This window comes from Gymnoscopelus microlampas (genome assembly GCF_963454915.1).
Source record: "Gymnoscopelus microlampas genome assembly, chromosome: 12".
Taxonomy (NCBI): Eukaryota; Metazoa; Chordata; class Actinopteri; order Myctophiformes; family Myctophidae; genus Gymnoscopelus; species Gymnoscopelus microlampas.
Window position 1 is genome coordinate 20697260 of NC_139949.1, and position 134203 is coordinate 20831462.

General features: G+C 40.9%; 10 protein-coding genes across 12 annotated transcripts in view; 6 read left to right on the top strand and 4 right to left on the bottom strand.

Annotated features, from left to right (window-relative positions):
- Window positions 1-9186: 9186 nt before the first annotated feature.
- Window positions 9187-30616, bottom strand: ap2b1 (adaptor related protein complex 2 subunit beta 1). Of its 2 annotated transcripts, XM_084073359.1 has the most exons (22): window positions 30434-30616; window positions 28047-28101; window positions 26363-26468; window positions 26074-26209; window positions 25399-25644; window positions 24790-24980; window positions 24081-24302; window positions 23175-23295; window positions 21986-22081; window positions 20727-20842; window positions 20203-20368; window positions 19941-20039; window positions 19341-19600; window positions 17860-18058; window positions 16600-16641; window positions 16011-16169; window positions 15265-15410; window positions 14764-14893; window positions 14212-14296; window positions 13734-13820; window positions 12108-12262; window positions 9187-11216 (listed from the first exon to the last, which is right to left on the bottom strand). In XM_084073359.1, exons 2-22 carry the CDS (start codon window positions 28081-28083, stop codon window positions 11142-11144), a joined length of 2874 nt encoding a protein of 957 aa, XP_083929485.1. In that variant the 5' UTR covers window positions 28084-28101; window positions 30434-30616; the 3' UTR covers window positions 9187-11141. The 2 variants fall into 2 exon arrangements, with proteins under 2 accessions (XP_083929485.1, XP_083929486.1); XM_084073360.1 differs by lacking the exon at window positions 16600-16641.
- A 3624-nt stretch (window positions 30617-34240) lies between these two features.
- Window positions 34241-43616, top strand: orai2 (ORAI calcium release-activated calcium modulator 2). Its single transcript, XM_084074511.1, has 3 exons — window positions 34241-34369; window positions 36606-36841; window positions 39496-43616. The coding sequence occupies exons 2-3, from the start codon at window positions 36611-36613 to the stop codon at window positions 40030-40032; spliced, it is 768 nt and encodes a 255-aa protein (XP_083930637.1). The 5' UTR covers window positions 34241-34369; window positions 36606-36610; the 3' UTR covers window positions 40033-43616.
- Window positions 43617-50616: 7000 nt separating this feature from the next.
- Window positions 50617-78088, bottom strand: bckdk (branched chain ketoacid dehydrogenase kinase). The gene is made up of 11 exons (XM_084075156.1): window positions 77583-78088; window positions 73142-73210; window positions 70656-70766; window positions 69659-69706; window positions 65724-65843; window positions 65025-65123; window positions 64412-64485; window positions 62984-63112; window positions 56533-56622; window positions 54776-54931; window positions 50617-52934 (listed from the first exon to the last, which is right to left on the bottom strand). Exons 1-11 carry the CDS (start codon window positions 77907-77909, stop codon window positions 52790-52792), a joined length of 1368 nt encoding a protein of 455 aa, XP_083931282.1. The 5' UTR covers window positions 77910-78088; the 3' UTR covers window positions 50617-52789.
- Window positions 78089-80607: 2519 nt separating this feature from the next.
- lrwd1 (leucine-rich repeats and WD repeat domain containing 1) lies at window positions 80608-92161 on the bottom strand. Of its 2 annotated transcripts, none has more exons than XM_084073869.1 (16): window positions 92092-92161; window positions 90623-90712; window positions 90086-90320; window positions 89489-89608; window positions 88932-89078; window positions 88713-88808; window positions 87990-88367; window positions 87431-87563; window positions 86767-86873; window positions 86017-86227; window positions 85491-85563; window positions 85185-85325; window positions 83974-84077; window positions 83640-83801; window positions 82742-82851; window positions 80608-81654 (listed from the first exon to the last, which is right to left on the bottom strand). In XM_084073869.1, exons 2-16 carry the CDS (start codon window positions 90700-90702, stop codon window positions 81505-81507), a joined length of 2247 nt encoding a protein of 748 aa, XP_083929995.1. In that variant the 5' UTR covers window positions 90703-90712; window positions 92092-92161; the 3' UTR covers window positions 80608-81504. The 2 variants fall into 2 exon arrangements, 1 of the variants encoding a protein (XP_083929995.1); XR_014601939.1 differs by having other exon boundaries at window positions 81630-81654; window positions 83978-84077.
- Window positions 92162-93876: 1715 nt separating this feature from the next.
- LOC311057256 (lamin-B3-like) lies at window positions 93877-95064 on the top strand (the record flags this gene model as incomplete). The annotated part of the gene is made up of 1 exon (XM_084074207.1): window positions 93877-95064. The coding sequence occupies one exon, from the start codon at window positions 93877-93879 to the stop codon at window positions 95062-95064; it is 1188 nt and encodes a 395-aa protein (XP_083930333.1).
- Window positions 95065-100180: 5116 nt separating this feature from the next.
- Window positions 100181-101374, top strand: LOC311057257 (lamin-B3-like; the record flags this gene model as incomplete). The annotated part of the gene is made up of 1 exon (XM_084074208.1): window positions 100181-101374. The coding sequence occupies one exon, from the start codon at window positions 100181-100183 to the stop codon at window positions 101372-101374; it is 1194 nt and encodes a 397-aa protein (XP_083930334.1).
- A 2517-nt stretch (window positions 101375-103891) lies between these two features.
- On the top strand, window positions 103892-105514 carry LOC311057258 (lamin-B3-like; the record flags this gene model as incomplete). The annotated part of the gene is made up of 1 exon (XM_084074209.1): window positions 103892-105514. The coding sequence occupies one exon, from the start codon at window positions 103892-103894 to the stop codon at window positions 105512-105514; it is 1623 nt and encodes a 540-aa protein (XP_083930335.1).
- A 5117-nt stretch (window positions 105515-110631) lies between these two features.
- LOC311057043 (26S proteasome regulatory subunit 4-like) lies at window positions 110632-111954 on the top strand (the record flags this gene model as incomplete). Its single annotated transcript, XM_084073930.1, has 1 exon — window positions 110632-111954. One exon carries the CDS (start codon window positions 110632-110634, stop codon window positions 111952-111954), a length of 1323 nt encoding a protein of 440 aa, XP_083930056.1.
- Window positions 111955-113440: 1486 nt separating this feature from the next.
- On the top strand, window positions 113441-115066 carry LOC311057260 (nuclear receptor-binding protein-like; the record flags this gene model as incomplete). Its single annotated transcript, XM_084074211.1, has 1 exon — window positions 113441-115066. The coding sequence occupies one exon, from the start codon at window positions 113441-113443 to the stop codon at window positions 115064-115066; it is 1626 nt and encodes a 541-aa protein (XP_083930337.1).
- Window positions 115067-128167: 13101 nt separating this feature from the next.
- elmod1 (ELMO/CED-12 domain containing 1) overlaps window positions 128168-134203 on the bottom strand; it is a gene marked incomplete at both ends in the record, with an annotated part of 9252 nt that continues 3216 nt past the window's right edge. Inside the window, 7 exons of the mRNA XM_084074212.1 lie at window positions 128168-128343; window positions 130913-131046; window positions 131602-131652; window positions 132380-132448; window positions 132952-133085; window positions 133425-133554; window positions 134121-134198. Coding sequence (XP_083930338.1) covers window positions 128168-128343; window positions 130913-131046; window positions 131602-131652; window positions 132380-132448; window positions 132952-133085; window positions 133425-133554; window positions 134121-134198 — 772 coding nt within the window. The remainder of the gene's footprint in view (window positions 128344-130912; window positions 131047-131601; window positions 131653-132379; window positions 132449-132951; window positions 133086-133424; window positions 133555-134120; window positions 134199-134203) is intronic.

Below are 134203 nucleotides of genomic sequence, written 5' to 3' on the forward strand. Positions count from 1 at the left end.
TAAAAAAATTAAGCCATTATTAGATTTTTGGTCTGCGATAAAAAAAATGGCAAAAAACTTTTTTAAGAGTTTTTTTCAGTGTCAGTCCCAAATCAAATCATGCCAAAATACTAATCAGAATATCAAAAATTAGAGCATTTTCCTGATTTTTTGGTGGGCTAGAAAATTGGAAAAATAAAGCCATTATTTGATTTTTGGTCTGGGATGAAAAAATACAAAAAAACTTTTTTAAGAGCTTTTTTACAGTGTCAGTTCCAAATCGAAAAAAGCAAAAATACTAATGAGAATATCAGAAAAATGGGCCATTTTCAAGATTTTAGGGTGGACAAGAAATTTAAAAAAATTAAGCAATGTTTTATTTAGGTTCTGAAACGAATATCAGTAAAATATACTTTTCAGACGCTTATTCCAATCGAAGAACAAATAATACATAAGATGCCCTGACTCCAAAAAGCCCGGGGGATCTTAGTATAATCTGAGCTTCAAATTGGAAGTGAATATTAGAAAAATTGAGCAATATCTAATTTGGGGTCTGAAAGGAAAATCAGTAAAATATTTTTTTTAAAAGTGAATTGGACTGAAATGTGAGATTATACTAAGATCCCCTGACCCATGTCCACAGTAAGGTGGATTTTTTGAACTGTGAATGGAGTTTCTAGGTGAAAGTGTTTTTTTGAGGTCCCAAAACCTTCCATCCGCCTCCATTCTAAATCTCTGAACTTTTAAAGGAGTACAATTCTAAAACTATGCAACATTTCAAAGATTCCTTTTCAGGCAAACATGTCCACAGTAAGATGAACATTTTAAAGTATGAATGAGGTTACTAGGCATAAGTATGTAGTTGTAAGCCTGCCTTTAAATGTCCATTGCCGCATCGACAATGAATGGGGCGCTTAAAGTTAAATATCTCCAAAACTACAACTGATTTCAAAATAAAAAATCTCAAGCATGCATGTCCACAGTAAGGTGGATTTTTTGAACTGTGAATGGAGTTTCTAGGTGAAAGTGTTTTTTTGAGGTCCCAAAACCTTCCATCCGCCTCCATTCTAAATCTCTGAACTTTTAAAGGAGTACAATTCTAAAACTATGCAACATTTCAAAGATTCCTTTTCAGGCAAACATGTCCACAGTAAGATGAACATTTTAAAGTATGAATGAGGTTACAAGGCATAAGTATGTAGTTGTAAGCCTGCCTTTAAATGTCCATTGCCGCATCGACAATGAATGGGGCGCTTAAAGTTAAATATCTCCAAAACTACAAATGATTTCAAAATAAAAAATCTCAAGCATGCATGTCCACAGTAAGGTGGATTTGTTTAACTGTGAATGGAGTTTCTAGGTGAAAGTGTTTTTTTGAGGTCCCAAGACCTTCCATCCGCCTCCATTCTAAATCTCTGAACTTTTAAAGGAGTACAATTCTAAAACTATGCAACATTTCAAAGATTCCTTTTCAGGCAAACACGTCCACAGTAAGATGAACATTTTAAAGTATGAATGAGGTTAATAGGCATAAGTATGTAGTTGTAAGCCTGCCTTTAAATGTCCATTGCCGCATCGACAATGAATGGGGCGCTTAAAGTTAAATATCTCCAAAACTACAAATGATTTAAAAATAAAAAATCTCAAGCATGCATGTCCACAGTAAGGTGGATTTTTTGAACTGTGAATGGAGTTTCTAGGTGAAAGTGTTTTTTTGAGGTCCCAAAACCTTCCATCCGCCTCCATTATAAATCTCTGAACTTTTAAAGGAGTACAATTCTAAAACTATGCAACATTTCAAAGATTCCTTTTCAGGCAAACATGTCCACAGTAAGATGAACATTTTAAAGTATGAATGAGGTTACTAGGCATAAGTATGTAGTTGTAAGCCTGCCTTTAAATGTCCATTGCCGCATCGACAATGAATGGGGCGCTTAAAGTTAAATATCTCCAAAACTACAAATGATTTCAAAATAAAAAATCTCAAGCATGCATGTCCACAGTAAGGTGGATTTTTTGAACTGTGAATGGAGTTTCTAGGTGAAAGTGTTTTTTTGAGGTCCCAAAACCTTCCATCCGCCTCCATTCTAAATCTCTGAACTTTTAAAGGAGTACAATTCTAAAACTATGCAACATTTCAAAGATTCCTTTTCAGGCAAACATGTCCACAGTAAGATGAACATTTTAAAGTATGAATGAGGTTACTAGGCATAAGTATGTAGTTGTAAGCCTGCCTTTAAATGTCCATTGCCGCATCGACAATGAATGGGGCGCTTAAAGTTAAATATCTCCAAAACTACAAATGATTTCAAAATAAAAAATCTCAAGCATGCATGTCCACAGTAAGGTGGATTTTTTGAACTGTGAATGGAGTTTCTAGGTGAAAGTGTTTTTTTGAGGTCCCAAGACCTTCCATCCGCCTCCATTCTAAATCTCTGAACTTTTAAAGGAGTACAATTCTAAAACTATGCAACATTTCAAAGATTCCTTTTCAGGCAAACATGTCCACAGTAAGATGAACATTTTAAAGTATGAATGAGGTTACTAGGCATAAGTATGTAGTTGTAAGCCTGCCTTTAAATGTCCATTGCCGCATCGACAATGAATGGGGCGCTTAAAGTTAAATATCTCCAAAACTACAAATGATTTAAAAAAAAAAAAAATCTCAAGCATGCATATCCACAGTAAGGTGGATTTTTTGAACTGTGAATGGAGTTTCTAGGTGAAAGTGTTTTTTTGAGGTCCCAAGACCTTCCATCCGCATCCATTCTAAATCTCAGAACTTTTAAAGGAGTACTATTCTAAAACAATGAAACATTTCAAAGATCCCTTTTCATGCAAAAATGTCCATATTAGGATGAACATTTTAAAGTTTGAATGGTGTTTCTATTCTATATATGACATTTTGAATCTTTACAGTCAGTTCACCTTCTTTTGGGTCTTGAGTCGAACCAATTACTCCCACGGAGACATCAAATTTCTCTTTTGGGCCTTGAGTCTTGGGACTCAAGGCTCAAACGAGAAATTTGATGTGTCCGCGGGAGTAATTGGTTCGACTCAAGACTCTTTTGGGTCTTGAGTCTTGGGGGGGAAAAAAAGTGCCCCAGTTAGTTTTGAACCGGGAACCTTCTGGTTACAAGTCCTGCATCTAAACCACTGCACCACAGAGGTTCTTACCTGTTCTGTTGACTTGCATGTCATTTTCTGAAAGATTATATAAAGGTAAAAGCCCCAGGTAAAAGTTAGAAAGATGTCCTTGCGGGATTTGAACTCAGGACCTTCAGTGTGCAAGGCCTGAATCTTAACCACTACTCCACCATGGTACACACTTTCTATGGTCTCTTGCACGCAGTTCAGTGAAAGATCAGATAAAGGTGCAAGAGTCAAATACCTGTCCTGGATGGATTTGAACTTATAACCTTCTGGTTGCAAGTCCTGTATCTAAACCACTGCACCACAGAGGTTCTGACTTGTTCTGTTAACTTAGCCTGCCAATGTTTGTACCCTTTTCCCTTTAAATATCCATTGCCATCGACAATGCATGAGGCGCTTAAAGTTAAATATCTCCAAAACTACAAATGATTTCAAAATAAAAAATCTCAAGCATGCATGTCCACAGTAAGGTGGATTTTTTGAACTGTGAATGGAGTTTCTAGGTGAAAGTGTTTTTTTGAGGTCCCAAAACCTTCCATCCGCCTCCATTCTAAATCTCTGAACTTTTAAAGGAGTACAATTCTAAAACTATGCAACATTTCAAAGATTCCTTTTCAGGCAAACATGTCCACAGTAAGATGAACATTTTAAAGTATGAATGAGGTTACTAGGCATAAGTATGTAGTTGTAAGCCTGCCTTTAAATGTCCATTGCCGCATCGACAATGAATGGGGCGCTTAAAGTTAAATATCTCCAAAACTACAAATGATTTCAAAATAAAAAATCTCAAGCATGCATGTCCACAGTAAGGTGGATTTTTTGAACTGTGAATGGAGTTTCTAGGTGAAAGTGTTTTTTTGAGGTCCCAAGACCTTCCATCCGCCTCCATTCTAAATCTCTGAACTTTTAAAGGAGTACAATTCTAAAACTATGCAACATTTCAAAGATTCCTTTTCAGGCAAACATGTCCACAGTAAGATGAACATTTTAAAGTATGAATGAGGTTACTAGGCATAAGTATGTAGTTGTAAGCCTGCCTTTAAATGTCCATTGCCGCATCGACAATGAATGGGGCGCTTAAAGTTAAATATCTCCAAAACTACAAATGATTTAAAAAAAAAAAAATCTCAAGCATGCATGTCCACAGTAAGGTGGATTTTTTGAACTGTGAATGGAGTTTCTAGGTGAAAGTGTTTTTTTGAGGTCCCAAGACCTTCCATCCGCCTCCATTCTAAATCTCTGAACTTTTAAAGGAGTACAATTCTAAAACTATGCAACATTTCAAAGATTCCTTTTCAGGCAAACATGTCCACAGTAAGATGAACATTTTAAAGTATGAATGAGGTTACTAGGCATAAGTATGTAGTTGTAAGCCTGCCTTTAAATGTCCATTGCCGCATCGACAATGAATGGGGCGCTTAAAGTTAAATATCTCCAAAACTACAAATGATTTCAAAATAAAAAATCTCAAGCATGCATGTCCACAGTAAGGTGGATTTTTTGAACTGTGAATGGAGTTTCTAGGTGAAAGTGTTTTTTTGAGGTCCCAAAACCTTCCATCCGCCTCCATTCTAAATCTCTGAACTTTTAAAGGAGTACAATTCTAAAACTATGCAACATTTCAAAGATTCCTTTTCAGGCAAACATGTCCACAGTAAGATGAACATTTTAAAGTATGAATGAGGTTACTAGGCATAAGTATGTAGTTGTAAGCCTGCCTTTAAATGTCCATTGCCGCATCGACAATGAATGGGGCGCTTAAAGTTAAATATCTCCAAAACTACAAATGATTTCAAAATAAAAAATCTCAAGCATGCATGTCCACAGTAAGGTGGATTTTTTTAACTGTGAATGGAGTTTCTAGGTGAAAGTGTTTTTTTGAGGTCCCAAGACCTTCCATCCGCCTCCATTCTAAATCTCTGAACTTTTAAAGGAGTACAATTCTAAAACTATGCAACATTTCAAAGATTCCTTTTCAGGCAAACATGTCCACAGTAAGATGAACATTTTAAAGTATGAATGAGGTTACTAGGCATAAGTATGTAGTTGTAAGCCTGCCTTTAAATGTCCATTGCCGCATCGACAATGAATGGGGCGCTTAAAGTTAAATATCTCCAAAACTACAAATGATTTCAAAATAAAAAATCTCAAGCATGCATGTCCACAGTAAGGTGGATTTTTTGAACTGTGAATGGAGTTTCTAGGTGAAAGTGTTTTTTTGAGGTCCCAAAACCTTCCATCCGCCTCCATTCTAAATCTCTGAACTTTTAAAGGAGTACAATTCTAAAACTATGCAACATTTCAAAGATTCCTTTTCAGGCAAACATGTCCACAGTAAGATGAACATTTTAAAGTATGAATGAGGTTACTAGGCATAAGTATGTAGTTGTAAGCCTGCCTTTAAATGTCCATTGCCGCATCGACAATGAATGGGGCGCTTAAAGTTAAATATCTCCAAAACTACAAATGATTTCAAAATACAAAAATCTCAAGCATGCATGTCCACAGTAAGGTGGATTTTTTGAACTGTGAATGGAGTTTCTAGGTGAAAGTGTTTTTTTGAGGTCCCAAGACCTTCCATCCGCCTCCATTCTAAATCTCTGAACTTTTAAAGGAGTACAATTCTAAAACTATGCAACATTTCAAAGATTCCTTTTCAGGCAAACATGTCCACAGTAAGATGAACATTTTAAAGTATGAATGAGGTTACTAGGCATAAGTATGTAGTTGTAAGCCTGCCTTTAAATGTCCATTGCCACATCGACAATGAATGGGGCGCTTAAAGTTAAATATCTCCAAAACTACAAATGATTTCAAAATAAAAAATCTCAAGCATGCATGTCCACAGTAAGGTGGATTTTTTGAACTGTGAATGGAGTTTCTAGGTGAAAGTGTTTTTTTGAGGTCCCTTAACCCTAACCCTAACCTTCCATCCGCCTCTATTCTAAATCTCTGAACTTTTAAAGGAGTACAATTCTAAAACTATGCAACATTTCAAAGATTCCTTTTCAGGCAAACATGTTCACAGTAAGATGAACATTTTAAAGTATGAATGAGGTTACTAGGCATAAGTATGTAGTTGTAAGCCTGCCTTTAAATGTCCATTGCCGCATCGACAATGAATGGGGCGCTTAAAGTTAAATATCTCCAAAACTACAAATGATTTCAAAATAAAAAATCTCAAGCATGCATGTCCACAGTAAGGTGGATTTTTTGAACTGTGAATGGAGTTTCTAGGTGAAAGTGTTTTTTTGAGGTCCCAAAACCTTCCATCCGCCTCCATTCTAAATCTCTGAACTTTTAAAGGAGTACAATTCTAAAACTATGCAACATTTCAAAGATTCCTTTTCAGGCAAACATGTCCACAGTAAGATGAACATTTTAAAGTATGAATGAGGTTACTAGGCATAAGTATGTAGTTGTAAGCCTGCCTTTAAATGTCCATTGCCGCATCGACAATGAATGGGGCGCTTAAAGTTAAATATCTCCAAAACTACAAATTATTTCAAAATAAAAAATCTCAAGCATGCATGTCCACAGTAAGGTGGATTTTTTGAACTGTGAATGGAGTTTCTAGGTGAAAGTGTTTTTTTGAGGTCCCAAGACCTTCCATCCGCCTCCATTCTAAATCTCTGAACTTTTAAAGGAGTACAATTCTAAAACTATGCAACATTTCAAAGATTCCTTTTCAGGCAAACATGTCCACAGTAAGATGAACATTTTAAAGTATGAATGAGGTTACTAGGCATAAGTATGTAGTTGTAAGCCTGCCTTTAAATGTCCATTGCCGCATCGACAATGAATGGGGCGCTTAAAGTTAAATATCTCCAAAACTACAAATGATTTCAAAATAAAAAATCTCAAGCATGCATGTCCACAGTAAGGTGGATTTTTTGAACTGTGAATGGAGTTTCTAGGTGAAAGTGTTTTTTTGAGGTCCCTTAACCCTAACCCTAACCTTCCATCCGCCTCTATTCTAAATCTCTGAACTTTTAAAGGAGTACAATTCTAAAACTATGCAACATTTCAAAGATTCCTTTTCAGGCAAACATGTCCACAGTAAGATGAACATTTTAAAGTATGAATGAGGTTACTAGGCATAAGTATGTAGTTGTAAGCCTGCCTTTAAATGTCCATTGCCGCATCGACAATGAATGGGGCGCTTAAAGTTAAATATCTCCAAAACTACAAATGATTTCAAAATAAAAAATCTCAAGCATGCATGTCCACAGTAAGGTGGATTTTTTGAACTGTGAATGGAGTTTCTAGGTGAAAGTGTTTTTTTGAGGTCCCAAAACCTTCCATCCGCCTCCATTATAAATCTCTGAACTTTTAAAGGAGTACAATTCTAAAACTATGCAACATTTCAAAGATTCCTTTTCAGGCAAACATGTCCACAATAAGATGAACATTTTAAAGTATGAATGAGGTTACTAGGCGTAAGTATGTAGTTGTAAGCCTGTCTTTAAATGTCCATTGCCGCCCATTGACAATTCATTGGGCGCTTAAAGTTAAATATTTCAAAAACTACAAATCATTTCAAAGTAAAACATCTCAAGGATGCATGTCCACAGTAAGGGGGAATTGTTGTACTGTGAATTGAGTTTCTAGGTGAAAGTGTTTTTTTGAGGTCCCAAAACCTTCCATCCGCCTCCATTATAAATCTCTGAACTTTTAAAGGAGTACAATTCTAAAACTATACAACATTTCAAAGATTCCTTTTCAGGCAAACATGTCCACAGTAAGATGAACATTTTAAAGTTTGAATGGGGTTTCTATTCTATATATGACATTTTGAATCATTACAGTCAGTTCACCTTCTTTTGGGTCTTGAGTCGAACCAATTACTCCCGCGGAGACATCAAATTTCTCTTTTGGGCCTTGAGTCTTGGGACTCAAGGCCCAAAAGAGAAATTTGATGTCTCCGCGGGAGTAATTGGTTCGACTCAAGACTCTTTTGGGTCTTGAGTCTTGGGACTCAAGACTCAAATCCTGGAAATGGCAAATCAGCATGTGTGGGATTTGAAGGTGCAAGAGTCAGGTAAAAGTTGGAAAAATGTCCAAAATTGGATTTGAACCGGTAACCTTCCGGTTGTACGACCTGTAACTTAACCATTGGATCACAGTGATTTTTACTGACTTTGTTCACTTGCGTGTTGTTCACTAAAAGATTAGATAAAGGTGCAGGAGTCAGGTAAAAGTTCAAAAAATGTCCTTGTTGGATTTGAACCAGAAACCTTCGGGTTATAAGCCCTGCATCTCAATCACTGCACCACTGTAATTCATCCTAATTCTGTTCACTTGCATGTTGTTCATTAAAAGGTTAGATAAAGGTAAAAAAGAGACATAAAAGTTGGAAAATATTCCTTGTTGGATTTGAACCCAGAACATTCTGTGTGCAAGGCCTGTATCCTATCCACTGCTCCACCATGGTTCATAGTTTATCTGGTCTCTTGCAGGCTGTTCACTGAAAGATTAGTTACAGACCACAAGAGTCAGATAAAAGTTGGGAAAATGTCCTAATTGAATTTGAACCGGGAACATTCTGGTTGCAAGCCCTGTATCTAAACACCACAGCACCACAGAGGTTCTTATTATTCTGTTAACTTGCGTGGTATTCACTAAAAGATTAGATAAAGGTAAAAGCCCCAGGTAAAAGTTGGAAAGATGTCCTTGCTGGTTTTGAACTCGGGACCATCTGTGTGCAAGGCCTGTATCTTAACCACTGCTCCACCATGGTTAATACTTTCTTTTAGGTCTCTTGCACATTCTTCACTGAAAGATTAGATAAAGGTGCAAGAGTCAGGTAAAAGTTGGAAAAATGTCCTAGTTAGTTTTGAACTGTGAACCTTCTGGTTACAAGCCCTGTATCTAAACCACTGCACCACAGTGGTTCTTACTCAATCTGTTCACTTGCGTGGTCTTCAATGAAAGCCAAAGTTTGTACTTTTCCCCCTTTAAGTTCCCCAACACTGCCAGGTATTATCATTGTGATACTATTTGAACATACCTCTATTATAGACAAACAAAGTGAGCGTCATCCACACATTGTGATACATATAAATTGGGACACTTTATTGAAGTAAAAGGGTGTACACAGTGACAAGTCTGAAATGAGGAATGAACTACAACAGGCTTGTTTACTGTACTGGGAGACTGGGAGAGAAAGAAAATCAACAATTTCATCAGATGCCAAGATATTTCTCTCTAGACATTTTATATTGCTGGCTACCATTTTAGATATAGGCTACTACTGTGTGGTAAAGTTAAGAGAAAGTGGTTTAAAAATAAATCAGGCTTTGGAGGTGTGATAATTTGTGGCAAGAAACTCCCATTTCTCAATTAAGTAATCAAGCAGCTTACAGTAGCTTAATACACAAAAAGCACAAGTAAATGGTGTCACTAACACAAGTGATACACACAAAAGCCTTTTTGACTGACATTTCAGACCAGTACCAATACGAAAATCCGGTACACAATGCTCAAGAGTACCAATGGAGGAGGGAATACCGGCCAAACTTAATTTAGATTACAGCCTACAGTAGATTCATTTGAATTTAATATGTTTATTGACAGATAAAAGTTGACAGAAGAGGAAAACAATCATGTGTTTGTGTTAACAATGTGTTAACATTCAATAAACACAGATTACAAACAATCTAAATATTGGGAGATAGTGAAAACACTATTAGAGTGAGTATTTGGACCTGGTAGTTTGATTTTGCCCATGTGAGTGTCCATCTAGCCTGTACGACACTAACTGCATCAGAATGAAAAGGGGATGAAATTAATATTAATAGTGCATTATAAAGTGTAGAATGTTTCCTATTCACAACTGGTATAATGATACTGCAAAATGAAAACCAGTAAAGATATATGGAGGTAGAATCAGGAAGAATAGGATGACAAACATAGCTACATACTGTACTGTATTGTACTGTACTGTACAGTACACCTAGCTGCACCTGTTGCTGCAGTAGACTGGGCAATCGAAAAAACAAGTCTGAGGCATGAAATGATCAGCAGCAATAAACAAAATGCCACCGATTTGCAAACAATAACATAAGAAAAAATAAGCACAAAAAGGAATGGCACTGGTGTGCAAAGGATGACAAAGAAATGCAAGAAAAGGAATGGCACTGATGTTCAAACAATATCAAAGAAATGCAAAATAAAGGAATGGCACTCATGTGCAAACAGTGACAAATAAATGCAAAAAGGGAATGGCACTGGTGTGCAAACAGTAACAGCGTGCCTTAATTAGTGGTTTGCAGAGTGGTTCCAAAAACAAATCAGGGCAATCACTCCACCATAGGCATGTTATTATTGGCTCATGTAGTATTCGCTGCATTTCACGTTGAAACTCATTCAGTTAGCAAAGTGTTCAATAAAACATAGCAGATGTCACTCACGGAATATTTATAGAATGGATGGAGATCAATCTAAAGTACTATTAAAACCAGAATAAGTATAAAAAAATAAATCAAGAGGAAATAGGAACATCTCACAGTAATAAAACAAAAAACAATGGCTTTGTAGATGACATTTTTTCACTTGACTAGAGTTTTACCATCAATCACGTCTTACAACATTAAGACATCTAAGTTAAGGATGGAATGGGGGATATAACTTGTTTCACATTGGTAAATATTGGAGTGGGGTGCTGAACAAGTGCACTGAGTAATACAGGTAAGTACCAAAATAAAGGAAACGCCAAAATCAAATGTGTAAAACTCTCATGGGACATTACCATACTATTCTTTCGGTATTTGGTATACACTGTACATGGCTTGAAGACATCAATGCCATCGGCAGAGGTACTGTGTGCTTCACCATACAGGAAGTTATCCACGTTCTGCTGATGTGCATTGCATCCCTCCTTAACCATCGAGTTTCATTTGTTTTGGTAATCACCTGTAATATCAAAGAAAGCTCAACTCTGCTATGTTCTTCTTTTTTTTTAGGGGAGATATATAGGATGCAATGTGGCATTAGGACGAGGAAGGGGCTCAGGCCTTCAGGACTGAGTCGTACACCTGGTAGACATACTGGGAGACCTCAGGGGCCCGGCACTTCAATGACAACTACAGAGAGAGAGAGAGAGAGATCAAAAGGTGTGAGAATCCGAACATTTCTTTTTACATAGTTATTTGGGTAAACAATTTCTATAAAAATTAAATTACATTATAAACATGTTACAACACTATGAGGTAGTTATAAGCACTCACTCATAAATATTCATAATGCTTTATAACAATAATCAACACATTATGAAGCATTTTATAAAACTTCAAAATTGCTGGATCATAGTGTAGTATGATTATCAGTTGTAATAAATCATAATGATTTGATAATACATGATAATCACACTATAAGTGGTCAATGGAGTGCTTAAAGTAAACTAATGACTTCAATCAATTTGTGTTTTCTTGCACACATTTAATGCTATTTTTTAACTTTACTTAAAGTACACAATGACCACTTAGAGTAACTTATAATCACACTATAATGCATTATAACAGCGATTATAATGCAGTACTAAAATGTACCACAACTCTATAATTACTTAAATACACTATGATTATGGCCAAAAGAAAGAATATAAATTCCCCTGAATATTTCAGGATTAGCACACTTTCATAATGCTACTAATAGTAATAATTAAATATCTTTCAAAATAAAGTACTGCAAAACAGATAAAATGACACAATCATGTAGACATAAAATACATAACAGAGAAGGTGCAATAAATAAAGCAACAGACACAATCAAAGCATCAAGTAATTGAAAGGTCTAAAAATGGGTTTCGTGAAGTGAGCAACTTTGATGATGGAAAGTGGACACTAAATGATAAACTGACAAAGTACCATTACCTAGTGTCCCTTGGCATTGTAAGTTATATATTGTCTGTCCCCTTCCCAGAAATGGCAGCTGTTGAGAAGATGTCAGCACCCAAACAAAGGTGGATCCCTTACCGTGTAGTTGGGATTGCCGGGCTGAATTCGGAGCTCAGCCAAGATCCAGATGCCATTGGTGAGTTTGAGGGACTGGTAGAGCATGTCCTGTCCCTCCACGTTCCTCTTGGCAATAGTGTAGATATTGTTGCTCTGCAGCTTCCCCGACACAGTATCTACAAGACCAGAGTCAACGATTCAATATTGTTTCTCATTAAGAAACCTTCTGCTCCTGGTTATGTACCTTTACTGACTCACAGAGACTAAAGCCTGATTTATACTTATAAATAGCAGATCTGCAAGCTCACAACGTTGTCGAGGGGCGACGCACTGCAAGCTTGTAGATCTGCTATTTTCGGTGCACGACACGCAACCAAGTATAAATGGCGGATTGTCACCTTGCCTCAATAATGACAACCACACTTTACCTTACCAGCATGCTGGAAAAGAGCAGCTCAGCGGAATGTAAAAAAGCTTGTTAAAAGAAATGTATTAAGCGTTCAATTTTTTTTCTATGGCTGCTGGCTTACAATGTGATAAAACAAATTGAGAAAAATAAAAAGGAAAGGATCATTGGGGCAACTCTGCAATACTCGTCATTCGTCAAACATCTTTACATTCACATTAGTGTATGCACTGGATAAAACTTCTCTGCTCCCCCATTTAATTCAATCCATAATCTACTCTGACAAAGTCTTCATTGTTAGAACGTGGTAACATAGGTTTAATTCAAATACATACATTAGCTGGTTAAAGCACACACATCCACACCTAAGTTTCCCAGTACAACCCTACTGGAGCAGTTGGGGTTTAAGTGCCTTGCTTCAAAGGTGGGTACTGATGAAGGGTTGAGTGTTACTCATTCACCCATGTGAATGTATGGAGATTATGCTTATTACTGTGTATATGCTATAGAGAATATATATACCATAAATTGTACTGTGTTGATTTAAATCGGCAGAGTGCACAACTGGTAACGTTTAAAATTCCATGAGTAAAATTAATATTCAGGATTTTACAGTGTATGTGAGACTGACACTATTTGGGGACTAGTCTGACTCAAATGACTGGTCTAGTGGGATTACATCACTGTTCTAGTGGGATTTGAGACACAGCACTGGTCTAATGGGAATTCAACCACACATGCTACAACTACCAGAAAACCTGAACTGTGGACTGTGGAGCCATTGTTGTTCTGTGGTTATGTGCTACAGCAAGACTTCTAAGAGCTGCAGCCATTGCGTTGCCATACACTCAGTTGTTAGGATAAACACTAGCAGGATTATGAGAAACTTCTGAAAGGAGGGGGTTTGAGGGCTCCTTCAGGCAAAGGAGAAGTGAAAGGTCACCAAGACATGCATGTGGATGGAGAGAACAGAAGAAAAACTAAATCAAGATGGTTTCTGACTACAGGGATCCCTGTTTGTCCATCATTGTTAAGCATCTCTGCAACAAAAACAACTGGCAACACTATAAGAACGATTGTTTGTTCAAACAATTGTTAATTAAAATACTAATAAAACAAGTATGTACTACAAAGTAATTAGGACAGCAAGTAGACATTCTATCTAGATTCTATATACAAGGTTATAGATTATGCCCCGCACTCATTAGATATTTCCTATACAGACTATCTGAGAGACATACCTGCATTTAGATGACACTCCTTAATCTGGTACTGCAGCTCATTTTCGTTGGGGATGTCCTTCCAGGTGGCTAGGAACACCTGGCGCTCTGTAAAGGAAAGGGACAACAAAATGAGAGAAATGAATGAGGCAGAAGCAAAACAATTTCCCCTTAGTAATAACAATAGTAACTATGTATTTAGAGTTAGGTTTAAAATAGACTTCAGAGTGGTTAAGAAGGGTTCGGATTGAGGATTCTTGGTTGTGTTCTAGCTCATTCCATCAAAATGCCAGTTTTATAAATAAAAATAAATAAATAAATAAAAGATTAGCAGATAAATAAAATGTTAAAGTTAATTTTTAAACAAACAGGTACACAACAGTGCTTTTAATTCAAAGGGAATATGGACCCTTCAGTTTGGCACAAATGTTATGGTGAGGATGACTTTATTCTTAACACATGATCAAAATAAATATGTGTCACTGAAAACTTGACGTACCCATTTTTCCATCTTCTACAAAGAATATATTGAGTGGAATAAGCCCACTGAAGTAGAAGACATCTATGTTGTTCTTCACTGCCACCTGTAGATGTGGTAAACAAAACAATTATATGAAATTGACATTTATAACATTAGGCGAAATATGATGGCTTTGTTTTAAATGCAAACTAACATCTTAATGTTACTTACATTCATAATGCACATACAGTACACAAACTGCTCAATGGCGACAGCTTTTGTTCGATGTGACACAGTGTCATTATATTGCATTGAGTTGTTTGTTCTAAGGTGAGTGCATGCTACTTAGTTTAACACTGTGTTTTAAAATTACTTTTTTCTGTTTCATAATTTTTTACCTTTCATGTTCTGTTAGCTGCTACACCTCTCTGATTGGCGTGTCAAAGACTCAACTCATTGGAAATTGTATATTTTGCCCATTATTCGAATAACATAAAATATACAATTACCTGACCCTATTTCATAGAAATGATGTTCTGTGTGTGAATTGATAAACTAAGTGTATGTGGCAGGCCACTGCTGGTGTCATACCTGAAGATTATTGAGAGGGTCCATCTTCATGACAGGACCGATGGTGTTGAGAGGAAGGGAGAGGTCAATGCTCTGACTGGGCATCAGTGGAGTGTGAACGGGCAGAGGGCTAGTGGGTATCATCCCAAAACTAGACACAAAAAGCAACCACAAAATCAATCAGAGATGGGCTTTCAATCTGCAACTATTGTCGGAGTTTGGAGAAGTCAAATTATATTCATGCTTATGCAAGAGGGGTTTGACTTGGTTTTGTGTTATATTCCTGTGTGTGTCAGTAAGAGTAGTGTCACACACCGAAAATAGTTGATCTACAAGCTCACAACCTTTCAGGATGGGTTGTGACTCTTGTGACCTTCTAGATCGGCTATTTTTGCTATTTGTCGACATATAAATGACTGAAGAGGTTAACTACACTATGATGAAAAATGCAGTTTCAGTTTGTCCCCAAAAAGTGTTTGTTTTACATCTACTGTATATTACTGATACTTTATACACACAAACCTATTCTTGTTGAACTGGACAGCGAAGTCGGTCATATGTTGCAGTGCCTTATTGGTAAAGGTCATGTCCATATACATGTGGCCTTGGCGGCGAGAGAAGGTTCCAGAGATTTCTAGCCCCTTGGCTTTCACTGCCGGCAGCCACACCTAGTAAAACAGACCAAAGAAATACTCATGAAAATCTATCTAGTGTCATATGACAACAGGGATTCTGATTGGATCGTGACCTTGCAAACATACAACCACACTTTGCTTGCTTAACCACATGAACCCTAGTGTCCCTATACTGGGCATGACATAATAGGTGAACATTCGGCAAAAATGTTGTGAGCTTGTAGATGGGCTATTTTTGGCAAAGAGATTTGATGTAGAGGGGAAAAACAGGAGGAGGCCAAGTAAAGACCCCAGGGGCACTCCGGTCAAGGAAGTATACTGTAGGTGTTCAGTGATTAAACACTTTTACACTTTAGTTTACATTAAAACCTCTTCATAGTCAGCCATTTTACATTACTAGATGTGAGGGCTGGGTAGTAAATACTCTTATTGCACATACCATTCCCCTGCAGACAGGACAGTGTAGAGAAAAAAGAAATGAAGGGCAGAGACCCTAACCAAAGCAAAATAATTTATGTCCCCAGCCGACATTGCAAAATACATGGCTGACGCGCTATCCAACCAGCTAGCAACACACCGCTGCATTTATGTTGTAAAAAAGCATGTGACTGTATCACAGCTGTGTGAACTCACAGATTTGGGTGCAGCGTAGCCTCCAGTGGTGATGGCCATGCCTGTGGAAAGCTCAAACAGATCGTTGAGACCGCTGCTGCTGACTGCTGCTGCAGGTGCTGGCGTGGGAGAGGGTGCAAATGTGTTGGGGACAGACGAGGGGATAAAGTTCTGTCCCACCTGAATCAACAGACAACACACACCAAATTTCAGCATCAAAAAGTTACCTTCAATGTGCTTGACTGGCACACCGGAGATTTCAAGCTACTGAGAGGATCTGAAAGAAATTGGATCATTCAAGTTAAAAGAATCTGCATTGTTGGCAAGCGTCTGGTGAGCTACTGTGCATTTCAAAATGTGACTACTTTCACTGATCAGCCCAAGCTCCAATCCCATACTGACATTAATAACTTCCCTGTCAGGTCCCCACACCCCAATCAAATGCCATGGAAGGCCAAAAGGTGAGGCATGCATGACTAGAGTGACACTACATTAGGTCATTCAGCTCCTAGGGTGGCTGTCTTTGGTGGGTTAAGTTCAAGGCTAGAAACTAAAAGCATGCAGCATGCAGATAGGCGAGCAGGCGGCTTAACGAAAGGGCTCAACTTACTGCTGGACTTCCCCCAACACCTCCGCCCAGGTCTCCCCCGAGCTACAGGAGAGAGTGAGAAGAGAGGCGCCCATAGCCAGCGTCCAAAACAAAAAGACAGGACAGATGGATAACAGAGACAGACAGACAGACAGACAGACAGACAGACAGGGAGACGTACTTAGCAACAGCAAACCACCATTAGGAGGGACCCTCACCTCATGGAAAAAATCACCTCCACATATTGTTAAGACATGAGGATAAGAGTACAAATCTGTCCAAGCTGTTCCATCAGTTTGGAGAAACCAAAACCTGAATGTTAAAGGTGGAAATGGAAGATAATCAAAATATATTAGTACTGCGGTGTGAGTGAGCTAGTTGTCAAAGGATAGAAGTTTGTGAACTGTCAAAGGTTTGGAAAATGTCCAGAACACCCCCCCAAATCCGTTCCTGGAGAACAATTCCATGGGGAACTGAATTCCACCTAAAAAAATAATCAATAACTCTTTGTATTAACATTATTTGTTGTTATTTATTAAAGAAATCCTAATAGAAACCTGATTTAAAAATGTAACCTTCTGCAGTGTTATATCTACTGAATATACTGTAGCCCACCTGCGTACCCTAATCTAATCCTCCCGTAGAGAACCTTCCTGTGGTATGTGTTGTTCATGCATGGGAGCTGTACGTTTTTTGTCTGGCTCCTTCCTTGTTGTGGTGTACAAGCCGTAGGCGGGTATCAATCATGTCTGCAGTCACAAACTACCACAAATTTACTGTGCTTTTTGAAAACACCTCTGAGATCAGGTGATGTAAATCCCATGGCAAATAGTTTCACACCTATCATTTGGAGTAGATACTGTACATTTGCACTGTGTCACAGAATCGACTTGAGTTTTGATTTACAGGGTATAAATCCCATAGCCTAAGCTATGATTGGTTAGTACCTCACGTGCAACCTCTTGACAAATCCACAGCTGGTTGCAGATTATCTAGAATTAATGTGCTCGTTATATTCTTGAGTTCAAAATACCAACAAGACTTGAGATTTTTTTTTAAATGCAGTAGAGTGATTTTTTTTGTTTTTTTGTGTATTTGTTTTGTATCTAATATTGGTTGCATGGTTGATGAAACACTTGTGAACCACCTGATGTATGCAGATGACCTGGTGGTCCTCCGTCCCAGTAGTGCTGGTTTACAGCAGCTCCTTGACATATGTTCTAAGTATGGTGTGCAACATGACAAAAAAATACAATGCCAGCGCGTGTTCCCGGGACTCACCAAACTGTCGAGGCCTCCTCCCAGAAGGTCCACGGCACCCATCTGCATGGAGGATACCTGGGGGACGTTGACTGGAGGTCCCAGGTCCAAGTTGAGCAAGTCTCCCAGGAGGTCACCCTGGCTGGGGATGACGTGTGGTTGCTCCATAGTAGGAGCGGCTGGCCCTCCACTCACGGGACTCTCACCTGTGTTGTCGATACTGCCATGGGAGAGAGACCATTTTTTTAAGACCATCTCTACTTAGGGATGGGTGCTATGGAAGTGCGATGAAAACATTGTATTGTGACAAATAATTTACTTTTACATTTTTCACAAATTTTCCAAAATAGCCGATCTATAATCTCACAACATGTCACACTGCGACGCGTTGTGAGCTTGTAGATCGGCTAATTTTGCTATCTAAAATCCCACTCTCATATAATGATATCGATATAATAAACATATTGCCCTGTCCTATTTCTTCTTCTGCAGATCTCAGTAATGCTGGAGTCAAATTCAGGGCTTTTGGAGGAGGGGGGGGGGGGGGGAATGGGAATTTTGGATCCTGTTTGCCCCTAACCATTAGAGGGCCCCTACTATGTAGCCTCTAGCACCCCCATTCAGGCATGAACGGGCCGGATTGGTAAAAATGCGACTTCATGCGGGCTGGGTTACTTTTCGTCAAAGCTAAGAGGCACTCATGTCATGCACACACACGGAACACTGACATCCATGTTCGTAGTGCATAGTTTATATATAATGCTTAATAGTACAATTAGCTAAAACCAAACAGTACATATTAGTGTTGGACGCTGTTATATTCAAACCTTTCCTTCCTCTATTGCATTTGGCTGTAACGTGGTTGGATCTAGAATCCCTCAGCTGGGCAACATAATTACAACACACTTTAGTAGTCTATTAGTACAGCAGAAAGACAGGAAAAAGAAACAAACACAGAATCCTTGTCAGATTCGAACCCAGTGCATCCCAGATAGATCCATGCCTGGTAACGTTACACACACACACACACACCGGTTGAGCCAAGGCACCCAAGACCTGAAAGCAACGTGCAAAATACCCTATGGCAACTGGAGGGCTGTTTGGCTCGTAACTTGCGGAGTGCGCACACTGACACACATGCACACAGGCTGCTGGGTTAATACAAAAATCCATATTTTATTTCACTGTGCAACCATGTCATCCTAACTACCGATCTTAATAGCACAACACACAACTCGTAGTTCGCTACTCACCTGGGATTCCTGTTGTAAAACTTTTTTTGCTTTTAAAATGCAAAGAAAAGAAAACTGTAAATACGTCAAGAAAGCGACAGGGTGAATTCTCTGTGCTTCTGTCTGTGTGGAGTAGATTATTTTGTCCCAAATCGCTTATTTTATTCAAATCGATTTTCTTTTTATAATGTATTAACTCGATTAGTTCGATTAACTGCTGCACCCATAACTGGCATGAAAACATTAAGCTTTTCAAAATAGATTAGTGACCTGCTGTGCTGGATGGGGAGGTGCTTGCGGTGGATGCCGTGGCTGCCTTCCACAAAGGCGTTGGGGGGCTTGTGGTAGACAGAGGCCAGTGAGCCGATGTGGCAGATGAGCTCGTCCAGCAGCGTGGGCTCGATCAGGTCCGTCTCTTCCGAGATGAGGGGCTTCTCAGACAGCACCACCTCCTTGGCCGTCACCGGGTCGGTAGACAGCAGGCGCCAATAGATGTAGCCCCTGTCGCGCAGGTCAGGGTTGTCGGAGTCCTGCAGAGAAGACAAGCGCAGACATGCCAAAGGAGATTTGGTTTATATTTTTATCATTCAGTTCATTCAGTTTATGACAGTGCACTCTAAATTGTGACAAATATGTGCGCTGGCCATCGAATTTCAATGCACTTATAGTGCCACTAATATAAAAGTTAATTGAGAGCCCTGACAGGACTTCCTAGGAATGACTGATGACCTGACTGGCGGAGTAGACAAGCTTACCAGCAATAGTCGGCATTTCCCTACCTATTTGTAGGTGCATGTGCATGTATATTTGAGCTTGTGTGTGTGTGTGTGTGTGTGTGTGTGTGTGTGTGTGTGTGTGTGTGTGTGTCACCTGAGTGGCAAGGCTGAGGACCTGCTGCACCAGTTCCTGGGTTTCAGACGGCTTCTTGAGGAACAGTTTGACGATGGCAGTGAGAAGTGTGAGCTGGACCTGAAAGTCACAACGACCCCATTCGCAACATACAGAAGTTAATTGTCATTTATAGTATAAACAGTAGTCAATTTGACCAAATTCAATAGATTATGATTCAACTGAACCAGGTTGACATGACTTCTTTGGTTACATGGAGCAGCTCCACATCCATGGGTCTCACCTGGGTGCTCTCATCATGGAAACCCTCCAGGAAGCTCTCCAGCAGCTCGTCGGCATTGTCGATCCTCTCGGCGTACTCGCCCACGATCCATATCATGGCGGCGCGAGCGTCTGGCTCGTCCAGGGAGTCCAGGTTCTCACACAGCGTGGCGATGATGCTCTCGTATCTGAGCAAAGACAAGAGGTGGTCAGAGTCAGACGGCCCTAATGCCCGCTTAGTGTTAACCCATCATTGCCAATTCTACAAATGCCTTCTAAATCAGTAGTTGTCACACTTTCAAGATGTTTCAAAAAGGTTCAAAAATAGCAGATGTACAAGCTCGCAGTGCGGCACGAAGTGATGTGCTGTGAGCTTGTATCTGCTATTTTTGAATAGTCAACGCAAAAATGACACAGATGCTTTCCTGGTTTTAATGGGTTTTAATGTGTTGCATTCTTGCACATCGCACATTCCTAAGAACTTGTTCAAGTCTATAATATAATCTAATAGGATATCAAGGTGTGTCGGGCAGCTGGTCCACTTACTTGTTGGGGTACTTGCGGAAGATGTCCCTGATGACCACGATAGCCTCCTGGACCACATAGTTGACCTTGGTCTGGATCAGGTCCAGCAGGGTGCTCACACAACGCTCAGCTGATTGCTGGGTTGGGTGAAAGACAAGTTAGAATGAAAATAAACTATCTTGTGTACCTTAATCTTAAAAAGGTACACATATTAACTGTTGCTTTTTAGCACGATTATTAGTAATGTATTAGTTCTATATTTGTCATCATTAAAGCAGCACTATGTAACTTTCCTCTACTATCCCGGATTTGAACCCGGTTTCCTGCGCAAGTGCTGACTTTTTTTACCATTGAGCTAATTAGAGTCGGCCTGCTTGCCCGGAAGATAAATTGAATCTTGACCATCAGCTCAAAATTCGTGCCAGATCCTGTGTCTAGGTGAGACATGACCATTGACATGATTTAAATCTCTCAATAGAAAAGCAGAGAGACAAAATACAACCACCCCAATTGTTATATTGTATTAACATACACTACCATACAGATTGTAACTTTTTCTTAATGAATAACATGTAATTGTGTGTCCATAGTGAGGCTTTAAGAATGTAATTATTTACACAATACTAACGACTACCACGTACTAAAACTCAATTAATGGTCTTTATAACCGTGTAGCTAAACACAGAATTATAGGTAATAATACCCCAAATCTACAAAGTCATTTTACTCAGAACATTCTAAACTAATTGTACTGTCTAGGTTCTTTCTCCCACCTAATATTGACGTGCTTTACTAGCATTAACAGGTTCCTATTCCAAAGTTGGAGGCTGTTCAAACTACGTAATCGCAGTAAAACACTTATTTACTAAAATAGGGCTGTACCGGTCCACTTTAAATGATCTCCTGAATGTTCTTTTTTAAATGTGCTAAACCGTTAAATCTTATATATTTTTTTGCTAATCAAGGAATGCTGCACACACTTCATTTGATCTCCTTGTATTACAAATTATTTAAGTAGGTAATTAACGGAAACACAAACAGAATAGCTGATGAACAAAAATGACGTTATTGTGAGGACGGAGGCAAAAAACTGAAAGGAAAAAGCTGCATTTTCTGTGGCTGTAGCCTACATTTTGAGTGCTATGTATATAATGATGTCCAGCTTCCCGTTATATCCTACATTGTCAGACTGTACTAAATGCAAGGTACTTCTTAAATGATTTATACTCGGTTGTGTCGCACAACTAAATATGACTGATATTTAGGTAACTAAATATTACCTCCACTTTGATGGCGCAGCGCCCGATGGCTCTGACTGCCTTGCGCACAAAGTCCACATCCACTTCTGTGGCATACTCCTTCAGTTCAGCAAGCACCTGGAGGATGGAGAGCACAGCAATGAGCATTGAAGCTACAAAATGTCCTTTGTCTCCCTCTCCTGATGGAGAGAAGTAATTGCAACGATGACCAAACTACAATATACAATATATCGTTGCCGTATATTCTATTCTAACTTTTTCTGTTTTGTTTGTAAATTAACGCCCTACTCATCATACAACAGCGTCACACAAAAGTATCAAAAGTAACAGATCCACAAGCTCGAAACGCAGCACAAAGTGACACGTTTTGAGATTGTCGATCTGCTATTTTTGTAGTTGAATCCTGAAAAGTAACTGTTTCAGACATATGAGGTTTCCACCCGACAGAGACAATATGCTATCTATATTATAGATAGCGGCGTATGTAGTGACCAATCCGGTCTACTTCAAATAGCATCCTGACACCAGGGTCTAAATTTCTCAATGTTAGTCCATCTCCCACCAATGCAGCTAGTTATATTGTATCAACATGGTCTACCATACACATTCGTTAAAATACAATTTTATTCATTCAAATAAGTCCAGGATTGTAGTACAGTGTAAGGTACCGATAGAAATAAATATTCTGGAGGGACAGGTTTCTTTGGCACTGCAATAAAAGTCAGTGTTTTGGCTTTTACTTGCTTGTTAAAAGTTATTCATTATCTATGGGAGATACCCATAAGGGCTGTCAATTCTTCCATGGACTCAGATTCAAATCCAGATTTGCCGTCTTGGAATATGAAGGTTCCTGGCTCCTCCTGGCACGTCAAAGTGCAAAATACTTAAATGAATCCATTAAGACTGGGAACGCATCTGTGTCTTAATAAGAAATCGAGAAAATGTGTGCAAATCTTTGAATATATATACATTTTTAACTCAAGTATTTGCTTCTGGGGGGTCCCTGGAACAAAACATTTTGAGATGGGGCGGACAAATACATGTCATTTTGGGGGTCTTTCACAAGAAAAAAGTTCATGAGTTCATTGTAGATCTGCTATTTTTGAATAGCCCAAAGTATAAAATAATGGCTATAGCTAAAAAACTAAAATGATACAGTATACGTTCCCGGATTGAATGGGTTAAATAAGCACTAGAAGCACAATGGTACCTGGGCTATGTTGGCCTGTGAGGCCAGGCGGATCATAATGTCCAGCTTCTCCAGTTTGACATAGATGGGATCGTTGTACTTGACGAAGAACACCTTGATCTCCTGCTTTAGGATCTCAGGCCTACACAAGGGAGAAACAATAGGACAATTATGTCATTTTACCCTCCAGTTCTTAGTAATTGATGGGCACTGCACGGTATCTTCAGGGCAACTGTCTAAAGCGTAATACTATTAACCACTTAAACCCTATAATACGTCACTGACAGAGGTCCCCCAAGGGCCTGCGCTTGGCCCCTCCTTTTTTCCCTCAATACCAAATCTCTTCATCGAAAATCTACAGCTTCTATGAGCTTGTTACTTTAGCCGAATGTTTGCCCATTTTTGCTGAACATTCACCTAAAATGACATGCTTAGCGTAGGGACCCTAGGGTTCATGTGGTTAAAAAGAAAATGGCATGAAAATCTAACCCGGCAAATGTATAGTGGCCTTATCAGAGTAAAACAGTTGCGCTAGATCGTGTATTTTAATAGCTTTTTTTTATGTGAGATCTGACGTTCATAGTGATAGAACACTGTCAAAAAAACAAATAACAGAAGTCTCGTTAGACGATATCAAAATCTCGAGATTTCAATCTTGTCTAGTGAGACTTAGGGTTTTTTTTTTTTTTTTTTTTTTTGTTGCATAGTGTTCTGTCACTATGAACATCAGATCTCACAAAAAGAAGCTAAAAAAAAGCTATTAAAATACGCGATCTAGCGCAAGGCCTATCCGCGCACGTTTTAAGCTGTGGCGGACCCGGGATGGAGTTATGACATTTTTCTACTGTACCATTCATCCTAAGATATCATAACGTCATAGAAAAGCTAAGAAAACCTTAGTCCAAAATTCCCCTTTAATTGCCTTACCTTTTCTGGACGATGAGGTTGATGTTCCTCAGGGCCACATACTGGACCTCTGGCTCTCCAGAGAGCAGGGTGACCAGCGGTGGGGACAGCTTCTTCAGCAGGGTGTTGTAGTAGTCAGAGTCTTTGGGCAGCAGCTCCAGGAACTTCATCAGCACCTTGACCGCAGACAGCACCACCGCCGAGTTGGCGTGCGACAACCGAGGGGTCACGCGCTCACAGATGCTTTTTGAGGACGCGGAGGAACAAAGGATATCATTACAATCCATTGTAAGTATCCCTCTCCATAACAGCATTCTCTATTATTAAATGACAGGTTCTTTGACACAAGAGCTGTGTTTACAAGTAAGTTGCCTTAACTAAGGGACTTCATACTCAAAAATTGATTATTCATGCTCAGACATGAAGTGATATTGGTGCACCCTAAAATGGTGTATCACTGATGTGGCATACCTTGGTAGTTACACATCCTCAATCAATTGCTCAATTCAATTGCTATGAGGGGATAACAGTGGATGCTTTGGTACCATCGTTAGAGTTACTCCAGTGGTCTTAAACTAATGGTGCTGATCAACAACAATAAATAAAATACTTCACAGAGGACATCAGTCCCTGCCTTTGTCTTGTAGTGTGACTTCTACATCCCTGGTCATAGTACAGGTATGATGAGGAGAAACTATCATTTGCATGGTCAATTTAATCTAAACATTACCTTTGAGCCTCTCTTTCATCCTTAGGGTTGTAGTTGGACAGGCAGTCCAGGATGAAGATCTGGCCCCACTCCGTGCACTCATTGAGGGCTGTCAACAACTTGTTGATATTCTGGGGATTCAGGTCCAGGAGGTTGCTGTTCGGGTGGGACTCACTGATCTCGGACAGCGCTGCCACAGCATTGGCTACAACCTAGAGGATGGAAGTATGCACCAAGTCAGTCAAAACCTCAGGGTTTATTTAATTGTTTAGGGTATAAAAAGCAAATGCAGTCAAATACAGTAAGTGCCCTCCATTCTGAGTGTGTTCAGTTGGCGTACAGCTTGACTAGAAATCTGGACAGACAGAGACACAGACAGATGAACAGACCCGTGACTTATAGACATCCCAGTACCTATGTAAAAGAAGTAGTGCGCCTATCCAAGCCTAAATCAGGTACAGCTGCAGGACAAAAACAAACTACAAATAGCCAAGAAAAAATAAATAAAAAACTGTAACCACTAAATTAAGCTTCCATAAATGCACTGTTATGGCCAGAACAGTCGACACAAGTGTGCCTGACGAATATCGTTCTGGTCCTTTACATTGCATCATCCTTGTACATACGTACCATGGGGTTGGAGTCAGCAATGAGGTCTCTTAAAGAGTCCAGGAAGCCCTGGTCTTCCACCATCTGGGCATTGATGTCATGGAGTTTGGCCACGCACACAGCTGCTGTCTTCCTCACATACGGGTCCTCGTCCTTCAGACATTTCCTCAGAGGTTCACAGAGGTACTCTGTGATCTTATCCACCCGAATGCAACCCATGGTGCGCACGGCCAGAGCACGGATCAGGGGGTTGGGGTCCTCGCAGTCCTGTGTATTGGCAGAGAGGACAATGGTCAGACAAATTAATTCACTTTCTGGGTGGCTATGGGAGCCACTCAGGGATAGAGTGGCCGGGTAGAGTGAACTGGAAACCGCAAGGTTCCCAGTTCGATCCCGGGCTCCCCCAGAGTTAGTGTCGAAGTGTCCTTGTCCTTGAGCAAGACACTGAACCCCTAATTGCTCCCAATGAGCAGGTTGGTGCCTTGCATGGTTTCCTCCGCCATCGGTGTGTGAATGTGTGTGAATGGGTGGATGTAATGCACAATCTATGTAAAGCGCTTTGGATAAAAGCGTTATATAAATGCACCATTTACCATAGTCTTATTCTAATGCCATCTAGCATATAGACACATTTCACAAGTTAAAACTCAAACAATTGCAAGGCTCAACAAACAGTTAGACAGTGTGGGGTCTTGCCTTGACAAAGCTGTTGACTGCCATGATGGCCATATCAGGCTGGCTCTTTGCGTAGTTCATTAAGTAAAGATAGACCAGCTTCTTCAACTCCAGGTTGTCAGTCTGCATGCAGTTCACCACATCTGGAAACAAGGAGCTGAGGGCAGAGGATGACATCTCTGTCAAAAATCACCTTTAAGACATTTCATTTAAAAAATATGTCACACTAAAATATCCTCACTAGGAAGACACTGAGAAATAGAAATAGAAAATGGGTGAATGTGTGAGCCTGAAGTGTTTCCTACAGTACCTGACATCCTTGCCCACGGTCATGGCAGCAATGACCTTCTTCACTGCCTCCTTCCTTTTCTCCTTTTTCTCATTGTTCAGTTCTGCCTTCAGCTCAAAGATCTCCCCTGGAGGAGGAACCCCATGTAAGTACAGTATAAATAGTACCAGTAGTATATAGGCTACTAAGCAATATAATGTAAAATCGTGTTTATTTGACCCAATCAGGAAAGGGGCATGCAAATAAAACCTCTTATGAAATCAAGCAAGAGTGCAACAATTAATCAAAATATTAGAATTATAATTTTTATAAAATACATTTTGGTGGAAACCTTGTTTACCCCCCCAAAAGTTCAAAAGCTGCAAATCTACAAGCTCACACGATCTGCAAGTTGGAAGCTTGTAAATCAGCTATGACACCGTTGTACAACAAAGTATAAAATAGGGCTTAAGGTGTTGATCTGACTCATCAATTTAGTCAATTATAAAGAAAAAAATCTATTAGAATGTTTTTGCGTCGATTCATTCATATAAAAAAAACGTGCTTCAAGTTTATTTGATTAATCAAAAACGTAATCAACAGAATAATAGCTAATAAAATAATCTATGCAAATTGTCTATTTCTGCAAAGATTACAGGAATAAAACTGGACTATAAATATCACGGACAATAAGGCTAAAGTCCAAAGTTCTATAGTAAATAGTAAATGAAAAAGTTCATCTATCAAACAGATAACAATCTGATAAAGAAATGAAGATCCAATACTGTAGAAGTATTGTCTCTATCCCTACAAATCTATAAATTTGCTTTAACAAGCAAGCATTCATCCTTTTCAGCTCCAATGTAAACCACAGTGTGTATGTAAAATAAAACACAAATGGCCATAAAGTTTCCAATGTGCATTTGCTTCACATTTGTTAACTTCTTTGGCTTGTGCAGGTGGAAGATGTAATCAATCATTGACATTGTGTTGAACCACTGAGAATGTGACTTTTATTCTTTGTTTTAATATCCTTCATGATCACCTGATCCCTGCAAAGGAGACATGTTACACAGCTCCTCCTCTGTTTACTTTAAAACCAAAATATCTCAGAAATCAGGGCATGGGATGCCTTGTACCATCTAAGGAAAATGTGTAAAATGACATGCTCTGCAACACAGTACAACACCGTACTATAAATACCTGTTGTGCACCTGAAGTGCACACACAGATTCAAACAGTGAGTCACAATAATATTAGGCTACAGGCTTTTTTCAAGCTATTCCCCTGCAACTAAGTGAGAAATGGTTTCTGCCCCATCTTTTAAATACAAAATATGGTTGCTTAGGGTGGAAAACTTGTATGCCCAAAACAGTTAACTTTTATGAAAAAAAAAATTGTCAGAAGCTCTAATGCATTTCATTGGTTAACCACTTTCAACATAACATCCCACTTTGGCGTGAAATTATGTCATTCAAGCCATAAGTGGTTCTCTCATTATTATTTGAGAGAACCACTTAGGTATGTTATGACTAGCCATGGCACTGACTAACAAGTTGCGTGCCAAAAATGGCAGATCTACAAGCTCACGACGCTGTGACATGTTGTGAGCTGTAATTTGGATATTTTCGGTGTGTGACACTGGTGCACAACCAAGTATAATTCAACCATAATATTTTACTGGGTTAGCATGCCACCATTCTGTCCTTCTGTCCTCAGTGCTCACCTTTTTTGTTTGTCGTGAAGTATTTGGAGTCAGTCATGACTGTGGACCTTCAAATCTGTTAAATAGAAATGTACATAATTAATACAGAATGGAAGACAAACCCGGTGCATTTAATAGAAGAACTGAAATTAAACAATGTAATGGACCATGTATATAGAACTGATGAACTTCAACAGACTCAGTGTGGACTAACATGCACAGCATCCAAAACAAGCAAATCCCAATATAGGGCTTCCTGAAGACTAATATTGCATGAAACCTATCCATTTGGTCATTCAATATCATGCAGTAAATTTGGTGCATATACAAAATAGAAGCTGGAAGTCGCCCTGTTGCGATCACTGTTAGCTTATGTTACAATACTAAAAATGTATGATTTGACAGGCCATGCTCAGGCAAACACCACCACACCAATCACAATTAAATACAAGTTGACCAATTTTTACTAATATTTAAACTCTGGACCATTCACAAAAAATGCCATGGTGGAAGATTTACCAGATTAACAGTTACAAATGTCGACCAAGGGTGTTATGTATGTGGCGTTACTGGATTAATAACTTGTAATGCTATAACTATGCAATCATTATGACATTGTAATTGGTCCAAAGGACAATATATAACAGAGGTGGGCAACCATGTGTTTTTGATTTACTGGTAGATCAAGGGACATATTTAAAACATCCAGACAAAGACATCCATTGATTTCTTTGATAACACTTTTCTCTGCAGAGTGCAGTCAGTCACACGTTATCGTTAATATTAAATGATTGACTTATTCTATGTTCTATATTCTAATATTTTGAGTATAGCTAGCTACAGCCTATACAAACTTAAAAGTGGAGGTTATATTTTCACTGTCGACTTGGCTGGTACAGAAGATCCCTGCAGCCTTGGAATAGATCATATGCATAGGTATGCAGCTAAGAGTGGCATGGCTTTAGGACCTAATGCCAATAAGCATGGGACTGATTGTCTGTGGGGAATTTATTACATTTAGATTAGATTGTTGTTGTTATTTGTGGCAGTTTATTATGATGATTATTACAATTATTATTATTCAGAGCCACAGCTAATAGTATACACACATACCAGACATGCCAACAAAACAGAAAGTGCATACACCCAAGGAATAAATTCAAAGTTCCATACTGTGTAGCCATGGTTCACATGACGCTTGACAGTCATGTTTCAGGGCTACATACTGTGTAGTTACCAATCCTTTAAACACCCCCAAAACAGATCCATTATAGCCAACAAACCAAAGCCCATTTTCCATGCCTGCTGACAAAGACTCCTCCTCATTCCTACATGCACATTGCTTCTCTTGACATAAAGCAAAAAGGTAGCCTACATTTCATTCAAATTATTCAAATTCTAATATGATTAAATCAAACCTGCACTATCAGGTACAGCTTTATGTTTACTTCCATTACTGTTTTTCTATTATGAAAGGTTTGACATTGTGCATTGTGCATGAATAACCGACAAGTGAAGCGTATATGGCCTAATAAATTAGTGGAAACCTTAACATAATGCTGTGTTATTATTATTCTCCCCAAAGGAATGTGTCCATCAACTACCACATTATACCCCAAATCACTGCTGTGTAAAGATCACTGTAAATCACTGTAACCCACTTCTGACACCAATATAACGTTTCGCGCACCGAGCTGAGATCAAACCCCAGTCCCCAGCTCGACAGACCCAACAGGCACCGGCAGGTAACAGGCAACCCCAAGAGAGCTAGCTCCCATGAAGGAGCAAGTTATTATGACCGTGTTTTTAGCGGGGTCGCTGCACTATGATCTTAGCCTTATGGATCAAGACTATCATAGTTGTGTTTTATCGAGTCTGACTTTTACTTTCGCATCATGCAAATGTCAGAATCGATCAAATAGAACTATGATAGTCTTGATCCAAGGCTAATATGATCTACCATAGCCTTAATGGTAGTACTTAGACAATAATTTTACTATGAAGTACGATAGTAACTGATTTCAACAATTCCCGTGCCTTGATGCAGTCATGTATCCAAGCACTCCATCGCTTGGCAAGCGACGCGGATGTTAGCTGACGCTAGCCTGCGGTAAAAGGCGCCGGGTGGCGGTGCATTGACTGAACGGGAGAAGTTACTAACATGTTAAATAAAGACGACACACTGACTCAGTCATTATGGCAATGACACCAATGTTATCCAGCGTTTATCAGCGGATCGTGCTCAGTGCCCTTGCGGGATAAATGTCACCGTATGATGCTTGGCTGTCTGTCAAGCAGCGGCCTCCTCCTGCCTTCAGATGCTGCTTGTTGGTTAACATTAGCCTGTCAGCTAGCACAGCAGAACGGCCATTCATGTTAACTGTGAATGGATGGTGGTACATACTCACATTGTTTATAGTCTCAACGACGCTAAACTGCCGCAGAAGGTGCCGGGAGTGTGCCTTGTTGGTCGACTGGTTTTCTGGGGGAAAATGTTAGTTATTTCTTGTGCTTGGTTTTTGCCGCAAAAGGAGAACTGTAGAAAGATGGAGAACGGGAGAATTCCAAGGTCTACGACGATGGTGCGTTCGTGTAATCCTCGTAAATTCTGAATTACTTCCTAGTTTCGACACCGTGTGCGTGGGGTGTGGGTGTGGGTGTGGGTGTGTGTGTGTGTGTGTGTGTGTGTGTGTGTGTGTGTGTGTGTGTGTGTGTGTGTGTGTGTGTGTGTGTTATTTTACGTAATTGTATGCTATATTTGGTGTCATTTGGTGTATAGAAATTGCCAATTTCAACTAGTTGAGGTGCTCTTAAAGGAGTAGTTCACACAAATTCATGGAGATTCTTTTGTTTCTTTGTGCATTCCTGAGCCAATACTTTGATGGCCCGGGTCATCGGTCAATGGGAGTTTTTTTTAGGTTAATGTTATCTAGCTAGCTAGATACCCAACGGTTGTGATAATGGACTTTAAATTATGAACTTGGATTTTACTGCACAATTCCAAACGTGATTAAGTCACAGGAGTTGGGTTGAATAATGTTCACTTACTGACATCTGTTCTGGAATGTCGAACTCCTTGAAGTTTCTGATTTACCAGGGGACCTAAACGCACCATGCATTGAGAGAGGCAAGGGCCTGCCCTGCTAACTTGTTTTGATTGGGTGAGTCTGTGTGGTGACTTTTGCTGCTGCCATGGATGTGGGCATGGATGTGGGTACCCACCTCTGCCATGGATGTAATATATTTACATATACCTCCTCTACTGGGCCCTCTCATGAAGTCCTGTTAAAATAGTTATTATTATTTTAAAGAACAAGAGTTGGAGAGTGCAGAGTGGTAGAGCAGAGTCATCACTTATGGGGTCCTACAAAAGCCTTGGGGAGGGGCTCGACTGGAAAGAGCTTTACCATATAAATAAGGCTATAGTCCCAGGTTCAAATCTGACCCCAGGCTCTTTGCTACATGTCACACCCTCTCCATCTTTACTTTACACTACTAATAACAATAACAATAACAACAATAATAATAATAATAATAATGTTTTGGTCATATCCCACTTAAACAGCTTAAGGGTCTATAGAACAATTTTGGTTTGAGTGTCAAGAAACCAGATTGAAATGTGTTTGTTATTTTGTCGATTTCCCAAAATGGCAACAATCGAAATGAGTCTACATGTAGGTCAGATTTCCAAGAATCTTAACCCTGAAGGCAAATAGTGTTCATTTATGCCTATGGCATACATGTGTAAGGGGTAATAAGGGGTGAATCCAAATTTGCTGTATGTCCAGATCAAGAATGGTGTGCCTCAAAATGGACCATTTAAAGATGGCGGCCACCACTGTGCTGAAATATATTAAAAACATATCCTTTTGACTAAACAAGTTAGAAACTTGATAGAATTTTGATTCTTTAGGTTAGGTTACAACAACAGCTTTCCCTGTTGTTGCTGTTTTCCACCCATGCCTATAGACACCCAGTAGACATTGTCGGTTCTTACAGTTCTGCACTGATCTCTGAAATGTATCCTGAACTTCTACTGATTTTCAGCAATCTAACTCCCTGTTAAAATGCACCAGAATACAGGAAATGACATCTACTGTGTTCAAATGTTTCTGGGGGAGGAGCCCCAAATCCCCTGCTAAACTTGTCCCACCCATATTCATTTATCCGTACAACTTTATGTCTGTGTATCTGAACCTTGTCTTTACTCATTTAAATCCCCTTTTTACCTTTTAATTTTAACTATGGTTTTTTCTTAGCTTTTTACACTTTTATAGTTTTTTTTTCTCAGAAAACATTGGTTTGTAACGCGACTTTGAGTATCTAGAAAAGCATTTTAGAAATTACATGTAGTATTATCATTATTATTATTTCTATTATCTGTGATAAAAGGGTTGTGTACCTTGGTCACACACCTTGAGTAGAAACGCACCCAGCAACGGACGGTGTGGCTTCAGCAAAGACAGCTCCATGCTGATCCAGTACCATCTCAGCCTCCTGATGTATGCCTCACATGTCCTAACTGTGGCAGGATATGTGGTTCCAGAATCTGGCTTCATGCAGTCCATAGTCATCTACAGTGGCATCGTCGCCAGCAAAGATACAAAGATAACCACTGTCATCTTCGACAACGATGGACTGTCTAGGAGAGGAGTGTGTGTGTGTGTGTGTGTGTGTGTGTGTGTGTGTGTGTGTGTGTGTGTGTGTGTGTGTGTGTGTGGGGTATGCTGGCAGGTGCACCCCCCTGTGGGGACCCTCATTATGATTTACATTTGTGTAAAATGTCAAAGTACACCTGAAACCACGAGTCACATGCTAGTTGACACCTACTCTCTCATATTTGCTGAACATGACATTGTCCACATTCTCTAGCTGGTTGTGGCCTGTTCAAGGCAGGGCAACTCCTACTGCAACACATTGCCACTATTACTAGAAGACTGTGATGCAGTACTACTGGACAGCTCCAACAGGTAGATGTGATTTTGTGTATTTAATTGTATCGATCAGTATTTAGGCCTAGTAGCCTAATGTGTAACTCAAAGTGCTTCACAACAACTTGTTATTGTTGCATTATGCACAAGGCTTGCCCCTCCCCCACATCCCGGTGTCTGTACGTAAGTCTTACTACATGCTCACACATATATTGTTTAGAAGTATCATATTGTTTGTGTGCTTACATTTTCTAGGGGTTTGTCTGATGAGAAAATAAATAAATAAAGATTGATTGATATATTTTAGAGAAGTGGTTGATCATTGGTTGATGTAGGCTAATGTTTCACATTGTCACCTTCATTAGTGAAAGTCAATATTCACCTGAGAGCAATGAATCAATTCAAGAAATTGATGAATCAATAAAGTCTAATATAAATGTATAGAAAATATGCTTGGTTCAGCCATTTTGCATGTCATGACTTGCAAGCAAATAACTAACGCCCAGATGTTTTGGGGATAAGACTAGGCCTATTCAACAGTGAAGTAACAGTTATATTTTGATCAACATGACATCAATTATTAGCAATTAGCAAATGATCATGTAGGCTAGAAAACAGCAGATAATTGTCCATAATCAGTTGCATGAATGTACCAAAGAATTTGCAATTTGTTCAAAATAATGGGAAATTGCTTATGATTCACATGTGACTAGACAATGCATTGACACTGAGGAAGAGTTGTTATCCCTGTAGCCTATCCTGAATGGACAATGTTTTGGGCTTCTCTTTCCATGTATTGTAATTAACTCTAACAGCGACATTCAGAGCGAGGTGGATGTATTTATACATGTGGTCTGTATTTACACATTGGGGTATTGTGTATACATCCAAGAAGTCAATGCATTTCTTCATAAAGAATGTGGGTAGATTTACTGTATTTCGTTCAGGGAGCCAAACAGAAGAACTAGTAGTGAACTAGTGAGAGTATACAATCCAGCAGATGGTGCTAATGCAACACGTATGGATGGCAACCATATAAAGCTTCACTTATGCTCCGTCGCACGACGGTGTAGCGCGCCGATAACAGCAAACCTACAAGCTCACAGCGCATCGTATCCACCACGCGCTATGAACTTGTAGCTTCGCACCAAGCTCGATACGACACCAGTGTGCGACGAAGTATACATCGATCGCAGCCCACCCGCCATAGAAAAACTCAACTGAAGAAGAAAAACTAGACCTGTTTGCTTATTTCTCACACAATCTGGCAACAGTGCGCATAAGGCGGAAGTTGACGAACACAAACATTGCAGTCGTGTTCTTGCGTGGCTCTGGCGTCTCCTGTCTGTGCCTTTAATTCAATCATTTGAAATAATTTGTATGCAAATCAACGGGTGTTTTTCAGCAGTCAAGGTAAGAATAATATGTAGCATGTGAATAATGGGCTTACTAACATCGTGACACTCAAACCTCAGACGAATCAATTCCATCACAGTGTTAATTAGTTTATTAAGTGAGAGCAGCTGGACGTCTTATTTATGTCACTGTTTGAGTGCGAATGACGCTATACTTACCGGTGATGATTTTGGGGACAAATTACGTTACATAAATTGCTTTCATGCTAATGGTAGCCTTATAACTCAACCGGCTCTCGATAAATGAACTCATGTATTGACGCGGTAATAATGACGAGCTGTCTGGGAAATGCCAGCGAGTCGGTATCGGTGTTGCGCCGAATTTGGTGACCCTATTTCATTCCTGTGACGCCAGAGGGCGCCGCCGTTGTTAATGAATATTGGCTCATTCGATGTTGCAGAAATGTTTCAGTGGTGGGAAAAGTACCCAAATGTTTTACTTAAGTAAAGTATCAATATTGCGATATAGAAATACTGTTTGATAAGTAAAAGTCCGAAATTCTAAATCTACTTGAGTAAAAGGACAATTTTGATGCCAACGATGCATTGGCATCAAAATGTATTAAAAGTAGAAAGTACTCATTATGCAGACTGTCCAGTTAGAAAAATCTTTTGAAAATGGCAGATCTACAAACTCACAATGCGTCGCATTGCGACTCATTGTGAGTATTTAGATCGGCTATTTTCAAATGGCCGAAATGTATATAATAGGGTTGAAGTGGTTAATATAATACTGTATGTTTTGTAATAATTATCAAAACTAAGCTACACTAGTAACTAAAATGTTCAAATAATTGTAGTGGAATAAAAGTACAATATTTGCCTCCGAGATGTAGTGAAGTAGAAGTAAATCTACTGAGAACTGGGGAAATACTTAAAAGTAAAACATACCTCAAAATTGTACTTAAGTTAATACTTAGTAAGTGAGTACTTAGTTACTTAACGCCACTGTGCAGAATGTATTTTGTGGGATGTGAGGCCTGGAGAAAAAAGCGCATTTATGGTTGCGCAAATCTCCAACACATACCCCACTCATAGACCCCTTAACAGACGACGTCACACTGATAAGAACCAGTATGCGTGCAACCAGTATGCTCTTAATGAAACCCATTCTGTCAGGTCTCGCTAGGACGTAACCTGACGCTACCAGATCCAAACAGCTTGCTCCACACATTGTTTCACAGAGGAACCTGGTTACTCAATACCGCCACCTCTGGCAGGGTCAGGTTAGCTAGGACGCGCCTCACTAGCCAACACACAAGAGGGGGTTGGGGTGTGCTGAAACCAGCGCACCCCGAAACAATAGGTTGAGAATTGATTCCGTGAAACAATCACCTGTGCATCAAGTCTCACTGTTAGTAAACAAATAATTGGTCTATTGTCAGGGGTGATTTTTCCTTTTGTGGCCCTTTTTGAATACGTCAATTTGATTAAATTGCAAAACGGTGACCTCTGGCGTCACAGAATTCGATAGAGTCCACAAACCGGTGTAACAACTGTATTTCGTCCGTGTTGCGGGACTTACCAAAAACTACTCTCATTTATTTCTGTTAGTAAGATGACTCTTCTACCGACTAGAAGCCTGTTAGTCCTAATGACTTGGTGGAGAGCTAAATTTATACCGACCAGCGTTAGCAGTAATACAGACCGGCAGTTTTCACTTCCATATGTATTCCTGGCTGTCTAGTAGTCTCTCTATTAGGCTAATGCAGTCTATGATGGCATGAGCAATTGGCTGAGCTCTGGCTTCTATGTTGGTTTTAATAGAGTCACACGATATGTAGCCTGATTGATGCTTTGACACTGCTGCTGTCTCACGAACCTGGAACTATGTCCGAAAAGTAAATCAGATTTTATCATTGTATTTTAGTATGGGATTATGGGATACGATTATATTTTACATTTATAAAATGTAAAGTAAATGTAATAACAATAATGAACACTGCGATAAAAGCTTTGTTATACAGTAATACAGTAACATCGGTGGGGTGACATTTTTTAAGAATCTTTGAAAATAAGCAGCAGATCTGCAAGCTCTACAAACTTGTATATGAGGTTAAAGTGGTTAAATTATTGTTATGCTATATTGACTCTAAACTGAATTTTGTTGGGGATCACCTGGAACTCCCTCAAGGACCCCTGGGGGTCCCCGGCCCGCACTTTGAGAACTACTGACTTCTGGTACAAAACAGTTACTGAATCTCCTCTCATCCCTACCCAATCATGCCCACTAGTCTCCATGTCCAGTGAGCTAAACGTGCCCATGGGCTCTCCGCCTCCCGGAGGCTCCGAGAGGATGCAGGATGGAGGCGGGATGGACTACCGGGATTGGGTCCGTCGTAGCTACTTGGAGCTGGTCAGCTCCAACCACCACTCTGTCCAGGCCCTGTCCTGGAGGAAGCTCTACCTGAGCAGAGCCAAGCTGAAGGCCTCCAGCAGGACGTCGGCTCTCCTTTCTGGCTTTGCAATGGTGGGTCACACATTATGTCACTGTGTGGGTGGCCTTCAACGTTAGACCTAGGAAGATTTGGGGCATCGTGACTGCAGAAATCAAATGTTAAAAGCTCAACGTGGTCTTTATTGTTACATCTTGTGTACAGGTACATAAGACTCTAAGTGTAAAACATTTTTGTTTGTCTTCTTCAGCCATTCAGCATAATTGATGAGAGTAGTTAAAGAAAACAATAAGGCACAGAAGGCTAATAATAATAAGGGATTAAAATATATTATACAACATGCTGAGGTGGGCAGGGGGAGCAACATGTAAATTACTGTATAAACAGTGACAGCAACGGCTGAGACAGCTAAGCTACACACGTTTTCACACAAGAATGGAATGAAGTATGCCCTAAAGCCCTATGGGACAGGATTCATCCTGAGTAGGTTGTGTAATTGGAATTACCTTTTACTCAAGTTATTGTAATCACACTAGAATCTGCCATGCCAGTAATCTTTCTTTGACTGGAAAGTAAAAATTCCTGACTGAATTACCTATTGATCTTTGGAAACTCACTGTTTTTACACAATGTATATGCTACAGCTACACTGTTTTTGTTCTGCTTCATTGTCTATTTTACTCTGTTAATCATTGGCTACTCCGCTCAATATGTAATATTCAGGTGTGTGTGTGTGTGTGCACACAGTCAGACCCATCCCTTTTTTATTTAGTGCCTTTTATTTATTGTGTGGTATGCTTTTGCTGTGTATTATGTTTGTTAATATGTTGTATTATTGTGTTGGCACCTTGTTCCATAATATCCCCTTCTTAAAATAGTGGCCTATGTAATTTTTCAGAAAACTGAACCAAAACAAATATTTCTTAATCATTTCACCCAAAACGTTTATAACAATATATGACTATTGACATACAATAACACAGTCTGTCAGTTATGTGACCTAAGAGGATTAAATTACTTAAGCCAATTTGTGTTTTTATATAGGCAATTGTAAACCTGACTTAGGCAATTCTTTTTGGCCACAAGACAATGTGAGTGTCATAAAGAGCTGGTTTAGGCAAAAACACAAATTTCCAAAAAAAAAAAAAAGGCCATTATTTTAAGTAGGTGACGATAAGAAACATCAGACATATAAGCCATTCACAGCCATGTAAAAAAGTATCCAGCATTCCATGCCGTTTGTTTGAAGTCGAGATCTTCCCTCAACCCACGTCATGTTACGAGGATAGGTATATTAGGTCATAACGTTTTAGTCATGGCAAAGTCAGGAAATGTGACATTGGATCATGGGATACACTCTGGAGGTAGTGTTGTGGCCATTATTGTGCCCACGAGTTGGCCTTTCAGCATCTACAGTGTATTATATTAAGACAAGACACTGAAGTGCTGTGTACACTCGAGTAAACAAGTTTACACAGCACGTAATGCTCTGTTTGCTCTCATGCTGTGTTCATGCTGTCTCGTAAACACAGCGCTCACCAGCAGGACCAGTGCTCTGCACCTGGCAAGGCTTGAAATTAAATGTCTTGGTAGCACTGATATTCCCAACTCAAAAAGTTAAAGAGAATTGTTAGCACTGATGCTCCCAACTCTGAAAGTTAGGAGCACCAGCAAAACTTTAGGATCACCCACCAAAATGAGCACCAACAATATGATTTTGAAAAATATATATATTATTATTGATTGATAAAAGATGATGAAAGTAGGGCTGGATAGTGTGTGAAATGACAGAGGGCTTGCAATTTGAAATGACTGATGAAGGCTGTGGCCATACACTTGGCCGAGGCGAGTGATGAAGTTATCCAGGATATATTTTCCCAGAGCATAAAAATATTCAGATCTTGGCATGCTATGAATTTAGAATGAGCTGAATGGAACCGCTTACCGCTGTAAATGTTGTCTGAGGATGTAATTGAAGACCCCTGCAGGTGTAACTGTTCATGCACTGTAAATTACTTCTAAATTCATAAGTGACGACCCTTGCTGACTTACTGTTGTGCACAAATTCATTTTGAAAAACAATGATGGCCAATGGGGAAACTCCAGCACCCGGCCGGCCGACCAATAGTTTAACGACAGACAGACAGACAGACAGACAGACAGACAGACAGTCAGTCAGTCAGTCAGTCAGTCAGTCAGTCAGTCGGTAACATTTTCATTTATAGGACTGGGCCCACTGTTGTGGTCCAGCCAAAATTAAATTACAGGATCTCATTGGAATAGGGTTTGTTAGATTAAATGCATCTGCAATTTAGAGAAACATAACAGCAGTGAGTGATGTTTATTATTCCTGAGAATAATGCAATTGCTTGTTGAACTTGAAACCATGTTTTGCTTGGAGGACATTAGTGAGAAACTGAACTGGACCCTAGCAGGAAAATCCGTTCCCTCACTCCCAGAATGATATAAATAGCATAATAGTCCTTGGCAGGAAATAAATGTTGACATAAATGCTCTAACAGTATGCCTCCCACGACTCTTTACTGTGGTTGTCTCGTTTAGTGTGGCAGAGGCAGACGCCGGCTGAAACAATATTGTGTGCATGGTAGAACTCCTGACCGTAAACTAAATTGCAGATATAGGGGATGTTTTTACACTCTTGAGTTAAATGAACAATCGTGCCGTGCAGCCACAGTGCTGATGTTGGTTGGTCTGATGTCTGTTCCAGGTGGCCATGGTGGAGGTCCAGCTGGAGATGGACTACAACTATCCACGTTTTCTCCTCATCGCCTTCAGCGTGTGCACCACTGTGCTGGTGGCCGTGCACCTCTTTGCCCTGCTGATCAGCACCTGCATCCTGCCCAACGTGGAGGCCGTCAGCAACATCCACAACCTCAACTCGGTCAGCGAGTCCCCCCACGAGCGCATGCACCACTACATCGAGCTGGCCTGGGGCTTCTCCACCGCCCTGGGAATCCTGCTGTTCCTGGCCGAGGTGGTGCTCCTCTGCTGGATCAAGTTCCTTCCTGTGGACTCGGGCAAGCTGCCAAGGCCGACCAGCATACCGCAGCACAGCGGCTGGCAGGCGGCACTGGCCTCCACCATCATCATGGTGCCGGTAGGTGTGATCTTTGTGGTGTTCACCATCCACTTCTACCGCTCGCTGGTAGGCCACAAGACAGAGCGCCATCACCAGGAGATTGAGGAGCTGCACAAGATCAAAGTGCAGCTGGATGGTCAGGAGAGAGGCCTGCAGGTCGTCTGAGACCACTGACCAACTGGTTTTGTATCCCATGTTTATCAAGCCATCTCTCCTTTTTTAGATCAGTTCCTGTCATTGTTAATGCCTTCCTTGGACTCTCAAGCAGAGCGCTCCGGAGCTCGTCATGTTACAGTCAAGAGGCTCAATAAGCTGGAAATTACTAATTTATTGAAGTCAGAATGTATGATTCTTTGGACTGTGTATTTTATGTCATTTAGGCTTAGTGTTAATGTTGGTTAATTGATGTTATCCTAGACGGATAGTTTAAAAAGGATAATGGCAGGTTTTTCCAGGTGTGCATTTTGCATTGAGGAAGTGTTGAAGGCCTGAGCGAGACTGTTAAAACAACACTGTCTGGGCTTGGCCCACCTCATGTCTTCATGACGAGCCAAAATGTGCTTATGGTTTGTGAGCTTGCCAGACTCTTTAAGTTTACGCAATCAGTGAGGAGCACTTTATCCTTATTTTTTGTTTTGAGTGAGGGGGAGAGAGAGTTGGAGAGGGAGAGAAGAAAAAAAAATCTATGTAGCATTTTTATACTCATCCCACAGGAGCCTTAAACTATTTTTATTTATAATGTTTGCCTTCTTGAAACAGTTTGTGTCAAATACTGTGCTTGTGTCTCTGTTGGGGGACTCGAGTATATTTTCAAAGACTGTGCTCTTACTGTGTACACAGTATATTCAAGTTTGTGCCAGTGGTTTAACAAGTCATTACAGGTCCAGATCATATGCAGCTGTCATACAATGTGGAAAGGTGTCTTTCAGTTTGTTAGGGTTTTAGTTTTTTGTCATTTTCACAGCATGAGGTTGATTGTCCATTCTTTATGATATGCAATGTGGTTGATATCACATAGAATAGAAGATGGCCTATTCAGGGATTCATTGTGCCCTTGTTGCTGCACTAGTGACTCCTACTGGGTCGCCTGTTCAGCAGGTAGGGGAGATGGCACAACAAACGTCTGAGCAGATGAAAAGAAGCAGCTTGTGTCTCCATAGGTATATTCAGCCACCCAGGACAACACAGGCATTGGCAGACAGCGACATGAGGGAGGGAGGGGGGTGGGGCGGGTGCAATGGCTAAATTAGGAAGAAAATGGTAAATCTGTGATAAACTGTTACCTTTGTTGCACTTTGAACATTTTGGACAGCTACATGGTCACAACTTAAAATCAAATAGAAAGTTTACTCCATATTTATCCTTAGTGTGCAGAGCAAAGATATCTGTCTTCTGTGTCTTGTTCTCCAAATACAGTACATAGGAACTCAAAAGCTCACCAACTAGAGAGGACTTTCCTATTTTATCTCACAGGAACTGCAGGTAATGGATAAATATTCAGATACTTTTTTTTAACAGTGAAATTTGGTAGCAAAAACAATTTAATGGACATTATGCATGAATATCTTGTTTTGACCTCATCCAATTGGAAACAATAAAATAGGTCAGGTGACCCAATCAAGGCCACCTGAGGAAAGCATTGTACAGCCAGTATAGCTGATAAGTGGTGCTATTGAGATACCTTTATTGATCCTACGAGGGAAATTCAGTTATGGCAGTACAACTGTATGAAACACAGGACATATACAGAAAAAAGACATAAAAACAGGTAGTAAAGAACATGGATTAGGAATAAAGTACCAAAAAACTAAGGAGATTTAGCATCCTTGCTTCGCCCTCCACACTTGGACCTGGGATTTGCATTTCGTATGAGCTACTAACAGATATAAAGTGTACAACAATCTATTTCCAGTAGTGTGGTTATACGAACAGTCAATCCACAGTATGCTATGAGACCATACATAGCATTGTATAGGCCTATGTGTGTATATATATAATCCGTTTATATTTCAGCAGATAACTTTGAAAAGTGATTATTCCCTCATCAGCAGAAAGGAACAAACATTTGTAATTGCAGGAATATATCTTAGTTTTCACTCTAAAACCACTGCCAAAATGTCTCATTTAAAATTTCCCCTTTAGCCATTAACCAGGATATATGCCTGTTTGCCATTACCAGTGAGACCTTATTCCGAAACAACTCAACTTTCTTTGCAAGCTTCCAGTTTTCTCTTGTTCTAACCCGGAGATTATTGGCCAATGTTTATGCTCTGTAGTCACTGAAAAGTGATTTTAATATTCCAATAGCATGTTGACTTAAAGCCTTATTCCAAATGTTTACTGTGACATTGTTTGTTACATAAAAAATACTGTAGCTGGCCAGCTGCTTGGTCAAAAAACTATCAGAGTGAAAAGAACTTGGGTTTGAATATGCAGTCACTTATGGCACAGTTGAATTGGAACTTCTTACAGTACAATAACCCCCTGCTACTCTAGGTTTTGGTTAGCAACATAACATTTTCAGTTGCAATTGTGTGTGAAGCTTTTTTCTAGTTGCTAGCTACCATGTTATAGAGGCAATAATGCATGAGGCCATGGTATATTATGACTTGGGATGTTAATATTAACTGACAATAATAATTTTGACCGGTTACTATCAGTTAATCTGAGTTCCCAGAAGTTTTCGCCGGCTCGGCGAGGAACTTCTGGGCCAGAGCCCTGGGATTTGTGGGCGGGATGTTATTTACGCTCTGAATCTGAGCGGACACGCCTCTTACCGGTCTGAGAGCTGTGCAACTCGTCTAAAAAGTCCGACGAGAGGCAAACAGCAGTACACAACAATGGCGGCCGAAATTTCTCAAGGGGAAATTGCTTCCCGTCGATCCTATTTAGATGCAACACCCACTGCATGTGGATCCCGCCCCCTTTTCTTCATTGGCTGTTGATTTGAATCACAACGCAGTGGCCGCGCCCCGCCGTCCAAACTCCGAGGCAATGCCTCCCAGACTAACTATCAGTTGAATAGTATCATGGATCAGGACGTTGACAAATGTAAATTTGGACTGAGGCAAATGTCAGCATGCACGATGACACCCAACATGGCAGATCTTGTACCTATTTTCACCAAATAGTCGTCTATTATGACCAGAATAGGGACGCTAGGGTTCATGTTGTATTCTTATTGGTTAATGTTTAATGACTCTTGACAAAGGTTCTATTATCGGTCATACTTGTTTTTTTTGTTTTCAATATTAGCATCTCTATTGTGTTACTGTACCATGGTTACTGGTGTTTAACACCTAGACACGATATACCATAGCTTTTCATGTATTCTTGCTGTTGTAATGGAATAAGCATTCCAAAATGCGAAATCCAACTTCATCAGTCCATTGTCCACCTTTGAAACCTCCAAGTTTTGTGTCCTTAAGAGTAGGCCTAAATATTCAGCTGACCTGAACTGAAAGAAATATAAGGACATGTCATAACATTCCAAACACGATTAATGACCAAAGTGTTTCTTCCTCTTGGATTTCAGAAAATACAAAAGTGCACTTGTTTAGTTCTGCAATAAGTGTTGGATTTGTTACCATAAAATATCTTGTACAATGTGTAATACATAGGTCAAAGCTATATTAACATGAAAACCACATCCTGTAAACAACTATATTCTGCCATATCCTGTAAGCAACTGTATTCTGCCAAAGGAAATGAAACCAATTATAAAAATAAAAGTTTACTGAACCTTGAAACTGCTGTTCATTGGATAGCCTGTACATCAGGGGTCCTCAACAGGCGGACCGCGGTCCGTTTCCGGACCGCGGGGCACCTCTCTGTGGACCCTGGGAAAATTATAATTAAACAAAAATATATATATATATATATATATATTTTTTTTTAAATAACTATAACCCTAACCCTAAAACCGAATTAAAGTAAGAAAAAACGGGGGGAAAAGTACCCGAATCCACCCAAATCCGCGAAAAAATGCGCGCGCGTGCATGTGCGGACCCTAGCCTTATTCAAAAACGGATTTGTGGACCTTCAAGATTTGTTGTTGAGGACCCCTGCTGTACATCAATGGTCTGTATGCCACTCACAGATAACAGACAACTTTTTTAAGTATCCCACCTTGTGATCATTTTGTGCTCAACATTAATCAAAGCTGATACATGCTTTTTAGTTTTTTACAACTTAATTATGTTAAATCCATTTCCTCTTCTGTCCTCTTTACTGTCTTTTCACTCCACCTTGTCTTATTTTGAGGATTTTTTTGAAGGATGACTTCACCCATTTCCAACCCATCCTCATATAATTGGTCCTCACTAATCTCATTATAAAATGACACCATTTCTGTGTACTCGTTCTGTGTCGCGGAGGAGGGGTGTGGACAGTTCAGTAACCCGCCTACCAGTGACATGATAGATGGGGAATCCAAAGCCATTAGAAACTGCAGGCTTTCTATTCCTGGAAAGTTAGCATGCTATAATGGAAGCCATTGTTCTCATGTTAATACAAAACTATAAAAAAAAAATCACACCCAGTGTGAAGTGAGCCGTGCTATTTATGAGTTATTAATTTCATCATGCGTCTCGCTAGCCAATCACAGCACGTCCTGCGGAGCTTAGCCAATGGGCGTGTTTTCCACAGCATGGCGTCACAGCGAAAGACAAATTTTCACGACGGAAAGAAAAACTTTCACCACGGATGGGTCCTAAACCCTCTTATAGGAGCGGTTGCACCGCTCAATAAATCTTATTTGAAATAAAAACCTGCCTAACGACGTCACTGGTTTCTGAACTGTCCTCTGAGACACAGACATAGGAAAAAAATCACACCTAGTGTGAAGTGAGCGGTGATATTTATGAGTTATTAATTTCATGCGTCTCGCTAGCCAATCACAGTACGTCCTGCGAAGTTTGAAGTTAATTGCATCATGTGTCTCGCTAGCCAATCACAGCACGTCCTGCTGTGATTGGCTAGTAAATTGAGCGGCGCTTACATTTTTGTCTCCGCCAGGAGACTATGTTTTCACTTTCCGTCCCCCCCCCGTCCCCCCGGCCAAGCTAACATTGGTCAAGCCTCACATGACACGTGACAATACGTTGAAAGAGTGTGCTCTGATTGGCTTGTGAGACGCATGACGTATAGCAGCCTATACATAGATGTGTCACTTCGGAGCGCTGCGGTGCGCGTTCCGAAGTGACATCAGCCAAGCTAACATTTAGTGGTTACATGTCGCCTTTCCGACAGACGGATAGGACACTTACACAGACAGGACGGATAGGACACTTACACAGACAGGACGGATAGGACACTTACACAGACAGGACGGATAGGACACTTACACAGACAGGACGGATAGGACACTTATACAGACAGTGTGTCATGTTACTATGACACAGTAACATGTTCTATTTTTTGTAAGAATTAGATCATAAGAATTAGAACATTCCCAACACAAGTCTTCTGGCGGAGACTTGTGCTCCGAGGAGCACATTTTCTAGTTTATATTATTATTAATTTCATCATGCGTCTCGCTAGCCAATCACAGCGCGTCTGCGAAGTTTGAAGGTTAATTTCATGTGTCTCGCTAGCCAATCACAGCACATCCTGCAAAGCTTAGCCTATGGGCGTGTTTTCCACAGCATGGCGTCACAGCGAAAGACACATTTTCACGACGGAAAGAATAACTTTCACCACGGATGGGTCCTAAACCCTCTTATAGGAGTGGTTGCACCGCTCAAAAATGGTACCATACAGTGTTAGCATGAGCATTAGTGAGGACTATTGTATTAAGTTGAAAACAGGTGATGTCGTCAACTTTTGCTATGGTGGCCCTATTGCTACCAACTTTCCCAACTGGTGGCACAAGTGTAGCATTCTTTCAGGCACATATATATATAATATATATGAGTCATGACTGATACAGAAAAGTAGGCATGATAGAGTAAGAATAGACTGAAAACATGCTGTTCTAACAAGCACATGACATGTACTTCAGTGACATCCTGTATTGGGCCTTATGTTGATAAAGGATACACATGGTGTCAGAAAAACATGCTTTTATAGCTTAACCACTTATTTTATACTTTGTTGTACGATGGTGTCCTGCGGTGATAATAGCAACTTATCTATAAGCTCACAACGCATTATGCGTTGCTAATTTTGAAAATGTTATTGTTAATGCCTATAACGACATGCCCAAAACAGGGACGCCAGTTTGAAAGTGGTCTAAGAGTGATTAAGTACTGTATTAGTTATATGTTTATGTTCAGATACTGGGCTGTGGGTCAAGCCTTGTGCATGTTCTAACAACCACTTTACCAGTGTCCCTTTGGCAGTCAAGCTCCTTGACTGTGAAATCCATTTTGTGGGAACAACCAGGCAGGCTTCTTCCCAACTGCAACCTTTTGTAGGAGAAGAGCACATCTGTGCAGTCAAGTGGTTACTCTTTTGTCATCCTTCACCAGACCAGAGCCCTTACAGAAGATTCAACACTGGGACAAAAGCACCAGAATTCAAAAGGCTTTTCTGTATCTGTATCCTGCGTGGGTGTATGTATGAGTTCTTGTAGAGGGTGGGGCGAGGGGTCATAATGCTATGGATGGATGGGGTTTATGTTATTTTATTTGTGGGTGGGAGCATATCAAAAAATATTGTAATTTGTATGCTTGTATATATTTAATTTTGTGTTTGTTTTCCTTTAACGTGAAGCACACACATTTAATGTGTGTGAAATGTGATATTTACTGTAATTGATTTTACTTTAAAATCCATGTTCAGACTGGTCCATTGGCACTGCCTTGCTACACAGAGATTCTTGTTCTCAGCCACACTTTGAACATGGGTGTGGTTCTTCTTCCCTTCCATGGAATCCTCCTCTCATCAACATTGCTCCTCAGGAATCGCCTGCAGCCATTCGTCTCATATTGTATGTGTGAATGACTATCTACTGCCTATGCCTGCTATTTAGTTTTAATCCAGAAATGTTATGGATTCCCTGTGGGAAAGCGGCTATAATGAAGCCACGGTGTCACTTTCCACAGTTTGTCTGGATTCTTCTCCTCAGGCCTTGTCAGATTGTTTACAAAGTGTTATGTGACCAATGGAGCTTAGAACCGGCTGTGTGACCTGCTGTCTATTGTTTGTCAGCAGACACATTTTAATCTGCCTAAAATGCTCTTTCTCCTTTAAGGATAGCCTAAAGAGCATCCTGTGTACAGAATACATAATTCCGCTCTTTGTATTTGACATTCTGAAATGCAAGAGAAGTGTCAGTTACACTGGGAATTATTGGCTAATGACATTGTACAAACTCCCCCTCCTTTGAGGGCACGTTCATGATTAAAAGACTGTTAAGAGGACACTTACACAGTAAGTCAGAATGCCCATGAGCTAGATGCAAATACACTCAAATGTCATTACACTCACTGGCATTTCTCTCCTTTTATCAGTGAGTGATCGTGTTAAACAAGACTAGACAAGCCTAGTTCAGCACGACCATGTAACAATGTCTGTCAAAAATGGAAACCGTCCCTCTTTTTATGTGATCTAATCTCTGTTCTGTTCTGTCCTGTTCTATTGGCAGGACTGGTGAAATGGAAATGTAATCATTCTTTTGCAAAGGAATCAAAACATCTAGATGTGAATAAGATTATCTTGCCATGAAGAAACTGATTAACCTGGCTTCTCCGTTGGCGCAATTACCTAGACATCTTGCCGTAAAATGTTATCTATATATGGATGGATATTTTATCTGGATAGTTCACTTGCACTTGCAGCTTTCCTGATACGAATCACATAAATGCAAGGTGTAAATGGGGTCATAGATGTATGTAGGCAACAGTAAGAAAAGGCAACTAACTAAAACATTTCCTGAAACCACTGGAAAAAACTAATCACAAAATAGGACCAAGTGAGCACATTCCATAGCCCTGTCTCTATTTTGTCTGTTGTAAGTACGGGATACGTTCTGTGCTATTACTTGATATGAAATGCCAAAACATTACACAGGCTGTGGTATAATGAAGATGCATACCTATTCATGTTGTTTGTCTGGGAAGCATAACAAGGAAATGAGAAACCAGCACATCGCAGGTTGCTTGCACTCTGCATGAGCACACAATATGTTGTTGTTCCTACGTGTGTTTCAACAATGGGGAGTCAGTCAGACAATTATAAACATCTTCTAGGCCGGCTCCAGGGTCAGGCAGAAATGAGCTCTGTAGGAGGGTTATTAAAGGGGGTTGCTCAAGGCAAGGCAAGGATACCATTTAATCACTGAGAGAATGGGGAGCATCACTCCTTTGAATGTGTTATTTATTCATTATTCAAAGTTTATTTTTTACTTTTATTAGACTTTATTTGACAGGTACAATGGAGAGAGACGGACAGAGTAGGGGAGTGATGTGAACCAAGGGACTATGTTACTATACCGTATCTGTTCTTTTATTTCTATTGTTCTTTAAATTATGCACCTTATGTAGGCCATATATCATGAACTAGTCTGCTGCTATTTTAACTGCCTCACTTACGATGCCATTTTTTTCTTTTAATCATATGTATTTATTACTATTTATTCTACTCATATTAGGAATATTTGAGACTTAAATTCTAACCTGTTTTCGGTTTGCTGTTTGTCTATTTTCCCCCTTTCCTGAAACTGCAAATGATGGGAGTTGTACAATTAAGAATTTCACCCACTTTTCTTTTTCTTTTTTTTACAATTATATGACAAGACAATATAATTGTCAACTCAAGTTGAGTTGAGTGAAATAACATGGTTTGATTTAATAGGAAGCCATTGGATTCCTCGCATTTCAGTGTGACTGGACAATTTGTGGGAAAGAATGGGTAAGGGAGGCCAAAGTCTTGGGAGCAGCTGTGGGAGGGGAGCCCAGTTCAATTTTCACTTTGGGCAACAAGTGTCAAACAATAGCGTGGGGGGAGGCAATAAAACAACAACCCCGGCCAAGCAGGACCACTGCCTCTTGATGAACTGTAGGAATTTGGTCTCTCGTACAGGAGAGACCTGGTTTCGAAATCAGGGTAGGACATAAAACATTTCAGGTTTAATGTACAGCACAGAATTATACCGGACCTGCTCAAATTTGCCTTTTTATTTTTTCTAGTAATTGAGTATTCAAAGGAAGGCATTTCAGTCATAAGTTGATTTATTCAGTAAGTTGTGGTGTGTTGGTGTGCTTCCATGCACAATACAAGTCTTGCTTTGTATTGCTTCAATAATGAAAACTGTGCTTTGGTGACACCCTGTGGTAAAAGTGTTTTATCACCAAGGAGACATAAGTGAGGGGAGGTGTGTGTGTGTGTGTGTGTGTGTGTGTGTGTGTGTGTGTGTGTGTGTGTGTGTGTGTGTGTGTGTGTGTGTGTGTGTGTGTGTGTGTGTGTGTGTGTGTGTGTGTGTGTGTGTGTGTGTGTGTGTGTGTGTGTGTGTGTGTGTGAGTGAGAGATAAATATAACAAATTGTTTAAGCAATTTGTAAAATGTCTATGTTAAATGCACTGAGAATCAATTAAATAAAATGTTTCACTTGTTGGTGTATCTCGAAGTGGGACCAAAGATATCTTTTCTGTCGGTTGGAAACCTCATATGTCCACTGGACATATGAGGTTTCCACCCGACTGTTACTTTTCAGGATTCAAATAAAATAAAAAAAATAGCAAAAATCGACTGGATACTTTTGTGTGACGCTGTAGTATGATGAAGTAGGGCATTCATTTACGAAAAAACACACCACTGATTCACACCAGGAACTAAGACTAAAAAAAGATTATTTTTTTTTACATGCATGATGTATTAACTAGGCCAGTGGTTCCCAAACTGGACCCCCAGGGGTCCCCAAATTATTTTGGGGGGTCCCCAGATGATTAGCTTAATGTGCAACATTGTTTTCTCACTCAACAGTAACAAACATACAGTATAAGTGTACATGGTATCTACACATTTCTAAAGTTACAATTTAATTACTTTTAAGACCTTTCTAATACTAAATTGTCAAATATTAGGTAAGAAAGAGGCAAACAACGCCTCTAGTTCGGCTATTTTCACAATTTATCTGTGGAACCGGGTCAAACAAAATGTAATGCCTCAACTCCTACAGTTCCAAGTGCTTATCAGGGTGGGGGATCCCTAGTTCAAATATGATTATTTTGGGGGGTCACGACCTGAAAAGTTTGGAAACCCTTGAACTTGGCTACAAGTTACATTTCAGTGTGTATACTGTGGACTTGTAGCAGAGGATAGGTGATAGTAGATCCCATACACCGGACAGACAACTTGGGCAATGTACTTTATCATAGTTAATATATCGGGTTATTATAGTTTTTAAAAATAAGCTTGTTCCGCCTCTGTGTTCCACTCATTGCCTCGCACAAATATCCCATAACCTGGAAGGAGAGATTGGCAATTAGCAAAAATAGCATAGTTTAAGTTAGTTCACCGATTAGAAAAACACACACACACACACACACACACACACACACACACACACACACACACACACACACACACACACACACACACACACACACACACACACACACACACACACACACACACACTCTTACTGTTCTGAGGTCCAAATGCATTTGTATGTCAGCAGAGGGCAGTGCACATCCAGCGCTCCATGAGTTGAGTCTATTATGGTTGTCATGCTACAAATGTCTCACGACAAAACCTTAAAAGAAAAACACACATACATTGATAAGCATTATACACAGTAAACATAAATCAAGTTGCAGCTAAGACGTCAGTCCCCAGCTTTCTGCGGCCTTTATTTACAGTTCATATGATACACCATAGCCATTATATACTCACAGGAAAGATTCCATAGCTTCAAATGGTGCACCCCCCCCCTTGAATTCTATACAGCTTTATGAAATTATTACAAGCCTTGAACTTTTAAAGTCAGTGGCCATCATGTTACAACTTTGACTCTAGTCTAACGAGAAACTGAAAATTAGTAACACACACAACCTCTTAAAAGCAAAGATGAAAAACTGAAACATAAGCAGTATGTCATTTGTGCCATACCAAATTTCATGGCACTCCTTGAAAAAAAACGTTAATGAGCTCCAGAAAGAGGCATTTAGACAAAATTACATGAATATCTTTTGGTTGGGGAATGTACAACAAAATGGAGAGGAGTGTTGATGGTGAAACAGCATAATTATTAGTTTCTAGACATTTCCCAGAGCTTTCAAATGTCTTTTTCTTTTCTCTTTTCATATTTAAACACCTGGACTTGGTGTAATCCATACTGTCCAGACCGGCATAGGAACCCTGTTTTTGAACCCCTCCCGGAATGTGATCTGGTACACGAACACCCACCAGATGAGGGCAAACAATCAAAATTAGCAATTCATTTGAAATGTGAAATACTCAGCGAAAAAGAAGATATACAACACTTCTGGTACACTCAGAGAACTGTCAATCATATTAAATCAAGGATTGATGCAAAGGCTGAGCACATTCAATAAAAATCTAGTCATTGTGCAAACAAACCTACACTTAACTGACAGATGTGTTTATGTGAACAGAATCAGACAACAAAATACAATAGATTGAGTGGCTGTGAAACTGCATTTGGTTAAAGGACCGGCACCACACAGTAAGGCAACTGAACATCCCACTTCCCTGCCTGAGAACTTGATGAAAACACTCCTGAACAAAGACTTTCATCATCTCCTTTGTTCTCAAAAAGTCAGTGAAAAAGAAGTCTATTAATGAGCAAATGGTGTTTTGGCAGTTTCCTCCAAAGTAACCATCCACAAGGTCATTAGAAAGATGGTCTTCTAGATTACAGGGTGGATATGATACTGAAACCAGACAGTGTCACAATGCCAAGTACGATCATAATACCACTGTAGTGTAGTGAAAACTACACTGTGGGCAAATGGCACAAAAGTGGCAATATAACCAACCAGCTCTTAGATTTGGATTTGTGTTTTGTATATTAATGCCACAAACAGATACTGTTGGTCCTTATGGACCTTATATTTTGAAAAAGAAAGAAATATTTGATAAGTTTCAAAAGGATTTGGAGCAACACTACAGCATTAGTAACAGATCATGCAGCTCTAGTGCGGCTTTGTCGTAAACTGACATTCAGACAGTTAAAGGAGTGTTTACACAGAGTCCCTCTCTGTCCAGTGTCCAGCTGAAGTGTTCTCCTTGAAGACAGTCTCCACTATTTTTGAACAGCCTATTCAACACTTTCAAGCTGGCGTCCCTATTTTTGGGCATGTCTTTAAAGGCGTAAATCTTGACGAATTTTCACAAAAACGGCGAAAATAGCATATCTAGAAGCTCACACATTATGACACATTGTGAGCTTCTAGATTGGCTTTTTCACGCAACACTGTCATACAACAACGTATAAATAGGTCTTCAGTGGTTAAAAGGTGAACCAAATTTAAGGCCAATGTTCTTTTACACCTAATTTATACTAGGTTGTGTGCTACTGTCTCACACCGGAAATATTCAATCCACAAGCTCACTCATTTGCAATGCGAGACACGATGCAAAACTAAGTATATATCAGGTTTTACACTTTCAACTTCAGTAACAATGTAGATATTCAACACAGTGCACTCTTACATGACAGCCTAAAAGCTTCAAAAAAGTTATCAAAACCCTTACAGTGACAAGGGGACATGCGAGGCGCTAAAAGACACAAATGAAAATGACAGGAGACATCAACTTCACAGCCAACTCGGCTTATAAAGACTCAAAGGCAAAAAGGAGAGGAAAGGTTATGGGTTGAATCTGTGAGCCTCTTTACAACATGTAGACTCTCACTTCATGGACCGTTTCATTTGTAGTCCAGGAGAGGTTTGAACGTGGCTTCCCGGAGGGAAATTTCGAGTAACGTGAGCCCTTTGAGCCGTGTTGCAGGGAGCCTTCAAACCCGGAAGCTTTCTCCCTTCCCATCAATGTGGCGCAAACGCAGGTACACGTCAGTACCGATGCCCTGCATGGACTGAATGGACAAGGAGCCACCCAAGTACTCAGCGTACGCCCTGGAGGTCGGCAGCCCGAAGCCAAACCTACAGAATCCCAAAGACAAAAAGATACAGGGAGCGAGAGGATTTAGAGTTCATTACAAGTTCAAACACTTGACCCCAACGGTTCTATTTCAACAGAAGACGCATCATGATAATGATATTTTCAAACTTTGAAATGCTTTATGAAGTGGATTAAGATTTTAGACATCCAACATTTAATGTATAGTGGACAATATGAATATCAAGTTGTATCATCGGAACATGCGGTACAGAATAGCGAAGAAAGAATATATTACATCAGAGTTACATGACCAAGTTAGAGTGTAGATTTAATGTACTATAGATCAGTGGTTCCCAAACGATGTGCCGTGAGACACATGGTGAGGTTTGCCTTGGGGTTTTGTGACAGCCACACATTATTTATTGACAGTCGCTCAGACCAATGAGAACCCGAACTGTCAGCTTCACAGAATAGCGGAGCTTTGCGTAACGTTTGTGCCGCTGTGCCAAGTAGCAGCGTGTACGATATAACTCAATTTGCTTATGCCCATGTACTTCAGCTACATGACGTTAGGGAACCCTGCATATCCATATTTAGTTGATTTTAGTATGTCTGAGAACAGGTATAATGGGTACTCTGACAACAAGCACAGGGTATTGCATAAATGGGTGGGGCATGCATTCCCAACTTGCATGGTCCCCGACTTGCATATGGTTCCTGACTTGCATCGATCCTGAGTAGGCCTTTTCCCATAACTGTAATTCACATTATCTTCTGCAGACCTGTCTGGCCCCAAGCGCTGGGTGGGCGTTTTACAGAAACCAAAAAGTGGAAGAGCCAATCAGCGTCTGTCAACCACAGGCCCCTAATGGGTACCTTACTGGGTACTCTAACATCTTTCCCGATTTGCATGGTCCCTGAGTAGTACTAGTACATACAATTATACAAAAGGTGATAAATGAAAGATGTATTAAAAAGTTATGAATGAAAGTACTTTATGAGCACTCTCATTTCCCATTACAGAGCCTACAGAACCTTTTATTTGGCATTAACTAAAAATAAATATTTTGCACGGATGTGAATACAGGCGTGCCTTCAGATTTTGACATGCCCTTTGAAAACCACTCCAGATAACATTCAGCCACTAGATGTCACACTACACCTCCTGCCTCCACATTACAACACCTCAAGTGTTTAATACAGTTCATTGTGCATCCTGCATATTTCATGGTCGAGTGGAGTGAGACCTGTCAGACAGGGAGTTAGACTCAAAGTTTAGTCAAGTAATGAATCTTTCATGGTAGAGCAATGAATTCATTTAGAATTTTGATTTAGGTTATTCTACGTTATGTTATTGGCTCACAAGCCATGGGAACCAAATGTCAGACATCTTAAAAGAGATAAAAAGAAGATTCATTTTGGACCCGTCAACATCTTAACAATTATTCATTTTGGACCCGTCAACATCTGAACAATTATTAATTCCACAATATTATTATTATTATTTTGTGGGGGAAAGCAATACTTGTATTCTGCCTCATTCTAAAGCTCTGTGGATGTTTTTTTGTTGTTGTAGTTTTTTGTCTACCTAACATTTCTATCAATATCACCTTAAAGAATAAGATCCAGCATGGAATCTTGAGGTCAGGGACGCAAACAAATGTAGGGTGATAAAAGAGAGAGCTACCCAAAGATCTGTTTGCGAGATTAGCTCTGGACACACAGACAGACACACGGACCCTCTCATAGACGGCTAGCCCTTTGCAGAGCCATGGCATATAGTATACAAGGTTTCAGGCCACTGTGGTCTTTGTCAGGTCAATAACATAGTACCACATGAGAAAATGTGTGAATTATCAACTTCGGAGTGTCATTCTCTTACCCATGCATAGGACCAGACTGGGGCCCACTGTTGGTGATGTTGTCGAAGAGGTTGCTCATGCGGGGGTCCTGGTTGCTCTCCTCCGCTGTGCTGAAGTGGTAATTCATCACCTTGTCGACTATATTGTGAGGGATGCCGCCACCACGGTCTGAAATCCTGACAGACAATGAGATTGAAGAGCGATGACAACATTATCTCAGGGGTTTTAACCTGGCCTGTATAGAGGGCACCTGCTGACTTAGTGAATTAGTTATGTGTGCACTAGATAGAGGTCTTCACGGGTCGAACGGAAACTATTTGACAATAATACCCGATACCCACCCTGGTCCGTGTTTTATTATGGACAATTGGGTCTGGATCGGTTCAGATTCTATTACCTCTCGGTCCTGGGTCTGTTTATCATTATGTACAACACATGAGTGGATCCGGGAAGACCCTTGCTCAGCACTTATCAAGAGAGAAAAGCATTAAGTGCTGCATGATGATTAGGCTGACCTAGGATCAGATTACTACAGCGCAAAATAAGTGGGGAAAAGCTGTGTGCCAGGCTGTCAGCTGAGTTCATCGAGTTGGGAGAGCGGACCAATCTATACATTAGAAGTCCATTTGGTTCCGTAATTTTTATCCCACGATTTTGTCACCCAGTGCCAATTGCATAAGCTTGTAATCCTGGGCACTACTTTCCCTCTGCCAGCCTGGGGAGAGCCCCGAACTGAGCTCATGCTTCCTTCAATGCATGAGGAGTGAGCAGGCCGCTTCTTATCACCTGACAGGGGGGAGTTTCCCCGGTTGGACGTAGCGCGTGGAAGGAACCTGTTATTCCAACCAGTTTCCCCTCCATCAGGCGCCCCGGCTGACCAGGAGGAGGCAGTATAGAGACCAGGATTACTGCACGTTTTTTGAGAGGGTACCTACCCTAGGGGACACAGGGAGAACATGCAAACTCCACACAGAAAGGCCCTTTCGCCAACCCCACCTAGGGGGGTATGGGCACTGATGACACGGAGGAGAGAACTCGCCCCCAGCGCCCACAGCGAATCGAACCCATCAGGACCTTCTAGCTGTGAGGCGACAACGTTACTGACTGCGCCACCGTGCCCCCTTTCGTTCCGTCATTTATAGAAAATGTCAAAAACAATGAGATCTCGGAACGAATTTCACAGGTTCATTAGGGTTCGGGTCCATCATTTTGGACCTGTGAAGAGCTCTACTGTAGGATGACTATCACTGACTGACTTAACCACTTATCCTCTATGCTTCATCGTACAATAAAGAAGCGGAAATAGCCAAAAACGTGCTGTGGGCTTGCAGGTCTGCCATTTTAGCTATTTTTGAAAGACAAATATGAAATAAAATAATTGAAAAGATTGAAAACGTTTTAATCTGCCATGAGTCTATGTCATTAAATACCTTAGAAGTGCTATCCCTCTCTTCATTAGTAATTCTCTAATGGCTGCAGAGATTGATGGGGTCATAAAGCTATGACCAATGACCAGAAACAACAGTCTGCTCAAAAGCTTTCAACCGTTTCTAACTTCTGAGCTCAACTTATCCAAACAGAAGAGATCAGATAGCTAATCACTGCCCCTTTCCCTGCAAGTCAAACAATTTCAGCACCCATGTTCTGATAAGGCTTTCGACTGGGAAATGCCGTGTCAGGTTTCTTATTCAAGCTGCTGAATCCCGGATTCCAAGCGATTGTGGAAAATGAAATAGCTTCCTAACTGGTTGTGCTGGATCGACATTCAGCCACTCACCTAATGACAAAATCTGTGTCATTATTGGCGATGGTGACAACCACATCAGGCACGTTGTACGGAGTGTCCAGGTGGCTCTCCATGGTGGCCCTGCAGGGACAAAAGAGTAGATTGAAAGAAGAAATGGTGAACTCAGTGTCAAAGTGTTATGCAATGTAACAATAGCCTGCACTCAAACTTAACCTTTTGGATTATTTATTGGTGCACAGCGGTATTACACAACAAAAGCATTTCAGCCTAAAGACCTCATTGCTGTTAAAATGGCAGATAACAACCCAGGGAAGATGCTTGCATTTTCAATGCCACTAAAGCAAGAAGACACCACATGTGTGAAATGAAATCCAACGCATCCAACTAAATCGAAATACTAATGTCAATGTCATTTCAGGGCTGTTGGGAGTACATTTTCAGATCCTCCCCTGCACGGTAAAAAATGTAAAGACTTTACCTTCAAGGACTGAATCTGTCCTTGAAGGTATTATGTTAAAATATAGCTAACACATAGTGAAGTCAAAACAGGAAGAATATATCTCTGCTGTCCAGCGCGAACCTGCTTAATCCAAAACGCTCATTGTTCAGGAAACGAAAAAACAAAATATACGTTTTTCAGAAAATGAAGAAAACCTTATATTTTTAAAACAAAGCAATACTGCCTCATCAAAGTTGGTATAGTGACTGTATATATTGTGAGATACTTGCATGTGTCATTATATTATCAACACTGAGGCGCTTTTTAAATACTTTTCATTGGTTCAAATGTTTAGATTTTTTTACACAGACGTAAAGGGTGTTCAATAGCGTTGATTTATAAAAAAAAAAAAAAAGATGAAAATAGATTTAGCTGGTTCGTCCTGGACACCGACGATATAGAGTTTATCAACAAGACTGTGAATGTTGCAGCCCCCAGTCAAAGAAAGGGGACTTTCAATCATGCATTGTACAAGTACATTGTACAGTATGATGTGTGCATTGTTGATGTCGACAAAACACACAAATATGCTTGAGAGCTCATTTCCATTTCATTGTGGTTGAAAGCTAACCTTTGAAAGCTGATACTGTATGTTACGATGACATAATGTAATAGCCTGGCTCCAGCCCCATAATTGATAGCCTCGCATCTAGGGTCTGGTGATGCTGTCAAAGGCAGGGTTTTCTCAGGTGAAAATCTACCCGGCCCAATCGGGATAATCCAGTATGAACCAATCGCCAAAGAGTCCCCCTTTGGCCACGCCCCCATCTCAGAAAACGGCTGCACTGAGAGGGTTTTCAGACTGAATAATGGAGTGAAACGAAATGAAAATTCAGGCTGAGTGTCAGGCTAATAATGTAATATAATATGACCAGATTCTACATGTTCTTCGTGTTATGTCTGTTCTTGTTAGCAGTGTTACTATCAGTGGCTGCAACAAATATTACGTGACAAGTCATAGCCAATCAGAATGCCGTATGCCCTAGAATCAGAATGTTGTATGCCCTAGGTAGTCAGTTATTCTTCTAAATTGTGCTAATGACCCTTTTGACATAGTCTTTTAACACCACTAGGCTTTCCAGTAGGCTGAAACAGGGTGGGATCGTTATTTGGACAATAAAATGACACATCTATACCAAGGGTTCCCAAACATTTCCATACCAAGGACCGCCAAATAGCCATAGCCTCTGGCTGCGGCTCACTATTGAAAAATGGACGAAAATAGCCAAACTGTAAGCTTGTAGCTTGGCTAGTTTAGCTATTTTTGCACATTTTTCACAATAATGACATGGTTCAACTGGCATTGTAAATTGGTATGAACTGAATTTGAATTTAAATCATTTGTATCTAGATATTATTATTTTTCTTATTAATTCGTTTTTATTTCTTCATTTTTCTCTCCTTTCCAACCTATGGACTCCACTTTGAAAACCTGTGGACAACACATCTTATGCTGCCAACAGGGACGTAATTATCAACTGCACAGTCATTACATAAGGTTACATTCAAAGATATTAAGTGATACTTGCATAAGAGATATACAAAGGCAAAATGTAAACTTTAGATGCCTCTAAATACGGACACTCAAGCATAAAGCGTATTCAGAGGATTCCCCAAGGTGTCTATAGATACTTACTGTAGTCCCCTCCTTTTCCCCCCTACAGTCTACACCACCTCTTTGTCAAAAATAGTGATCTAAAAGCCCAGAAAAGTCCTAGAATAGGGATGCTAGAGTTCATGTGGTAAATCGAGTGCTATTTGATGCATAGGGGAATGTACAGTTAGTATTCTGTCAATGTGGAAAACATGAAATTTGAAGCTGCTGTGGTTGTATCTTGTGTGGCTGAATGTTTTGTGGAGACATAATAAATGCTGTATCATGTGAACGTGTGGATGGATGGGGTTTCTAAATGCTTTATGTTATGTTATGTGTGGGTGGGGTTACTGTAGTTGATTTAAGGACAACAAATAATATGGATACAAACTAAGTACATCTATTTTGTATTAAATATGCTTTATAAATCAAATTGACTGTTTCCATCTGAATGAATGTTTTCAGTTGTTGACATTGAAGCTTATTTGCAGAAATGAATATGACGTCTTACTCCAGCTTCCAATAAATACTGCTATTATACTGCTTCGAACAGTTGAGAAATAGAGTTCTAAAACTTGTTTTGTTTCCTTCCTTGTTGTCCCCTAGCACTTCAGAGAAGGCTTGTGACCAATTTAGCATCTAGGTAATGAAAATCAAATCAATGCCAACTTCAACTTCAGAGACATTCAGCTGAAAAGAAGGTCACATGGTCTCTGAGAGGTTTTCAAACTCATTTTGCCTTTTTATTAGCAATATCTGCTTCAGCAATCTGATTATTCTTTTTTAATCAGCAAGCAGATCGCAGAAAGGAGAGCAAAATTCTCCTATCTCAAGGTATAATCCTATACAATCTACATATACTGTATATAGTGCATGGCCATAAACTTAGCCACGTTTGTGACTTGTATATACTGTACACTGTATAATGTATATAATAGGACTACCCATTTAGATTACTATGTTGCAGTCAAATATGATATTTGCACTTTTTGTTTTGCCACCTTGCTTTTGTTCCGACATTTCTGCCTGCAAGTTTAAAACAGCTGGAGTGCTGTAGACATGACAATAAAAACCTTGAAACCTTGATAGAATGCAATCCAAAGAGATTGAATCCCTCTCTATTTTGCCTACCATAATGTGTAAGTAGACAATACATCAGAGCAACCAGTTTTCAAAACAGTGTCTATGCCTCTCTATCTCAACCTCCTGCTCTCTGGTTTCAGCACAATGAATGGAGGGAATGTAGCTGAACTGAAGCCAGGAACTAGAGCCAAGAACAGTGCGTTCCAAGGCGGAATAATGAGGCACACAGTCAGAGGCCTCCACAGTCAGAAACAACATCCTAACTGCCCACCTCTTATCTTCCAAGTCAAAATAAGGAGCTTTCAACCAAGACCATGCCTGGTTGTCTTTCTAACGGCATTCAGAATCACAGCCTCATCGTCTCCGCCAGGCCGAAAGGCCTGGCGAGAGTATGTTTTGCCCCCCGTCCGTCCATCCGTCCCTGTATCATTCTGTCTGTGTACAGCTAATCTCTGGCACCGTTGGTTTGATCGCAGCGAAACTGTGCACACACACTCCCTGGATGCCAGAGCAGAACCTCTGCCCCACATTTTTCACATGGGCCTTTTATAGCACCACCAGGAGGCCGATTTGTGCAAAACACATTTTTAGACAGTACTCCTACAGATTTTGTCCAAAAATCCCACAAATCGGTACACAGTATCTCTATAGCCATTAAACGAAATGGGTCTTTCAGATTTTTCATATTCCATCCTGATTGGCTAATATTGGCTTCCAAAGTTTGGTCATGAACACAGCGTGCGATGACCGTGAAATTTTGCACGCACATTCCCACTAGGCGGAGGAAGAAATGCCACTTGACATTTTTTCAAATCAGCCTCATGGTGGCGCTATAACAGGACGTTTTTACCTATAACAGCACTGTGCTCTCTCTATATCGCCACCAGGAGGCCAATTTACGTAAAACCATTTTTTTTATATTAAGCCTTCAGATTTTATCCAAATTTCACACAAATCGGTACACATGATCTCTAAAGTCATGTGATCAAGACGGATGAGCCTGGATGAGCCTCAAATCTGCTGCCGATTCTCTTAATTATGTAACACAAGCTTTTGTCAACCAGTAAATTTCTGTTCCTCATTTCACAACAGGCTTGTTGCAAGGGTATAAACACAATGACGCACAGGCAGGAAAAACACCAGAATTAGAGAGCACAAGATTTTTCTCCAAACCCATAACAACCTGTAGTCTATAGTGTTTGTGTAAAAAATGTGTCACTGACTGAATGCATTCTCATCCTGATCGAAATAGATATGTCTTCTACCCGGTAACAGCCGCTGTAAAGATGGCTAGCTGCCAGTTACTATAACGTTCCACTGACCCATTTTCCTGTGACTAGGGCATGTTCTGAAACGTCGTGGCAGTATCGTATGAATAAAACCAGATCAGTCATGCATAGAACATACAGTGTGCAGGGCTACCAAGAGGGCGTTTGGGGCCTGTTGCACAATACAACTGTTGACCTACTTCTGCTGCATCGGTCCTGGTAGCTTCATGTAAGCATCAATAGAAATGACAGCCTTTCACAGCCTCAGTTCCCCTCCACATTTTTTGTTTAGTTTACTAGCAACAAGCAATGACTAAATAATGGTTTTAGTTATGGCTGCATAGTGCAACAATCTTGTCGTATTTGCTATTACAAAATATACTGTGCGAGTGTGAACATAAAACATATTCAAATCACACCTGTGTGAAAGGTTGGCTGGTTTGCTATTAGAAATGTGACAATGCCTCTTCTTAGACAAACAACTGCCTGCATCATGGGAGATATATATGAAGGTGTGACTAGAATTTCACTGCAAAACCCATGGATCGTGAATCAATTCTCAATACCAATTCCTAACTTACAATGTGACAAATAGCACAAATTGCACTTTCTAGTTACTTTCTAGCTGTCAACATCGATAGATGTGATGCGAGAGTGCGGTATAGCCAACACCAACTCGGGACTCCTGAATCGCTGCCCTCCACACTCTCCTATCTAGCATCAGGGTCTTGAGCTCTACAGTGTTGTTAGCTGTTGCACCGCAGTGCATCTACGTAGTTGGTGGTAGTTAGCTCCCATAGTGTCAAGTTTGTTTGCCACTAGTTCCGGGTGCCTGACACAGTGCCCTGCCAGCCTCATCCTTCTCTCTCTGACTTTACTACCATGTGGCATTCCCGTAAGTATAGTTTTTCTCCTTATCATCACCCCAGGCTCCCTATCAGCTACTCTGCAGGTCTGTGCATATAGACATCTAAGTGTATGGAGACCACATTAGAGCTGTTATGGGGAGAGGTTTCACAATGTTGCTCTATTCAACCACTTTAACCCTGGTGTCTCACGTTTTGACAATATAAAAAGATTTCTAAAACAGCGCCACATACAGCTGTGATTCACTGTAAACAGGAAAAAAGGAGTTCCCCAATACCCAGCTGGCGAAACTTTTGGAGGGACGCCATGAAGCCATTTTATTCTATGAATCTGCAGAGTGGTCACAGCTCTGACAACCATGAAGTGGTAAGGTCCGAAGACAGCGGTTCTTGCATTGGTGCCACTTGGACCAAAGGCCCACTGGGTATCACTGGTGGTGCTGGATTGGGAAGGGTGCCTCAACACATCTCTCTCAGGATAGGGAGGAATGTGTCTATATCAAGTGGTGGGGTATCCCTATGGTATCCCTGCCATGGTGCTGGTCATTTGAAACACTTTGCTCTGTTGGTGTGGTATCAGAATCAGCAGCATAGATTGCATTTGGCTACTTTTAAAACAATAGTGAAAGCCCTTGGAGAGCTAATACTAAAATGGGAATCAGTAATCGTATTGGTATATTTAGCCTTGTATTAAATTTTCCCATGGTGGATGACGCTGGAGGGGAATTTTACATGCATCACTTCATAATCTTATATCCCAGAGACACCGGAAGTGACGCAAGACCACAATACTATCGTTGATAATCAAAATGACTTATTTTACAAACATGTTTGTTTCGGTTGAGTCCACTGATTTGTATTGATGTTACTTTTTGATTTACTTTCATTATCAAGGGTACCAATATTTGTGGAGGTGGCTGTATATGAAAACATAAATCTATATACAGTTTGTAAGCATCATTTGTAAGCATGTGGAATGTTTCTTTTTAAAATAATGATTTGTTTTTTGTCATTTCACCCGTTTGTAAAGTTGGTTGCCTGCTGTACCTGTCTGTAACTGTCCGGGAACTACAGATGAACTTGTGCTGTGTGGGACAGTTAATGAACCGTCCACTGTCCCTGCTACATAAACAAAGTAAGGAAGCAAAGAAAACGTAAGTGGTAGTGTTACCTCATGGCATTCTTGAGTAGCTCAGGCAGAATGTAATCCAGAGGCAAGGTAATGAAGGGGAAGCGAGCGGCTACATGGCCGTTGATCCTCACCCTGGGAGAGTTACCATACTGGTGCTCACACAGACGTCTGGTAGAGAGAAGGAAAACACTTTTAGAGTTACCATTCTGATTGAAAGCTTGTGAGCAGGCTTTTAAAAAAAGAGCATATCGTTTGCTGTAGGGTGGAAACCTTGTATGTTCAAAACCGTTCTTTTTTTATTCATATCTTTAAAATAGTGAAAATAGCCGATCTACAAGTTCACAATGTGACGCATTTTCACTCCTTTTGTGTGACACTGAAGTAGGGCATTAATGTGCCAAAAACATAAAAAGTTTAAATATGGAGATGAGGGGTTTCTGACCGACAGCAACAATATGCATTTACTTGTAGAAAATTAGAAACTCCCAAGTCCTGCCGGAAACATTAATGACTTTGTTCAAATCTAGCCAGGCCTGTCAACAACAGAGGGCCAGACGAAGACTTTTGTATTTGTGCACTTGTATCTCTACCTTCATAAAGACCAAATATTCACAAAGGTAGGAAAATGATGGAACCCCTCCAATGTGAGAACCCCACCCAATTTGTAGTAGTTTATTCTAAGGCTTGTGTTTAGGGTTACAATGTTGGCTATGGTAAGGGTTAAGGTTAGGGAACGAATGTCAATGCAAGATCAACGCACATTAAAATGATGTGCAACTTCGGGTTATTTAGCTACCTGGGAATAATATAAGTCCAAATATTGTCCATAATCTTTGCCTGTTGTTTCTGTACTCCGTAGTGATTCCATTCAATCTCATTCAATGGTGAAAATTGTCTCAAAATGACTTTTAGCACATAGACAGAGGCAAACAAAGCTGATTCTGACAATATACAGTACATTATAAGAAAAGAAAAACTAGTCCTGGTAAGTATTATGGGGAAATGGCTGTATTAAAATCATATAGCCTTAAAGGAAGTTGGATGTTTTCTAGTGCAACTTTTCTCTGGTAAACATCCTCAATGAGATTCAGTTGTCTCAATACAAATGTTATTGTGAAATATGCAGTGCGATATATATAGTATATACTGTATATGTACCGTATAGATTCCTCAAAGCTGTGTAAACAAGTATAACAGCTTGAGCAACCAGAATGCCACCCACCTGAACTTTCTCTTGGAAGCAAAGGTAAATTTTGACTCCATAAGGACATTTGATAAGATAGAACTGAAAATTTAATGGGAACAATACCCGGCACTTAGCTACTGAAATACGACAATGACTCAAATCTTATCAGCTTATCTGAAACTAAGCAGATGCCAATGAGAGCAGTGAGTGAAGAGAGCAGTCATAGTAGCGGTAAGGTCATCTAAAGATAACCAATCTCAGTAAACAAACACAAAACTCACCTAGCAAAGTCGACCCATTTCTCTATGACCTTTTTCGGAGAGAGACGCCTGCAGATGATCCCCACGAAATCCGGCTAAAATTAATAAATGAGTGAATGAATGAAAACACTGTCACCAAAACGGAAGTTGGAAAAAGAAATACATTATTCAAGCGTCAGTAAGTTTGTTCCTATCCATGCTTCAGTCACTGCTAGGTTTCTTTTGTGATCTACAATTTCATTTTGCTGCTAAAGTATAAAATAGGGCTTAAGTGGTTAAAACCAGGAAAAGACAACACTTTGCCATATCAATTTATGAGACACAATCTAGTCTAATAAAATAATATTGATATAATATTGATAAATTGCCCAGTCCTAATGTGAGTATGTGAACTTCTAAACAAAATGAGGAAGATGGCCTAGGTGCAAGACAAGCAGCAGTATCACAAAAGGAACTAGAGACTGCACACTGGAGATACTGAAAAAAGCTCTGCTGGATTTGGTTGCGTCAACGTTTCGACCAATCAGGACATATACATGTATATGTCCTGATGAAGATCTGATTGATCGAAACGTTAAACTTCTAAACAAAACCATTAAGTTCAACCCAAAACTTAAACACTAAACAGACATACATTGTCCTCGTGGAGGGCAAGGTGGTGTGTGGCCAACATGCGGATACCCAGACGAGAGCAGAGGGTGGTGTCCAGGAAGTTGCGGATCATCATCTCGTCCTGGAATGTCAGGAGAACAAAAAGCTGGGATCTGCTTGCGCTTTGATCTGGTTCGTTTACCTAGCTAACATGTTTCCACGAGTGCTAAATATTCAAAAGAACAGACCCACAAGTGCAATTAATTACTATATTCCTAAATCAATTAATCTGTAATTGTTTATATAATTTGATTAATCTTGACCATAAAATTATAAATAATTTAGACCATTGTATGCAAATACTCATCAAAAGTCTGAATCTGAATTCTGGACACACATATCTTGAAATTGCTTGTTTAGTCAAAAATATAACCTTTCATGTTATAATATGTAACAAAGACAAGCATTTACATTTTGGTTGGAAAGTTGCAAGCACCTTGATATTAGAACATTTTCACCCCTAACATTATGGAATCATATTGTTGCTGAGTGTGACCTCACGATTTTTAACCGGTTTTACACAGGCATTGTGCACCAACTTGGTGGAACTGTCAAAGTAAGTATCCCCCATGATTAAAGTTATAAAATAACATAAGCCAAAACAATATTTGTTCATGAACAGAGCATAAAACATTATAGACTGCTCTTTGTGTCCAACATGTTGTTATCATGCAGTCTCTACCTGGATGTGTTTGCGAGACTCCCTGAAGCCTTCAGCCAGCAGTGTCACCACATCTTTATGGTCATCTAGTAGCTGCTGAACCAGTTTACAGAAACGAGTCTCCACATCTTGGTCCAGGATCTGTTAAATGTGAGGTCCCAAAGCAAATGATTTATGCTCTTGTCCTTTAACCTCAATTATTTCAAACTCCAATTTCAGCCTGTTTCACTACGACATCAATGTCATCAATGTCTTTTAAATCACTCATTCTGAAAGTAAAACTACTTTTGTTTACAGTCGATTCACAATCACACACATCATTCTTTTGCTTTGAGTAGGTGCAGGAAAAAAAAGTCTATGATGTCATAAATGACACAGCAGCCTTCTACCCAGAGAGCACATACCCCTAGACCCCCATACATCATTTTATATTAATGCGGAGGGTGGCCACCCTCTAGATCACTGTTTCCCAAACAGTGGGTCGCGGACCGATTTTTGTTTCTTTTTTTATCATTATTTGAAAAGATAAAAAAGAAAATCAGTTTTTCATACATTAAACAAATTCTAAAAATGTTCAAATGAATTTAAAGAAATTCCGTAAATAACACAAATTTTACTTTTAAGAAGTGAAAATAGCCGATATAAAAGCTCATCGTGAGCTTGTAGATCTGCTATTTTCATATCAGAAACCACTGCTCTAGATTATATAAATGTAACATTCAAAAAGCATAGCATATACACCATTCAGTTACAGCAATTCAACATCCTCACAGAACCGGAAGCATTACAGCACAACAATTAACCACATTTGCACTTAATGCCATGAAAAACAAAAACTAAATACTTTCTGATCACACACACAGTCTGGCATGGATAACAATTACTATAGATATCGCACCAGGCAAAGTTGTATGATATAGTGAACGTGTAGCTGCCCTGGGATTGGGATCCATCTCATTATGAAAAAGAGAACTTTCTTACTGCTACTGCCATACTTTGTTTCACTTCTCTCAATAAAGGTTTGCTGGCTTTCACAGTTCAATTTTGAAGCTGAACGTTGTTGCTGTCGGGCAGAAACCCTGTATCTCCATATTTCAATTCATGTTTTATAACGCGTTGCAATGTCACACGTTGTGAGCTTGTAGATCTACTATTTTCGGAAGTGTCTGACTCCCTTTGACAGTCTGTGGGTTGACAGTATGTGGGTTTTATAAATATTGAACAAGAGCTTGTGACTAAACATACAAGGTTTCTACCCAACAGCGACAACATCATGGTAAGTACATGCTCCTGATTGGATAAGCAACGGCAACTCTGCACATTATGATTACATGATTGGATAAAGCACACCCACGACAGAAACACATGGACTCAGACTGGATATTGTCATGGGTACAATCAGCTTCAAATGCTGAGATTTTGTAATGAATTTGAAACGAATGCTGTATCATCATAGCAGTCTGACTCTGTGCCTCATACTCCTGCCATCTCAAGTAGGGCTGGTATGGAATCAAATTTATATCGCAATTTATTTTGATGCACCGACGGTAATAGAGAGTGTGTGTGTGTGTGTGTGTGTTTGTGTGTGTGTGTGTGTGTGTGTGTGTGTGTGTATGTATGTATGTAGAGAGAGAGAGAGAGTGAGTATTCCTTTTCCTTAATATTCCAATCAATACAATTGCTTCAAGGGTAAAGCGCACTGGTGGTAAAGCATCATCATCCGTATTGCAACTACATGACAGCTATTACAATACTCTTTAGTCCTCGTAAGTGGCAGCGGCTCAGGAGGAAGTGCTGCTTGATTGGGAATTGGTTCCCGGTTCGATCCCGGTGTCGCAGTCTTTCTATCAACTGTTTGAAAAGGAATCATGTCTCTAATTGCTCTAATTGGTCAGCAAGGTATGACACTATGGTCAAAATCTGTACCGTAGGGCAGTGGTTCTCAAAGTGGGGCCTGGGGACCCCCAGGGGTCCTTGAGTGGGTTCCAGGGGGTCCCCAGCAAAATCATTGAATAGTTAACCAATTGGACCCTTGTGGGTCTGTAACTCTGAGAGTGTACAAATGGACCCAAACTCTCAGTTAAGGCCTTTGCAGAAAGGGTGCGGAGAAAAAAAACGGACAATATCATTTTTTTAAAGAATACATGGTTCTCTATGACCTCATGCACACCGGCTCCGAATTTCCTGTGCGGCAAATGGCTGCGGCGATGCGTTTTTTTTTTAATCGAACCCGGTTCGATTTGTGCGTCTTTTCGCATGTGGTAAAAACTGATTGACTAATCGCACCCTGTCTGCAAAGGCCTTTAAAGAGCTGGTGCCATGTTTTTGCACTTTTTCTGTTTTTCATGTGTCTATGAGGTTGATAGAACTTCATTAAGCCCCCCGGAGGTGGTTTTATGGTGTTTTATGTCTTCTCTGATTATTTGGAGTTTCTTCCTGGAGGCTGAAATCTTGAGGGTCAAACGTGCCAATAGAGAAACAGCCCTTTAGTGATATCACAGAGCCCCCCAAGAAAATACCCTCCCCCTCATTATCATAACACAACAGGTGTGGGCATGAGGAGGAGGGCGAACAGCGTATTACTCTAATGTCGAAGCAAGGGGGCGGGGGGTGCGGGTGTACTCGGAAGTTGAGACGCACTGTGATTGGCCAGTAGTCACTTTGAGTGGCAGTTGGGGCAAACGCAGTCAGTGGGGCAAACGCAGTCCTCACCAAAAATATTTACGATTCTGTCCCTATCGGTACATAACTCGGACGGCGCTGAGTCGACTAGCAGACCTTCGGCTGGTCGTTGCGGGCACTCGCGCCTGGAGGCGCTCGGGCGCAACTCCTCAGCCTCAAGGTCTGCTGAGTCGGCGCGCCTCCGTCATGGTCCAAAAATATACTTTATCGGCGAAAAAAAGAAGTCCGCGGATGACTGAAAAAGTTTCACCCCAAGCGGGAGTCGAACCCAGCCTACCAGTGGTAGTGGGTTGGGAGTCAAGTGATTAGCGAGGTGCGCCACTGAGGCCGATGCCAAAATTGGGTATTTTGGTTGTATTAGAATGTGACGTCCTAACTCTTCTATTGTAGAAGAAAGAGGGTGGGGGCGCCTCGCCCCTTCGGGGCGAGGCTCCCGCCCCCTTGCTTCGACATTAGAGTAATACGCTGTTCGCATCAGGAGGGACTAGGACAGGTGGGTGGTGCTAAGGTGGTGGAGGAGGTGCTAAGGTGAGAACCAGGCATACTTAATGAACTGGAGGCGTGTCCACATAAAACCTTTTTTTTAAAACAATTTCTGTACACTTTTTTTTTTTGGAAAAAATCCTTACATAATAATAATACCTTATGATCAGGTTTTAGGGTTGAAAAATATCATGGCACTCCATCTTTAAAGTAACATTGAGAATTTTACAGTATAGATTGGGGGTTCCAGAGATTTAAAATGGTATCAAAAGGGGGTCCGTGGTCTAATGCATATAAAAGTGGGGATCCTTGAAATTAAAAAGGTTGAGAATCACTTCTATAGAGCCACACCATACAAATCTTATCTTATTTCTTGTCCCTGGCATATCTTTTCAAATGGGGGTCTGCTGATATGTATCAATTTGGGGGTCCTTGGTGTGAAAAGGTTCGAGAACCAGTGCTGTAGGGTAAATTCATACTACTTAAAGTTTCTATACAATTTATACCGTCAACCCCTAATCTCAATTTCAATTTCTACTCATAGTGACCTATGGCTTACTTTGCAAGTCCCAGCTCATCAGAGTTCCGTGAAAGCATGCAGTAACACTTTAGTCCTGACCAAGGCAGTCACATACAGGGCAGTCTGTCAACTCCTAAAGTTACATACAGGACAGGGCTGTGGACGGTTATAAATAAGCCAGTCGACAGAGGGATAAATACACTTGAACTTGGGAAAACATTTCCACTTCTTTGTGTGCAACATGTGCTGAACGTGTGTTACAGTCACTCACCGAAGGGAAGTCGCTCAACTTATGGTATGCTCGGATGTACAGCTCATGCTAAAAGGGGGGGAAATAAGAAAAAACATGGAGAGTTTAAGTTAGAATTCCATATGTAGGCTTTCTCCCTACAGTATGGGAGTGCACCCCCACCACATTCCTAAAAAGGGCCCCCATAGCGAGGCCCCTTGAACAACTGACAAGTTTATGTCTCCTGTGTCTTCCAGGAAAAGTAAGCATGCTTCATGTAATGTTTTTGTCTGATATAGAAAAGCACAGGACATCCTGATTCGGAAGCTTTATAAATGATAAACAAGGTTTGTTAGTATGTCAAACATGGAACATGGGTGTAAATCATTCTTGAGGTTGAGGATGTTGAGAATGAATATGCTGATAAAAGAATCAGTGTGAAGTAGTATGTTATTCTTGACGTAACAAAATATATGTCATTACATTGGTGATAATGTTAGAACTGGTGCCACGAGGAGGAAACCTGGCATCAAGCCAAGAATTTACAGACGTGCAGGATTATCCTGAGGTTAGAAATCTAGGTGAAAGTTCATCAAGTACACAAAACCTTTGCATGCAAGTTAAATGGGTTACAAATGTGACCTGAGGGCTGTCAGGCAGTAGGAAACAGAGACTGAATATTAGCAACCAACATTGTACACAGTGTTGACAAGCAAAATACGGATTAACTGTAATAAATATTATAAGCCCCTTTATAAATACAATGTTTCTTGTCAAAAAGAAATCAGAATTCTCTGACACAAACTATTCGTCAACTGTTGATTTATAACTAAAAACTTGATGCAAGCGTGCGATGGATATCCAGGCGCTAAGCCCAATTTCTGGTGGTCAGAGAGAATGAAATGAGCAGCTTGCTGCAGCCATTGTTCTGTAAGTTGATGTCCAATAAAACTGCCAGCAGCACCCCTCCACCTATAGCGTCAGCTTCATGTTTTTTTTTTAAGAGAGACACTATATATTTCCAGTTTATTGGACTCACCACTTGTAGAATGGTGGGATTACAACCGATGATGAAGGGCAGATTTCGGAAGCCCTTGATGCGGTGAGCAATACGTACAGGTAGCTCCTTATGAAGGTACTTGGCACTGCTCTGAAATTAAACACACACATGCAGGGAGAAGAGTGAGGAAAGGCCTACTACGCAATAAAATCATAGTGCTAAATGAACACCAAGGATTTTACTGTGTAGATACTACTTGGCATAGGCTAAATAATATATGGTGACATATATCGTTTATATATGACATTATCTATTTATTTATTTTTGCATTATTTTATCTTATCCTGTCATTATCATCGCAGGATAAACTAGAAAAAGTGCTCCTCGGAGCACAGGTCTCCGCCAGGTCAGGTAGGTTATTGTGGGGCAGCAATGTTCGGAATTCGCCAATCAGGATGGAATATGAAAAATCGGATGGAACCATCTTGATCACTTGACTATAGAGACAATGGGTACCGATTTGCATGATGTTTGAATTTGTAGGAGTAATATAAAAACGAAAAGTGTTGCAAAATCGGCCTCCTGGTGGCGCTATAATAGGGCAAAGTTAAAAGGGTGGCATTTAAGTGTCAACGCAATCGGACGCTGCATTCATGATTTGTGGCATTTTGTTCAAAACGGGCCACTCCTGCGAACTTTAGATGTCAATGTTAGCCAATCAGGATGGAATATGAAACATTAAACAGATCCATCTTGATCACATGACTACAGAGATCATGTGTACCGATTTGCGTGAAATTTGGATACATTCTGAAGGCTTAATATCAAAAAATGTGTTTTACATAAGCCGGCCTCCTGGTGGCGCTATGAAAGGCAAATGTGAAAAATGCAGGGCAGCTGTTTTTCCTTGGCCTCTACCTCTAGGGAGTGTGCGTGCAAAGTTTCACGCAGATCGGTGAAGTTATAGTTAAAAACACAAATCGGCCTTTTATAGCGCCACCATGAGGCTGATTTGAAAACGTTTAAGTGGCATTGCTTCCTCGGCCTAGTGGGAATGTACGTGTGAAATCTCAAGGAAATCGCAAGCTGCGTTCATGATTTGAGGTATTTTGTTGAAAACTTTTCCTGCAAACTTTGGAAGCCAACCTTAGCCAATCAGGATGGAATATGGGAAATTGGACAGATCCGTGTTGATCACATGACTATAGAAATACTGTGTACTGATTTTCCAGTAACTGGTAAAGTAACTAATTACTTTTGGCAGGGAGTAATAAGTAAAGTAACTATATTACCTTTTAATCAAGTAATAAGTAATATATTACTATGTTTTAGTAACTTTTCCAACACTGTCTACAGACTACACAGCACAATTACACATGTTCCCTTTCTGCTTTGTTAGACAGTGTAGAGACAGGAAAGATCGGTAAGAGAATGTGTCGAGACGTGCCACAGGCTAAATTCAAACCCAGAGGGTCATGATTCATATCCTGGTAAACCACCCCCTTCCGGAAATCTCATTTGCATTTGATTTCAGGAATTGGGTCTGGCCTGAGGGCTTATCTGGGCGTTTCTTGCTCGTCCACAAAATGGACTCGCCTATCAGCATCCTCGCTCATTGTTCTGTGATTGACCGGAGGTTGGCCAATCAGGTGAAACCCGAGTGAACCCGAATGGAGCCGAGTGCAGCCGACAAAAATGGAACGAGCCGCCAGTGAAATTCTGTCCGCTGTTTTGGTTTTAAAACTTCAAAACGCTCTCAAACTTATTTTTTGGAGGCACAGAATTTACTTTTAAGATATCGTTCGGATAGAATTTAGTTGTTTAACTTCATATATGTGGTCAATTAATCATGACAGAGCCTATTTAAAAATAAAAATTCAGAGAACCGGCAGGGGCGGGCAGTGACACGCATGTATCTGAATAAAGCAACCTATTTGCGGCATGGCCCTTTCAAAAGTCCCCCTGCGTCACGTTGTCTGGTGGTCGGGGAAACAAACTGCTTGATTGAAGTACTTTATTTAGTAAGACATGAGAACAACAGTACATGGAAGTACAAATTCACAATACATGGTCTACTATCTGATGCTGATTGGCTGAAGGGGAACGAACTGCTGATTGGCTGAAGGGGTTGTCAATCAACGGTATTACTCCCGCACACCTCCAGCCCACAGACAAAAAGCCAGGCCCCCATGCCAGACTCACTCCTGATATCAAATGGAAATGAGATATCCGGAGGAAGGGGTTTACCAGGCTACATGATTCAGGTCTGTACACTATTGCAGAATGAGCTGTGATTCTGCTGCATCACAGAATCCGAACTCCTCGGTTTCTACTTTTCAGGGAAAAGAAAATGTATACTAACATGTCAAATCTCTTTTAGGGGGAAGTTTTGCTAATCATATACAAATCAGGCAACACAGACAAAAAAACACTTAACTGCTATTAGATCAAATTGATCTGGTGCAGTAGACCTGCACTTTTGCCTAGCACGAGAATAGATAGAGGAATTTGGTAGGAGCATTTACCAGGACATGGTGTCCATCTGGAGACTTCCCAGCATACAGTAGGGTGGCTGGGGTCAACCGCACTGAAGCCTGAAAAGAGAGAAACAAAGAAAATATAGACGCTTAATGTACAATCCTTCAGCTTTATGTCCGCTGTGTCCCTCTCCCAACAGGGAGGTTAATTGCGGTGATATCCTAACTACATTAAAGATGGCGGCACATCTAGTATTTAATTCGGTGCACCGTCTCCTTCAAATGACTTTAATGACATTGTCGACCAGCAGGTGCCCTCCCGGACACCAGGGTAGGAATGTCTCAATGGAAGAATAATGAGACCACCTCCAACCACTGCAGACATGCTAGTTATACTGAATTAACCACTTAAACCCTGTGTACTTTGTTTACCGGGGTCACCCAAGGATCTGAATGTACCGACGCTCCTTTTTTCCCTCTACACCAAATATCACTGAACATAGCCGATCTACAAGCTCACAAGTAACACGACAGCACATTGTGTGCTTGTAGATCTGCTATCTTCGCAGAATGTTTGCCTATTTCTGCCAATGTTCTTGACATGCTTATGACATGCTGATTTTATGACATGCCCAGAATATGGACACTACGGTTCATGTGGTTAACTTACTCTATCATACTGATTGGTCAAAATAAAATTGCATGCATTAAAATGAGTCCCAAATTGTAGATTTAAGAGGAAATGTATCTACAAGAACAAAACACTTGTTCTAAAGCCAAGCATTAGCTCATATTACACACAATACTATTAAATGCAATGCGGATCTACTTTTCTAAACCACTAAATTGTGTAAATCACAAGCAACAACAAAAAGTCTACTGCTGCTAATATTACGAGGATGCATGCACTACTCAAGTTACCTCAAGTCATTTCTTACAGTTGAACAGTCTATCCAAGTTATTTTACTGAGGTATTACCAGCCCTCATGGAAATGTCCTTCAGGCATATTTAGCTGGCAAGGGCAACTTCAGAGCAACATACAAAGCCTCCTTCAGCGTACCACATGCCAACTAAATAAAAGTGCCCGAAGGACATTTCTGAGAGCTGGCCTGGTGATCCCTCTCACTGATAGTGTTAACCATTTAAACCCTATATACTTACTCGACCGTGGTCACCCAGGGTTCTGTAATTGGCCAACCCCTTTTTTCCCCTCTACCCCAAATCGCTTTGCCGAAAACAGCCCATCTACAAGCTCAAAACACGTCGCAATGAGACCCGTCGTGAGCTTGTAGATCGGTAATTTTTGCCTACAATGACATGCCAAGAACATGGATGCTAAGGCTCATGTTGGTCCGCTCCTCTTTTCCCTCTACCCCAAATCACTTCACCGAAAATAGCTGATCTACAAGCCCCCTTGTAGATCTGCAATTTTCACAGAATGTTCACCCCCTAGAATATGGATGCTAGGGTTTATGTGGTTAACAGTATCAACCCAGTAAAAGTGATCTAATCTCAAAGGCAACTGTTTTATTACTGGGTGGGCATGATAATGTGAAGCAGTTTCTGGCTTCTGAACCTATTGGGATAAATATTAACTTCTAATAATACAAGTACATAAACAGTGCACAGTAATTCATTCTCCAAACAATTCCTTTTATAGCAGCCAGATTCAGTCACATATCTCACTTTCTAATCAAAGACTGATAATATACTGTAATAAATTACTATAAAATTAAATTCAAAGTGCATGTCAAGTTGGTCTCCATCATAATGAAAAACACATGTGGCCTTTCACCTATACATTTTAAGTAAACACTTCTGCCTTAAACACTATAATAATTGACCTTGAGTCAAAACCTCATTGTGCAACAGCACAACACAAGCATCCCATCCATCCGACCTGATGGATGTTATGCACTGGGGCATGCACGTGCTCACATAGACATGAAAGGGTCATACAGTCTGGGACTCGGAAGCTCTGATCATGATTAGGATATAAACCGGATGTGAAGCCTCCTCGCCACTTCCGTTTCGTCTTTATAGTCGCGCAAATTTATCCTGATATAAATACAAATCATCCAAGTATATTTAGCTTGCTGCTTAGCAGAAATGGAAATTTAAAAAAAAAAAAGTAAAGATATTTTAAAATATATTTTCGTGAACGGAAGTGCCAGCTTCCTCTCTCGGATTTCGGGAGGTGTAGTTCCAGACTCTATATAGCATTCAGAGATTGTGGAATTGTTGTCTGGCGACGCAAGACTACTAGCAGCCTAAGGGTAAGGCCGACGGAAATGGCAGTAGACGTGTTGGATGCAGCTCAAAGTGAACTTTCCTCAGGTATCTAGTTTGTCGCCGTACAACCTTCCTAGCCTGTGTTATTAAAGAAAAAGGGGCGACAATGGCCAAAACTCAATTGAAAATCAGCGCTCGAAAACCAGCGAAAGTGGCCGTTTTCATTATGTTTTGGCCATCATCTCTGGAACGGAAGGACCAATCTGCTCAGTTCAAAGCTTGTTGGGTGCGTGACTTTGAGGACATTAAGCACGCAATGATACCTTTTCGGATTTTTGGGCCTAAAAGTATGGTAATTGTTCGTAAAAAAAACAAACAATGGGTGCCCTTTTGAAATTCCAGCCCCTGCCTCTCAAAATCCCTCTGCACGTCCCTGCACTGGGGTGAACGTTCTCCACAAGAAACCCCGAGGACAGATCCACTTGATTTGGTGCTTACATAGCCTTGGATCAAGACTACAATAGATGTATTTTATCAATTTTTACATTTGCATAGATACGAAAGTAAAAGTCAGACTCGATAAAATACATACATGAGAAAATCCGCTGTGTCCATTCTTAATCTTAATTTATCCATTTGTAAGTAACTGAGAATGTGAAAATGCCCAAATGACATACCTAATCTGGGTTGTGGCGTGTAGTCTACATATGTAATTAACACGGAGGATTTTACTGTGTACACAAGAAGCCGACTGCTTTGACAGATGAGTGGTTTAGCCTACATCTCCACCGCTGTGGGCCACAGTCAAGTGTCCTCAAATTGCCATTATTAAAAGTCAGCTTGTCACAGGAAGTGCTTAACATCGGGTCAGGATTATACAGTTATAGTTCCCATTGACATCCACCCACCCACTGATCCTTGTAACCTCCTCATGTGAAGCGGACAGTGTTTCAATACTGTGGCAGAACCCTGCTGAATGTCCAGTCCTACTAATAATCAACAACCACTGTCTGACATTAAAGTACAATCTTCCTGATGTCATGTTAGCCGAGTTAACAGTTGTCAACAACACAGTAAGCAGTGGTGTGTTTTTTTTTTACTTAAGTAAAAGTATCAATACTGTAATGTAGTTACAAATAAAAGTCCGGAATTAAAAATTTACTTGAGTAAAAGTAAAAAAGATATTGGTATCAAAATGCACTTAAAAGTACCAAAAATAGAAAGTACTCATTATGCAGTAAGTAAGTAAAATGGATCAAAATCTTTTGAAAATAGCAGATCTACAAGCTCACAAATAGCCGAAATATATATAGGGGTTATAAGTGGTTAATGTATGTTTTTTGTAATAACAATCAAAATCTACAAAGTAACTAGTAACACAAGTTTCAAATAATTGTAGTGGGGTAAAAGTACAATATTTTCCTCTGAGATGTAGTGGAATAGAAGTAAAAGTATAACACTCCAGTAAAGTGAAACAAAATCTCAAAATTGCACTCAAGTACAGTACTTGAGTAAATGTACTCGGTTACTTTACACCACTGACAGTAAGTTAGACGGTATTGTGGTGTAATAAACGCTGTAGGCCTGTCCGCTAATCTGACGTTAGCTGTATAACGGTTAGAAAAACCAAGGCCTGGCTGCCTGGCACCCCAAGGCAAATGATGATCTGGTCAGATACAGTTCCACATTCAATATGACACCACCACGCCCGACCGTTTAGCTTAGCCACATCGCCATGCTAGCGACAGCCAGGAGGGCCACTGTGCCAGGCAGTTGCCCAGCTGACCCCCAGTGGGGGGCCGTGGGGGGAGATGGGATATGGATAAGGATAATGGGGAAGGTAATACATCATAAATCCCCTCATAGGTTTTGTTTTTGTTTTCTTTAGTCTTGTATTTTAGGTCTAAACTAGGCTTTTTTTACTGTTGTTTTTTCTCTTCTGTTTGTAACCTTTCAGTAATGTTCATATGTGCTCTTTTTTGTAATGTTGCGTGTTTTCTGTATGGGGACTACGGATGGAAATTAGCATTCTTGCTAAATCCGGTGTATATACACGGCATTGTATGTGTAATGTTAATTAATATGCGCCGTCCCTTCCAAATAAACGCATAAATAATGTATTCATTTGTAACTCTTGAACAATGCACCAAACGTACCACCGGAACAATAAGGGTTGGTTTAATGGTTCCATTTCGCTGCCACTCTCAAGAGTTAAAACAAATCATCATTCCATTATTTTTTTTTAACATGGCTAACCTTCTCCGCGGAGAGGTCGATGGCAGACTGGTTGTAGAAGGACGCCACCGTCTTGGAGCGTTCCCTCAGCTGCTCCGAGTAGCCCGTGGACGTGGATCTGAAGCGCCTCTGGCAGGCGGCAGCAGCTCCTGGTCTCGTCGAGGTCTGCTGCTGAGCCTGTGACACCAGCACCGAGGGAGTGAGGGGGGCCAGCAACAGCCTGCTGGTCCCGGGTCTAGCGCTGCTGCTGCTGCTGGCCCTCCTGGCGGTGGAAGAAGGACCACCAGGACCACCGCCGCAGCCACCCAGCATCTCCAGCGCCGCACTTGTCACACCGATGCGACGCATTTTGGCGATATTTTGTGTTTATTTTCCCAGTGAACGCCAGTGTCTAAGAGTTTTTTCTTCGGCTTGGTCAGAACAACGACGAGGAGGAGGAGGCCATTACCCGGGGCAGCACCGTCGTCGTGCACAAAGGCACGTCGTATGTGATGTGTATACAGTACATTACAGGGTAGTGGATACACAAAGTGCTTGATACGAGCACGGACCGAACTGGCGCAGGACCGGCGGGCGGCTCGGCCAATCGGCGGCGTGATGGCCGGCGGTTCAGCCAATCGGAGGCTTGGAGAGGGGGCGGTGAGGGGTTGACGTCGGGAAGGTCCCGCCCCCCTCCCCGTCTAGAAGTTACTGTAGTAGTGTAATGTAATGTTGTTGTAGAGCGCTGTTTCCCAAACAGTGGTTCGGGACCCATGTTTGGGTCGCGGACCAATTTTTATGGGTCGTGACTAAATGTCCCACTTTTTTTGTTTCTTCTATTAAACTTTTTTTTTTTTAAGATAAAAAAAAAGTTAAATATACAATATAAAATAAATAAATACAACGTTTAAGAAGTAGTGAAAATAGGAGATCTACAAGCTCACTCACGATGAAGTGAGTATAAATCAAGTGAGTGACATTATGCAACGCCTTTTTCTTTGGGGATTTTTCCAAGAATTCAAATGATGGTTGTGGTTGTTGTTGCTCACATTCTTCTTCTAGAACGCTATGTGGGGTGAGGATTCACATTCCCCAGTTTCTGAGAAATAGCCTACAGTAATACAAAAAATTCAATCAAAAGTAACCTACTGAACTAAATCTTTTACCAGTGTTGCCCCTGACAACTTAAGTCTAATAATAGTCCCAATTGGACTAACTAAAATACCGAGGAGAATGTTTTTATTCAAATAAGTTCCCTATGTATGGCAATAATACAATATAGTATAAACAATACATCATCTAAATCGTCTTCTGTCTCTGTGACCTTGTCCTTGGGACAGTGTCCTGTCCTGTGGGAGGTCCCTGCTAATTTATTTATTTGTTTATACTATTTAAAGACCCATTCCTTGCTTAAACTGTGCTTCAGTTGAGCTGAGACATTGATCACCTTGGTTCATGTTTTATTATACAGACTTTTCTTTCAGACAGTCCCCCTAGTATCCTTCTTAGTGAGCTTCAGTTTAGTTTAGTTTAGTCCCTTTACCACAAATACAAACCCTTGGCTCTTGAGATATGACCTTTTTGACCCTTGAAGTTAATCATGTCTTCTGAACAGCCTGAGCCTACTGATCATTCCCACCAAGTTTCATGAAAGTCCACTCATTCATTCTCAAATTGTTTTGCTAACAGACAGGCAGACAGAGAGGACTGACACTGTAACAATAATAACCTGCGGATCTGGTGTGCCAACAGAAAACTGGTGCCAATTATAACATGTCACTTTCAAAATCCCGAATGCCCTCTGTGTCTGTGTGTGGCAACAAAGTTTAGTCTATGCTATTACATACACCATTTGGTTCTAAAACATTTTCATTTCAAAGACCCCCAAATTGCAATACAAGGCATTGTGACCTTGCAGATCAAATGTTTTGAAAAATGTTTTAGAACCAAATGGTGAGATCAAATGTTTTGAAAAAAAGTCTAAAAATTTAGAATTTCTTTTAACACAATGTTGTGGGGGTCCCTGGCATAAAATCTTTTCAAATGGGTCTCTGTAGACTTAATATGAATTTGGGGTCCTGAACATGTTTCAGAACCACTGGGAAGAGTTGGCTTAGAACACAGAAGTTGCTGCTGACATCTCAGCTTTGCGTGCTGTGATAGACAGTTCTTGTTTTTGCAACTATGCCTAAACCTAACATTAACCCTAACCTCAGTAAAACTATGCCTAAACCTAACCCTTAGTAAAACTATGCCTGCCCGGGAGCCAATCAGACACAGGTATCTATTCTATAATGTTGGTGGGATTCATAATCACGCCACCTTTGCTGGTCTGCAGCCATTCTGTGAACTGTCAAAGGTCGCTGTTTTCTGTTGTGTGTTTTGTCTCCTTTGCCCCTGCATAAACTCCAGTGCCTGCTGCAGCCATCAAATCTGCCAAAACACTCACAAGGTTCATCTCTCCCTCTACATCAAAAATAGACAATCTACATCTACAAGCTCACAACACATTGCGATGTGTTGATCTTGAAGATCTGCTATTTTTGCCTGTTATGACATGCCCATGTTCTTCCCCTCACCTGTATTCTTGACTTCGGTGAAGGTTGTAGAAAACAGTGTTAAACTACTCTATCCTCATCCCACTCTTTAAAAAAACATTCAAGTTCAATCAGGTCACTAAGTATACAATGCAAACTACTTCCTGCTTTTATGATTATTCACCAGAATTTATATTTATCACAACCTCCTTTCTCAAGAACTAGCCGTAGCTGCTTTACTGCTTTAGGTCAGCAAAATACTGGCACATGGTAGGAAAACAAAACACAATTGACTGATCCAGCCAAAATAACTGATCACACACACCTTAAAGGATGAATGTCGACAATAACAGCATTATTTCTACTAAGTCAGTACCCACCAACAGTATTGTACTTTTTTATGTCCCCTATATTGTTTACTTGCACTTTATATGAAATGTTATTTGGAATCCAACTTGGATGATGGCAGTCTAGCCTAGTCAGAACAGAGTTCACAAAAAATGCCAAAGTTATGCACATGTATTTATTAACTCAATTTAAAAATATGTGCACCTGCAAAAGTTAAAACAACTATTAACACAACGTATACAACATATGAAACAAACTTATACCCTAAGATGGTAAAAAAAAAAAAAGAAAGAAAAAAAAACATTGTTTTGAGGATGTTCAAAACGTCCTGTCTTACATAATCCATGTATTCACTATACAGGAAATAAAATGCTGGCTCATCTGTGACTGGAAATGTTCCAACCTGCACTGCTACCAGGTTCCCTGCTGGAGCACTGGTACAACATACAGTATAACAGATCAAGTGGAACCACACAGGCCACAGTAGAAGGGTTAAATAAAGACATTCCTGAATGTTCACACATTGTAAATATTGCACTTTGAACAGCAGAGACGATGTGCCAACTGAAAATTGAGTAATCAGTAAAGTATGCCTAAAATAACAGTAGGGATCCAATTACACATGTTTTGGCTAGCACTGACCCTAACTGCTCTATTCACCGTAAAAAAAATCGCACACAATGTATGAAACAGCTGAAATGATACTGCTCCTTTAGCCATCCATGGAGTATCAATGGAGAATACTCAAAACCGATATCGGTTTCCGATATCCGACTTCAAATCAGAGAGGGGCTCTCAAAACAAATTTCAATACATAATGATATTCAACATACTTTTGTTGAATGGAAAACTGTTTTGTAACACAACAGAATCTATAATCTGTTTGATTTCCTCACTACAAATTCCCATGAACAAGAAAAAAAAAATACAAATACACATACAAATAAACATTTTGGGGCTTTTGTTGCCTGTAAGTTAATGGGTAGGCTGTCATGCGCTTTAACCAGCCCTACACAGGGAAGAGGACAACCTCTACTCTGAAGTATGGGTCCAGAGCTGCTAAAAGATGCATTATCTCCTCAGGGATCAGCTCTCTTCCAAACAACCACCATGTTCTTGTCAGTCAGGGCCACCAGGTAGCGCAGCTCAGGATCCATGGCTACGCTGTTGATAGTGGGGCCCTCCACTGGACCCCTGTCTGTTATCACTGGGGACGGCCACTGTAACACCTGGGAACAAAAGTAGCTAATTAGTAGCCAATCAAATAGCATGGAAAGAAGATTCAGTGATGGGTGATTTGGGAACCTACAGGAGCGGTTGGCAAACCCCTCCCCCAGAGAGCCGCTGGAATCCAAACCGCACCCGCTCCCGTAGGTTCCCAGATCACACTTCAGTGACATTCATTCAGTGGCCTAGATTTGTTAGGTCATTTCAATTAAAAAAAACGTTGCCTTTTATCAGTACTTTTGTCCATTTTAATAACTTGACAAAAGCAATGCTAACCTGAAACCACAAAGGGCAGAAAGACAAACTTGCTTTTTCCCCAGAAACCTGTCTATTCACTTCATGAGATTAAATACATAGGGAGTGAGGGAGAACGTTGGCATGAGAGTAAACAATGAAGTTCTAACAATCACTGCTTTACAATAAGAAATGACTGCTCCCAGGACTCAAACGTGGGTCAATTAAAGAGATAAAAATAAAAACAGTCTGCACACTGCTATTAGTTCACATTATTTATTACAGATCAATGTTTCGATTCTTCAGGATGAAACAGGAAGTGACAGTACATTAAGCCACGTTCCAAATTAAGTACACGAGCCCAAAATCTGGCTCACAAGGGTTGTCTTACACAGTATAAATTAAGCTTTAGCCTGTAACTGGCTCAGTCTCACGTGGTCAGACCCATATTATCATTTCTTGTGACGGAGGGTCTGAATCACAAGTCGGCAGTATATCCAGGTTTTGACAGAGAAAAACTTTTTTTTTTGCTGTGGCTGCCCGGCCACTCATGTGTAAAAGCACCATCTGGTGGACATTCGGCATAAGCACCAGTTTCATCGTCTATTGAATAGTGTCTAATCTAATGTGACTAATGTGTGTTTAGTGTCGGCACTACTAGTGTTAATTACCATTTTACAACAAATGATCTTGGAAATTAAATGTGTATTTGATGCCGTACATTTGACAGTACTTTGATGTAATAATGCATTTATTTTACATGAGAACTAGTTTGTCACTCCCACAAACACACAACATTTATTTATTTTTTAAATGAAGCAGCTTGATCAATGGTGTGGTAGAGCAAGACGGTACCTCAGTGGCAGTAATGGGACTCCCGCTCTGGATTTTGGCTTTGAGGAGGTTTGTGACATGATAGGTCCACAGTTGTCCTTTGTCATCACCACAAACTACAACAGACTCTCCTATGGCACAAAAGAGTACACGCACACACGTTATTTTCTTTCTCACTAGCAACTTATATTTTGTTCAATTCACACACACACACACACACACTCTCTTTATTTATGTCCACATAAATACAAGGTCTAAAGGACACAAATACTGGTAGTGCAATTTGACATTGTGGGTTACTACGGTATACGCGCCGACAAAGGCAATCACAGTTACAGTTATACACACACATAGGGCCAAACAAGCAGAATACAGCTGAAGGGTACAGATAGCACCGCCGTCTCCAAATAGCGCGACTGCCAATGATAGCTGACACTGAGCAATATTTTGCTAGCTGTTTGGCTCTTCTCTTTGAGAGACCAGTCATCTGAAATCCTCTAACAACAAGCTTATGAACATGCCCCAGGCTGCCAAATATGAAAACTAAAAGTCAGAGACATGTGTCTCTGTGTGTGCTAATGATGTGGGCCAGAGCCCAAACTAAATCAAATGTAAAATGTTTTTCAGAATCTTTATGTAACTCTTATGTAGCGCATGATTATTTTTTTTGTCATCATTACATCTATGAACTAATTAGTTCATTTGATTTGAGTCTATGTCTACTGGAAGGATGCATTGGAGGTCACAGTAGAATAATGTCTTTCTCTGGTTGGAGAGTTATAACGTAAAAAGTCTATGCTGTTACAATGTAAAACTTCTAAAAACAAATAGAAAGCGTGTACAGTCAGTCTTCTGGCCTGCCATATTGTCCTTTGTTAGCAGATATTTGATGGAATTAAAGTTCTGGAGGCGGACTCACTAGGACAGGTGTTCAGAGCCAGGTATGGTATCTCGGTGTTGGCCCACTGCAGCTCAGCCAGCACCACAGCACACACCTCTGTGGTCCTCTTGTTATGCCGCTGGGCCTGGGTCTTGCTCCAACTCCACAAGTAGATGGAACTCTGCATGTGGGACTTGGAAGCTAGACATGGGGAGAGAGGGTTCAGAACTTATAAGTGTACTTATTTTACTTTTTATGTCTATTCACTATGTTAATAGGGTCGAGCTGAACCTGGCTGGATTAATTCATTGTATTTATTGTGAACGTAAACAACATTCACTTTCAAATAAGGCATATAACTAGGTTAACTTACCCACAATGTCATCAGTGACAAATCTCAGACTGTCAATGGTGTGGTAGTGGTGGTCCTTGTCCTCTTTCTTATAGATAGGGAAGGTAATCTCCATATCTGCAGATCTGAGAGGGAAATTAATGTTATGGCCTGCTGAAGAGCACATTTTAGAACCATCACCTGGCTTCGAGAAGAACAGTTCCATCTATAATCATGTTAATCACAGAGCTGAAAAAGTACTACTATTTATTATAGTATTCATTACCTTACAGGAAATAAATTGCCAGTAGAAATGTAGAAATGTAGAAGGATCAAAGTAGAAAAGTAACCCTTTTAGTCAGTTTTTACATAAAATAGCTGATGTGTGAACAGGTGGACTTAAGTCAATGATGCTTTCAGTGTTTCATACCAAACTGTTTTCCCAAAGATGGCTAGGCGAGCACTTGTTTTTGTTAACTCAACAAGACATGCATGCCGACAATGATAATTTATTTTAAATGGTAAAAAGGTTGGCAAAAGAAGCTTCGTCAGCCCAAATCTTTTCGGCCAAATAGTCAACTTGATGACTAAGTTGTACTGTATGTTCAACTGTTTTGTTTAAAAACTATATGAAATATATGTTTTTTTCTTTTGTTTTTCTTTCTGTGTGTTTTTATTTTAGTTTGTTTGCTGAAAAAAGAATGTATACAATGTGAAATTTCCCTGCAAGAAAAGCAACTAAACGTCTTTGTTCCAAAGAATTATGACCAAAATAAAAAATAAACTAACTAACTAACAATGAGGCCTTGAGGCTTGTTAGGTGTGCCTGAGCGAGCTGTAAGGTGAGACAGTGTCTGTGCTGAACAGCCGATGGCTATGTGTCGTCGACAAGCACGGCGTCTGAGTTTAGCATGTGAAGAAAAAAGCGAGTGCCTACTCCCCCCCCCCCCCCGCCCCCTATCTGAGCCAATCATAGGTTGCCTCAGTTGAAGTCTTCCTCAGCCATCCTGGGATTTATAACCTGCTGGGTATGTCAATGTTCGCTAATAGTGGTCCTTGGCAGGTCAGATTTATTTATTTGGATATTTAGGGGTGACAAGTGATTGCACGTCAAACTTAGTCCTGCTTTTTCATCACATCATAATGCACAATATCAATCTGATATTTGCCGATTTGCCTATAATGACACACCTACCACCAGTTCAGAAAATCTGCCAAAATACGCAAGTGCACACGTGCCCCACAACCCTCACCTCTTCATGATGTTCTTGTCGAGCTGGATGTTGTAGCAGAGCAGGCCGTCCTCACAGGCAGACAGGAGATGTGTAGTGGGTGAGTTGGGGGGTAGGCAGATATGCAAAGGGGGGGCGGTGGTCTCCAACACTAGAAGCTGACTGGGGGGAGGATACGGCAAGGTTCAAAATTTCTTACTAAAAAGAAGGATTTTCCACCAATGGAATTGGACACTTCCGTCCAATTATCATGTGAATTGTAAAAGCAAACTTTCAAATATGAAATAAAAAGTAAAAGGAGGTAAAATCCTTAGTTAAGTGACTCACATGACTTTGTAGTTGTATTGGCTGTCCACTCCCCCGATGTCCCACAGCACTATTTTATTATCATATGATCCCGCTACAGGACAGGGCAGAAAGGGCAAAATGAGGCAGGGGAAAAAAAAAATTAAAGAGAAGAATCAAGTACATCAGTACACATACCTATGGAGTTCAGTGTAATATAGATCATTTTTGTATTGTATATAAAAAGAAATATATATATATTAATGTATCTAATGTTAAAATAAATTCTAACAAAACAAGAAGAAAAAGAGATACTAAAATATAAAAAACATATATGGTAAAATTATTAGGCCAAAAGGGTTACTAAGAATATATATATATATATATATTATTTATGGCTTTACCTATCAGATTAAGAAAATACACAAAGCCGAATATATAAGATTTTTTTTTAAGAGGACGTATAAAAGATACCGCAGTTCAGGCTAGCCTATAAAGAAATTATATAATTATTATTATCATCATTATTATTATGTTGATGTTTATAAGAGGAAGCAGAGTTACTAACTGAAGAGGAAGTTGCCCTGTCGGGGGCTGAAGTGAAGGACAGACAGGGCCTTGCGGCTGGCTCGGAACTCTCCGTAGGCCACGTTGGCCCTGGGATGGATCAGTTTGACCAGGCCTCTCTTCCCAGCCACCGCTAGGATACTGCAGGGACGCACCACTCCACCACCCTCCCTGGACATCAGCACCGTGGACCAGGCCAAAGAGAACAACTCCTGGGACATCAATTACAATCAATTACCCTTAAGTTTCCAACTCTTTTGAGCCTCAAAATACAAATGTTCCAGTTAAAACGGTCAATATAATCTTAAAATTGGCTTATTGTTAACCAACTCCACTTGGAATAAACTCTAGTTAGACTGGCGTTACCATGGTAAGAGCTAAATAATAATTTATGAAGTGTAGCTGTGGTTTGCCGGCTGTAAGTGGAGCAGCAGAGAATACCTGTGTTTAACCGGGCTGATTAGATGGCCTTCAGTCAAACCCTATCTGTGCTCTGGTCTCATGGAAGACCAGGGCCAGACCACATTGCTAAAAGGAACAGTACCCTACAAATATGCGGCTTTCTGTGCTTAACCGGCCTTAGGTTAATTTAGCATCCTCTGTTGTTTAGATTCCTCCACTCATGCTGTAGTGACCCCCCTACTGTTGTCTGTCAATAGTCAGCCTGGTCTAGTTCAATACTTGGGAATGGTCAGACACCAGTGTGCAACTAAGTATAAATCAGGTGTTAGGCTTTATAATTGGCACGCACCTCGCCGGGGACTTTATACTTCTTCATCACCAGGCCTGTTTCACAGTCAATCAGGCAAACAGTGTCTCCTCCACAGGTGGCCACCAGACGGCTTCCTCCAGCATCATCTGATACATCACAGGAGAGAGTTGCTCATTAGAACATGTACAAACAAATTGAACTCTCAAGAAAGGCCTTATACTATATTTAACAATATGTAAAAAAAAAAATATTCACACACATGCACACCACAACCATAAAACCAAATACAACAGCTTCAGTGCAAGGTAGCCCACTTTAATTACTTTGTGAGAGCAGATTGTGCTGCCTAGGAATGCTACACTGCCCTTGTGGTTGACCTTGTATGCTATCAAAGTTTCTAGTTTAACCACATGAACCCATGCATCCCTATTCTGGGCCAAACATTTTGCAAAAAATCAGATCTACAAACTCGCTGTGTGTTGCATTTGCCACGCATTGTGAGCTTGTAGATTGGCTATTTTCGGCGAAGCTATTTAGCATAGAGGGTAGACAGGAGGGTGCCAAGTGTAGACCCCTGGGGGGGGGACTGCGGTCAATAGGGTTTGAGTGATTAAAAGCAACTACACAACGACGACATTTGCATAGGAATGGATGTCTGACTCATTCAAATGCTGCATAGGTGTGAGTGCTCAGTGCTGCTCACCAGCGGCAGTAGAGGAATCCTGACCCAGCGTGGGCTGGAAAGCACAGGCCCACAGCTGGGTGGTGAAGTCCTCACGGCTGTTCTGTTTACTGTGGCACTGCAGGACGTGGATGGGCTTCAGACACAGCCGCTCCTAGGTGGAGATATGCATGTTGGGGGAGGGGGCGGAATTGTACAATGGACAAGTGAGACAAGAAACACCAAACACCAAACACCAGAGATAATGTACAGTAATGGTTAAAAGTTTTAATGTTTAGGAACCGAAGATGAAATCCTGCCTGTATCTCCCAACACATTTACATCCTTGGTACACTGTATACACTTAAACTAGATAACATTAAATACAAATGAATTGACCACTCTCCTTAAAAACTATGACAAATGTATACATTATTTGGAACTCCCCATTAGAATGGATTGAAGTGAACCCACGTGAACATGCAAACTCCACACAAGCTAGACTGAGAGATACTAGCCAAGGATCTTGTTGCTGTGAGTATACTATAGCTTAAATAAATACATATAACACATGAGGACAATTAATTGTAACAATTAGTACCTCAATTTTGTGGCAACTCCGTTTTCTGGGTGATGCAACATCCGTCTGCAGCACAATGGCTTGAACGTCTTTGTCGACATCCATTTTGCTGTCTTTAGCCTGCTGTCGGCGCTCTTTGGGTTGCTGCTTTTTCAAACTTCCCCTGGGGGTGAGAGGGGCTTGCACTGCTTTGCGGGCCCCCCCGCTCCCCCTGGTTGTGGTGGCTTCGGTACTTTGGCTCTCTTTCAGAGGGGTGAGCTGCAAACGGCTGGACTTGCGGGGGCTGGCCTCAGCCAGCAGGGATTGGGGATCTGTTCTGGTTATCTTTCTGGGCATCAAACTCACATTGTTGTAAGCTGCCACAGTTGGCGCCTTTCTCTTAACCGGAGTAGCTACGTTCTGTTGGGACACAATAAATGCTAGTCAAGAGGTGCACGCAAATCCCAACATTTCGACGGGTGCTGGATCAGAATAGATAATACTGATAAGAAAGAGAAGGTCCGTTCACTGTCTTAATGCTCCCAACAAAACACAATAAATGCTGCCAATTTATGCCTAGAAAAACAGAATCAGAATCAGGTTTATTGTCACATCACAGGTTTACAAGGTAAAAAAGTGGGTGAACGTTTCCAAGATAGATTCCTCCACACAGTTCAGAAATAAGCAACAAAAGCCATGAAGTTTTGAGACCGATTCTAAACATTATGATGACATGGTAAAATAAGGTGTCTACTGGAATCTTACACAGTGCTTTTTTGTGTCAGTAGCTTCCCCAGTGTCTTCGTCTTGTTCTTTTGTCTCCGTCAAAGAGCGGAGGTACTCCTTAGCTATCCTCTCCACCTGGAAACCACAACAAGTTAACAACTGCTACAGAGACCACAATTAAACCTGTACAACTACTAAACATGGTGGTTTTAAGGCCCATAGTTGATAATGGTCTGTGATAGTATGATGGTTCAATACCCTCCATCTGGTATAGTCGCTGATGGAGCTGGGGCCAAATTTAACCTTCAGACACGCTGTCTTGATGAAGTCTCTCTCCAAGGCAGCCATTTTCTCTTTGGTGGGAGGATTTGGGAGGGAGAAGTCTGTCAACCATACTGCAACTACCTGTCGTCCAAAAACAAACATTGTATATACAGAGAAAATGTGTATAAAAAAAACATTACAAGCCCTCTCTGTATTGTAGAATGATTATTCACTGTTAAACACTGCCAAACCCAGGGTTCACTAACATTAATGCACTGCTAGTTAATTCAAGTATCCTCTGTGTTAGGACTGTCTACTGTCTTTTTTTTCAAAATAAGCAACAATAAAGACATGAAGTTAATGTTATTTGATTTATATTTGATTATTCTTCACTGGTTTTTAACATTTTACTGTGCTGCACTGATATCATTTTCAGCTTTATTATGCATATAATTTCTACCATGCAACACAAGTTTGTAGATGTGAACCAACGTGTCCTTTTCATATCTCAAAACACTGTGCCAAAAAAAAAGAATGCAATCCATCCATACCCTGGTCCGGAGGTTCTCACTGTAAACGTAGCGCATGTGGTTGGCCGTGGTGCTGATGTCTTTCCCGTTGAAAACTCTCAGATTGGGCAGCAGCACCATCATCTTATAATTGTCGTTCACCTGAGGAAGATATAGTGACTTAGCAAGACACTCACAGTAATTATACAACACAGTATTAGCCTGTATTAGTTATAAGCCAAAGGCTATGGAGAAAGGTGCATCAGAAAGCTTCCTGGATGTGCTTACTTTATAAAAGTTACAAAATTGTTGGAATAATCTGCAAAAGGGCTTGAAACTTGACCTTTTTATATCAGCTGATGATTTAAACACTAAGTATGAAGGACAGTTTGTTGCTTGGTTGCTCTTTGATCAAGGTCTGCATAGCAAGATGGTCTTTCAAACACCTTTTATAAACCAATTGGAAGTCTGCAAGAACTCTAATCCCAGCGTGATTTCTATGGTTAAATAAAATATATATATTTTTAAATTCATAAAGGTACAATATTAATTGTATGTCAAAATGCGGTGCATCCGTTTATAGACAGAAAAAGAAAAGACAATTAAAGCCATTAAGGGGGTCCCTGATTTAGTCCATACAGTGATATACAGGTTATCCTCCATTTTGAGCTCCTCCACGCTGACGAGAGATTCCAGCGTGGTGACATCCTCCATCTCATTGTTGCTCAGGTCCAGAGAGCTCAGTGCAGGCAGAACCAGGCCCCGGGGAAGCTCCTTCAGGCAGTTCCCCGACAGGTCCAATCGCTCCAGGGAGCTAAGCTGACACAGCAAGGGGACTGGCAAGTCCTGGCACTTCAGACCAAGCCTAGAGAGACTAGATAAAAAGGAGTGTGGGGTGTAAACAACAGTCCTGTTTTTAAATATGGTAGGTGGAAAGCAGTCCTGATTTTAACCACATTCAACGTGCGTGCGTCCCTATTTGAGGCATGTCGTTATTTTAGGTGAGATTTTTCAAAGGTTTTGAAAAATGTTTGTACACGTAGCAAAAATAATTCATAATTTTTATAGCAGTGGTTGAATAAAACAACATTTTGTTTTTCTTTACAAAATATCAGTAATCAGTGGTCGGACATAAAAAATCACACTTCAACTCAAAGAAACTATAAGTATACTTACTTCAATGTTTTGATTTGTTCCAGTTTGTTGGTTTTTGCAGAGCCTTTCTCCAGCAACAGTTTCTCAGTTATTTTTTCCATTGCCGTAACTCTGGAAAGGATGAAGAAATCAATGTCAGTTCTAACTCCCTTCTCAAGTAATGACGCTTAACCCTCTGTGGCTGAATGAACTGCCTGCCTATTTAACACACACATCACCCTGGTGTGTAGTTGATACTGATACCAGCCAACAAGTAACAACCCCCCACACAACCATCTGCATTAATGCTAATGAAATTGACTGGGTTGATTTGATTCATCTATTCAAAAGGAAATGATCCCCTCCCTTCCCCACCAACACCTCCATGTGAAAACACCACATGAACAGTGTGTGTAGGACTGTGTATCTATCCCCCATTGTGCCATTATCATCTGCTCATTTTGCTACTCCATTTTAGACACAGGCCTTTTTTTGGGGAGTTATAGGTCTGCAACTCTGATAGGGTACACAAATGGACCTTATAGACCAGTGGTTTTCAACCAGTGGTCCAGGGGGTCCCCAGACAAATGAATAGTTAGGAACCAAATTGAACCTTGTGTGTCTGTAACTCTGAGAGTGTACAAATGGAACCTAGCACTCAACAAAAAGGAAGCTAATCTGAGTTCCCAGAAGTTCTCGCCAGCTCTCGCATACATACGGGAGGGTAAAAGGAAGCTGACTACACCAACCAGCTGGTGAAGAACAGGAGATTGAATAGTGATGCTATTGACCTCCGCACCCAGCTGGGAGATTTTAATGCGTTTCTGACAGACATCAAGACCCAGCTAAACTCTGAAACAATGAAGAGAGTGGACACGGAGAACCAGCTGGAGACATTGAAACAGCAACTTAATTTTCAGATTAATGTTCATTTAACTCTGAGAGTGTACAAATGGAACCAAATGGACCCTATTTGTACACTCTCAGAGTTAAATGAACATTAATGATGATGATACAGTGTAGATTGGGAGGGACCCCCCAATAAACCTAAATGGTTGAGTCCCTGGCATATGTTATATTATTGTTTTTTTAATCGTGATGTATTGATTGATTGAATACCTTATTAACACTTTGCAAATAGTACAGAGGTAAGATTTAACAATTTACAATTGTTAATAGAATAACACACAAAAAGCCATAGGGGCTTGTTTCCATTGTGGTCCTGTGTGTTCAGTGCATACATTGCAATGCAAATGTTCATGACCTTTTTTTTGTTTTTGTTTTACAGTAGCATGAAATGTTTTGCTTTAAGTTAAATGACTCTAACACTAAAACAAGTTTCCTGTCACTGCTCAGTGCAGCGCTGGAAGAAGTACTCCCATGTAAAAGTATCAATAATGCAATGTAGATTTACTCTGTTACAAGTAGAAGTCCCGTATTCAAAATGTATTTAAGTAAAAGTACAAAAGTATCGGCATCAAAAATATACTTAAAGTACCAAATCTACTCACCACGCCTGCAGGTATCAAGTAGCAACAACACAACAACAACGTTGTACACTTTGCTTTCTCCCGGCAAAACTCGTACTGTTGCCATATTACCATAGAGATATAAGGAACCCGGTCTGGGAAAACAAGCCCAAGAAGCAACTAGGCCACATGAGAACGTTTTTGAAAATAGCCGATCTACAAGCACACAACAACGCGTCACGATGCACAAAAACTCTTGCAATAAATATGTCATGAAAATATTTGAGAACCACTGGTTTATATATATATATATATATATATATATATTTTTTTTTTTTAAAAACACTACACTTTAGAAACAAGACCAAAAAAACGCAACCACCAATATTTACAAGCGAAAACAAGCCCAACGTCGCTTATAATAAGCGGACATGGCAACACTGAAACCTCGCCGCCGTTCGCACATGCGTCCAATGTGTTTCCGTCCATGTTGGGCTTTCCGGTAAGCGGATTCCAAAATAAAAGCCACCCTAAAGATGTGTTTGGTGCAGTCCAGACCCTGAACAAAATTCGATCATAAATAAATATATGATTGGTTAGGTTACCCACAAAGTGGCCAGTTAATAATAATTATAAACTTTTATAGCCAAATGGGACAATGCAAAAAGCAATATAAAAGTAGAGTAAGTGATTTTGTTTATTTTTTTTGTGTTAAAATAATTAAGCTTGTGATAGTAGGCTAATCATTGGTAGCCTACAGACTCATTAACAATGGTCACCCTGTCTCTCGGCTCTTTAGTAAACAGAAAATGCATTTTCAATCAGGATACAGCAGGTTAGAGAAGTGAAATTGGAAGTGATGACACAAAGAAATGAGCACTGGAACACTATAACATTTAAACTGATAAATGGGTAGGCCTACTGTCTCCTGATTGGCTGAAATTGGCAACCACCTAAAATGTTTATCTGTTTAAAACATGTTGTCATAGAGTGTTACATTGTTTAAGCTGTTTCTGGTCGGACTGATTTAAATACATATCCTTTTGTAAAATGTAGACTTTCTGATCTGTTTGGTATTTATGTTTTTATTTTTGTCTGCCCCAGACTCCCAAATGACATAGACACCGGAAATGTATGTATTTATGTAATTTAATGTTAATTAATACAGTTTCTGACAACTTATTGTTGCGTTCCAAAATATGCTGTAATGACAATGGAGCTATGAGAGGTGTTGCCAAAAATACAAATAAAATGAATGCTACACAATATGACTTTAATCCTAGCATCTCTATTTTGGGCAAATGTTAAAAATTTTGCCTCTCAGGTTGAAGAGCGAATCGCTGCATGTCTCGCTGACACCTCACAGTGGATGTCTTCCCACCACCTCAAGTTCATTACAGATAAGACTAAGACTGAGCTTCTCTTCTTCCCAGGTAAGTCCTGCCCCATGCAGGATCCCACTATTTCCATCAGCAACTCCCTGGTGGCTTCTGTTCCAATTGCCAAGAGCCTGGGTGTTGTCCTGGACAATCAGCTGTCCTTCAACTCACGCATTGCAGCGGTCACTTGTGTTCTATAGTTCTTGAGATATTCAACATTTTAAAATGTTACACTGAAAGTCAACAGAGAGACACACAACTCCATATTTGGACTTTGAGATGATGTCGGAGTGATATGACCTCACAGTGAGCACACACTGTTTAATCAGGAAGTGCAGCCAGTCAGTGCTGCCAGAATATAACCTGCGTCGTTCAGGATTTAACTTTGTGAACTCAAGCGGTACAGAATAATAGTTTTTCATTTCTGTAACAACAAATCATCATCAGCATGTCTGGTACCAGCCCGACATCTCAGGGGAAAGATAGAATACGGCACCTCAACGACCGCCTTGCTAACTACATCCAGCGTGTCATCGATTTGGAGAGCGAGAGATTGTCCATAAATCTGCTCCTTGATGAGAAAGAGGATATAAGGACCAAGGAGGTGGACCATGTCCGGCAGCTCTATGAGGAGGAGTTGGCAGAGGTCCGGAAATCATTGGACGAACTATCTAACGAGAGGGCCTCTTTTCAGGCTGATTACGATAATCTCCATGAAGACCACATGAAACTTAAAGCCAGGAACCAGAAGAAAGAGGATGACCTTGGTGATGCAGTGCATCATTGGAGGAACATGGAGGCAGCACTCAACAAAAAGGAAGCTGACTACACCAACCAGCTGGTGAAGAACAGGAGATTGAATAGTGATGCTATTGACCTCCGCACCCAGCTGGGAGATTTTAATGCGTTTCTGACAGACATCAAGACCCAGCTAAACTCTGAAACAATGAAGAGAGTGGACACGGAGAACCAGCTGGAGACATTGAAACAGCAACTTAATTTTCAGAGGGACATCTGTGAGCAGGAGATACTCGATCTCCGGAGCCGGCATGATAACAGTCTGGTGGAGTTGGATTCAGGAAGGCGGAGAGAGTTTGAGAGTAAACTGGCTAGGGCCATGCACGAACTCCGCCAGGAGCACGATGTACAGATTCAGCTGTACAAAGAAGAACAGGAGCGCAACTTCAATGCCCAGCAGGCTGCACTGAGGAGGAAGAGTGAGGTTGTCTCTGTCGCCAAAAGAGATGAGTTGATTGCGGCCAAAGACCGTGCAGATGACCTCAGCTCAGAGGTACAGCAGTACCAGAAAGAGACAGGAACACTGGCAAACCGGGTTCGGGAACTAGAGAGGACCTTGGACAGAGAACATGAGATGTCGCTCCAGAGACTACATCAGAAGGAACAGGATATGCTGACCATGCAGAGCCAGATGCACAGCCGCCTAGAGGAATTTGAGAAACTGCTGGAAGCCAAGCTGGAATTGGACATGGATATCAGCGCCTACAGAAAGCTGATCTTGTTATTGGAAAGGGAAGAGCAGAGACGGGAAGAGCAGAGATGGGAAGAGCACAGACAGCAACAATCGCCAAGCCCCTCTCACGAACGTAGGACGAGGGGGAGCAAATGGAAAGGGTGAAGTGGTGCTAAAGGTCCAAACAGTGGGTGAATAAGCCTGTCTATGAATTCATATGACTGTTAGGTGATTGAGAACAAAAGTAGAAATAGGTGCAAGAAGAAGAAGTACAAACCACAGTAATGAGTTATTTAGCAATAAAACCATTTGAAAACCATTTAAATATTAAACAGTATGGGGGGGTACAAACTGTGATGTAACACATTTAATAGAAAATTATAGAACTTGTAGGTAAGATTGTACACAGTGTAGCAGTGCGAACGATTTGAGAAATATCTATCCATTTCAGGGGACATACTGATTCTGAAGGGGGTACAAGTAAAGAGAACTATTTCTGGTAAAGCCTGAGTCTGTTTAGCCCGAAGAAAACACTTATTCAGTTCAATGACATCTCCATAAATGCACCTTTAATTTCTCACTTTCCAAACTGACTAATACACATTGCTTTTTTGTTCTTTATCCTTATTTTTCTTGAATGTCCTTTACCATTTCAGTTATGCCTTATCTTAAGGTCCTTGTAAGCATTTATTAAATAGGTAATAAGGCCCCTATAAGATTATTATTATTGAGTTAATAAGACTACATAAGTGTTAATAATAGCATCATAACCATGTTAATTGTTAGATTATAAGACATTTATAAGCAATGAAGAAACATAAACACATTTATTCAGTTTGACTAACCTACCTATTGCTATACATTGCTTAACATTTACTTATGCTAGTTTTTTGTTGCTTTATTGACATTAATATACATGATACTTTATTATGCATTCATTAGCAGTTAGCACGTATTAACAGTTTATGCTTTTTGCATTTACATAGTCTAAAGTCAGAACCTTTTTCTTAATTCTTTTTTATAGATAGATGTTTTAATTGGATCATTTTCATGAAGAATCCAGCCTCAAACAGAACTACTAGAGCTCTATAACACAGCCTTAAACAGGCTTTTGAAAGGAATTACGGTATCAACATAAATATGGTAAAATACATTCTGAAAATGTTATATAGATTGCTAACTAGAAAGGGGGAGCTCCGCAGAACACACATCTCCACCTGGCTGGGCTGCCTAGCCAGGGCTGTGTGAGTCAAGGTTTGTATCCGTCAGGACCCGAGGAAGCTGCAAGGGGAAGTATCATTTACAAAATACTGTATGGTGCAACGTTTTGATTTGTGGTCTCCCCTATGGGCAGAAGTGAAAGTGTATTTGGAGGTTTGCTCCCTAGAGGCCTTTCAACATACGATTCCAGTTAGAAATTGCTCTTGGCTCTGGGTTGATTAATATTTGGGACTGATTTGGGGTTCATTTCTGGCATTCTTTTGTTAAATAGACCCCTCCCGCAAACTTTGGAAGGCAATTATAGCGACTGGAATATGACATATCTTAACAACATCTGACAACATAGTAGTAGCAAAACGTTTTCATTGTACGACCTACGGTTCAATAGTTACTGTATAGGCCAAAACATAAAGCAGACTGGTATAGCACCACCATCAGGGCAATTTGAAACATTTGGAGTGCAGTGTCTTCCTTGGCCTACTGGCAGTGAGTGTGCACGAAACGTTTGACACGTTTGGTCAAAATTTGTGTCGAACCAGAAACAGGAATGTGTCAAAGGTTGTGTCAAACAAATGTCTCAATAGAAGAGCAGAGAGACAAAGTTATATTGTCTTAACATACTCTATTGTTAAGGATGTCTGAACACCTAAAGTTAGTTATATGTATTTCATTTAGAGAACTCTTACTTTATGTGTGCTTCTGTATCTATTAGTTTAACCAGTTTTGTAGTTAAGGCCTCTAACTTAGACAGCTGAAGTTCACTACCATGTGTTGTTCTTGTTGTCAATAACAGATGGATGTGTTAGCTTTTATGACCATGTGAGGAAGCTTTGATGTCAAGAACAGAGTGTAGCTCATAGCCTATTAAACTGTAGTCAGACATGGCATACGTTGGGTCCTGTCTGACCGTTCCATTACATCGTATTCTACATGTAAGTCTGGCTCCAAACTCGAGTACTAAAACGTCTTGTCTTTTCCTTATCGTGTTCTTATGTTTTCTGAGTACCCCAATACAGAATCTCTTTGACACTACCATACAGATTGTAAAAAATATAATTTTATTCACACAAAAATAAATATTAAATATGAAATATTACAGCTTTAAGTAAATGTTTTTAGTATCTGTACTTTACTTGAGTATTTGTGTTTTTGGATACTTATGACTTTCACTCCACTCAAAGACAAATATTGTACTTTCAACTCCACTACATTTCTAGGAAGGCAATAGTACATTAACCACTTCAGCCGTATTTCAAATATATAGTGAAAATAGCCGATCTACAAGCTTACAACTGGTTGTAGCTGCTTGTAGTTTGGCTATTTTCACTATTATTGATATTTGTTGAAAATTCTGGAAAATCTTAAAAATGTCACTTGTAGTGGAGTAATATTTGACTAGGAGTATCTGACTCAAGTACTAGGGCTATACTTTGTCCACTACTGCATGGTGTCATATTTACCAACCCGCGGTAGTACAATATAGAAATACCACAGTGTAAGTAACATTTAGTTACTTACTGAATTACATTAAATATTCATATAAAATAGAAGTATAAGTGAGGGTGTGTGCTGTAGGAAGAAATAAATCAGTCCAACATGTTTTGGGTTATCCTCATAACTTGATTTGCCGTTCAAATACTGTCCATTCAAAACATCCCACACAATTCTTCCTCTCTCACTCTTCTGTCTCTAATGCCCCCTACGCTGTCGCTGCATGACTTTCAAGTCATCAGATAGTTGTAAGATCACTGTGCAGTTCACACTACACAACTCTCTTTCTTGAAATCGGATGTCTTAAGTTGTTTGGTTTCCAGACTGCATGATTGATCGGCGACAGGGGATCACACACTACAAGATTTCACCAGGATGCGATATACAGATGCAATATAGACTTGAAATAGTATTCTTATTGCGTATTGTCACTTTCATGTTTGTTTCCCCCTGTATGAGAGCAACTGTGGTACACAATTTCTAATCTCACTGCTTCTATTCTAGATAGATAGATAGATAGATGGATAGCTGGATGGCTGGATAGCTGGATGGATGGATAGATGGATGGATGGATGGATGGATGGATGATAGATTAGATTAGATAGATAGATAGATAGATAGATAGATAGATATTCATAGATGCACTTAGGCATAGTAGCCTGGTAAACCCTCCCTCCAGAAATCTAGTTTACCAGGCTAGGCCTATAGTACACCTTTCAGCACAATGGATCGATTGTACATTGGTACGACAATGATGCTAAAGGATAACCCAAAGAGCCCTAAGGGCTTGTTTACATTGTGGTCCTATATATTCAATTCATCAAGTAATGTTGGTTACAATGAGTGGAAACTGCGTTGATCACAGTGTGGGGGCAAGACAAAAAGTATTCCAATCATGGCAAACATTGTGTAGGCTACTACCAGAGTTAGCAATTTAAGGAATGATCCGCCTCACAGAACCTGCAAACCATATTGGCAAAGGCTGCAACACGAGTTCTGCACAGGGCAGGTTCAGACATTTCCAGATACGCACACATTTATGACAACAGAATTTCCCCACAGGGATCAATAAAGGCCAATCTATATTTACATCTATCTATTAGACAGACAGCCGGACAGCCAGACAGCCGGACAGACAAGCAGCCAGCCAGCCAGGAAAAGTTGGGGTGGAGGTTCTTCCTTGGCCTACTTGGAGTATTGTTGCTGAATGGCACTTTGCAAAACAACACATTGCAAAATGACACGTTGCAAACCGTCACGTGCAACGTGACATGTTATCAGTGCAATAACCCGGCACACCGTGGTTGTGTTTTATATATATTTAGATATTGAACTTTTATTTTATAATGGAAGTCAATGGCAGCCGAAACGGGCTGAAACCTTGTCCAAATATAGAGTAATAATACTTCATAGACTGGCCACATGAAGCCTGAGATGTTTTTTGAATGATCTTGGCATCTGCCATCATATCATGTTGTAGCGTGCCATCTTGGCATAACTTCAACTTGTCATATCAAGTTTGCTATTAAGTTCGAGGTTGTACATAACTAATCCTAGTATCAGTTCTCCCCTTTCCTCTAGACTAGAGCCTGCATGTGTTTTGAGCTGCACAGAGCGCAGGCCCTCCGAGGTCACTGATTATCTCTCGAATAATACAATAACAGCTCATTGGATTTGACTTGACCATCTATGACAAAGCAACAACACCTCCTTAAGCGACGACTTGACTTGAAGAGCCATGGTCAATGTTCTGTTGTCCAAGACATTTGGACGCTGTTTGTCCAAACTGTCACATCATCACCTTGCCATCTTCCCTCTCAACCTATGAGCTGGCTCAACATGAAAAGCTGTCATCGTCAGAGCTGATGTGGGATAACAACTTCCTTTGTGTATAACTATTGTGATCATTGACTGTTTAGTCAGAGAGATATTTTGCTGCACGGTGCCTCGTGTATGGATTCTCCATCTTAATACAATGTCAACTTTTTAACTCAAGGCCTGTTTTATTCCGTCTCATTTTTTTTACTCTGGGTTTTCCGCTGTTTAACTAGAAAAATAGTTTTTATCAACATAGAGCAGGGTTTTCATTCCCTTATCATCTCTATCAGTGGGGTTAGGAGTCAAAAGGGAGGCAAATAATTCCATATTTGGACGTCGATATGATGTCACAGATATATGACATGTTTAAGTATTTCAGTTCGTGAACTCATTGTACAGGATAATACTGATTAGGCTCACAATGTTTCTTCAGGTACAGTATCAGTGTTTTTAAAGTATTTCAGTTTGTAAACTAGACAGCATAGGATAATACTGATTAATTTCAGCTCTTGTCTGCATAAACATTCTTTAGTCGTGTTTGTACACGCACTCTTGATTTTGACCTTGATTTGCTTATGCAATGAATATTGATTAAGTTGTTGTATTGCACCTATCTGTTTTTTTATACACAACAAGAATCTTCGAACATCTTTCTGCAGTGGACTCTAACTGTTGGTTTGGGTTGAGCAAAATACGAGCAAGGCCCTTTAGTTTGTGTAAAAGGCTTCAGGTGTAACAAGACATCATCAGCATGACTGTGTTTCCCACCAGCCCGACATGTGTCTCTCGGGTCCAGGAGGAAGAAGATCTACGGCACCTTAATGACCGCCTTTCAAACTACATCCAGCGAGTCATCAAGCTTGAGAATGAGAGATCATCCATGCATCGTCTCCTTGGCGAGAAAGAGGAGTCAAAGACCCGGGAGATGGAAAACATCCGGCGGCTTTATGAGGAGGAGTTGGCCGATGCCCGTAAATCATTAGACGAACTAGGTAACGAGACAGCCCGTTTGCAGATCGATTATGGAAATCTCTCAGAGGAGCATAGGAAACTTACATCCAGGAACCATAAGAAAGAGAGTGACCTCGCCCAAGCAGCGACTCACTGGAGGAACCTGGAGGCAGGCCTCAACTCAAAGGAATCTGAATTCAACAGTCAGCTGACGAAGAACAGGAGATTGACCGGTGATGTTACCGACCTCCGTGCTCAGCTGGAACATTTGGAAGCTATACTGGTGGACACCAAGACCCAGCTGAACTCTGAGATACTGAGGAAAGTGAATATGGAGAACCAGACGCAAACACTCAGACAGCAACTTGACTTTCAGAGGAATATCAGTGAGCAGGAGATTTACAAGATCCGGAGCAAGCATGACAGTCTGGTGGAGATGGATTCAACGAGGCGGAGAGAGTTTGAGAATAAACTGTCTGAGGCCATGCAAGAGCTCCACCAGGAGCATGGTGTACAGATCCATCAGTACAAAGAAGAACTGGGGCGCAACTTCAAAGCCAAGTTAGAGAATGCCCAGCAGACTGCATCAAGGATGATTCTTTCTGTCAATGCTACCAATGATGAGTTAAATGCGACCAAAGTCCGTGTGGAGAACCTAAACTCACAGCTACAGCTGTACCAGAAAGAGAAAGGGACACTGGAGTGCCAGATTCAGGAACTAGAGAGGACCTTGGACAGGAAGCGGGACATGTGGCAACAGAGACTGAGTCAGAAGGAGCAGGAGATGGATAAATTGCAGAGCCTAATGTTCAACCACCAGGAGGACTATGACAACCTGCTGGACGTCAAGATGGCCTTGGACACCGAGATCAATGAATACAGAAATATATTGGAAGGAGAAGAGCAGAGAATACGGCATTCACCCAGCCCCACTCAGCACACGACTGTGTCACAGACACAGAAAGGACGACGTAGAAAGAAAAGGAGACGGTGAAGTGGTGCTAAAGGTCCAAAGAGTGGGTGAATAAGCCTATCTATGAAGTCATGAATTATTTTTGCAATAATGCCATTTCAAATTCAATATTAAACAGTATGGGGGATACAGAATTCTAAACTGTGATGTGAGTACCTTTACACATTTAATAGATAATAATAGAACTTGAAGGTCAGCATTGTACAAGAGAGTACGAAATGTGCAGCAGTGTGCACTATTTGAGAAATATCTTGTCTTCCTTTTCAGGGGACATACACATCACACTTTTCTGAACGGGTACAGGCGAATAGCATCATTTCTCGTACAGCCTTAGACAAAAATGCAGTTGCATGACATCTTTAGAAAAGCACCTTTCATTTCTTACCAGCCAAACAGCATTTCATTTTCAAGACAATCAGTTATGAACCGCAACTGCAGTATTGAAAAGATTGAAAAGACCTTCAAGTACCTCAAGATGTGCTATGACTATTGCATGTACTTGCTTTTTCCCCCTTTATTATCCATATTTTTCTCCAATATGCTTATTTCATTTTACTTATGCTTCTACAATGCTGAGGAACCAAAACCAACTAATTTTACTCATGTGTACTCATATAAGATGTAACAATAAAAAAAATAAAGAATCTTGGGTCTTTGTCCTTTTAGAAAATAGCTGTTGAAGATGTTAAAATATGGACACATGTTGAATCAGTAACTGATACAGAGTAAACAGGTAATGGATGGAGCAAGTCAGAGAGAAACGTTTTATAAAGAAGTGTTCACAGTATTCAGTCTCAAGGCACTTTTATAAGCAGGAAGCATGTAAACAATTCTTATTTTTGTTGGGTTCCACACCACTAGACGCTTTGCCCAGCTTTCTATGACGCATCTCTGTAGGAAGTGAGCTGTTTAGAAGAGGGTCTCCCATGCAGCTGAAGTGCTTGTATTTCAGCATGTATTTCAGAAACACTATGGGATACTTCCAAGACTCTTGAACAATAAAGCAGAGGACACATTTGAATCAATGCAAAGACATCTGCATTTGCGGGAAAAATGGAAAGGAATATCATCCCCAAAATCAATCTTTACGGCATGCATGGCCTCGAGGCGAATGGTCTACAAATGAGTCTGTCTGTGTGTTTGACCTAGTCTCGTAAACCACTACTCAGAACAGCGCCAAATATTTGCCTTATCGTGGTTACAAAGGGCTGAGCCATTTACAAAAGGCTAATCTTTTTTATTTCTTCATATGTTTTGTTTCAGATTAGATTAGATTGGATTAGTGGATCCAAGGGGCTGAGCCATCTAAAAAGGGTCTGTGTCCGGGGCTAATATTTTGTATTCTTTTCAACAAGTTTTGTTTTAGATTGGATTAGATTAGATTAGATTAGATGACCTTTATTGTCCACAAGGGAAATTCATTTTGCTCTGGTCAGTATACAGACAAAAGGCGATAAATACATATTAGGAGCCTGGTCTGGGCGCCATTCTTTTCCAGGTCTTACCAGCTTTTAGCTATATTTAAGTGTAGCCCAGCTGTCCAGTACTTGTAGTGCTTTCTAGCCTGTTATTGTGAACCTTCATGTAGTAACAACAGCAGCCTTTTCCATTGTTTTTTGTTAGTTCTTTCGTTGTGAACATTATCATGGACCATCCGTCTCCTCCTTGTCTCTCCAGTACTCGGGATCCTCTCACCTGGGTCGTCGCAGCCAGCAGAGCCCTCAGTCCGCTCCTACTCCAACCCTCTCCAGCTTCCTTGAGCACAAAGACTTTATTTAGTGGCACCTATTTTTCCCTCCCTGTATTAATTTGTGGCAGTCCCTTTTTTGTGGCTCCTCTATTTTGTTCAGTTAAACCGACCCTCTTGGATTAACCATCTATTCGCCTCCTCCTTGCTGTGCGCCTGCGTCACACACAAAGCTAACAGTTCACATATTGTGAATATCTTTTTTTACAGCACATGGCTCGTTAGGAGGCAGAGACGTCTAGAAGAGGGTCTGTCTGTGAGTCTGCCTGTCCAGGGCTAATCACACAAACCACTGGACCCGATCACTGCCACATTTCTTGTGCACTCTGCCAGAATGGTCCAGCTCCTTCCTACGTTCCCCTAGAAGCTTCATTCAAACCTTACATTGTTCGGCTTTGGGAATTGCTGTGACTTAGAAACGTTTTGATATGTTGATACTTAATTTTTTTATACGTCACTTTAATTTACTGACAGTCAATTGAGAAGAAAATAACTACATATTTGGACATCGATATGACGACACAGCGATATGACGTTTTTCAAGTATTTCAGTTCGCAAACTCATTGCACAGGATAATATTGAATCATTTCAGCTACGTGTGTGCATAAACAAATCTTTGCTTATGCAATGAATATCGATTTACTTGTATTGTATCCTGTTTAAGTTTACCGTGTGTTTCCTATACAGGACTCTGTGAACGTTTTGCTGCAGTGGGCTGGAACAGTCGTTTTGGGTTGAGAAACCGAGCACAGCCCTTTAGTTTGGTTGTGCTAAAGACATCATCATCAGCATGGCTACCAGCCCCACACAAGTCCAGGAGAAAGATGAGCTACGGCATCTCAATGATCGCCTCGCTAATTACATCCAGCGAGTCATGAAGCTGGAGAACGAGAGATCGTCCCTGCACCTTCTCCTTGGTGAGAAAGAGGAGTCAACGACCCTGGAGATGGACAACATCCGGGGGCTCTACGAGGAGGAGTTAGCCGATGCGCGGAAATCAATGGACGAACTATCTAGCGAGAGGGCCCGTTTGCAATTTGACTATGGAAATCTCTCAGAGGAGCACGCAAAACTTACAGCCAGGAACCAGAAGAAAGAGAGTGACCTTGCTTATGCAGTGTCTCAGTGGAGGAACCTGGAGGCAGCCCTCAACTCAAAGGAAGCTGATTACAGCAACCAGTTGGCAAAGAACAGGAAATTGACTAGTGATGTTACTGAACTCCACACTCAGATAGAACAGACTGAGACTGTGCTGGCAGACACCAAGAACCAGCTGAACACTGAGATGGTGAGTAAAGTGGAAATGGATAACCAGATGCAGACACTTAAGCAGCAGCTTGACTTCCAGAAGAAAATTAGTGAGCAGGAGGTACACGCCCTCCGGAGCCAGCATGAAAGTCTGATGGAGATGGATTCAGGAAGGCGGAGAGAGTTTGAGAGTAAACTGGCTGAGGCCATGCATGAGCTCCGCCAGGAGCATGATTTACGGATTCAGCAGTACAAAGAAGAACTGGGGCGCAACTTCAGTGCCAAGCTAGAGAATACCCAGCAGACTGCATTGAGACAGAGCGATGCTGACTCTGCCACCAAAGATGAGTTAAATGCAACCAAAGTCCGTATGGACACCCTCACCTCACAGCTGCAGCAGTACCAGAAAGAGAAAGGAACACTGGAGAGCCGGGTTCGAGAACTAGATAGGACCATGGACATGGAGCGAGAAAGGTTCCAGCAGAGACTGAGTCAGAAGGAGCAGGAGATGCTGAACATACAAGGCCAGCTGCGCAGCCACCTGGATGAATATCAAAGCCTGCTGGACATCAAGCTGGGCTTGGACATGGAGATCAAATCCTATAGAAAGATGTTGGAAGGAGAAGAGCAGAGATTGCAGATGTCACCAAGCATCTCTCAGCATGCGCCTGTGTCACAGCTACATTCGCAAGGTGTACGTAGGATGAAGCGGAAGAGAATGAAGAACGAGGATGATCCTTGGAGCACACCGGCCTACGTGAGGCCCTCCACGCATTTGACAGCTCACGGTCCCGTGAGCATAGCAGAAATTGATGTAGGGGGCAACTATGTCATACTGAAGAACAACTCTGAGGAAGAGCAGAATCTTGGGGGCTGGGTGGTTAAAAGGACTCACCCTGACTTAGCAGATGTTTCCTTCCACATCCCTCCTTCCTGTTTCCTGCAAGCGGGACAGACGCTCACTATCTGGGCAGCGGGTGCAGAAATGGAGGCCGACCCTGAGAACTTAGTCATGCAGGGCATCGAGAGCTGGGGCCCAGTTACAGACGTGAGGGTTGTCCTCCTCAGCCCTAACCATGAGGAGACAGCAGAACGTAGGGTGACATTCAAGGAGGAAACTGATGACGAGGAGTGGAAGGAAAGTAATAAGTGCACTGTTATGTAACTCAACCCCCTTACACCTCCCACTGAACACATACCTGAACAACCAGGCACTGAGTGGTATGGTATTTTGCAACTCTCTGGATTACATCACTGTCTTATCATACACTTACTACATTTGGCTCGCTGATAAACTGACTCAATGTATGTTATTTAATATTTTTGTTAATGCATTACCATAGACCTACCGTCCCCCCAGAGTACAATATGAAGTACTTTGTTGATATGGAAGTGCTTCTATCGACTAAACATACATGTCCGTGTATGCAGGTGGTGACGCAATTAATTCAATCTTTACTTTAGTGTTACAAGCTCCGTGCTCTTTTTTTCAATAGCAGGTTTACCATTTCTCACAGACACACACACAGCGACCAACACAATGCACACATGGCAAGTGGAGTTGATGCATATTGCGACATAGAACCTGTGAACCACAACCAGTCGGTGTCCTTGTTGGCTTTTTAACTTATTTATATTGCTACACTAGCTATGCCCTAGACAATAAAGGCTTTTTAAAGATATATCCATAGCTCGTTAGTAAGTGTGTGCTTGAAGTGAGCCGAAGGGCTTCCATTTGTTCTGGAATCTGATTATTGACTTTGTGATCACCTCACTGGACAGGAATTGTTACCTCTTGAACTTTAGAGCACCCAGTATTTCTGTTCTTAGAACCTGCTGAGCTTTCACAAACACTGTAAAGACTATTCCTGCACTATCTGCACTGTACTGTTCTCGGGACATAGACCTATTGTACATTTTCACGTTTTATATGAAGTTATCCTTAGGTAGGGAGGTATTTTTTAACAGTGAGAGCACAAATCTTCAGTTTGTAGCTAGTTGCCTACAGTTATTTATTCTACTAAGCCTACGGTATATATTTTAATTGCACATACATTTCTTCACTTTGAAGTTTTTATTTCGCACTTGCTTTGGCAATGTAAATGTATGTTTTCCCTGAAATTGAAATTGCCCCTGTAACCTTGACATTAGACATAAACTGGTGGGACTGTATGTGAGAATGCAGCTGTCCAACTCAGTAGGACCTGACATGCAATGGACTTAGAGTTACATCTGTGCAATGTCTGATTGAAGATGTTTCTATTGTTGAGGAGAGAATAGCCACCCGACGTTCTTGAAACGAGTTCTATCGATGGCTCATAAGCGAAACAGTGCTAAAACACAAACCGTGCCTAATTTCTACTGGAGTAATGTAGATAACGAGATTAATTCCGAAATTAAAATCCTTACACTGTACAGAGACCGATGTTATTTGTCCACCTTGGAGGACTGCTCGTTTTGATGACAATTAGGTTGTAGCCCGTTGTCAATATTAGCCTACTAAGGTAGGAAAAAGGTGTTTGTTTCTTTGTCTTTTAACAATGTTTTGCGTGTTTCAGATGAACACAATTCATGTCTTTATTTTTATGAATAAAACATAGCCCTAACTCCCTGTTATGTGTGGCTGGGTAAAGCCCTGAATATGCCCTTGTGACATCCATTGAGGGTGTGGTCTTTCTCTTTCCCTCTCTCCTTTTACCTGGTCTAGGAATGGAACCCCTGGCCAATTAGCCATCAGGTTAAAAGGAGAGCGAAGAACTACAAGGGTACACACTCTTTCTTTGTATTAACCTCCTTTACTTTTCCTCAACATACTTTCATTATATTTTGTTAATTTAATTCCGAGTGGCAGTTCTCGGTTGTCTAGTTTTCTGTTTGTTTTGTTTGGCTAGGGGGGATAGCTGGGTCCGACGGCCCAATGTGTGGTTGGCCCAGTAGTTTCCCCATCTTTTGTTTCTTTTGGCCGAGATCTCCATCAACTTTTGGTTTGGGTTTTTTACTTCACACATTGAGTATGTTGGTCCTTTTCTTTAAATTAACTCAGTTTGGTTGCATCTCCAGTTGTGACGTCCCTTTTTATGTGCTGTGTTCACCTTTGAGCCTTGTTTGATTTGAGAGGCAGTAACATATGGGGGGCTTGTCAAACTGGCCAACACGTCACATTCATTTGTTGTTGTTTTTTTCTTTGACTGAATGACCCCATTGTGCTCCCGTTATCAACCAAGGAGAAGGGGAGCACTGCAGGGGGGGATGGGACACACAAGCCAACAAACAGCAGCTTCCTGTTTTTTTTCTTTTCTTTCAATTTTAACCACCTTTTTGTTGAGTCTTGTTATTTTAGTTCTGGGTGGGAGATCTCCGTAGTCTAGTTATTTTAGGTAGGTTAGAGTTCTAGTTTTGGGTAGGTTAGGGGAAGAGCTGAGTCCGATGTCCCATTCGACGACTCTCTTACCCAGCTCTTAACCACTTTAACCCCAGCATGCCTATGGGGGGAACAAAAATAACAGATAATCAGTTAATTTTGGCAAAGACATTTTGCGTGTACAGGTAAAACAGGGGTCAGAGTACAGTGCTAACTCAAGTCTGTTTCACTAAGATAAGAGGATCTTTTTCTTTTGGCTGGGATCTCCTACAACTTTTGTTTTTTAGTTTTTTTTCCCACACTTGTAGATTCTTTTGTCACCCCCAAAATTACTTTTTTTCTATCAATTCCTGACCCTGTGAAGCCTTGAATTAATGGAGGATTTTTGTTTGTTGCATTCACAGTGAACGAAGAATCCAAAAACAGAATAGTTGATGATGAATTGAAGAAAATAGGGACATTCTGGGGGGCAGGGGCTCAAGCAAAAAGGGCCATTCTCCCCACCGGCTATTCCCACCCTGATATCACCACACAGCCACCATCCATAATCACACACTGTTCATGACATGGGACCTATTTTACCTTTCACAATAAGGAATGTTGAGATTCTAGATCAACAGCACTTCCTAATATCCTGTTTACATGTTGTGTTTAATGGAGAACAGTAACTGAATTACATTTAGATTTTACTACCATCACACTGAGAGAAACATACACACAATTTGTCTTCTTATTCTTTTGATTAATCACTTCCAATTTTTCTATGTGTTTATCCTGTAGCCTGTACAAGTTCTCTCCCCCGATTAGATGACGTTGGTATCCTGGTACTAGTAGGCCTACTAATGTATACTGTTTACTAAATAAAGAGCTGAAGCGACGGGAAGACCCCTGTCACTGAACACTCTATAGCAACGATTGTTTTAGAATAACTTGAATATAGAGTTATTTAACCATGTTTTTGCTATTTAGCCAACTTCTGCGCTAGTCATGGATTGGCCATAACAAACACCATGTTAGAGCATAAGGATATACCAGAGCACCTAGGCTTCAACACTTGGGTGAAGAGAGGGGCAGAAGTGTCTACTGATCACCACCTGGTGGTGATCAGTAGACCCTTCTGCCTCTCTCTGAGGTCAGGTGGCAGGGGAAGCCTCGGGACAGGCCTGGTAACCCAAATGTGTGGTTTGATTGATGTACTTTATTTAGTAAGACATGAGAACAACAGTACATGGAAGTACAAATTCACAATACAAGGTCTACTAAACTGGAAGACTCATAAAAGCACTGAGCTTGTTTCAAATGAGTTCCCCGATGGTGCAGGTGGATTGGTTCACAGACAAGTGTGAAGCGGCTGGGATGAGGATCAGCATCTCTAAATCTGAGGCCATGGTTCTCAGCAGGAAACCGGTGGATTGTCCACTCCAGGATTGAGTCCTTACCTCAAGTGAATGGAGTTCATGTATATGGTGAATAATGAACTTTGCATTATTCCATTTGTAGTGAGACATTACCGTGTCACCATTTATTAATTCAGGACATTCTGCTCAACATTGTAAATAATAGACTTGACACCCTACATGTATAACTTATATAACTTATACAATATATTACAAATCGATGATGTCACAATGATGATATCAGTCTCCATATTTGGGTTAGGTTTCAGCCTGATCCGAGGCCATTGACTTCCATCATGAAATGTACGTTAAAATATCTATAAAAAAGTATAAAACATGATTATGTGTAAAATAATTTGTGGAGGTACTAAGTTAGCCTACTGGTAGTGTGCACAAGATATTTGGCATTGATTGGACCAGCATGATATAGACACACAGATAGACCCTCTCATAGATGATTAAAGTCTTTTAGAGACACCCTGTAAATATGCAGGATATTCCATCCATTTTAAAATCTTAAAACCTTTTAAAATCAGTACCAGTCTACCAGTCTATATGTGGTATATAGTGTAGCTAAACTATCGTTCACTTTGTGATAGAAGCACCAGATTTGGCAGATGTGCAGAGATATTGGGAACAAAACTGGATATCGGGGCATCGCAAATGTTTTTTTCAAAATGGCCACCAGCGGCTGAAATATTGCAGGAAGGTAAAGTGTGTGAGTGTGAAGGTGTGAGTGTGTGTGTGTGTGTGTGTGTGTGTGTGTGTGTGTGTGTGTGTGTGTGTGTGTGTGTGTGTGTGTGTGTGTGTGTGTGTGTGTGTGTGTGTGCTGTGTGTGTGTTAACGATTAACGATATATAAAAAATATTTGAATATTTAATTATATTATATACTATATTGCATAAATACTATTTGTTTGCGGTTTTAAAAATGTTTAGGACACGGAATCAAATGTTTTATGTTCATGATTCACCAGGACCCTGGGTGGCTTGGTTCCAGGCTTAAAATAATGTATATCAATATTTTCGGAAATCTCTATGGGAAAAATGTATAGGTTTTCTATCTGTGGCAGTGGCGCCACAAAATGGCCGCCACTGCTTTGCCCGTCATATTGTCATATTGATGACATTCAGTCTTGCCCAAATATGAAGCTCCGCCCCGGCTCCAGTCTGGCCTCCAAGTACGCCTCTAGACTGACAATATAGCCTGGATCTGGGATCATAAATTCATAAAAATAACAGTTGTCGCTGATGGATTTGAAAAGAAAACGAAAGTACCGGTTATATGACATCAGTCATCTCCATATATGGGCATATTTGGGACTGCGGCCTGGAGATAACAAAGATTAGAACTGTTGCTATGGACTACGACAAAACTGATGTTGAGCTCATAGTGACATAATCATTCAACGAAATAGCCTATATATAACCAGTGTCGATGGTGCTAGCAGAGTTGTTGAAAGGTGTGTAGTAAGTACATGGTGAGATAGAGAGGAGACAAGAAGACTAGAGAAAACAAGTAACAATGGGGCAAGGTCAGAGTGGAAGTCACTCTCCAGGAGGCGGCAAAAAGGATGACAAAGACAAGAAAAAGAAGTATGAACCTCCAATCCCCACCAGAGTTGGCAAGAAGAAGAAGAGGACCAAGGGTCCGGATGCTGCAAGGAAGCTTCCATTAGTAACCCCTCACACACAGTGCCGTCTGAAGCTCCTGAAGCAGGAGCGCACCAAGGACTACCTGTTAATGGAGGAAGAGTTCATCAGGAACCAAGAGCAAATGAAACCCCTGGAGGAGAAACAGGAGGAGGAGAGGTCCAAGGTTGATGACCTGCGGGGAACCCCCATGTCAGTGGGGACTCTGGAGGAAATCATTGATGACAACCACGCTATAGTCTCTACCTCGGTGGGGTCGCAGCACTACGTTAGCATCTTGTCCTTCGTGGATAAGGACCTGTTGGAGCCCGGCTGCTCTGTCCTGCTCAACCACAAGGTACATGCTGTGATCGGGGTGCTAATGGATGACACAGACCCCCTGGTGACAGTGATGAAAGTGGAGAAGGCCCCGCAAGAAACCTATGCCGACATCGGAGGACTGGATAATCAGATCCAGGAGATCAAAGAGTCGGTTGAGCTGCCCCTCACACATCCGGAGTATTATGAGGAGATGGGCATTAAGCCACCAAAAGGAGTCATCCTATATGGTCCACCTGGCACAGGTAAGACCCTGATAGCCAAGGCGGTAGCGAACCAGACATCAGCAACCTTCCTGCGGGTGGTGGGCTCAGAACTGATCCAGAAATACCTCGGAGACGGGCCCAAGTTGGTGCGAGAGCTCTTCAGGGTGGCGGAGGAACACGCCCCTTCCATCGTTTTCATTGACGAGATCGATGCCATCGGGACTAAAAGGTATGACTCCAACTCTGGTGGTGAGAGGGAGATCCAGAGGACCATGCTGGAGCTGCTCAACCAGCTGGACGGCTTTGACTCACGGGGGGACGTCAAGGTCATCATGGCCACCAACCGGATAGAGACCCTGGACCCAGCCCTCATCAGACCAGGAAGAATTGACCGTAAGATTGAGTTCCCCCTGCCGGATGAGAAGACCAAAAGGAGGATTTTCCAGATCCACACCAGCCGCATGACGGTGGCTGATGACGTTATCCTCGATGACCTCATCCTGGCCAAGGACGACCTATCAGGAGCGGATATTAAGGCCATCTGCACAGAGGCAGGTCTAATGGCACTGCGAGAACGCCGGATGAAGGTCACCAACGAGGATTTCAAGAAATCCAAAGAGAATGTCCTGTACAAGAAACAGGAGGGCACACCAGAGGGACTATACCTCTAACCTTGCAGGTCACACCTCATTACCCTCCTTAGGGCACCCACAATTGCATTGTAGAAGAGTGTAAAAGAGGAGGCAGCAGTTGCATAGGATATCTCATGATATTTCGTTTTTTTGTCCATGTTGTTTGGCTTATACGGGAGATCATGAAGAAACAACCCAGGTCCCTGAGAGTGCGGCAGGGAAGAGGCACTGGTGTCTGGCTTTATCAGTGGGATCATCAGAGGCATTTTCACCAAACCCATACAAAATGTGCTCAGAAGGAGGGTGAGGAGGGTTAAGTCTATTAGCTCTATTGTTAACTTCTCCACAAAGAGCTGGCTGAATAACAGCTGGACCTTACTTATAATTATCAATCACTTGAGTTGTAACAGCATCCACCCATTATAGTTATAATATAGGAAATTGTATAAATGTATAATTGATTTTATTTTGGCACTCTATTTACACACATTTGTGACAATGGGGAAAAAAATGTGTCTGTGATGTTCAATATCCATTGTATATCAGTGTACCTGTCAAAATGAATAAATACATTATTATTTAAAAAAACATGTACAAATATATGTTAATGTATATTTTTGACAATATACTTTTAAATCAATGAGAAATCATTCGTTGATAATGATGATGTAGCTTCCTTGTGCTGTGATGAGTGGATTTGTCAGTGTCTATTGTTGCTGGTGACGATGCCACTGTACATTACTGAAGCCTGATTCTAGAACCAACCACATATCTTACCACAGTTGAGAACAGGAGGTTGAGATGGTACTGGAGTAGCATGATTGTGTCTTCGCTGGTGCCAGCCGCACCATCTATTGTTGGGTGCATTTCTCCTCAAAGTGTGCATGTGGCATAAGGAGCACCACAGTGGCCGGCTGACTGCAGGTTATTGGGGTTGATGTTGCACCTCTTTAATGTCCCTTTCAGCTGGTCTTTATACCGAAGCTTTGGACCGCCAGGCTTTCTGCTGGCTGACCACAAAGCACCTGACGGGGCAAATAGCAGCCTAGCAGCCATGTATGCGGGTGACATGGACTGCAACCGGAGTTGGTGAACACCGTCCACCCAGGTGATGCTATGGATGCATTGGAGTTCTCTGTTGTTATGTTGCATGCACGCATGTACGCGCACACACACACACACACAAATAACACAAATGCGCGCATATAGTTCAAGATCTCTGGTCAGTTTATGCCAACATATGGCCACATCCGACGTTACAGTACACTGTTCCTTTAGGCCTATATATGGACATGTCTGACATCATCAATACAATTTCAGGAATCTGTGTGTCTGTGTCCCTTCATGCTCATATGGAGATGCCTGGCGTCATAGTCATAGTGTTGACGTCATCATTGGCCTACAAGTACTCTGTCAAAAGGTACTGACGTCACTAGGACGGAAGAGACGAGTGGGTTAACAACTCAGAGAAGTAGCAGGCCCACAGAACAACAGGAAGGACATACACACAAGATTTATAAGTCATATGTCAGAAGGAGAGGGCAAGTCACCTCCAGGTGCGGAGGCGAACACCGCAGAGGTGACTGCAGGCCCTGTAACTGGTAATGGCATTAACACCCAGCAGGGGACAGCGGGGAGTGCATCTGTGTCTTCACCCTTGTCCACCACGCCTCCCTCTCCTCCTCCTGATGGCGCGGCGACAGAGGATGATGAGGATGAGAGTGATGATGAGTCGGATATTCTGGAGGAGAGTCCCTGTGGCCGCTGGCAGAAACGTAGAGAGGAGGTGACTCAGCGTAACGTCCCAGGTATAGATGCAGCCTATCTGGCCATGGACACAGAGGAAGGGGTGGAGGTGGTCTGGAATGAAGTCATGTTCTCAGAGAGAAAGAATTTCAAACTACAGGAGGATAAGGTGAGGGCAGTGTTTGACAACCTGATCCAGTTGGACCATCTGAACATTGTCAAGTTCCACAAGTACTGGGCCGACGTCAAGGATACCCGAGCTCGGGTGATTTTCATCACTGAGTACATGTCATCAGGAAGTTTGAAGCAGTTTCTGAAGAAGACAAAAATGAATCACAAGAGAATGAATGAAAAGTCATGGAAGAGATGGTGTAACCAGATCCTCTCTGCTCTCAGCTACCTCCACTCCTGTGACCCTCCCATCATCCACGGTAACCTGACCTGTGACACAATTTTCATCCAACACAACGGACTCATTAAGATCGGCTCAGTTGCTCCTGACACCATTAACAACCATGTGAAAACATGTAGAGAAGAACAGAAGAACCTGCACTTCTTTGCTCCAGAATATAGTGAGGTTGCTGATGTGACTACAGCTGTGGACATCTACTCCTTTGGCATGTGTGCCTTAGAGATGGCGCTCCTAGAGATCCAGGGTAATGGAGAGTCCTCCTTTGTTTCCCAGGATGCCATCAACAACGCCATTCAGTCACTAGAGGACCCCCTGCAGAGGGACTTCATCCAGGAATGTTTGAAGAGTGATCCTATCAGGAGGCCTACAGCCAGAGAACTGCTGTTCAACCAGTCTCTGTTTGAAGTTCCTCAGCTGAAACTACTGGCTGCACACTGTACTGTTAGCCACCAACACATGATACCTGAGAACGCCTTGGAGGAAATCACAAAGAACATGGATCCCGACCTCGTCATCGCTGAGATCAAAGGGAAGGCGCAGCTCAAACTCTCTCAGTTCCCTGCCTCGGAACTGATTAAATTCCTGGAGGATGTGAGGAATGGTATCTATCCTCTGACAGCGTTTGGTCTGGCCCGCCCTCGGCAGCCTCAACAGGAAACGGTCAAGTCTCCTATTGCCACCCCCTCTATCAAATCACCCACACCTGAAACCGTAGAACAGGAGACCCGCAAAGTGGTTAATATGCAGTGTAACATTGAGCCTGTGGAGGAAGGAGCCAAATATCATTTGACCTTACTGTTGCAACTGGAAGACAAGCTGAACAGACATCTAAGCTGTGATCTGTTACCAAATGAAAATGTTCATGATCTGGCTGCTGAGCTGGTACAAATGGGCTTCATCAGTGAGGCGGACCAGAGCAGAGTAGCCTCTGTGCTAGCGGACGCTTTCACCAACAGGAACAGTTCCCCCAGTCCTGTTACTGTGTCTTCATAGGAGTTGGTGCTGTTACCGAGTCTTCTTACAAGTAATCGCTGTCACTCTGTCTTCATCCGAGTCAGTGATATTAACATCCTCACAAGGACATCTTGTCATAATGTCTCAGGCAACCCTGTTACTATTTCTACTGCATTTTCATGTTTTCATTTTTTTTCTGGGCTAAGATGAATCTGCCAGCAGATTAGGCTTGGACATAACAAGCCTTGGAGGTGAAAACATGGAGGTGTCACAAGAAACATTGAAGCTCATTCACAAGCCATACACCAGTGTTTGTGAATTCATAATCAGCGCATTCCTTGTGCATTCTGCCAGCAGGCCAAGGAACCCAATTCCCGAAGTATTTTAAAATCAGTTAATTTCAACTTTTTTTTTGGTGTGAATTCATACTCAGATCTCACATCAATGTCACAAGGTCTAGTATATCCATTACATAGGCCATCGATTAAATCGTTGTTCCAGGGCATGACCCCAATGTCAATACATTCTTTAAATTTCAATAGGTGTCTATCATCACTCTGCATGTTCAACATACATAAATAGAGGGCTGAACATGCCTACAAGCATGTGTAGCACTCTGGACGTGATATTTAAAGCACTCCACTGCTCAAAAAGGTTTATGTCACGGCCCCCTAGGGTAACAGGTCCAGGAGAAGTGGATATGCTCAGATAGGGAGCGAGGACAGGATACTTGGTCAAATTAAAAATACAGATTTTCATAATTAAACTTTAACTTTAAATGACATAGACACAGTAATAGTAATAATTATAAAACAAAACAACAACAAAAGTGTGCTCCTCAGAGGCCCGGGTGCCTACCCAGGACTATGTCGGTCGTAGAGTGCAGCCATCAGGACACAAAGCTGCGGGTGAAAGACGGTGCAAATGTTTGTGATGCCATATGGGCAGAAGTGAAAGCACTTTTGGAGGTGCAGGTATGTATAGCATTTTTTGTAAGAAATAGCCTCTGCCCACACATTTGTGAAGGAAATTGCAGGCAGTGTATCATGGACTAACCCTATTTGACAGTCATTGTCACATGACAAAAAAATTAAAAGTATAGTAAAAAGAAAGCACAGCTCCCTCATGCATTAGAAGGACATGTTCAGTCACCAGAACCAGGGACGTGTGTTTTCAATGAGTCTAACATGATTAAGATGGAGTTTGAAGTTCAATGGGCTTATATAGGAGGGGCGTGTCTGATCTACTGAATATCAAATACCTAAATATTGAATCAAGCATCTTAAAAACTATCTGAAGTGCACACAAAAGCCAGAGTTAAAATGACCCCAGAAATGTTTTAAAGTGATATAATACGTACTGTATATAATATACAGTACATAATACACCAGGCAGAAATGTAAATAATAGCAGCCCCAAGTATTGGATAGATACTGTATGGGGACTGCTATCGTTTAAATCCCTAATCGAAACAAGGAATTAACTTCATAAATCAGCGTCCTTTAACTTAAGAGTAAAGGATGCCCTTTCCCCCCCATTAACCTGTGCCTTCATACTTGCGTACAAACCCAAAACGTTGTCATCACATGTCCAAGACAGACAGAAACATGGAGTGATTGCAATCTTCTGAGCGCACCTTTCTAGTTACATTTAGTCCAAATTGTAATCGCATGTGAGACAAAACCATGGATGTTTAAAAATGTATAGATAAAATGATGTCCTTGTGCATTCCCTTAAGGCTTATAGGATATAAAATAACTATACAATAATGTGTACTGTATGATATGGACTGGGAGAGGAAGCTTTCCCTAATGAGCCTCATTCATTGCAAGCTAGTTAAAATACTAATGACCAACACAAAGTGCATGTGTGTGTGTGTGTGTGTGTGTGTGTGTGTGTGTGTGTGTGTGTGTGTGTGTGTGTGTGTGTGTGTGTGTGTGTGTGTGTGTGTGTGTGTGTGTGTGTGTGTGTGTGTGTGTGTGTGTGACAGCTGAAGGCCTCTGGTTGGTCAAATGAAAGACTTAACAAGGCATGGCAAAATGTGCCAGCGAGACTAGGAAACCAGTGTTTTTTGCCTGACCTTGTGTTTGTTAGCAGTGTAATTCTCTAGCATTTGGGCTAGCTTTAGACTCTGCAGTACATCAGTGGCTATATGGCTTATATGTTCTGGTTTGGGTAAGACATTCTTTTTAGGAGATTTGTAATTGGCTTCCATTTAGTGCTGCTCTTGTCTGAATGAACTATGCTCTGGCCTCCCACAGCTTGCCCTTTCTTCTTTCTGTGTGGTCAACTAGTATAAGGTCTGCTGACCTTCCTGATGGTAAGAATAATTTCTCTAATACGGAGAGTTCAAAAATGACAATCATTTGTATCTGTATGTTGTGTCCCTTACTATGCATGTCCATATAGGAGTGCTTGACATGGAGTGTCACGACCGATACCTTTCGATGGCTGTTGACCTTTCCTTTACTGGAAATGAGCTTCGTTTTGAGGCTGTCGGTAGGTTTCATACATCTTCTGTTCCTATGATAACTAGTCATGTTTTGGAGGCTGTTCCCGTCTGTGAGCCCTGTTGTGTAACCAGTGTGAAATGATGGATGTTCTTCCTAGACAGTAAGGGTGTGTACCCCATCACTGAGCAGTATGAAGCGTCGTGTGGCTACAGTATCAACATTCTCCCAGTACTGGGTCAAGCTGAAATCCGAGCCTCCTACTTCTCGTGTCATGCTGAAAAAGTATGATGAAAATTACACACACACACACACACACACACACACACACACACACACACACACACACACACACACACACACACACACACACACACACACACTCCTGCAAATACAAATGGGTATTCATTCATCCTACTGTTTTTTTTTTTTTTTTTAAGGATAGTAACACGTTTGTGTTCAACTTTAATCTGATTGCCCCGCATGAAGGAAAGGAGCTCACCTACACATTGAACAAGACCTGTTCTCCCTTGCTTCCCTGGTCTCCCAGAGAGGTTAGCTGTGAGCTCAACTACATGGAAGTAAGACTTCATAAGTTTGTGTCACTTTTTGCAAATGTGTCCCTGTACTATAGCAGCGGCCGTGTGTGTCCGAAGCTAATCTCACAAACCGCTGGTCCGATCAGTGCCACATTTCTTATGCATGCTGCCAGTACTATAGGCCACAGAAGTATACCTGTATTATTTCAGCTGAATCTCATACATGTTGCATCACTCACTGTTAATCACCTCATCACACTGTACTGATGAATATTAGCATGGTTGCTAAATCTGGTGTAGTTTACAGATTAGATCATTGGTTCTCAAAGAGGGGTCCGGGGACCCCCGGGGGGGGGGGGGGGGGGGTTACAATCATTGTAACCACTTTAACCATATGTTATACTTTGGCTATTCATAAATAGCAGATATACAAGCTCATAGCCACGCTATGAGCTTTAGATCTGATATTTTTGAAAAATCGTGAAAATATGTACAAATCTTTGAATATGTTCCGCAGCAATATATGTAACATTTTGGGTGTCCTTCACATGGAAAAGTTTCAGAACCACTGCATTAGATCTGCCATGTTTTAACCATTCTGTAGGTTAGGTTGCGGTTTCTCAACCTTTTTTTTAATGAATAAATAAAGGACACCCAGTTTGATTCAATTTGTATCTCCGGGACCCCAATCTACACTGTAAAATCCAGTGTTAATTTAACTCGGAGCATCTGTACACTTTTACAGACCCACAAGGGCCCGTTTGCTTCCTAACTAACAATCATTTAGTTGGAGACCCCAGGGGGTCCCCAGACCACACGTTGAGGACCAGCTGTTTTTAAGCCATCGATTTAGTAAAGCCAAGAGTTTAGTTCCTCTTTTTATTTAACTCTACTGGTTGCTGGCTGCAGTGGAGGTGTTGACTTGTTGTGTTTACTCTAATAGATCTCTGTGAGGAATGATATGACCTGTCCATCAAAATCCAAGAAAGATGCCTGGAATGCTGTCCTAACTGCGGTGTGTTTGGAAGCGTCTGTTTGTCTATCAATAGACCTTTTTTTCACAGCAGCCATTCTGACATGAAATGGGGTAACACAGGTTATTGACTCTGGGTTGACTGTTCTTTCCTAGGCCTATGTTTCAGCAGCTTCAGATTGGCAGGTGATATTTCACAAGCAGGGGAAGCAGATTCCCATGACCATGGCTGAAGCTCGTAAGCAGGGCTACATGTTTGAAGTGACAGATGGAAGGCTTGTATTTCGTGCACCTTATGGACAACCTCACTCATTTACCACTACGGTAAGATGTTTCTGCTGCAACCTACAGTGTATATACTTAGTGAAAATAGTCTATCAACAAGCTCACAACGTGTCGCAAGTGTTGTGAGCTTGTGGATTAGGTTTGTTTTTTTCTGGTCCAGGGATGCCAGGGTTATATCAATTATCAAACATATCAGACAATCTACCTTTTATACTTTATTGCAGGTTCTTACTATTACATGTGATCCATTTAATCCATAATATCTTAACAAGTTTTCTTCACTTGATTTTTCATCCTGCATAACTTTTGTAGATTAAAAAAAAAAATGGGACTCATAAATACATGAAGTGTAAATGTAGGAGTATAACAGGAAAGCTATCCCTCCCCCTCTATTGTTATTAATTTATGTATTTAAAAAATATACATTCTTATTCATAATTTAATCCAGTCTGACCGATAAAACATGACTAGAAGAGAGGGGATATCAAAGATCATCCCCTCCAACAAATCCAACCCTGCTTTCAATTCCCAAACAACCCTTCTCCTGAGCAACTGCCACCCCATAATGTAATGTTTATACCAGTGCATACCTTGTAATGTAGGCTTCCCTCCATTTGGTCTCTCAGGTGGATGGTGTATCAGTGCAGGTGGTCCATGCAACGCTGTTCTCCAGACACAGCTGGGTTGTCCTCATGGTGGACCTAGCGGTTGCTTGCTCCATGTGTCAGTACTATTTCTCTGGTCTCTTTACACTTTTCCATTTAACCACTTAAACCCTACATACTGACCATGTACCAGGGTCCCCAGGGGTCTATACTTGAAATCTCTTCACCGAACATAGACAATCTACAAGCTCACAATGTGTTGCATGCTTGTAGATTTGCTATTTTGGCCCATTATGGACGCTAGGGTTTATATATGGTTAACTGTTCTACAGGCTCACGATGCGTCACGAGCTTGTAGATTATGTTTTTGCCAAATGTTCGCTTATTATCACATTCTCAGATGCAAGTGTTCATGTGTTTAACAGTTTAGGCTGTAATGCTGCCTTTAACCCATTAAAACTGGGAAAGCATCTGTCATTTTAGATTTTAGCGTTGGCTGTTCAAAAATGGCAGATATACAAGTTTTGCGTGTCCCCTCAAGCCATGCTGCGAGCTTCTGCTATTTTTTAACATTTTTGAAAAATCTTTAAAGTGTGAGAACTACTGATTTTAGAAGACATTTGTAGAATCGGCCTCAGGTCTTAATGGGTTTAATGTTGCTGCCCATATACAGATGAAGGGTCCTACATTGACGGCAATGTGGTGTGGCTTACACCTCTGCTGTTGTCACCTCTTGGATCTGGAATCTCTGGACTGAACGGCCAACAGCTCAGCATGTGGGTTAATGGCCAGCTCCTTGAGCCAACGATTGTGAAGGAGAGAGGCTACGTTGTGGAGGAAACCAACACTACGGTCCAGATTAGCATCCCATTTAATGCTGAAGGGGGACGCAGGAAGGTCAGAGGGTACACTTCACAGGGGTTCCCAATCCTTTCCATGCCAAGGACCCCCCCCCCCCCCCCCCCCCAAATGGCCCCATATTGTGAGATGGCTCACAACTCGTCATGTTGTGAGCTCGTAGATCAGCAATTCTTTGCCATTTTTGAAAATGGTTGACAATAATGACCTGCCCAAAATGGGGATATCAGGTTGAACATGTTTTAATTGGCACAATCTTAGGAATTGAATTTGAATTAAAAATGCTGTTTATCTTTCATGATGGTGCCCTTACAACCCCCACTTTACCATTTACAATAATCAACACATGAATCATCTGGATACTGAATCTTCTGGATACTTTAATGTGACTTTTAAATTCTGCTTACCTTTTTTAAACTTATGTGGATGTATCTTATTTACTAGAGCCTTGTGTCGGACAACCAGTACCATGAGTACTTCGTCTTCTACCTCTACTTTGAGCATCTCTTTGAAGATCAGGATTATGTAGAAAATAGACTCCGTCTATTGAGACCCCTGGCTACGCCTCTTCTATCTCAGCCTGCCTTCAGTGTTGATCGTAAGAAAGGGTCCATTCAGTATATCTGTCCTACTGTATGTAACTTCAGTGGTGTAAAGTAAGTACATTTACTTAAGTACAATTCTGAGGTACTTTTACTTTACTGCAGCATCCCCAATCAATACTTTAATTTTTATTCCCACTGCATCTCTGAGGAGAATATTGTACTTTTACTCCACTACAATTATTTGATATCTTTAGTTACTTTGCAGATACATTATTATATTAAAAAACATACATTACAACCACTTCAGCCCTATTTTATACATGAGCTATTTGAAAATAGCCGATCTACAAGCTCACAACGCGTCGCGACGTGTTGTGAGCTTGTAGATCTGCTATTGTCAAACATTTTAGTACTTTTACTTTTGGTACTTTAAGTATATTTTGATGCCAATACCTTTGTACTTTAACTCGAGTAACAATCCGAGTGGTCTTCATTTCAGGGACCGTTCTTGAAGACGGCATATTCACAGTGTACCTGGGTGCTTTCCCTGAGGATGTGGAGTTGGTCTCTGTGACGCTGAATGAACATCACTTCACTATGCCATTGCACTTCATCCCCAAAGTCGTTTACCCCAACAACACCCATGGATATACTCTCAGGGTGCCATTTGAGGACTCTGTTGTCTCAAGGCAGGTAGGATAAAAAGGTAAAATGGAGTCTTTCCATGAGCAATCTGTCTCGTTTTAGGGTTGTGGGTCTCACTGCCAGCCTGTTGTGACTCTTTTGTTGTAGCTTTCTAAAACGGGAGTCCTGCAGTACAGAATGGACATCAACTGCTCCCTGATTATTCTTCCTGAGAAGTTGTCTTACTATCATCAGGCATCAGTTGCGGCATTGATGACTGGCGTTTGTAAGTGAATTGACAAAGGTCTATTTGTGCACTTTTGCTAGCAATGTTCAGAATTGCCAACACTACCATGCTTGTCAACAGTTCCCCCAGCATTTGAAGGTTTCTGCTCTGAGAAGGGCATCAGTTTCAAGCTAGAGCATCAGCCATTTCACTCCCTGTGGCAGGCTTATATTGGCCGAGATCCCCTCACCCCACAGCTGGCTGTTCAGATGGGCTACATCATGCACAACGACAGCCAGGCTCTGCACCTGAATGTGCCCCTCTTTAGCAATGGCTACGCCTATAAGGTGGGATGAAAAATATGAAAACTGCGAACATCAATTCGTTGACATGAAGAGTTCAACTTTGTTAACAATTGTAACTCTTGCTGTCTAGAGCGTTTCTTTGAAGGAAATCTCTGTCTCTTTTGAGATAATCATCAGGGATACCAAGACATTGGCAGTCCAGGGGTCCTCTGTGAAGACCTGTCCCTTCCCAACTACGGAACTTGTTGGTATATAATTCAATCAATGATGGCTTGCTCATTGCGTATAGTAAAGATGCTGACTGTGTCAATGCTTTCTCCATCTACAGCGTGTTCCGCTTTAGGGCAGATGACTGTAGTGGCTGATTTGTCTATGGCCACCCCGACTGGCGGGAACCCTTCCAGAAGCACTCTTCTGGACGGCAAATGTGGACCCACAGACGCAGATGGAACCAGAGTTCTGTTCTCTTTTTCTTTGGGTTCTTGTGGAACCAGCTTTAAGGTAGTACCAGCACTACCATAACCACTTAAACCCTACATATATACTGTACTTTGTCATACCAGAATAGAGACACTAAGGTTCATGTGGTTAAGATTTAGAGAGTTCTAGAGACATATCTGAAGCTTTTAAGTGAAACTGAACACTAGAGACTACTTGGTTAGATGACACATAATTGAGATAAACCTTATTTTGCCCCTCCTAGCTTGACAGGGGACTTGCCATCTATGAAAACGAGATTGTCCTCAACCAAAAGTACCTCACTGTGAGACCGCCTGTTGTTGCCAGGGATGCCACTGACAAGTGAGTAAAGCGCTTCGATTATTTATAATTATATCTTAAATACTGCATAATTTAACCGTTGATCTTTTTACCTCTGCAGGGTGACAGTGCAGTGTGTCTATCCACTATCTGGCCTATATCGGCTCTTCTTATTGCACACATTTGAGTCCGACTTCCCTGGTATGGGAAGAGTGGTGCATCGTACCAAGACCGGCGCAAGCCCAACTGATGTCGTCCACAACATGGGTCCTCGTGGATTTTCTCCACAGCACCCCGTTGGGCATCCCGTCATTCCACCGTCACTGACTCTTAAAACCGCCACTCCTGGAGGACCCATGAACATGGATAACAAACCCATGAAACTTCCTGCTAGTGCTCGTTATGTTAAACGGGGACGGACTGTGCGAACAAAATAGTCCCAGACCGTCTCAAGAGTCTTTAGTTTCTTAAAGCACTTCACCGAAACAATTGCTAAGCCTTCAAAATAAAACGTAAGGGGACCCTTTTTATGTTCAAAATTTGATTTAAATTGCTTCCAATATTGTAAGACCTTATCAATTTTCATTTTCATCTTTACAGGAACCCAAGATTGAAGTGACTGATCTTAATGTATGTTTAGTAATGTAATGTTGTCTCTCAATAAATACATTTTATTTTGTAAGACTGCTTGTTGTCTTGTAGTACTCAGAGTGTAGGCTGCTTGAATTAAGAATCGGTGGCATAATTTGACCTGGTTTTAGCTCATATTTACAGTAGATTTGATGACAAATCTCTCTGGTCCAGTGGTTGTGATATTTAAAAAGAAACTGTACAAATACATTGGCCCTGATTCTTACTTGGAAAGACTCTGGTAGACAACGAGACTACTTGAATCCCGGGCCAGTAGCTTGAATGTTTAAAGCCCTTTCACAACACACTACTGCATTTAGACACTCATTGAAAGTGCAGATTACATCTAATAACCCAACTTGGCTTTAATAGGATTGCAAAATGAAAGCAACTAGAAAGGTGCACTCCGTAGAGCACATAAAGGAGGCAAGTCCCCCTATCTCTGTTAATATTGTGATGCCAACTTTTAGGGGATTTGCTGTGTGTGTCTAAAAAGGTATGGGGCAATTAGGGGAAGGAATATATGTAATACTGACTGTCATGGACTGTATGGAGACAAGTCTTTGAACAGTGAAAAGTATCATGTTGCTCTCACTAGGACAATGTTATATCCTGAATGCCAATACATAGTCCAGACGTAGCTAGAATTCACGGATCGGCAGGGGTGGAGTGGAAGAAAGCCCGGGAATTTAGATTACAGCAGCCAACTCAGGATTACCAAAGCACATCAATCAGTTTATATAAGTCATCTGTTTTGCAAGCTATACGGCTTGTGTTACACCAACATCTGTGATCTCCATTGAAATCTGTGATATTATGGGTCCAGTATCGTTCCTATAAATAAAGCGTACAACTTTAACTACTGTTAAACATCTCCGCCAGGAGATCATTGCCTTCGGCTGTGTGTATCTGTCCACAACCGATCGGTGTCATATTTCAAAGCAATAATGCATTTGAGAAGAGTGATGTGTTCATGATTAAATAACAAAAGGAGTAGATTTAAATTATGTTTTCCGCTGTTAGCAGTATAATACCTTGTAGACTATCATCATGCACTACAGGTAGATACTGCGGCCCATCACTCATCCAGTGCATGGTAAGGAACATGCATGTATACATTAAAATATTAATGTTGCAGAATGTTAGAGATTCAATATTCTTTGTTACATCCCATTAAACAGGTATAAAAGTAAAATTATTGGGTTTCATCTTTTCGACATTGCAGCAACAAGAAATAATATACAGATTAGCTAACCAAAGTCATGGAATCACATCTCTATGAATTAAAAAATCCTAGTACTTTGTGAACTATTTTGTGAATATAGAAATTAACAATTATATACAGTACACCCTATTTTATTAGGCTAAAACATTTTACATCCTTCAAAATGGAAACCATTCACTCCTGCCCATGTCAACCACAATGCAAGCAATATCTATGAAATGACTACTGTCAGTGGATAGTGGTAGAATTCCTTCAAGTAATGATTACTTCAGCCATTTGACAGTCATCTGACATTTAGCTTTTATTGTGTTTTCAAAAAGCACCTGTTACACATCACAGACAATTGAAGCATACAGCTGCAGTTTCTAGGTGTGTTCACTTGATTTAGGCTTTAACAGTAGGCTACAGCGTGCCAAAGCAGTGACATCATGGTTATTATCATGCAGATACCAAACTTGAGCAGTTTTGAAGCAGTATATACAGCAGCATGTATTTAAATTCACACAAATTACTGTTTCGTTATCATAAAGAAATCATTAGTGCACTGCTGACCACAGTATAGCAAAACAAAATGGCAAATGCTAGCAAATGATGAACCCAGTACTGACATTCAGTTAAGTAAACAGCTGCATAATACAGACAAAAAGCATTGACATTCACTTAAATGTAACAGAGATATTACAGTAAACACAATTGCAACACATTCAACAGTGCAAGCATGGCATGGAAATTACATCATACAGTTCCAGGCTTGTGACAGACAGCTTGCCAAAGCTGTTAATCTGCAACCAGTGGATGATATAATCGAATTAATAGGCTATCGGAAGAAAAAGTGAATAAATAAATATATAATATAAATAAATAAATAAATGCACACCCAGGAATAACTTTCTTACGTTACAGAAAGCCAGCATCACTACTACACATAACAATGGAGGCAGGTTTGGGCTAAGTTTCATTTATACTCCATGAGACATTATGAAAACTATGATTTACCTGATTAATACTTGGTTGCGCATGCTGTTGCGCATGCTGTTGCGCACCGAAAATAGCTGATCTACAAGCTTAAAACCCTTTGCAGAACAACGTGTTGTGAGCTTGTAGGTCGGCTATTTTCAGTATGAGACGCAAAGTATGAATCAGATGTAACGGTGTGATTCTATGTTGAAACAATGGCCAGATTGCTCTTCCACTGTCAGACACTGAATGGGAATGGGAACTATGACCTTCCATCTTTCACAATTTAGTCTTTGTAGAGCAGCTTTGGATTTTACATACTAATGAACACATACTGTAGAAATTCAAGTTCTCTTGTTGCTGCCTTCAGGAGAGAACTGCATGATATATGACAGAATAACTTAGACATAGTGTTAAATGGAATGAGTTTCCACAAGTCACTTTGAATAAGAAGCTAACAGATCAAAATTGATACAGTACATATAGGCACGCATGGTGCAAATAAAAACATTTTATGAAATGTGCATTTAAATGTAGTGAACATTATTGCTTTGGCTACTACTAAAACAGCTCATAACAGTGTAACATTCAATTAAAAGTGATTTGAACATCAAACAATCATGACTAAGATCAAACATTCAGAAATGAAACGGTGGACTTACAGAAACTATTCCGTACACCTGAAAGAAATGACAATGTTTAGCGACATTGTGTATCACACTTTGTGAATGAAGAAAGAAAGAAATAATAGACAGAAATGTTCGGGGTTTTTTTTCTTCCCCCAAACATTTGTATAGGTTTCCAAAAGGTTTTGGCTGAGATTTGATGCAAATTAGCCAACAAAGATGATGGACTTCACCTATTATTTTAGCAGCCAATCAGGGAGAAATGTGGTCAGGGCCATTTTGTTCTACAAATGCCCCAAGTAATACTATAAATTGCAATTTCAAAATAAAAAAGTATACATAATAAAATCTAAACAGTATGTGAGAACAGAACGAAAGTATAGGTTCACAACAAATGTCTTTACTGTAAGCCCACAAGTGATAAACATTTGAGATTGTGATTTCTCCACATTCAATATTTTGGCAAGGAGAATTATTTTGTGTTCTTATCATGCATTTACAAGAAATTACCTAAAAGTATAGTACAATCTATATGAATGAGCTAAAAGTGATTAATTACATAAATATGTGTACCCGAATGACACAAGTTGATTCTGCAAATCATTTTCAGCCATATTTTTTATGCTTCAGGTCAGTTTCATTTACAACGCTTCTGTATTAGCTCTTGCTCGTTTTTAAACCTAAACTTAGATTTTTAAAACTTTTGGCGCTTTTTCAGCTCCTATTTTACTCACCCTGTCCAAGAGCCCAACCTATGATTCCCTGTGGCCACAAAGTTGAGTTCTAATAGAACATTAGCTGAAAGAACAAATCACTTGCTTGCATACATAGTGGGCAACTACATACTACCATACAATAATATGAACCATTAAAGCAACTGATGACAATGAGTTACTAATTAAATGTGGCACAGACTCCTCCTGCACCCCTACAATCGCTATGGTCACATTGGATGCTGGTGCTCTGACATTGCAGTGAGCGGGTAGAGGCAGTGTGTGTATCTGCGTGTGTGTGTGTGTGTGTGTGTGTGTGTGTGTGTGGTTACGTGCTGGCTAAGTGAGCTGTTGGCAGTGACATGACATGACGTGACGCTATAGCTAAGAGAACTTGGGTTCAACAGGGAAGATAGAGGTGACCCCCAGACATTGTAACTGAGGTGAATCATTTTTATTTGAACTAAACAAAGGGTGTCGTGATAATTACTCTACCTCCTGGATATCTGGGGGAAACCTCTACCAGGTTGTACGATTGTATATTTTACTGAGTTGGGTAGGATTGGCCAGAGGGAAAGTGAGGTTAACCACTTAAACCCTAATACTCCGTTGACCGGTGTCCCCCAGGGGTCTATACTTGGCCGCCTCCTTTTTTCCATCCACACCAAATCTCTTCGTCGAAAATAGCCGATATACAAGCTGTCGTGTTGCATTGCGACACTTTGTGAGCTTCTAGATTGGCTATTTTCGCGGAACATTCGCCTGTCATGACATGCCCAGAAAAGGGCACTAGGGTTCCTGTGGTTAATCGGTCAGGGGTTTACAGGTTGACTAGGTGGAGGTCCGAGGCAGAGAAGTGGGGACACAGTGCCATGTCGGGGTTCTTCAGCTGGCGCAGGATCCTTCTGTGGAACTTGGAGCGAACCCGATTGAACTCCATGATGTCACTGGGATCTTCCTCGACCCAAAAGCGGTGGAACTCCTGCATCAGGTAACCTGAGGGTAGTGAACAAAGTGACCAGCGTCATTTATGATGGCATAATAATGCTTCGCTAGGTGTTTGTCAGTTACATAGAGAGTAAAGTCCAAAACGTTTTTTGGGCGGTGCAACCGCCCTTATATGTGAGGTTTGGACATCGACATTCGCTGCACTGTGATTGGCCACCATTGTACACCCCTAACCCCTACACATTCAAAGCAAATCTATACTATCCACCATTGTACCCCCCTAACCCTGCACCGTGATTGGCCACCATTGTACACCCCTAACCCCTACACATTCAATGCAAGTCTATACTTTTCTTTAAGTGAGCCTCCATCACTGTGATGACCACTAGCTGTAATATGATTGGCTGACTTTATTGGCTGACTCTATTCAGGACTGTGATTGGCTAGTGAAACACATGACACATGTGCATAGCCCTATAAATAGGACTACGCACTTAAAAAAAACACATTTATGTTTTTTTTTATTAAGTGAATCACCCATTGTGGACCAACCATTGTACACCTCTATTCATTCCAGTACTGTGATTAGCTAGCAAGACGCATGATGAAATTAATAACTATAAATATCACCACACACTTCAGAAATATTACTTTTCTTTAAGTGAACTTCCATCACTGTGATGACCACTGTGACCACACCACCCACTTCACACTGGGTGTGATTTTTTTTTCTCTTTTCGATTTTTTTGTATTACTAATACAAAAGAACAAAAGAACCGCACCCAAACAATTCTGTTTAATTTCTTATCGAGCCAGAACCACAAAAATCATAATATAATTAACCCAATCATTGTGCTTCATTGCACAGCAAAAGAAAAAGAAGAGGTCTTATTTTAATGAATAGAACAGGATTTTTATTTATTTATTATAATACAATATAACTATAACACATCTGCATCTGCATGGTTGGAGGTTCCCCCCCCCCTGCTCTTCCATTGATAAATGTAATCCCTGGTGTCAGGTAGGACACCTACTGGTTGACAGGTAGCTCTGCCTGGAGCTCATCAGACCAATATCTCCCCTGGGCAAGGGACCAGTCCCTCTTGGATGAGCACCAGATGTTTGTAATACTACAGTATCATACAAAAGTAGCAACAATTGCTGATCTACAAGCTCAGCTATTTTTTCTATTGTCTAGAAAAAGTGATTAAGTGTTTTTGTGTTTTTTATAAATATGGACCAATGAAAACAATTAACAAGAGCTTGTGGCTAAATAATAACTTTGGATCCATTGGAACACAGGTTCTTTTTTTCCCATTTCCTGAAAAGTAACAGTTTTGGACATCGACATCGACATCGACAGCGATGATGATTATGTAGTCCTGCTGTCAGTGGTGGAAAGTAACTAAGTACCGTACTGTTTACTCAAGTACTATAGACCCCTTAACAGACGACGTCACACTGATAAGAACCAGTATGCGTGCAACCAGTATGCGCTAAATGAAACCCATTCTATCAGGTCTCGCTAGGACGCGCCTCACTAGCCAACACACAAGAGGGGGTTGGGATGTGCTGAAACTAGCGCACCCCGAAACAACAGGTTGGAAATTGATTGCGTGAAACAATCACCTGCGCATCCAGTCTCAATGTTAGTAAACAATTAATTGGTCTATACTTAAGAACAATTTTCCGGTACTTTTACTTTACGGGGGTACTTCCAATTTTCTATACTTTTACTTTTACTCAACTACATCTTAGAGACAAATATTGTACTTTTACTATACTACAATTATTTGAAAACTTTAGTTACTAGTTACTTTGTAGATTTGGATTCTTATTACAAAACATACATTAACCACTTCAGCCCTATTTAAACTTTGGCTATGTTATACATTTTAGACATATGATAACTTGTGAATAGGGGTGTCACGATTCACTTACCTCACGATTCGATTCAAAATCGATTCCTAGGATGCCGATTTGATTAAAATTGCGATTCTGCGATTAATTGATATTCGATTCGATTCTGCGATTTATTGCGATTTTCTAGGGTGCCGATTCGATTAAAATTGCGATTCTGCGATTAATTCATATTCGATTCTGCGATTTATTGCGATTTTCTACCCCAAATCACTTTGCTTTAATTATACTAGAACATTTTAATATAACATAAACCATGAAAAGTTGAATCATACACTTCAATGCAGCCAGATCATGTCAGGCAGTCTTTCTGACATTGATTTCAGACAAATTGCCAGTGAAAAAGGTACTAACTTATAAAAAATTAAAAAAAATCGATTTTAATATTTTGAATCGATTTTTAAAATCGTGGCATTAAGAATCGCAATTTATTCATGAATCGATTTTTTTTGACAGGCCTACTTGTGAAACAGGACATTCTGCATAATGAGCACTTTTACTTTTGGTACTTTAAGTATATTTTGATGCCTATACTTTTGTACTTTTACTCAAGTAAACTTCGATTAACAGACTTTTACTTGTAACAGAGTGGTTCTACATTGCAGTATCGATACTTTTACAAAAAAAGTATGAAAAATGTACTTTTTCCACCACTGCCTGCTGTCCACACATAATTAACACATGAATCCCAACTCACAGAAGGTTTGCTGGAAGTGCATCAGACTGGGCATCTCTGGTGCCACGTTATACAGATGTGTCTTCAGAGCCCCGCTCACCATCAGAGAGTACGTCAGGTCTGTGATGTTGATTCCCACAATGGCAAAAGAATAGCTAAATGGGACAGAACAGAAATAAAGGACAATTAATTACTCATGTCTGCTTTATAGATGAGTGCTACAGCCCTACTTTATGATAACACAAACATTTGCTGTATATTTTAATGTGCTGAGACACTGGATAGTGTGTGTGGAGTTATTAGAACTAATGCAGATGAAAGCAAGTATACGCACGCACGCACGCACGCACGCGCGCACACACACACACACACACACACACACACACACACACACACACACACACACACACACACACACACACACACACACACACACACACACACACACACACACACACACACACACACACACACACACACACACACACACACACACACACACACACACACTGCCTGGATACCGACGTCACAGGGCTCCACCACTGTTGAAGCTGCCCTCTATTGGGATCAAGGCAGTGGGCAGCTTCAACAGCTGCAGCCCATCTGTATCCTCTAATAAGCCAATGCTATGCTAAGGGCTCACATACCTTTGATGGTATATGACCTACAGTATACTGCACCTGCTTGTTTAAGTGTGTTTAGACACTCACCCGATAGCTTTGTCTATAGACTTCTGTTCCCATTCTGATTTGCTCATCTCACTGTGAAGGATAAACAGATAGATTCAATCCATCTCTGTTCTGTCAAAGGACAGTGTAGTAGCATTTAACTCTGACCCTTAGGGGTAATTTCTTTACAATCAACACGTTTGCTGTGCATCATATTCATAACGCATGTCAGTGGCTGAAACATTGCTCTTTTCTCATTCTGTAAAATAATGCTATTGGCTATCACATTCATCAGGTTAAAGCTCTGGCTAGGGGAAGCAAAAGGAGTATCATACAGTAGCATGGATGTGGGACGGCGCAGATAAGACTAGGAAACATTTTTTCACACTGAATGCATGAATGAGACAGCAAAGAGGGGTGAAAGGCTATGAATTCAGCACAAAACTGTGAATGAGAGTGAAACGAGTACCTTGCCTCCCTGTCTGTGCTCCTACAGTGCATGTGAGGAAGAGAGGGGAGCGGTATAGAGGTGGGTAAATGGGACACAATGGAGGCGGAGGAGAGAAAAAAAGGTAGAAGAACGGTGTTCCTTTGAGATGAGACAGCTCGTTGAGTTTCTGATCGAAGCAAGAAGCCAAGACAACACAGCACAAATGGATGATGGACGTCAGTAAAACGTTGCATTTGAGAGAAGGACGCTAAAGACAAGAAGAACAAGCGTGACTATCCAGGAGAGGCGAGAAGCAGAGAGTTATGGCTAATGTGTTGTGTCATGCGTGTGCAGGCGGGGTGTCTGTTGTAAAGAACGGGATCACCGTACTTGTGTTTTGGTTGTAGCGAGTCATGCAGCACCTGGAGAGCGTTGGCCTTGTCGTGCTCTGCAAAATACCTATGGAGGTAGAGAAAAAGTCTTCAAGTCAATTAAAACGACATGAAGTAATTTCAAGATTCTGAAAGAACTATGGCTTATTGGCTCTGTGCATTGGCAGAGGATACATTTGGTACATTTGGAGAGATGCTACATTTATATACTGTATATCACCGTGACCGCATATGCCTGTGCATATGTGCGTTATCTGAGACTCATGATAAGGATAGTGTATGTCTCTAAATTAAAACATGTATTACGACATCAATGCTGTTATTTACAGTACAGTACAATACAGTTGATTGATTAGTTTACAGTACTATTAGCCACTATTTGTAATAAGAGCATGCACCACACGAGTCATATTACACAAGCATACACACAATACACAAGCAGGTATTGTGCAAGCTCTCTATCAACAGAGACAGACAAGCCTTCTGACAACATTTTACTCATCCCTCTATTCTCTCTATTCATCTCTCTCTCTCTCTCTCTCTCTCTCTCTCTCTCTCTCTCTCTCTTACAGTAAGTTGTGGAGGCCCAGCAGGCCCATGCCTCTGAAGTCAGTCTTTGGATCACTGCCTTGGAAGCCAATCTCACACCACTGTTTGGAGATGCGACCAGTGAGAGGTGCGTCAGGACGCAATTCCTTCCAAAGCTGTAATGCAAACGAACGAACGCGCGCATGCGCGCGCGCACACGCGCACACGCACACACGCACACACGCACACACACACACACACACACACACACACACACACACACACACACACACACACACAGACACACACACACACACACACACACACACACACACACACACACACACACACACACAATACCACAAGTTACTCTATGTATGCTGCATTGCAACTGAATTGTCAATACAACACAATGCAATGCAATTCAATACTACAATACAATACAATACAAAAAGATACAATACAAAAAAAAACTGGTAATAACACATGCTATATGTACTGTATAAATAGTGTACCTTCATCAGCATGTCCTCATGCTGAGGGTTCTCACAGTCATATGGTTCCCTGCGTAGTTTCTCCACCTCAGCCACTAGGTTCCTGTAGCCCGCGATCTGGAATAGACTGGCCTGGAGAGAGATGCCGAGCCTAGAAACAGAAGGAGGGCAATGGAGCAGGTTAGCTTGGATAGAGGGACGCAAGAAGCCTGGAGGTCACTGATCTCTTATTAGGATTAGGAAGTACCCATATCTTCCCAAATTAGTTCTGGCCACGATCAGTTTACTGAACATTTAAAGCCTGATTTATACTTGGTGATTTATACATGTGGGTGTGCCACACTAAAAATAGCAGATCTACAAGCTCACAACGTGTTGTGCTGCCATGTGTTGTGGTCTTATAGACAGGTAGGCTATTTTCTGTGGACGACACCAACACCCAACTAAGTGTAAAATGAGGCTTTAGGTGCCACCTGTCCAAGATTGTAAATCCTCCACTATTTTGTTGCGAAAGTGAAAGTGGTTATGTTATTGAACCAATGAAAAGTATCAACAAGAGCTTGTTAACTAAATAATAACTACATTGCATCCATTGGAACACAGGTTATCTTTTTTTCCATTCCCTGAAAAAGTAACCGTTTTGGACAAACAAGGTTTCCAACCGACATTGACGATTTGAAATAAAGGCTCATTGTTGTGAAGACATAAGACTCTCACTGTGGGTTTGTGTCAGGGTTGATTTTTTTCAGGGCCATGATGTCATCAATAGTCTTCTCCACTTTATCAGGGTGGACACTGAG

Coding starts and splice junctions, on each gene's coding strand:
- bckdk (XM_084075156.1), bottom strand. CDS start 77,909: ATGCGTCGCATCGGTGTGACAAGTGCGGCGCTGGAGATGCTGGGTGGC. Junction 69,707..70,655: donor ATCCCACCATTCTACAAGTG/GTGAGTCCAATA, acceptor CCCCCCTTTTAG/CATGAGCTGTACATCCGAGC. Junction 65,844..69,658: donor AGTTGAGCGACTTCCCTTCG/GTGAGTGACTGT, acceptor CACATTTAACAG/ATCCTGGACCAAGATGTGGA.
- ap2b1 (XM_084073359.1), bottom strand. CDS start 28,083: ATGACTGACTCCAAATACTTCACGACAAACAAAAAAG. Junction 24,981..25,398: donor TTGCTGACTCCAACCCCATG/GTACGTATGTAC, acceptor TCCATCCTCTAG/GTTGTAGCCAATGCTGTGGC. Junction 24,303..24,789: donor GATGAAAGAGAGGCTCAAAG/GTAATGTTTAGA, acceptor GTCCTCAAAAAG/CATCTGTGAGCGCGTGACCC.
- lrwd1 (XM_084073869.1), bottom strand. CDS start 90,702: ATGGAAAAAATAACTGAGAAACTGTTGCTGGAGAAAGGCTCTGCAAAA. Junction 88,809..88,931: donor GCGACTATACCAGATGGAGG/GTATTGAACCAT, acceptor TGTGGTTTCCAG/GTGGAGAGGATAGCTAAGGA. Junction 86,874..87,430: donor GGATTCCTCTACTGCCGCTG/GTGAGCAGCACT, acceptor GTGATGTATCAG/ATGATGCTGGAGGAAGCCGT.
- orai2 (XM_084074511.1), top strand. CDS start 36,611: ATGTCCAGTGAGCTAAACGTGCCCATGGGCTCTCCGCCTCCCGGAGGC. Junction 36,842..39,495: donor TCCTTTCTGGCTTTGCAATG/GTGGGTCACACA, acceptor TGTCTGTTCCAG/GTGGCCATGGTGGAGGTCCA.